The sequence below is a fragment of the Bactrocera tryoni genome, unplaced genomic scaffold (assembly GCF_016617805.1).
Source record: "Bactrocera tryoni isolate S06 unplaced genomic scaffold, CSIRO_BtryS06_freeze2 scaffold_25, whole genome shotgun sequence".
Classification (NCBI taxonomy): Eukaryota; Metazoa; Arthropoda; class Insecta; order Diptera; family Tephritidae; genus Bactrocera; species Bactrocera tryoni.
The window spans coordinates 7,078,673-7,222,851 of NW_024395977.1; the positions used below are offsets into that span (position 1 = coordinate 7,078,673).

The 144,179-nt window shown below is 37.2% G+C and overlaps 3 protein-coding genes across 4 annotated transcripts; all 3 read right to left on the minus strand.

The window, feature by feature from the left end:
• Positions 1–629: 629 nt before the first annotated feature.
• Positions 630–2,621, minus strand: LOC120780514. 2 transcript variants are annotated; one of them, XM_040112784.1, is made up of 2 exons: positions 1,060–2,621; positions 630–1,002 (listed from the first exon to the last, which is right to left on the minus strand). In XM_040112784.1, the coding sequence occupies exons 1-2, from the start codon at positions 1,441–1,443 to the stop codon at positions 940–942; spliced, it is 447 nt and encodes a 148-aa protein (XP_039968718.1). In that variant the 5' UTR covers positions 1,444–2,621; the 3' UTR covers positions 630–939. Both variants share the same exon structure in this region; 1 of them encodes a protein (XP_039968718.1).
• A 37-nt stretch (positions 2,622–2,658) lies between these two features.
• LOC120780616 lies at positions 2,659–4,331 on the minus strand. The gene is made up of 2 exons (XM_040112879.1): positions 4,033–4,331; positions 2,659–3,944 (listed from the first exon to the last, which is right to left on the minus strand). Exons 1-2 carry the CDS (start codon positions 4,316–4,318, stop codon positions 3,727–3,729), a joined length of 504 nt encoding a protein of 167 aa, XP_039968813.1. The 5' UTR covers positions 4,319–4,331; the 3' UTR covers positions 2,659–3,726.
• A 2,152-nt stretch (positions 4,332–6,483) lies between these two features.
• LOC120780582 (kelch-like ECH-associated protein 1B) lies at positions 6,484–115,129 on the minus strand. Its single transcript, XM_040112842.1, has 6 exons — positions 114,988–115,129; positions 28,840–29,180; positions 28,520–28,777; positions 22,540–23,222; positions 22,267–22,472; positions 6,484–7,381 (listed from the first exon to the last, which is right to left on the minus strand). Exons 2-6 carry the CDS (start codon positions 29,170–29,172, stop codon positions 6,585–6,587), a joined length of 2,277 nt encoding a protein of 758 aa, XP_039968776.1. The 5' UTR covers positions 29,173–29,180; positions 114,988–115,129; the 3' UTR covers positions 6,484–6,584.
• Between the last annotated feature and the right edge of the window lie 29,050 nt (positions 115,130–144,179).

Consider the following 144,179-nt stretch of genomic DNA (forward strand, 5'->3'; position numbering starts at 1 on the left):
TGGTCTGACATATTTTACAGCCCTTGCAAATATTTTTCTGCGTGTGTTTGTTGTTGTGCCGTTGTAAATCTGCAATTCTTGCACCGTGCACCGGGTTTTGCAAGAGCAAGAGAATACCCCTAATATAATTCAATATAATAAAAAAAAAAATTTTATTTCCAAGTATACCATACAAAAAATGACGATGAAAAGATTCGATATGAGAAGAACATTCCATTCTAATTATCTTTAAGAAAAAAACTGTTGTTGTTCAGTCGATTGATAGCCCATCGTGCTTCAATGTAAAATTCAGACCGGAAGAAAGGGAATACCAGGATGTAGAGCAAATTCTGAATTGCCGATTAGCAAATATCAAGCCAAGTAATGGGAAATACTGGTCGCGAGAAGCTATCAAATATTTTGAAGAAATTGCATTGAACGAATCTTTCACTATGAAAATAATGAAACAAATAAACGAAATCTTTTTCATAAATTTAGACGATTATGAATTAAGGATGAGAATTGACCAAGATATGTATTGTTGATAAAGGATATGCAGTTCATGAGAATGCATTCGTATGATATTATCCATTCACTCCATAAAATTGTTATAACGCTAACATTGAGAAGCGTACATAAATACGAATAATAAGAAAATTGTCATAGCGATTCAATAAAAAATTCAACAAAGTAATACTCTTCAAACATTGAAAGTATTTATTCTTCAGTTTCCTCTTATTTTTACATAAGCGTATATAATAAATTGTAAATCTTAAAAATTCGAGCTCTAATCTAAAACATTTTGATAAACAACGTTCTTAGTTTTACTGTCCGGTGCATGAATGAATAAACGATGTGTAGTACTGACTCTCGAACATGCAACATATAATTGCCCATGTGAAAAACATGATTCTTCCAAATTTACTCCGCATATTTGAAATGTTTGTCCTTTTGCTTTGTTTATAGTGTTGGCAAATGATAAACGCACCGGAAATTGCAGACGTTTGAAATTGAATGGCATGTCTGTTGGAATCATTGGAACAGATTTATATTCTTTAATGATTAAAGTAATGAACAAACCTTTAAATTCAAAAGATGTGGCGGTGTACCAGCTGGTTCCAATGAATTCAGAAATTCAATTGGATAATTCACAGCTTCATCTTCATCCATAACGCTGTCAATGGATTTATAAGTTATGACTTCACCTGGCAATTTTTCTTGAATTTTAAAGTTCATTGCATTGTCGTGTATATTCTTCGGTGCCAATATTGAACGTTCTGCTAACCAATCATGGCTTCTGCGATTCTGAATGATATTTGGGAAAACGCATTCGACCAATTCTTCTTTTGTTTGCAAAATTGTACAAAAATTTTCGGGCAAGGTGATCATTTCCGATATCCAACAATTGTTCCGAAAACTGATGTGCAGATGAGTCGTCTTGTAATAGGATACACATATTGACATTCAACGCCAATTTTTTCACAAATCTCCAGAGAGCAGAAGATTTCAGACATGCATTTATTTCATCGGCAGGAGTTGATCGAGAAGGAACTGGCAATGTTTGTCGAAAATCACCTGATAACAATATCAAGGCACCACCAAACCGCTGTTGATTTCCGCGTAAATCTTTCATAGTTCGATCCAATGCTTCGAGCGATTTTTTTTTGGCCATTGTACACTCATCCCACAGAATAATCGCTGCTTACTTCAAGACTTTTCCCATTGCTGAATTTCTTGAAATATTGCATGTCGGCATTTCACTCACTTGCATGTTCAATGGCAATTTTAATGCAGAGTGTGCTGTTCGTCCTCCGTCCAATAAAGTGGCAGCAATTCCAGAAGAAGCAAGGGCCAAAGCAATTTTTTTCTGTGATCGAATAGCTGCCAGAATCAATGTAATAATGAATATTTTTCCGGTTCCACCAAGTGCGTCCAAGAAATATAATCCGCCAGTGTTGTCAGAAACAGCTTGCAAAATTGTTTGATATACATAGTTTTGTTGATCATTTAATTTGTCAATATTTGATTGCACAAATTCAATCAATGCGTCACAATTGAATTGGTGTTGCAATTCTTGATCCATCAAATCATGCATCGGACGATCAGGTGAAATCATAGATAACTGTGATAATGCTTTATGCGCAATTTTGAGACACATATCTTCAATGATTATTAATGCTTCATTGTACATTTCCAAGGTAATTATCAAATCTGGATTATTTGACGTACGACGCATCCGAATCAAAATATCTTCCGTCATGTAATCTTGATATTTGTTCCATAATTCCAGTGGATTCGATGGCATGCATGTTGATATTATAATCGAGAAAAGTATTCTTATTTGTTGTGGTAAAGATAAAACACATGCATCTTGAAGCGTCGATTCCCAATGTGAACCGCTTTCCAACAAATGCAGTAGGTGACATGCCTCGCGATACGTCTCACATAAATGACCATCAACTATTTTCAAATATTCGAACGATCTCGGTCCTTGAACGTTCACCAATAGCAATCGCAAATAAAAACATTCCGCGTTGTTGGGATGAATCGTATACATTCTGCCCAAAGTATCTGTTGAATATATTTACACGACCTTTGACCTTTGTGACCATTAACTGCTGTACCCTGTTTACGTCGTTGGAATTCTTTTGATGATGTATTCATGTGTAATACTGAGGTACATCAGTATATAGCAAACTTCTGGCAAATGTATCGGTTTCACAAAGTCGAAAAAAAGCAGTTAAAGTAGTCGCTGGTGGTTGTGCTGCTCTCTGCTGTATGTTTTCAGTAGTAAAATAAACACGTTGACCATTTTCAAGATGCACCGCTAGATGAACAACAACAGGATGTCTTTCGTGCAATGGATTCGAAAATATTCGCCAAATTGCTTCTTTGCTGCTAATGTATCGGCCCATTTGATATCGAGTAATTTCATCGTTCCTATTGTCAGCATCAGGTACTTCAAAGACAGCCATATCACTTCCTTTATTCACATACTTGCAAATATATTTGATTGACTTGACGGAATTACAATACTCAACGTTAATGTGAGACTGAAATATTTTTGACAGAAGTTGTGAATATGGCACAACCCAGCGATTATAGACGATGATTTCTTGATGACGAATGTTCATCATTACTGATTGACCGTTATCTTCAGTAGACCGGCATCGATACAAGGGGTATCCATCATTGCCTGTTATTCTGTCGGAAGTCAATGCTCTGGGATAACGCTTTGAGCATTTGCCATCAATCATGCATGGTGAATTCATATTTAGTACGCCACATGGGCCATGAATCATATGTTTTGTGACGACTTCAAATAATTCCTGATCAATTGTTTGATCTGGCATCTCGGCTGATACGATATTATCAATTTCATCTGGTGTGATTTTACGAACCAAGCATATCAATATATGTATGTGCGTGCGGCAATCCTCTCTTTGCCATTCGATTGAATACATATAACACCGCACTTCTCCAAATACGCGCAATTTCACAATTACATCCATCAGCGCTTTTAATTTTTATATCGTGACGATCTGTTGTTGATTGACCGTCAAACAAATTATTTTGAATATCGCTCCACTTCGGATTACATGTGAATGTAATTAATAAATCTGGTCGGCCGTTTTCTCACGTATGACATCGCATCTTGAGCATATTCGTGGATATGGCGAGGACTTCCAATATAAGATTCTGGTAATATCGTCAGACGTCCAATATCATTCAAATTCCCATCATTTGTTATTGCATCACGCAAATGTATGTATTCTTCTGATCGCAATTTACTTTGATTGAACCGGATGTAATTGAGACGTTCAGTCTCAATTTTCGCATACATGTCCACAATGTATTGATGAAACAGTTTCCACATCTCAAAATGTAATTTGAACTTCCTTCGCGAATCATTAATCTGTATGAATAATAATTCATGGCGCTGACCTTCTTTTGAGCATCAAGACCTGTAAAAATAGTTTTAGAAGTTTTCAATTCAAAATCGAAATCTTTTATTTAAACGAAATATTTATGAGCACGATATATAGTATGTACCTGTGCTTGGATTAATCATTGGGATATTTATATGGTATCCATCATGGCCATTCCAGTGCAATATAGGATATTGTAATGCATCGTAACAACGATGAAGCTCCGAAACACGTTGTAATTGTTCATTTCTACGGTGAAGAATAATATCTCGAGATTGAAACTGATCGCCAACAATCACAATGGCCACCCCATCAATGGTTGGTGCATGGAATCTTCTTGAATGCTCTCCAGTTGGAGTTTTATCGGCTCTTATAACGATTCTGTGATTATCAGATGGCAACCGATCCATAGTAGTTTTGAACAATTGGACTAATTCATTGTGCTGATGAAAACAATCTTGTAGTTCGCAAAGAATTTCTCTTTTGTGTGAGAACCAATTGTGCAGCGTTGATTTAATTCACGATTTTAATCTCCGATGAAATATATTTGTAAAAATTGATGGTTAGCGTCGGGGAGCGGTAACAATGAACCCGCTAGGTGATAAATTTGACCTTGGATCTGTAATATGTATGCAATGTTATAGGAATAAATTTTTCCCTATTCATTGAAAAAACCATCAAATATTCCATGCAATCACCTTAAATGTCGGCATAAATTGATCTCTTATAATTTTTGTAGCGCCGAAAGAAGTCATTTGAAAAGACGAATTGTACTCTTGTATATGATTTAAAAAATGTTTCGATTCTGGTGATGCCTCAAAAATTAATGATTGCAATGGTTCAGGAGGCGGCTCAAATTCCGGCAATTTTACTTTCCCGTTAGCTCAACACATTCCAGCCGTTTCACCCGAGAATTTAGCCGCTTCACAATGTGGGGATATAACATCCATCATTCCAATATATCCATGTACATTATAGTCGATTGAAGGGTCGTAATCAAATGCAGCACGGAACATATCTTCCAAAACACGACGACGTATTCGCGTAGGTCTTGCTGAATTTCTTGCATGATGAGCTTCTTCAAATCTATTTCGTGGACGTCGCACTGCAGTTTGTGAAACTCTTTGTGACAACACGCCCCGAATATTTCGAGTACGTCGACCTATGTTTGATTTTGGAAGTGCCGGCACTTTCTTTAAAATAATTTCTTATATGATCACCTTGTTTGAAACACACATAAAGAGTTTTCACTGAATAATTTTCAATAATTATTCTTTTAAAGAGCCGGAATAAAAAAGCAAGCGACCGAAATTGAACGATTCAAATAATTTACAAATCAAAATATTGAAAAACAAAACAAAAAGGAATTGTATGAAAAGTCACTTTTTGGAAATTTCCAATTTTTCGACTTTTCCTTATGAAAAGTATGTATATGGTTTTTTTATATCTAAACCTTTTCAGATCCACAACGAACACTTTCTGATTTCATGAAGATTGGTTCCGCCGTTCTCGAGCGTTAGCGTTACTAACAAACAAACAATCATTTTTACTTACATACATATGTATGTAGGTACATATGTATATATTTACATATGTACATCCAAAATAAAACGTTTGTATGGGAAAAAGAAAAGGGCTGTTTTTAGGGGTTTTCCGGCAACTTTCGTAATTTTTTCTTACATAAGAACTTTCTCCTAATAATAACAAATACAACAAAAAAAAAAATCAGCCAAATCGGTTTAGCCGTTTACGAGTGATGAAATTACAAAGAAAGTGGCACTGATTTTTATATATATAGATGTAAAGTTAGGTTGAAAGTCGGAAATCACTACACCAAGTATATTGAACCTGAAGGAAAGATTGTTAGCATTAACTTTTCGCGTTATTTATGTATACTCGAAAACACTTTTCCCGCAATTTAATACTTATAACACACAAACTGACATATTTCCGGCATAAAACTGTAGTACAAGTACTATATATCTGATATTACGTGATCACTTACTTTTGCTAATCTTAGTATGACTGATATATACGGTATAAAGCCAACTAGAGAATCTTAAGTTATGTACATATATGGAGACTAGAGAAAGTATTACCACAATTTTACCCATTTTTGCCAACTGTGCACATAATTATCCGAATGATATACTCTCTGAATTTCATTAGTATATCTCACAGTCCAAATACATGGCTCTTAAATAACGTTTGTTGCAGATATGTACTTTGTTTTTTAGCTTAATTAGTGACTGAGTTATGTATAAACCTTTTTTCTGAACCGTTTTGTGAAACTGAATGTGATTCGATTCCACTCATCTATCAACATAATTCTAAAGCCGAAGATCACGTCCAACGTAATTTAAGAAGATGGATTGTTGGAATTTATTAAATATGTTAGTAACTAGTATAAGTAGTTCGACATGATTGATTGTAATTTTTTTCACCATGTGTAGCAGTATATGGTAGATCAAATTAAAAAAACAGAAGCAATTTTTAGTATTTGATTTTTTATTTATTATATTTTACCGCACAATTTTCATATTCTGAAAAAATAATCAAGATTATCACAATGAAATTCGTTTTACCTATTAAACTGAACGTTTATTACGTTAACGCAATACAACTTGGAAACTAGAGAGTTTATCCCACATACATTATATAAAATAGTATAGTTCATCATGTTAGAATATGTTTCTTACAATGCCTTTCCCGTAGTTCATGAAAATATCTATAAAACACATGCCCACTAATCCTTTTTTTCAAATATCTTAGCAAAATCAGGAAACAATGATAATATTCACTGTATTTATAATTTTCTTCCGAAATAATCACCGAAAAGTCCAAGGAAGCTATCGAATTTAATTGTTTTGTTAGTAAACACACATAAAGCGATTTTTCAAACGAAGTTAGTAATCTACTTTTATATTCATTAGAATTGTCATTTTTAATATCCTCTTTTGAATTTAAATCACAGTCACAATTTCTACAGTTACTCCCAACAAAAGATGTATGAAAATGGAAACAAGAACCCCCATTATTTGAACTATCAAATGGATGTCCTGTTTGACTAGAATTGCTACTTCCCGGTGTTTGATCGTGACTAGAATCACTGCCGTCTCGCTTAGGTGTTCCAATATCTATGCAATCCATAAAATTTGTAGCACAAGATGGTTGGTATATCACGGCGGAAGCGTGGCCCGAACGACCAGAATTTAGAGGAGTACCTTGTTCCCAAGTGTTTGTCTTAGGATCATAAACTTCGACAATAGATAGAAAATTTGTACCATCAAATCCGCCAATAGCATATAGTTTTCCATCTAAGGAAGTAAGTGATAGAGCACTTCGAGCAATTTGCACTGGTGCTACTAGTTCCCAAACTTGGTTTTCGGTGTCATACCGTTCCACAGTAGCAAGTTGGCGCATTCCGTCAAATCCTCCAACGACATAAATATATTGGTTTATAGCAGCAACACCTGCAAATTGTATTAAGCTTCATATTAATTTCATTATATATACATATATCCAAGTTAATTTATACATCCTCAATATAAAATTAATTTTTAGCGGCATGGTTTACTATTTTTATACTCTTGTAACATGTTGCTAGAGAGTGTAATAGTTTTGTTCACGTAACGGTTGTTAAACCCTGAACAGGGTATATTAAGTTTGTTACGAAGTTTGTAACACCCAGAAGGAATCGTCGGAAACCCTATTTAGTATATACATATATAAATGATTAGTATGTCGAGCTGAGTCGACTTAGCCATGTCCGTCTGTCTGTCTGTCCGTCTGTCCGTCTGTATATATAGGAACTAGTCCCTTAGTTTTTAAGATATCGTTTTGAAATTTTGCAAACGTCATTTTCTCTTCAAGAAGCTGCTCATTTGTCGGAACTGCCGATATCGGACCACTATAACATAAAGCTGCCATACAAACTGAACGATCGGAATCAGGCACACCCCCTGGAACTCCCCTGGGGGATTCCCATACAATCATTTCAAAAAATCACAATTTTTCTAGCTAAATTGCTGTTTTTTCTTTATTTTTATTTATTTATTTATAATAATATCTATTTTTTCTCTTAAGAAATTTATTTAGTCAGAACATATGCAAATGAAAAAAATTAATTTAAGTGATGATCTTAAACGAACAATAGACAATTGTGTTTGCCCTTGAGATCGCAAATGATCCTAAACTAACAATAGACAATTGTGTTTGCCCTTGAAAACACTTATGCTTAAGATATGTGTACATACTGTCGGTATGTACAGTAGATTAGTGTTAAGATGTGTGTATGCACTCAGCATGTGGTGCATATATAAATTAGGATAAGGAATGCTATAAATAAAGGAGCTCTGGGCAACCAGAGCTGAGTTCTATTTAACAACCGAAACCCTACGCGTCTTACTTTACAATTACCTTTTCATTCTTATTACCTCAAAAAGTTTACAATGAATCTACACCGCAAGATGAAGCAACTACATCAACAACTATCGAAAACCCAAAGAGTCATATACCCAAGCATGATGTTATTGTTTTTGGTGTGTCTACTGATTTGACTGATCTTAATTTACCAACCCATCTGGATATCTTGAGATATTATTTTTACTTAAGCGAACGTGCTAAAACAGAACAAAAAAAGTTTTCCCATAAATCATTCACTATTCAAGTACAAGATAAGTTGATGCCGATCAACATAATCAGAGAAGACTAACAATGAATGCATTTATGATGGAAACTGAAGAGCAAGGAGCAACGTCTATGTCATCAATGCCAACATACCAAGATCCCGATGATTCAACATACGCACCGCCACCGGTTCAAGAAGATATGGATAGAAGCACAAGTTCACAATACACACTTTCCTATCATCAAACAACATTGATAACAAGATATTTTCCGAATGCGCATAATATGAATTATCATATTTTAATTATATCATAATCATATTAATTTTTTGCATTTACATATGTTCTGACTAAATAAATTTCTTAAGAGAAAAAATAGATATTATTATAAATAAATAAATAAAAATAAAGAAAAAACATAGCAATTTAGCTGATTTTTTCATGTAAATCACCAAAAATGGTAATTTTTTGAAATGATTGTATGGGGAACCCCCCATGAGAGTTCCACTGGCATGGGTGGATCGGCCGTCCAAAGTAAGTGGGGGTCGGTCATACATTTGGACTCGATTGGAGCACTCTAAATGGGTCAAAGTGGAATTTTTCAAAATTTTCCCCTACCCAAAAGTTCGACCCAAATTGGGGGACATCAAAATTCGTTTCAGAGGTATGGTTCCTTCGGCAAAGTATCTTATTTTGATCACTAGAATATGATTTTCATAGAGCAATGGGCGATTTATTTGCCTCCCCACAAATCGACCCGGCCTAATACATATATGTATATATGATCATGATGACGAGACGGGTTGTAATCCGGATGTCCGTCTGTCCGTCTTGAGTAAAATTAAGATGTAATGTTAGTAGATGGGCGTAATCGGACCACTGCCACAGTCACAAAACGCCGTTAGACGAAAACTTATAGAGCCAAAACTAACCACTAATTTAAGATATAGAACTGTAGTTTGGCACAGAAAATCACAATAGTAAGTACCAAAAAAATTTTAAAAAAATTAAAAGAATTTTAGTGTAGATATCTTTCAAACCGTTTAAGCTAAAATAACTAAATTCGCTAAGGAAAATCCTTTAGGCACCCCTATCTACACTATAGAAAGGGATGATAACCCCACATCACTCCCCATATAACGGCACTGTTACAAGCTACTTGAAGGGCGATAAATCAATAACTAAATACGCGAGAGACATTCCAGTTTCTTTTAAGTCGTTTGTGAGTTATAGCGTCGCAAACATGGAGCAAAATAAAGAGAAAATACGGCATATTTTGCAGTACTACTACGATGAAGGCAAAAATGCATCTCAAGCCGCCAATAAAATTTGTGCAGTTTATGGACCCGATACAGTTTCCATTTCCACCGCAAAACGATGGTTTCAACGTTTTCGTTCTGGTGTAGAAGTGGTCGAAGATGCGCCACGCTCCGGAAGGACTGTCGTCGAAAATTGCGATAAAATCGCTGAATTGGTCGAAAGAGACCGGCATAGTAGCAGCCGTAGCATCGGTGAAGAGCTGGAGAACGTCTCTGCCTCTGCCCCCAATATACCCCATAAAATTATGTCCGTCCTTACACCTGTATTTAAAGCGTTCACATTTGTCCAAAGTTTGATATTTTAATAAAAAATAAATGAACAAGTTTACACCTCATTTCCCTAGTATAATGAATTCCGATTATCTGGTTGTCGTTTTTCACATCAAATCATTTTATTACATTTTGCCTTTTCGGCCGAGTTAATAGCACATACATATACATGGATGTATCTCATGTGAATATATTTTTAATATAGTACAGTGGTGTTGTGGAATCCAAGAAAGAATTGCTTAGCTGTCAGAATTGCAAACCAATTCTGATTTTCAATGGTGTCACATAATCTGATTGGATATTCGTCTTTTCGAACATACGCAAAACCAATATTCGAACCAGCTGTTTACTAATGTGACAAAACTTGCAAATGAATTCTTTTGGAAACAATCCTATTAAAGTTTTTAATAAGTTCCGAATTAAAGGAAGATTTTAGAGATAACATTAATAGAATGAATAAAGACGCATTTGGGTGTTAAATTACGTATGTTACGTTTTGTAAATCTAATATCTTTAAATATCCGGACTTTTTTTCCAACAACTTAATAATTAAGACATTTCGTGTTTTATACTTATGCTTTCCCCTAGAGAAATAAAGACAAATGAATTCCAAATAATAATATAACTTGATTTCTTAACTTACATTTCAAAGCAGTGAGCGCCTATCTTCTTGCTTTATTTCTGTTAACAAAACCGATAAAATTGGTTTCCGTGACAAATTCCGATACAAATTCTGTTTCGAATATCAAACCAATTAGTGGTGTTGTGGAATCCAAGACAGAATTGCAAACCAATTCTGATTTTCATTGGTGTCACAGAATCTGATTGGATTTCCGTCTTTTCGAACACACGCAAAACCAATATTCGAATCAGCTGTGTACTAATGTGACAAAACCTTCAAATGAATACATTTGGAAGCAATCCTATTCAAGTTTTTAATGAGTTCTGAATTAAAGAAAGAGTTTAAGAGATAACATTTATCGAATGAATAAGGACGCATTTGGGTGTTAAATTACATTTATTACGTTTTGTAAATCTAATAACTTTAAATGTCCGGATTTTTTTTTTCCAAAAACTCAATAATTAAGACATTTCGTGTTTTATACTTATGTATCCCCTATAGAAATAAAGATAAATTAATTGGAAATAATAAAATGACTTGATTTCTTAGCTTACATTTCAAATCTGTGAGCGACTATCTTCTTGCTTTGTTTCTGATAGCAAAACCGATAAAATTGATTTCCGTGACACCCAAATCCGATACAAATTCTGTTTCGAATATCAAACCAATGATATCTGAATTCATGACACCTACTACTTTTTTGATCGGTTTCAATTCTGACAACTATCAGATTCCACAACACCCCTGAATAATACCTGAATTCATGACACCTACTACTTTTTTTGATCTGTTTCAATTCTGATTCCGACAACTATCAGATTCCACAACACCCCTGATAATTTTATCTGACGCAAACTAAAATATAGCAATAAAACTAAGTCTAAGTTTATGAATTTCAATATAAGCCAAGAAGATACTTAATTACATTGCAATTTATTCACGATTTCATCAAGTAATAAAAGTTTGCTTATTTAGCAAAATTTTTTAATGTAAATATATGAATATAGATGTATGCGTTTTATAAAGGTCATACATCTTAATTAACAATATTCAATTCTCAGCGGATATAATTCGAAAGCACTTTCAAGAACAAATTATTAAAAAATATTATACTGATGGATCCGTGATCCTCCGAAAAATCAGATTTTCGATTTTCTTTAATGTTGAAATTAATTATTCGGTCTGGTTTTTTTGAATGTATTAACTGTTAAAATAACACGTAAAAAATGTTTGATCTAAAACAAAAATTTCAAAAAGATTATTAATCTATAGGAAAGTAGCTATCACGCTACGGAGTTTTTTTTTAACTTGACAGTTTTTCGTAGAAAAAAATTGGAAGGTTTAAAAAAAAAAAATAAAAATTCCATAGCGCGATAGCATATTATGTTAAAAATATTCTCCCCAAATTGGAACTAGATATCTTCAAGAGTCTTATTTTGAGAGTGGAAACCATTTTGAAAACAACCATTCTGTGAAAAACGCGTTTAAAGATTGGGGTCGCTATGCTCCGCACTCTGTTCTCAAGAAACGCTGTAGCGACCGTAAAAATTTCATTCGATTAGAAAATTTGAGAGAATGTTTATTACAGTAGATACTATCCGATAATGCAAAAAAAAATCTAGTTTTCGAAAATTTCACCTCTTCTTCTTCTTTATTGGCATAGACACCGCTTACGCGTTTATTGCCGAGTTAACAACAGCGCGCCAGTCGTTTTTTTCTTTTCGCCACATGGCGCCAATTGGATATTCCAAGCGAAGCCAGGTCCTTCTCCACTTGGTTCTTCGAACGGAGTGGAGGTCTTCCTCTTTCTCAACTTCCCCCCGCGGGTACTGCGTCGAATACTTTCAGAGCTGGAGTGCTTTCGTCCATCCGGACGACATGACCTAGCCAGCGTAGCCGCTGTCTTTTAATTCGCTGAACTATGTCAATGTCGTCGTATATCTCGTACAGCTCATCGTTCCATCGAATGCGATATTCGCCGTGGCCAACGCGCAAAGGACCACAAATCTTTCGCAGAACTTTTCTTTCGAAAACTCGCAACGTCGACTCATCAGTTGTTGTCATCGTCCAGGCCTCTGCACCATATAGCAGGACGGGAATTATGAGTGACTTATGTATAGAGTTTGGTTTTTGTTCGTCGAGAGAGGACTTTGCTTCTCAATTGCCTACTCAGTCCGAAGTAGCACCTGTTGGCAAGAGTTATCCTGCGTTGAATTTCTAGGCTGACATTGTTGGTGGTGTTTACGCTGGTTCCAAGATAGACGAAATTATCTACGACTTCAAAGTTATGACTGTCAAAAGTGACGTGAGAGCCAAGTCGCGAGTGCGACGATTGTTTGTTTGATGACAGGAGATATTTCGTCTTGCCCTCGTTCACTGCCAGACACATTTGCATTGCTTCTTTGTTCAGTCTGGAGAAAGCAGAACTAACGGTGCGGGTGTTGAGGCCGATGATATCAATATCGGAGCTTTTCGTGTTGCTCAACGTCAGTTTACTCAGCCGTATTAGTTTTGCAGGGATACCAAATTCAGACATTGCGGCATCGTGCTGTCGAAAGCAGCTTTGAAATCGACGAAGAGGTGGCGCGTGTCGATTCTCCTTTCACGGGTCTTTTCCAAGATTTGGCGCATGGGGAATATTCGGTCGGTTGTTGATTTTCCAGGTCTAAGGCCACACTGATAAAGTCCATCTTGTTGACGGTGGGTTTTAATCTTTCACACAATACGCTCGACAGAACCCTATACGCGATGTTTAGACGACTTATCCCACGATAGTTGGCGCAGATTTTGGAGTCTCCCTTTTTGGGGACTCAGGTTCGCCTTCTCCTGGTGTTGTACGTTCACTGCCATTCAGCAGGCTGGGGAAGTGCTCCCTCCATAATTTAAGTATGCTCTGGGCATCGGTGACAAGATCACCTTTGGGGGTTCTACAAGAGTATGCTCCGGTCTTAAAACCTTCTGTCAGCCGCCGCATTTTTTCATAGAATTTTCGAGCACTACCCCTGTCGGCCAGCTTATCAAGCTCTTCATGCTCACGCATTTCCGCCTCTTTCGTTTTCTGTCTGAAAATGCGTCTCGCTTCCCTCTTCAACTCTCGGTATCTATCCCATCCCGCACGTGTTGTGGTCGATCGTAAGGTTGCGAGGTAGGCAGTCTGTTTTCTCTCCGCTGCGACTCGGCACTTCTCGTCGTACCAGCTGTTCTTTAGCATTTTCCGAAAACCAATGGTTTCGGTTGCAGCTGTACGTAAGGAGCTTGAAATGCCGACCCACAGTTCCCTTATACCGAGTTGTTGACGAGTGCTCTCAGAGAGCAGGAGTGCAACCCGAGTAGAAAATCGTTCTGATGTCTGTTGTGTTTGCAGTTTCTCGATGAGATGTCAATATGTCGGAAGAAGGTAACTAAATGAAAACCTGAGTTTCCATTTTAAAAATTATATACAGAAAATTACCAATTTAAAAAAATAATTATAAACACTATTATCTTACTTTTCTAAGTGAAACAACTGTATAAAAACAAAAAATATAAATAGTAGCGAAATGATTATTGCAAGAACATTATCTATTTTGTTTTTTTTTTTTTAATTATACAAATATTTCACTTATGGAGTGCGGAAATGGATGTAACAAGGCTCAATTTCAAACGCACCGAACTTTCGATGTAAAATTTTGGCAAATGACAAATAAAAAAATTATATTTTGGAATGTATGATAATTTTTTTGCCATGTAACACATATGTATAAATATATTTTCGTTTCAAGTTTCAACGAGTTAACATGTGCCAGATTCAAGTAAACAATGTAAATGCCCTTCTTTTAATTCTCATTACATACATTATTATATTGTTTGACTTGTAGATCAAACTGTTTGATTTGTATGATCAAACATTAAAATAAATAAGATTCTTTAGATCCTTACCACTGGTGGGCAGGAAATAAAGACCTTATTCAAGTGAGAAATATTTCATTCTAGTTTTATTTTTTAAATTTGTAAATTTGTATATACTATTTTAGAAGTCTTGCTTATCTAATTAAGTATATGTGTATGTACGGCACACCACATGGGGTTGTTTTCAACTATACAATGCAATACATGTGTGTGTGTGTGTGTTATCACATTGTTTAGGCTATATGGTTTGGGATTACTTTCAAGTGCAGACGTGCATTTGTAATGAATTGCCCAAACCTAAGTAAATATGTTTATATTATATTTTTTGAGTGCATGCGTATTGCATATAAATGCATACGTGCCTCATATATATATGTTTGTGTGTTTATTTATGTACCTTTTGTACTGCTTCTGTCTTATCTAATATATGTGGACTGTATAATTTATTACAACAGCTAGAATATTTCTTACCTTATTTAATATTCGCAAAGAATATAAAAATGTTTAAATTTAAGTATATTGGTACATTACGCCTTTTTGAAGTAATGAACATGCTCAATTTTGAACATTCTCCCGGGCGGCAAAAATGACTTCAGTTTGTGGCCGTGTCATGTTCGTCAACTTAGTGACGTTCACGATGACTATGCGCCTTTCTGTGTTGAATTAATGATAGTTTGCTCATAACTATTTCTGCAAATTCGTTAAAAGGGTATCCTGTCGACGTTTCTTCTTTCACATCGGACGACGCTGTAACTTAAATGTGAAGCTTCTTTTTTTGTACCTTATTATTTTCTCCTCATCACTGCATTCGCCTTTCGGTAATTGTTGTATGTGTTTGATTGGTAGACATCCCATCCGTTTCTTCTTCTTGGCCTTTGGATTCATTACTGCATCTTCCGCTATCATACTTCCATCGTCAGCGACTTTAATTGTCATGTCTTCATTTGGCGCTTCATCAGGGGGGTCAAGATCCATTGTTGCATTTGTAACAAGATAACCAGCCTCCCTACTTCCTCCGAAGTGAGGACTTTTCCGGGGAATAAAATGCCTCTTAAGGTCTTCTCTTCACGTGGTTGTTATAATCGCTTATTTAAAATCATTATCCAAAATTTTAGCTCTCCAAGATTCCTTTTGCTCTTCTGTTTTCTTGGTTTCTGCCAGGATGCATGGGTTTTGATCGCATAGTTGTTAATTTCTTATCAACTATAATTTTGTCGTGCTCTTCTGTTGTGTCATCAACGCAACACTTTTCGAAGTGTATATCTTCTACACGTAGCTCCTTAAATGTAATATCTTCTACACGTAGTTTACCTTCCTTCGATATGTCGTCAACGTAATACTTCTCAGAATTATCTTTAAACTGTTTGCCCGCGTTATCATATCTGCGTGCCAGTAATTCCCAAGCAGTGTTGTAATTTGCACCTGATCCCGTTATCAGGCGACTAACCATTAGTCTAGCTTCTCCTTGAAGACAAGATTTTAAACAGCTCATCCTTTTGGAGTTACTAATATCCTTATTATAATGGACATACTCCTCAAAGAGCTCTTTAAATGGTTGCCATTCTCGGAATTCGCTGAGAATTTTTGGAATTCTATTTTTGGTAATTCCAATTTAACAACTGTTTTTGATTTCTTTTTGTTTTTTCAATACTCGCAAAGTATCGGTGAATTTAAAAGAAAGTTCTTCTATTTCGAAATTATTGCACGACTTTTTGTATTTCATTGTCAATTCGTCGATATTTTTCTCCATGTAGCTCCAATAGTGCTTGAGACGTCCTTCGTATCTTTCGATTTCAGTTTCGTCTCTGTTATTTAGATTTATTTTTGTCTCTGCAATGAAAAATCGAATTTTTTCTGTTCTTTTTTCAATTGCCTGTCCTATGAGGTCTATAGTTTTATCAGTTGGGCTTATTGCCCTTGCTCTTATCTCCATCTCTTTGGATGCGAGTTCCATTTTGAGCTTCTCGATTTGCTTCCTATAATCTTCGGCTCTCCTCCCTTTATAATCTCGATTTATTTTCTCAAATATAATATCTTCTACGCGCAGTTTCTTCTCAAATGTTATATCTTCTATGCGTAAATCGCCTTCCCTTTGTAACATGTCCGCAGTGTCATTTTTAACTATCTTTCTTAATGAACTGTTTTTATTCTTTAAAAAAATCGTTGGAGGTAAATGTTTTGGTCGCCTGGTTGACCTTGCTGTGCCTCGATTCACAGCCGCTGAATATTTTTTTAAATAACAGTATTTACACAGCGTTTAGTTTCGTACTAAAACGGCTTATGTGATCATCTAAATATGCGGGAATATGGACCCGTCTTACAATTTCCTTATTCATTTGCCTGTGTAAGTAACAGGGCTTTTGTATTGACTATATACATACATATATAATAGAACTTTTACATATATTGCCTGTATTTTATTCATACAGGTCTTACAGTTTCTGCTCGAGCTACTTATCCGGCTTGAAGGACCAAATGTTTGACTTTTAATATCAAACTGTTTGATTTGTATGATCAAACGTTAAAACTTTAACAAGATTCTTTAGATCCTTACCACTGGTGGGGGGAAAATAAAGACCTTATTCAAGTGAGAAATATTTCATTATAATTTTATTTTTAAATTTGTAAGCCTTATATACAATTTTAGAAGTCTTACTTATCTATTTACATAAATATATATGTATGTACGGCACACCACATGGGGTTGTGTTGAACTATACAATGCAATACATGTGTGTGTGTGTGTGTGTTATCACATTGTTTATGCTGTATGTTTGGGATTACTTTCAAGTGCACAAGTGCATTTGTAATCAATTGACCAAATAAATATGTTTATATAATATTTTTTGAATGCATGCGTATTGCATATAAATGCATACATGCCTCATATATATATTTATTTATGTACGTTTTGTATTGCCTCTGTCTTATCTAATATATGTAGACTGTATAATTTATAAGAACAGCTAGAATATTTCTTATCTTATTTAGCATTTGTAAAAAATATAAAAATCTCTAAATATAAGTATATTGGTACATTCCGCCTTTTTGAAGTAATGAACAGGTTCAATTTTGAACAATACATATGACTATATAAAGAATATACTACTGTGATTGAAAGGTGAATTTTTAATTTTATTTATTTACTTCGCGTGTTTTTCGTATTGGTGAATTTTTTTCTATAAGTTGGTAGTACTGTTAGTGACATTTATGCTAAATTTCACGTCAAAATATTCATTAGTATTATAGATACGCGCCGTTTTGTGAGGCTCTAAAAGTGCATTCTTCGATTTTTACTACGTCTGAATTTATTGAGCAAAGTGCGATAACGCACCATTTCATACTGCATTGGTTAGTCGTGATCATTTCGCCATATTTTCAACTAATATCGTGCCGCAATCACCGCATTCGCCTGATTTACCTTCGTGTAACTGTTGGCTATTCAGCAAATTCACACGGCCACTACGAGGACACCGTTTTGACTCAATTGAGGATATAAAAGCTGAATCGAAGAAAGCTCTGATGGCCATCATGACGAGAATTTTTCCAAGTGCTATGATGACTGGAAAATTCGTTGCCATAAGTGTATTGCAGACGGAGGAGATTACTTTAAAGGAGATTCATCTTTCATTTTGATTACAGTAGTAAATTATTCAAGCACATATTTTTTTTTTTTTCGTATTTTACGTTATTTATGTCACTTTTTGTTTTTCAAATTAGTATTTGGGTGCATACAGCGCTATACACATTATACTTTTATGCATACAGATCGTAAAAAAACGAACATTTTCAGCAACATGGATTCGTTTGCACTTAGCTCATACGTCAATTTATTACACATAACACATACTAGTCGAAAATACGTGTACGTTGCGCAATTCAGTTTGTCGTTATTAGAGCAACGCTTTGCAGCAGGGTTGCTCCGTTGAGTCCACCCCGGGCCCGGAGGAATTTTTCCGCTGCGTTTACGCCAAAAGGCTCCATCCACACTCACCTCGGTCAGGTGTAATACATGCAATGGATGGAGCCATCTTAAGTCACATAGGGAGTGGACCACGACTTTCGTGGATCCATGTTGCCAACACAATACTGCGACACTAGCCTCTACGGCTGTGCAATATGCACACAGTTTGCGGGACCGTGGCCCAGGAGCTCAAACAGGCAACATAGCTCCCAATCTGAATTGTCTCCCCCCCTCCATCCCGCTCTAATCCTCGCGCGATTTAACTCATATACTTATGAATGGTTAAAAAAATATATGTTTTCTTTTGCAGAATATGGTCTTTATTTTAGAAATTCACATACTTAATGAACATGTTTTCGTATTATGCTATGGGTTATAAATTATTCGTTAAGCTGATAACATATTCATGTTTTGTGGATTAGGTCTAAATCTAATTTTATTATTTGTTGTAAACAAGTGCTTATCATGCGGCCTATGCATGTCTCGCATTCAGGTATGGTGTGGTATGAGCTCAAAGTCTTGTGTTTGATACCCTTGTTTATTTGATTAGGGCAGAACTGGCTTTATCAGCGTTTCTCATATACTTGTGCATAAGTGTCGTTGATACTGGTATTAACTCGCGAGAACAACTCAGCAACTTCTGGTTCCTCGAACAGTCCGTTTGTGTGTAAGACCGCCATACATCGGAACGTCATATCAGTCAAGTGCAATTCTTGCACTGGCTGGTCTTCCCGGCGTGTTCTTCGGTATTCTTGCCTCTCAAACGATCGTAGGGGGATGGAGCTTTCGGAACAGATTTCCTTTTGGTCAGACCCCGTCGAAACAGAACGTTTCTTGGGCGTCGACAACAACTTAGATAATCCCTACCATTCTAACCCGTTAAAACAACAACGTGTATGTCGCATATGATCACTTGAGATATACATATGTAACCGAACATTTTATACTCTCATAATTTGCTAGGATCAACGCCAGGAAAATATTTTCCGGTGTTGGTAAAACTTCATATCAATCTTCTTCAATATTCGTTATTTAGACGAAATTATAAATGAATTATAATCATATTTGGCTCCTAACTTATACTATAGGTCATATAATAGTATGAGTCCGATATATTTAATAGTAGTATATAGAAATATTCATTATTTATACATCGGACTAATTGATTATATAGTACATATCAATCTAACTAACACAAATTTCTGTATATTATTGCTGTAAAGATTACAATAATAGTAATTAATATATTATACATAAAGGCTTACATGGATTTCGCGACTTCAAAAAAAACTTAATTTCTATAAGCTTTGAAAAATTGTGCGCTCTAGCTCAGCTAGATGGTCACTGAAAACTTTAAACCCGTTTTCATTTTCTTTTTGGTCTTGAAAAGTTTTGGTTGGATTTGAACAATTTTTTGTTATAGGGTGGCATACACTTACGGCATTATTCGTGCAAAGTTTAATCTTGTTATATTAACTGCTTCTTGATTTGTGTACTGGAAAGTAAAATAATCAAGTGGAATTTATAATTGTGCTATATGGGAAATTGGCGTGGTTATTGTCCGATTTGACTCATTTTCACAGAGTGACATAGAAATATAAAAATAATTCCTCGTTTCAAATTTTGTCGAAATCGGGCGATCGGGACCGAGATGTGGCGGTGCCATGTCCATCGTCCAATTTTAACCCCGGCCCTAATAAAGCCTTGTCATATCATCTCGGCGTAAAAATTTAACGCTTCTGGCACATTTAGTTATTGATTGTTTGCGCTTTTAGTAGTTTTGAACATTACCGTTATGGGGAGTGGGCGGTGTTTTCATCCGAGTTCATTCATTTTCACACTGTCAGTAGAAGTTCTTGTAATATTCGTACCGGGCGAATTTGATTGTTGTAGCTTTAGTGGTTTAGGAGATATGCACATTAAACATATTAGAGGGCGGGACCATGCCCCCACACGATTTTCGATTTTTACTATGTCTGAAAGTGCTATGATGACTGGAAAATTCGTTGGCATAAGTGTATTGATTACTTTGAAGGAGATGAAATGGACAAAATCAAAAATGCACCTTTCAATTTGATCACATTAGTATATCAATCTAAATTAATTTTTGGTTTTAGAAACAATTGTTTGGTGAACAATACTCTGCACAAGACGAAAGTAAATAAAAATGTGTAATAACTAATGCATATGAATCCAATATAAATTCAAATGGAACTTCGAAAATATTTAAATTAGGTATATAAGGACAAGGGGTAGTATTCACCCGAGTTAACACACTTGTAACACCATTATCATAAAGATATTCTCTCCGAATTTTAATTAGAGATCTAAATATCAATGTTTTCGATAAAATTTCAGCTATAGGCACTGGGGTCCACAAATTTGGTATTTAAGGACTTGAAAAGCTCTGCGCTGATTTCGAATATTTTTGGATGTGAGCTTAAGGCACTTTTTGAACAAGGACTTATTCTAATAAATTTATTAGTGTTTGGTTTATTCTATCGAATGTAATAGTATCATATGGATTTTAAAATTTTGATATATGGGAAATGGGAGTGGTTGTATATGATTTCACGTAAAGCTGCGCTGTAGCTCTTTAATAGAATATCAAGTGCAAATATTAATATTCCGACGCATTTAGATCTTAGTAGTTTTCAACATATCCGTTATTTGGGGGGTAGGCTGATTTCAATCATCTTTATTGTAGGAAGAGGTGCTAGAAAGAATTTTGGTTGAAGTAGTTTAGGTGGTTTGTGAGGAAAGCACATTCAACCTATCGAAGCGCGGGCAACGATCTAGTACCTCTTCAATAAAGACGAAAGCTAGTTGGCTAAAAATGTGTATAGTGTTTGTGGTCCTGATACTGTTACAACCGATCAAACGTAATTTTGATTTCATCGATAGCGCTCCGGTCAAAGATTCACCACCCAAAATAATACAAAATAACGGAAATACTTGAATCAAATCGAAGTTTTGTTTCGATTGCCCAGGAGATAAATATTTCGCCATTTAAAAACAGTGGATGCAGTTCAATATACAATGTGCCGTATGTGTTAATTTAATTCAGCGAACCGCTGCAGAATCAAAATTATCAATTCCTCTAGCGGATGGTTATTAATTATAAAGTCAAGCGAAACAGTCGCAGCCCAATAGCGGTGTGACAGCTTAAACTGTATACAAGCGAGCATTGTTAGTCAAGAAGCCTTTTTTATGTCTTTGGTGAGATTGGCAAGAGAAACTATTGTTAAATGCTTCCATACGACCAAACTATTAAATCGGATCTGTACCGGCAACAATTGGACCGCCTGAAGATGCGGCCAGCTTTGGCCGATAGGAGAGAAACTGTGCTCCATCAGGTAAAAGACAGACCACATAACCAGCTTTAAAAAACATAAAAATTGTACCATTATAATTAAATATAATTTCAATTATGATATGTCATAACATAAACTAATTTCGTTTCATCTTTCTCTACAGCAGAGCCGCTCAAAATAATGCGCAATTTTTCATGCCTATACTCGGAGTATAGACAAGCAAATGCAGTCGAAATATCTACGCTATGACGTGTACATCAAATGTGTGATTATATGCGTTGGTAAATAAATTGCGCATTATTTTGAGCGGCTCTGCTCTACAGTGCATTAAATCAATATATAGATATATTTACCGGCACCACTTCGTTCATACTGCATTGGTTGCACCAAGGTCCATTCGTTATTCTCAGGGTGATAGCATTCTACAGTAGTAAGGCGGTCGGTACCATTGAAACCTCCAATAGCATACAATAAGCGATTTACAACAACCACTCCAACTCCTAAACGTTTTTCATGCATGGGTTGCACCAGTGTCCAGCGATCTTGATCCGGATCATAACTAGTCATATTAAATATATATATTTTCGTTTAATATTTTATTTTACCTGTCCGTATACACTACATACTACTCAACTGAACTGTGATATTCCGAACCTGCGGATCCACCAACAGCATACATCAATTCGTCCATTACGGCCACGCCTACTCGGTGTCGTGGTACTGTCATTGGAGCACATGGACGCCATTGTTCCGTCGAAGTATTATATCGGTCCACCCAATCAGAATCGTAGGAAGAACCAATTGAATTGTTTCGCCCGCCGACAGCATAGAAAGTGCCTTTCAAGAAAGCGGCACCAAGGCCAGATCGGGGAATTCGTAAGTTTGGCAACGTTGTCCAAGTTTTATCATCAACATTATATGCTTCTAGGATATCTAACGATTGTCGAAAAAATCCTCCTGCTACAAAAATCATTCGCGTCGTATTTGGTGTTCGCTCCTTCACAACTGGTCGTTTGTGTAAAGTCAAATCTTTAAATATCTTTGCTAAATATTCCCGACATGCGGGCACTTTTCGTAGCACATCGCAATTTCTCATTTGTTCCTTAAGGAAATTTGGTGTCAGAAACTGACATCTAACAGCATAAAGTATATGTTCCATTTTGGGATAACGATTTTCTTCATCGTATTTAACCCATTTAAGTACGGCATTATATACTTCCCTCTCTTCTTGAACATTTAGCTCATCGCGTCGAATTAGCGCTATCAATTGGTAAGCGGACAATTGCAAAAATTCTTCTTCTTGACAAACCTGTAAATAAAATTACAAACACTTTAGGATATCAGTATAAACATCATTAACTAGACATTGATTTTAATATTTTCACACCTCTTCTCCCACCTCTACTACGATCGGTTTCTAATTTTCATTTTCACTTCGTGTTGGCGGTGTTGTATACTTTACGAAAATCACGTCAACCATGCTCTACGAAGCTCAGATTTTGAGTGAATATCGGGAGTAATAAGGCATAACTACTGGGGAAAGTAGTTTCATAGGTTTCAATAGCAGTGACGCATTAAGGACTTTGGTAAGATGTCTAAATCCCGTCGAGACTAGATGCTTTAGCATCAAAATTTGTATGCCATCTGTGCAAATGGATTTCGAAAACTTCGCCTTTGTTGATGACACCTTGAACCTCATTGTTGAAAGTAAGTAACGTGCAGTCTTTTGACACTTTGCCCAGTCATCGGGTAACTTTTCTTTTGTTCTTATCAGTTGAAGGGTACAGAGCAAATTGCCGACTAAAATAACTCGCGCACTTTTTCGGGTTCGAGGAGGTATGGCCATTCAAATGAATTTCGCCCGACTTAAGATATCGCGTTCGTTTGTTAAAACTGCGACTGGAAAATTTAGGCGGGTATCCGCGATTCTTCCAGTTGGAACGAAGCAGCAGCGTAATTGACAACGATTATGTCCACATTCTAAACAACTTTGCCTAAGAGACTCCGGGTCTAAAACCGGTTTCAAGCCAGCGATTTTGAATGCGCAGTTTATCTTTCAGGGATTATAAATATTTTTTCCGTCATTTTTTTAGATGTGCGAATGAAATTTATTACATATGTAGAAACATGGTCAAAATAATAACTACTTTCCTTTACCCTGCAATCGTTGTTAAATTTTCAATGTCTGATAAAACCAACAAAAGCAAATTTGGGCCAGCTTTAATAAATTCGTTATAACAATATTTTTTATAGTGAAAAGAAAATGGTGAAACAAAAGTGTTGAGTGTTCATCGTATTTCAGAATGCCCTAAGTTCATTTATTTATATGATAAAAGAAATGAAATGTAACATTTTAACATGAATAAAAGTAAATTTAATAGTCATTGAAAGTCACCAACTTTTACCCAACCGCCCAACTCCATCGTTTTTTCTGTATTTTTTTCTTAGATCATTCTTTCGATTTAGTTAGAGGTATATAAAATGAATACCATTTTTCGAATCATTTTGTATTGCAAATAATCTCGAAATTATTTGAATAACAGTAATTGTAATACCGATTCTATTTAAGAACTATCACTAAGTTGCTACAATCGTCGTTCATTAACATCTTTTTTCACATATTTTTCGGACGCTAATTTTTTTTTAATAAAAATAAATTTTTATCGTTGGACAAATACTTGTGAAAGTCCTTACAATTCATTTCTTTGCAGTTATATTGAAGAAGTACAATATTCTTAACAGTCTCAACTGAGAGGCGGTTACGCTCGATACTCCACTGTGTATTGATTTAAGGAAAAAATACGCCCACAATTTACGTTGTGACCAGGGATAGACAACAAATACTGAACTATTAGCTTTGAAGAATTGACGTACCTGGTCATTAACAGATTGCGCATAAAACTCTTCCGATATTTCTCGGTCCTCTTTTTTCTATTTCAAGAACGCATTCAGATTTGCCAACTTATCGATCAATTTGTTCTCGTCAATATGAACAATTTTCGAGTATAAAAACTGAATCGTCTCAACATATGACGTAGTCGCATTTCCATGCGACGGTATACATGTATGTATGTATGATGGCGACTTAGTATGGTATGCGTTCCAAAACTTAACCGAGTTCAACTCGCGCAGGATTTTTATACCGGAAAAAACATACGCGAGTTGAACTCGGTCGAGTTGTGGAACGCAACCATGAATGATATGATTCATGTAAATGCATCCTACGCGTGGCGCGCAAATTCAAAACGCCCAAGTAGACTAAAAAAAATTGCCGATTCAGGAGGAAACCAGGGAATCAGTGACGAATGTCAAAATCAGGGAATAGATTTTTTTTCTTTTAGGCAAAATTGTTCAGAATGAACTGTGGAATATATGGTTTTTTAGCTCCATGTAAATCATTAAATCTTCCGAACTCAACATCACTTAACCGGATAGTTATATTGTAACATTCTTTGGTATTATCCCTGCGGACGATGACGTATAGACTGCCATTCCAAAACATTTAAAAAGTATTACTAGTAAAGATGTATTATTTCCTCTATGAAAATATTATAATTCCCTCGCACTATGCGGGTATCATGCGAAACATGGCACCGTAGAACAAATAATAGTATTACTAACGAAATAAGAAATTTAGCAATTTTTTTTTAATGAAATTAAAACAATGTATCTTTCGAATTGCATAAAATGTTGGAGTCTTATTTAAAGATCCTATTGTAGGAAGAAAAGAAGAACATTTGATATTCTCGTTAGAGTGTCTTTTTTTCAATCCCGTCACGAAATTTCCTTGGAAAGAGCCTAAAAAGATTTCCGGACAATTTTAGCCCTTAATCTTAACATTAAGAACTGGACCAAGGCATGTAAAATTTTTACATTGAAAATACACTACAACCGTGAATTTTTATCTTTAAATTCCTACAGGTCAGAGGTATTTTATGGCATCGCTTTGACTTTAAACGCATATTTCTCAGAATTGTTCACTCTACAAAAGTGCCCAGTGCAATAAAGTCGTAAATTGGATATTCTCCACCTGGTCCTTCCAACGGAGTGGAGGTCTTCCTCTTCCTCTGCTTCCCGGGTACTGCGTCGAATACTTTCAGAGCTGGAGTGTTTACGTCCATCCGGACAACATGACCTAGCCAGCGTAGCCGCTGTCTTTTAATTCGCTGAACTATGTCGATGTCGTCGTATATCTCGTACAGCTCATCGTTCCATCGAATGCGATATTCGCCGTGGCCAACGCGACCATAAATCTTTCGCAGAACTTTTCTCTCGAAAACTCGCAACGTCGACTCATCAGTTGTTGTCATCGTCCAAGCCTCCAAGATAGACGAAATTATCTACGACTTCAAAGTTATGACTGTCAACAGTGACGTGAGAGCCAAGTCGCGAGTCCGACGACTGTTTGTTTGTTGACAGGAGATATTTCACCTTGCCCTCTGTTGCGTGGTAGCCAGTCTGTTTTCTCTCCGCTGCGACACGGTACTCCTCGTCGTACCAGCTGTTCTTTTGCATTTTCCGAGCGCACGCAATCTAAAACACTGGAGACGTGTCTTCCGTCTATCACAACGTGATCGATCTGGTTGGTGGCTTTTCGATCCGGAGACCGCCAGGTAACTTGATATATTTTCTTGTGCTGGAATCTAGTACCACATATAACCATATTTCGGGCCCCGGCGAAGTCGATCAGCCTCAACCCATTTGGGGATGTTTCCTCGTGGAGGTTGAATTTACCGACTGTAGTGCCGAAGATACCTTCATTGCCCACCCTGGTGTTAAAGTCGCCAAGCACGATTTCGATATCGTGGCGAGGGCAGCTCTCATAGGTACGCTCCAAGCGGAAGCTTTGGTCACATCGTCCTTTTCTTCCGTCGGGACATGGGCGCAAATCAGCGATAAGTTGAAGAACTTCGATTTGATGCGGATTGTGGCTAGACGTTCACTGATCGAGGTAAATGACAGTACTCGGCGACGAAGTCTCTCTCCCACCACGAATCCCAGTCCTTGCCCCGTCCATCGCATTTTCGGGACGGCGGTGATGCCAGCCTTCACTCTAACGAGGACATCAACCAGCTGGGCAGCGGTACCTTCTCAATTAAGGGACCGGACATTCCAGGTGCATGCCCTTCGTAAACCTTAATTCGTTTGCCATGGTCGTCATCAAAAGGGGGGTCTCTCAGCCGAGGCTTGTTGTTCTTTTGCATTGGTACTGGTACTGTTTTTTTACGTGGAGGGGATGTTTCGCCTTCTCACTTTAGCTCGCCTTCAAACGGATGTTCTTAGGCTACCCAGAGGATAATTGGTCTAAAACCGGAAGTCGTGAGCTGCTTAACCCATATGAAAAAGAATCGTTTCTGGCCACTCGCAAGTGAATGGCGATCAGAGAACTTTCTTCACTTGCCTGAACTTCATCACATGACTCCATCCTTCAAGAAGAAGTACCCTGGATACAAAAAAGGACTTGCTATAAACTTCTTAAAAATATGAAGTAGGCCGCGTCCTTGCCAAGTTTTCGTCCTTATTGTAAACTTTGTGTGAATAAATCAATCCGTTTCACGAATTTCGTGTGAATGTTCAAATTTCGATTATGCGTTTGTGAACTTCGGCAATATGTCACGTATGTTTTTTATTTGATTTAGTGGTATTGTAAAAAACTTTTCAAAGCCAATTATGTGTTAGCTTACAATCGTGTTTTTATTTTTAATTTTTATACAAATCTTTTATGATCTAATCACATCTTTTAAGTATTAGCTGAATAAATTATGCAGATCACAATTTTCGATGTTGCTCAACTAACAGAAAAAAGTTGTATTTGAAAGATACTGATTAAAAAAATTTGAATGGGTAGAAATTTGAAAATCGGTAATCGTCTTTTTGCTATTGGAAAAATCAAACTTCATCATTCGGCCTTAGCGTAAAAAACTGTCTTTTGTTATTAGACACTACTTCATATAAAAGAGTTGTAAAAATAAGTAAATTGTTAATAACGTATGCTTAGTAGCATTGTTTCATAGTCGTTAACGCGAAGCTCTTTTTCGAAAAAATTTAGTGATTTTGGAATCAATCGTGCTTTCATTTTTCTTAGGCCCACCGATACCAGTAAGATCTCTGATTGTTAATCGGAGATTCTCAAACACCAATTTCTTTATTTTATTGACGTGTTGATCATCAATTGATGTTGGTGACCGTCCTAAACGTCGTTCGTCTTCAACACGTTTTCGATCCTTTTTGAATAACTTGTAATCAAAAACACTTGCTCAAGACAAACAATTAACACCGAAGACCTTTTGGAACATTCTGAACGCTTAAACAGCAGAAATTTGATTCCGCACAAAGTTTAAAGGAACTTTTTTGCCGAATGCAATTTTTGTACTTCAGAATGACACTAAACACTAATGATTATTTTATTGCGACATTTGACGACGTTTTGTTAACATGCCCATAATATCTAACAGACAATAAGAGTATGTGTCTACGAAAAATTTTTTAAGTTGGTATTGAAAATTTTGTGATCAAACGTACAATAACCAGGTAAAAAAATTAAAATTGAAAATATTTAAAGAAGAGCGCATTACAAAGTAAAAAAAAAAAAATTTGCAAATTTACCTGTGTAAAATGTCTCTCTATGAAATAGTTGGCTTTTTTCTGAAGATCTGAACACCCATGCTGTTCTGCGAAACTGGCTATACCAATAGCATTGGTTGGATCCAATTGTCTTTCTAAGAAAGCACAACATGCATTTATAACGTTGGGCACTTGAAACATTGTCGCCGCAGGTAGCAACTGACAGACTGTCACTTCTGTTACTCGTATATGTCCCGTATACATAAAATAAATTATCCTGCCCATGGCGGTGGGACAGACCTAGCATACAAGAAAAAATTTTAATTATAATTTCTTAGTAACATATGAAATCCTAAGCATACTCCTTGTAGTTGAACACGTGACATTTCTGATTCTTTTAAACCTCCTGTAAACATAGCTTTAAAATAAGGTGATGCTGCCGACAAAACCACTTTATGTGCTGGAAATAATTCTTGTTTTACCTCCAATACAACATCTGTAAGCATATTGTGAGATCTCATCATAAACATCATTTTTAAAACTTCTTTGGCGTAATTAGACATGCAGAAGGTCATATCATCATCACGATCATCCACATCTTCCGTTTCTGTTACAGGTGAACTATATGAATATGGCTTTCGGAATATAAAGTCAGGATTTGGACAATTACTCATAGAGTTGCTACAGTTGCTCATATTAAAATCTGAAATTTAAATCAATAAACTTAAGTCTTGTTCATAAAAAAATTTTTTCATACTATCATTTTAAAAGTAATTTAGGCTGTGATATTACTCATACATATATACATATGTATGTATAACTAAAATTATTGTGAGATTACCAATGCTGGATATACGAAAAATAGAGCAAAAATTGTTTTCGGTCATTATTCCTGTAATACATATATACTTATAATATGAGAAATTATTTCTCACTTTTTATTTTTACGTAGTTAGTGTTATGTAGCTACTGTTTGCACTATCTTTGAGAATGTGTTTCAGCTATGTAGTAATTATGTATAATTTCGTAACGGGCGAAAAAGGCTATAAATAGACCCAACGAATGTTCTTAAATAAATTATCATGCGCATCGATATTATTTAAATTTGTGTCTAAAGTTTCTATGATATTACAAAAAGTTCTTAATTTATATATACAATCTTTAGAATTAAAAAAGAGGATTGTGGGTAAAAATCGTAGAAGAAATTGTTCAACGAATTTGTGTATATTTAAACTTTTCGTAAATATTGTTAAATTATACTTGTATATAGTAAATAAGCCATAAGGTGTCAGTATATCTCAATCGCTGGCGACATTTCATGGAAGTAACGGCGAGAAAAATGCATACATACGAGCTCGCGCATTCCTGTCTTGCTGCAGAGAAGCAAAAATGGCTTTTCATGGGCGCAAATACAAGGAGAAATTAGATTGGAGAAATTGAAAATTTCCGTCTGGAATTATCCTTAACGGTTTTGAAAAGATCTGTGAAGAAGCGAATATAGACTCCTGGGGGACTGCTTATAAAATCCGTATGTTCAAATTCCAAAATAAGCGGCAGCAACCCAAATGCGCTCCATTCATGAAGAAAGTTATCGAGGCATTATTTCCGACGCACGCCACGATTACTAGCGCTGCGCGACGAAACGAAGCTGCTGAATCACTCCCACTGGTTACAGAAGAACTAACCTAAAAAAAAATCAAAAACAACAAAGCGCCTTGTATCGATGGCATACCAAACAGAGCTCTAAAGTTAGCCACAATTTCAAAGCCCACTCTTTTCGCAAAAATGTACAACGCATGTATAAAAGAAGGGATGTTCCCCGATCCCTGGAAAGTCCAGCGCCTGGTTTTTATCAGAAAACAAAAAAAAAAAAATACCAGATGAACCTTCTTCGTATCGACCTTTGTCTATACTCGGCACAATGGGCAAAGTGTATGAAAGCATAATAAGAAACCACTTGGGGATAGCAATCGGTCGGCGTCAAGTCGGCGGACTAGGTCTACTATAGATACACTGAAAGAAGTTGTCAACACTGCGAAAAGTGCAGTAAATGACAAAAGATGGAAGGATGGTACAAAAAAATATTGTGCGTTGATCACCCTGAATGTGAATAATGCATTCAACTTTGCTAAATGGACAACTAATTCGAAGGCTTATATGAAATACGCGCCCCTCAGTACCTCAATAATATCGTTATCAGTTATTTTGAAAATAGAAAGCTGATCTACGACACCGCCAAAGGCATCAAGGGCTACCGTATTTCTAATGGAGTACCACAAGGTTCTGTTTTAGGAACTCTCTTATGGAATCTAGTGTATGATGGAGGGCTAAGAATTCCACAACCAAAAAACATTAAGCTAATCGCATACTCGCAGTTGCTAAACAACTTGATGACCTCCAAAATAAATGTAATGAATGCATAAATGGTCTACGCCCATGGTTTTCCTCTATGAGTAAAATGCGAGGACGATTTCCAGTAGTAAATTGTAAAATTAAATGAACTTGTTCAATTTTACTGAAACTTTTCATTCATTTTGTTTATTTAACTTAATTTTTTATTGTCGCTCATTTGTGAAGAGGAACTCCATATGAAAAGCAATTGTGGATGACCAGGCACACAGAAAAAATATCGCGACGCTGAATTATTAAGAAATATTTCGCATATTTTTGTTTGAAAATTAAAGTGTTGTTATTTTATGCTTACAGAAAAAGCTTATACATGACTGTGAAGTAAATAAAATTGCTTTAGTAATGTTAGATAATGTTGATAGATAAGTGTGACGAAGAAGTTTCATTAACACCTAAAACAATAGAGAAAACTTAAAAAAACGTTGTTCAAAAATAGCTGATGGATTCTTCCGAAATTCTAATTAAGCTTTCGCAAGCATCACTCCCAACAGCAGTAAATTACATTATTAATGAATGGAAGACACTTGGGACAAATACGAAAATTGTGCCAGTCTTTATGGACTTTAAAAGAGTATTTTGAAAACTTAATGGTTGTGACAAAAAGAAATACACGGAAATTGTAAATAAAACGCAAAATATTTAATTATTTATCAATTTTTATTTTATCGCTTTTTTTCCTCTAAACACTTTTCATAGGCACTTTTTGGGATGCGCTCCAGCTCCTTCAACGAATTTTATTTTATCTTTTACAGATTCATTGAAAAGTCCCCAGCTTACCATAGTAAAACACATTTTTTGGCAAAATTAATTTTTTTATTCAAAATAATTCCCTCTAACGGTGATAGACTGATTATAGTGACTCTCCGACTTTTCGGTACCACTTTTGTACTACGATTTGTCCTTTGCTTAAAAATAAGCCTCACTTTCGGCGATAACCTCTAGATTCGACAAATATTTCTTCACAGCGAACATTCTTTTGAGATTAGAGAACAGAAAATAGTCGTTGGCGGCCAGATCTGGAGAATACGGTGTATTTTTGTCATTGTTTTCACTTGTCTTTTCAAATGCGGTCGTTTTCCGGCGAATTCTTCCTTCAAAAGGTCCAATAAAGGTATGTAATACACGCTGTTGTTGGCTTTTCCGTTTTCAAAACAGTCAACAAAAATCATTACATGTGCATCGCAAAATACAGACGCTTTGGGGGGAGTTCGTCATGTGCAGTCCACTAGGATGACTGTCTATTGGACTTCGACGCAAAAACTGGGGTTTATTTCGTTTGAACATATCCAAACACTGTTCTGAATCATTATACAAGGTACATTCCAAAGTAAACAGGACCTTTTGAATCTAGCGCCCCATGGTTTTAAGTGTCAGTATGTTTGTGTTACCGGTGCGAAAATAAGCTTCGAACAAAGAGCCAACATTAAATTTCGTTTTAAAATTGGTAAAACTCTTACCGAAACGTTTCAATTGATGAAACAAGTTTATGGCGATGATTGCCTATCCCGTAGCAGATGAGTGGTTTCAACGTTTTCAAAGTGGTCGTGAGGACATAAATGACGATCAACATGTGGGCCAATCAAAATCCGTGATCACCGGAAATTTCATCGAAACTGTGCGTGAATTTATCAAAAATCAGCCGAAATCATCATTGAAATTCATGGAAATGGAATTGAACATCTCCAAAACATCGATTTATCGCATTTTGACCGAACATTTGAGCTTACGAAAGGTGTGTTCACGGTTTGTTCCGCACAAATTGACAGACGACCAAAAATTGCTCAGAATCCAAGATTCGAAGGACATCATCAAAGAGGTCAAAACGAACAAAAACTTCATTTACAATATTGTGACTGGTGACGAAACTTGGTGTTTCCAATATGATCCCGAAACGAAACGACAGAGTGCTGAATGGAAGGCACCGGATGAGCCGAAACCTAAAAATTCGCGCATGGAGAAGTCAAAAGTGAAGACAATGCCGAATTGTTTTTATGATTTCAAGGGTATTGTCCACGCTTCAAAAAAATACCCTAGACGGTTCAACACCGGGGTGTGTCAATTTTTTTCGCGTGAAACTCCTCTTGCTTTAGCGGCTTTCGGCCGCGCTTCAGAAAAATAACCCTGGTCGGTCCAATACCGGGGTGTGACAAGTTTTTTTCCCGTTAAATTCCTTTTTGTCAATCTTTCTTTCTATCGTATTTTCGTTAATTTGTTCAAATATATTTGTATGGTAAACTGATTATTTGACAGTTTGTAGTTCTTTCGTTATAGTTAAGTAAATAGATTTGAACAATAAGTTAAGTTATGAATTAAAACTATTTTTGCACTATATAATGTAAAATGAATGTGAACAAAAGAATTAGTGAAGTACTAGTGGATAAAAAAGTGCAAAACATACATAAGTGTAAAATTAATTTTAAATCGCAAAAATACGTAATTTAAATAGTAGTAATTTCCAACTTTAAACGCAGCTATAACTATATATATTCTTGATCTGGAGAACCTCCTCTATCCGACCATACCCCTGAAAACGATTTGGATAATACAAATGTATGAGTGAAATATTTGTAAAATATATCTTGAAAGGTAAAATAGAAATATTTTCAGAAATAACAGAAAGTAAATACTATATAATATACGTCCAAGAAAAGCTTATCGAAATGGTTTCAAATGATAGTCAAACAGCATTTATTAAATGTATAATGAGAGCGTAAGGTGTTTCGGAGCTTCATCGTTGTTACGATGCATTACAGTATCCTATATTGCACTGGAATGGCCGTGATGGATACCATATAAATATCCCAGTGATTAATCCAAGCTCATGTACATTCTATATATCGTGCTCACAAATATTTCGTTTAAATAAGAGATTTCGATTTTGAATTGAAAACGTCTAAAACTATTTTTTACAGGTCTTGATGCTAAAAAGAAGGTCAGCACCATGAATTATTATTCATACAGATTAATGATTCGCGAAGGAAGTTCAAATTACATTTTGAGATGTGGAAAACTGTTTCATCAATACATTGTGGACATGTATGCGAAAATTGAGACTGAACGTCTCAATTACATCCGGTTCAATCAAAGTAAATTGCGATCAGAAGAATACATACATTTGCGTGATGCAATAACAAATGATGGGAATTTGAATGATATTGGACGTCTGACGATATTACCAGCATCTTATATTGGAAGTCCTCGCCATATCCACGAATATGCTCAAGATGCGATGTCATACGTGAGAAAACGGCCGACCAGATTTATTAATTACATTCACATGTAATCCGAAGTGGAGCGATATTCAAAATAATTTGTTTGACGGTCAATCAACAACAGATCGTCACGATATAAATGCACATGTTTTTCGGCAAAAATTAAAAGCGCTGATGGATGTAATTGTGAAATTGCACGTATTTGGAGAAGTGCGGTGTTATATGTATTCAATCGAATGGCAATATATTGATATGCTTGGTTCGTAAAATCACACCAGATGAAATTGATAATATCGTATCAGCCGAGATGCCAGATCAAACAATTGATCAGGAATTATTTGAAGTCATCACAAAACATATGATTCATGGCCCATGTGGCGTACTAAATATGAATTCACCATGCATGATTGATGGCAAATGCTCAAAGCGTTATCCCATAGCATTGACTTCCGACACAATAACAGGCAATGATGGATACCCGTTGTATCGACGACACAACTTCTGTCAAAAATATTTCAGTCTCACATTAACGTTGAGTATTGTAATTCCGTCAAGTCAATCAAATATATTTGCAAGTATGTGAATAAAGGAAGTGATATGGCTGTCTTTGAAGTACCTGATGCTGACAATAGGAACGATGAAATTACTCGATATCAAATGGGCCGATACATTAGCAGCAATGAAGCAATTTGGCGAATATTTTCGAATCCATTGCACGAAAGACATCCTGTTGTTGTTCATCTAGCGGTGCATCTTGAAAATGGTCAACGTGTTTATTTTACTACTGAAAACATACAGCAGAGAGCAGCACAACCACCAGCGACTACTTTAACTGCTTTTTTTCGACTTTGTGAAACCGATACATTTGCCAGAAGTTTGCTATATACTGATGTACCTCAGTATTACACATGGAATACATCATCAAAAGAATTCCAACGACGTAAACAGGGTACAGCAGTTAATGGTCACAAAGGTCAAAGGTCGTGTAAATATATTCAACAGATACTTTGGGCAGAATGTATACGATTCATCCCAACAACGCGGAATGTTTTTATTTGCGATTGCTATTGGTGAACGTTCAAGGACCGAGATCGTTCGAATATTTGAAAATAGTTGATGGTCATTTATGTGAGACGTATCGCGAGGGCATGTCACCTACTGCATTTGTTGGAAAGCGGTTCACATTGGGAATTGACGCTTCAAGATGCATGTGTTTTATCTTTACCACAACAAATAAGAATACTTTTCTCGATTATAATATCAACATGCATGCCAACGAATCCACTGGAATTATGGAACAAATATCAAGATTACATGGCGGAAGATATTTTGATTCGGATGCGTCGTACGTCAAATAATCCAGATTTGATAATTACCTTGGAAATGTACAATGAAGCATTAATAATCATTGAAGATATGTGTCTCAAAATTGCGCATAAAGCATTATCACAGTTATCTATGATTTCACCTGATCGTCCGATGCATGATTTGATGGATCAAGAATTGCAACAACAATTCAATTGTGACGCATTGATTGAATTTGTGCAATCAAATATTGACAAATTAAATGATCAACAAAACTATGTATATCAAACAATTTTGCAAGCTGTTTCTGACAACACTGGCGGATTATATTTCTTGGACGCACTTGGTGGAACCGGAAAAACTATCATTATTACATTGATTCTGGCAGCCATTCGATCACAGAAAAAAATTGCTTTGGCCCTTGCTTCTTCTGGAATTGCTGCCACTTTATTGGACGGAGGACGAACAGCACACTCTGCATTAAAATTGCCATTGAATATTTCAAGAAATTCAGCAATGGGAAAAGTCTTGAAGTAAGCAGCGATTATTCTGTGGGATGAGTGTACAATGGCCAAAAAAAAATCGCTCGAAGCATTGGATCGAACTATGAAAGATTTACGCGGAAATCAACAGCGGTTTGGTGGTGCCTTGATATTGTTATCAGGTGATTTTCGACAAACATTGCCAGTTCCTTCTCGATCAACTCCTGCCGATGAAATAAATGCATGTCTGAAATCTTCTGCTCTCTGGAGATTTGTGAAAAAATTGGCGTTGAATGTCAATATGTGTATCCTATTACAAGACGACTCATCTGCACATCAGTTTTCGGAACAATTGTTGGATATCGGAAATGGAATAATGCAAATCGACAATACAAATGGAATGATCACCTTGCCCGAAAATTTTTGTACAATTTTGCAAACAAAAGAAGAATTGGTCGAATGCGTTTTCCCAAATATCATTCAGAATCGCAGAAGCCATGATTGGTTAGCAGAACGTTCAATATTGGCACCGAAGAATATAAACGTCAATGCAATAAACTTCAAAATTCAAGAAAAATTGCCAGGTGAAGTCATAACTTATAAATCCATTGACAGCGTTATGGATGAAGATGAAGCTGTGAATTATCCAATTGAATTTCTGAATTCATTGGAACCAGCTGGTACACCGCCACATCTTTTGAATTTAAAGGTTTGTTCATTACTTTAATCATTAAAGAATATAAATCTGTTCCAATGATTCCAACAGACATGCCATTCAATTTCAAACGTCTGCAATTTCCGGTGCGTTTATCATTTGCCAAGACTATAAACAAAGCAAAAGGACAAACATTTCAAATATGCGGAGTAAATTTGGAAAAATCGTGTTTTTCACATGGGCAATTATATGTTGCATGTTCGAGAGTCAGTATTACACATCGTTTATTCATTCATGCACCGGACAGTAAAACTAAGAACGTTGTTTATCAAAATGTTTTCGATTAGAGCTCGAATTTTTGAGATTTACAATTTATTATATACGCTTATGTAAAAATAAGAGGAAACTGAAGAATAAATACTTTCAATGTTTGAAGAGTATTACTTTGTTGAATTTTTTATTGAATCGTTATGACAATTTTCTTATTATTCGTATTTATGTACGCTTCTCAATGTTAGCGTTATAACAATTTTATGGAGTGAATGGATAATATCGTACGAATGCATTCTCATGAACTGCATATCCTTTATCAACAATACATATCTTGGTCAATTCTCTTCCTTAATTCATAATCGTCTAAATTTATGAAAAAGATTTCGTTTATTTGTTTCATTATTTTCATAGTGAAAGATTCGTTCAATGCAATTTCTCCAAAATATTTGATAGCTTCTCGCGACCAGTATTTCCCATTACTTGGCTTGATATTTGCTAATCGGCAATTCAGAATTTGCTCTACATCCTGGTATTCCCTTTCTTCCGGTCTGAATTTTACGGTGAAGCACCATGGGCTATCAATCGACTGAACAACAACTGTTTTTTCCTGAAGATAATCAGAATGGAATGTTCTTCTCATATCGAATCTTTTCATCGTAATTTTTTGTATGGTATACTTTGGAAATAAATTTTTTTTTTTATTATATTGAATTATATTGTATTTGTTATTGACTTTTTTGTTTGGCTATTAACTTACTGTTTTATTACACTTTTATGAATGGAAAATCACATTATTTTCAAATACAGAGTAATTATTATCGCAAAATATAATTATAGACCATGAAATTTCAGGTTTTTTTGTTTGCTAAATAAGTTGACTTTTGCTCAAGTAACAATTAATGTGACATTACTCATTCATGTCAAATGCTTATTTTTTTTGTTTCTCTTATGTTTTTGTTTACACTCAAACGTCAAATAAATAAAAATTTGGTTTTGTCGTTTGTGGATATTTCATAAAATCTGAAAATAGGCAATTGCTTTTGCAAATTTATCGCATATTTGAATATTCAATATGTTTAAAAAGAAGATGACAAAAATGTCTATAATGAAAAAAATTAAATGAAGTATAATAACAGATAAATATTTATATTAAAAAAAATTGAATAAATTATTAATATATTTACGAACTGCGCAGCAAAGCGCGCCGGGTAAGCTAGTACCGTATAAATTAAATACAAGGATTACCAGTAAATCAATTAATACAAAAGGCTATTAGATTTAAACGGGTTTTTCAGTAAGTGCTTTAAATTTTTTTTTAATAAAACAAAAGCGGTTTGGGATATCAATGAAATAATGTATTCCTGAGAAAGTACATTCGATGCCATTTCGTATGGAGCTCGATTTCTTTTGTATGGCCACCATGGGCACGCCTGCAGAAGTTCGGACCCTGAACACAGTTTTCGACGATTTTCAACCATAAATCGGCCGACACTGCTACAATTTCATGTTCGATATTCATACCCAGTTTATCAATCGTCGTTGGCATTGATCAAAGACTTGACGTAGCCCCACAGGAAATATTCTAACGGCGTCAAATCGCTCAACCGTGGCAGCCAATTCGTAAGATAACAAGTTTACCAAACTTGGTTTTTAATAAATCGGTTTTGACATTCGCTGTGTGGCTTGGGCGCCGTCTTGTTAGAACCACTTATTGTCCAAGTCCATTATATCCAATTCGAGCAAAAAATATTCGGTTATCATTGAGCGGTAGCGATTCCCATTCACAGTAACGTGCCAGTCTTGATCATACCATTAATTGGACGAACCGCTTTTAAAATTGATGACAACTGACTCCAAATTTCGGTAGTAAATTTTAATAACTTCGACTCATTATTGGATCTATCTTTCCATGATGAAATGGTAAACCTTATCGAAGAGAAATGTGAAAAGAGCGGGAAAAAATGAAGCGTTTTTTGCTGTCCCTATCGGTCTATGTAAACCAATATATCAGCTTTAGAAAAAAAAAATGTAAGTGATGAAAATAGACAAAGAATATGAATAACATTTGTATGTAAAGTAAATAACAAAAGTTCTATTTAACAACTGTTTATAAAATTATATAATTATTACTTTAATTGAAATAAGCGAAGAAAACATTTTGAACAAGAAGTATGAAGATTTAAAAATTTGAAAATTAAACCAACATTCTGGTAAATAGATAAAGAAAATAAAATAAAATTGACTAAAAGAAATCAGGAAAATTCTTTTTAAACAACTGAGAAAGAGCTAAGTTGGGTGCAGCCCAACATCTTATACTCTTGCAATTTATTAGAATCAAAGCCAGGGAAATTCTTTAAGGTATAAAACCAGATAGAGTAAAGTCAGCCGGCTGTTCGAAAATCCTTATATTAGTTATATAAGGGTTAGGCCAACTTTTCCGTCAAATTTACATATTTTGTACACAAAGATACCTCCGTTAAGTTGGTCGCCTTGACATGGCGAAGGGGCTTAAGTAATAGTAAGGTGCGCATCGCAAATGGGAACAAACTCTACTCTTACGAACCAAGAGGGACACCTCACAACTCCCACAATGGTGAGATGGGTGAATAAACCCTCAGTTTCACGACCATCTCCTATTGAAGAAGTATGATGATACCCGCACCAACACCACCCTAAGCCAAGGTGTTGAGGTACCCGTACCGATGGCTGAAAGGTCAGCGGGCGGTAACGAATAGCTGATCGCTAACGGTCCCCTCCGATGCCTGGGCGAGGTCGGAGGTATTAAATGCCTTCTCTCCGCATACCGGCTCTGCGGACGTGATACCAACCCTTTCCGGCCTACTCGTGGGACCAAACAATTCCAATAAAGGAATCCGATGAAGGCGATCTAGTCGCCTCCAACCATGAGCTTCAACCAAAGTGCACTGGCAGCTAGAGGAGACAACCAGAGAAAGAAACGCAAAAAATCCCAGAATCAACTGAGGGAAAACCGGTGCCAGAGAGCAGTATTTATACTTGGGAAGATAGCCAAAGATTAGGTAGCCGGCACACCAGTTGATTATAGACAACAGCTCCTCCTCACCAAGCACAGTGCAGGAACGATGGGTGAAGATCGACGTCAGTATGGTGCTAAGCTATGTACTCGACAATCCAGCCCCATTCAGAGTTTGACTCCTCTGGAACCCTTAGGTGCTACAGGGTCATCAAGTGCGCGGACCAGGCCTCTCTGGATTTCCTAACGTGTAGCGTAGCTAAAATTAGCAACGCCTTTGTAGGCCTCCAACTAAGGCTAATACCCGCCAAGGATATCCCGAAGAGACCTCGTGTTCGCATTTGGCTGCCCCCTCTAGAGGAGCCAGGCGAAAAACTCCTCATGTGCATTAAGCGCCAAAATAAATCTATACCAGGTATAAATTAATGGCAGCTAATAAAAGAGGAGAAGCCAAATAAAGCATGCAGACCAATACTGGTGGGCATTTGCGAGGAGTCCATAGAGGCTCTTACGAAGACTGACAATAAAGTCAGCTTCGGCATTCAAAAGGCAAGGATGAAAATATTCCAAGGCGACAAAGCGGCTGACGAAGACGACATGGAAGAAGTTGACAACACCAGTCAGCTGCTAAGGAAGGTGGATATCAAGGAATCCCAAGATGAACAACAGCCTTAAATGTGTGCAGATAAACATCTGACAACCCTCATAAACGAGAGGGGCTCGACATCAGCCTTATACAGAAGCCCTGGATTAATGAAGACACCATTAAAGGGCTAAACAGTAGGAACTACAATATTATTTACATTATTATCAGTAAAAGTATAAATGCATTCCTTTGTCCAAATTACAGTGCAGCAAATATCACGGTGGAGCAAGTGAAAAACCATATCTTCTTAGTCTCAGCCTACATGGCTCATGACGAGAACATACAATATAATCGAGAACAACAAAAAGGATGATGTCCTAATAGAGTGTGATGCACCAGGTGTGAGTCACGCTTACAACATATTTTAAATAGCAATTTAATTACATAGTTTTTGTGTAATAATTTTCAAATGGGTTACCAAAATCTTTTTTGGTATTCCTCACTTATTTTATTTGTCACCCGGGGTTAAAATTCAAGCTCCTTTGCTTAGCTCTTTATTCTTACTAATTTATTAAAAATTTTGTTTCTTTCATCTATTCTATTCTATGTTTTGTTGAACTTGTAAATGTTAAATTATCATCTTCTTTGTAAAATACGCTTTTATATCTTTTTGGTATACTTATAAGTCTATTTTTGTCTATACCATGAAGGTGATTGGTGTCAACGAATTCTGTGACACATTTATCTAATTCTGTCATTATTGAAGATTTCCACCTCATTGTCTTAATAGCTCATTTTGTCACGCTTACAACATACAACGAATTCTGTGACACATTTATCTTATTCTGTCATTATTGAAGATTTCCACCTCATTGTCTTAATAGCTCATTTTGTCATATATTTCTTCATCTTTTGTTAGATAAAAAGTTGGTATTGTTTTATTTGTTTTTATTATTCTGTTTGGGTAGTCTATCATCGCATTTATCTTCGTTAAGATATTGTTACCAATAAGCCCGTTAAAGTTTTTGTTGAAATTACATTCAAGGAATTCACATATGAATTCTTTTTCCTTAAATTCTTTAAATATTGGGAATCTGCAAAGTTTCTTAACTTCCGTTTTTCTTCCCATTGCTGTAACTTGCACATCTACTTCGCTCTTCCATTTCGAGTTACAAATATTTTCGTTGATCAGACTGAACTCCGCTACAGTGTCCATTATGAAATATAACTTTCTTATGTGTGTATATATTATTATATAGGGTAATTGTTTTGTGAATCCCACTAAAAATTTGTATTTGCATTGCCAATATCCATAGGTTCTGGTTTATTTCGATTTGATATTGCGGACTGATTATAATTTCCTAATTGGTTATAATTTCGCGTTTGATTCCCGTCTCTTTGTTGTTAAAGTTTCTTTGTGAGTTAAAGTTTCCCTGTTAGTTATAATTTGTGTTTGTTGTTTGGTTTGATCTGTTGCCACTGTTATATCTATTACCTACATTCCTTGGGACATAGCCACCGTTATACTTGTTTTGTGGCATATAAATGTCATTATTGTTATTCTCGTTTCTTCAGACATAGGCACCATTATATCTGTAGTGTAGCATATAATTATTACATCTATTATAACTACTGTTACAAGTGGAAATATTATCTATATAATATCTGGAAAATGTTGTATAGTTAACATTATCGCTAAAATTAGTCCTACGATAGCTATTTGCGTTAGAATCTTTCCTTTGTTGCCCTAGCGCTGTGAAGATTTGATGTCTAGTTTCTAATATTATTTTGTATGCCTTATCTAAACTATCCGGGTTTCATGCTATAATCATAGTTTTAGTGGGTTCCGGGAGATGTTCCTTAAATGATTTCAGCGCTATCCTATTAACTTCATTCGTTGTCCATATTTGTGAATTATTTCCTAGTTTTTCCTACGCATCTTCCTTTCAGATGATTAAATAAATTTTTTTGATTATTTGCATCAAAAGTTAATATCTGCCTAATAAAATCCGTTAATTGGTTCGGATCTCGTCCGTCAAATTCTGCAATTTCATTAATACAGTTTAAAATTAGTTGAAAAAATGGTATGATGAATGCTTTGAGAGAATTTTGTTTGATTACAATTTATTCACGATTTCTTCGAATTATGAATGTCGTATTCTTTCGCAACATTTTTATACTATTGCAACCTGTTGCTACATCATCTAACGGTTGCACGTATCACCCAAAACTAAGAGAGATAGTTATAGGCTTACATATGCATATAAATAATCACGAGAACGAGAAAAGTTCAAATCTAGGTGATTGACTGTCTGTCCGTCCGTCCGTGCAATGTGTAACTGGACTAAAAAATGAGATATCTTGATGAAACTTGGTATGCTGTACGCGGCACTATTCTCATATTCCTGTCTTCTTCTTATCTTTTTTTACTAGTGTAGAAACCGCTTACGCGGTTATAGTAACAACAGCGCCAGTAGTGTTTTCTTTTTGCAACGTGGCGTCTCATACAGCTCATTGTTCCATCTAATGCAATATTCGCCGTAGCCAACGCGCAAAGGATCATAAATCTTTCGCAGAACCTTTCTTTCGAAAACTCGTAACGTCGACTCATCAGATGTTGTCATCGCCCATGCCTCTGCACCATATAGGAGGAGAACTTTACTTCTCAATTGCCTACTTAGTCCGAAGTAGCACCTGTTGACAAAAGATATTCTGCGTTGGATTTCGAGGCAGACGTTGTTGTTGGTGTCAATTCCTTTTCGGACTTTTGCCATGGAACGTCTGCTCCGTTGTCATCGATTGGGGAATCGGGTTCGGCATCTCCTGATGTTATGCTTTCACTGCCATTCAGCAGGCTTTAGAGGTATTCCCTCCATAAGTTTAGTATGCTCTGGGAATCGGTTACTAGATCACCTCTGATAGTTCTACAAAAGTATGCTTCAATCTTGAAACCTTCTGTTAATCGTCACATCTTTTCGTTGAATTCTCGAGCATTACCCTTGTCGGCCAGATTGTCAAGTCCCTCATACTCACGCATTTCAACCTCAACGAACGAAGTTTTATCCCGTTCCATCAATTGCTTCTCGATTTCTGTACTAGAAAGTAAGAAAGAAAGAAAGAAAATAGGTGTGGTTGCTGTCCGATTTCGTTCCTTTTCGTACTATGATATAAAAATATAAGAAGAATCCCTCGTACCAAAGATTTTCGAAATCTGTCTTTCGGGTCTCTAGATATGGGATTTCACCAAAAAGTGGGCGGTGCCACGCCCATCATCCAATTTCCACACCGGCTCCTCATACCATCGAATGGTTACATATTGATTCATTGCGCTTTTAGTAGTTTTTGACCGTACCGTTATATGAGGAGTGAACTGGGTTATCTTCCGATTTCATCCGTTTTCACACTTCCGTTAAGAGTTCTTAAAATATATGTGCTGGGCTAATTTCCTTGTTATTGCTTTATTAGTTTAGGAGATATGTACATTAAACTTATTATACATATAACATTTTCTATCCGCAGATGCCCCTAACTACTATGATCCCCTGTACTAAATTAAAGTTTTTTATGTTAATATAGTCCTTAGTTATGGCATCTTCCGATTTCATCCGTTTTCACACTTCCGTTAAAAGTTCTTAAAATATATGTGCTGGGCTCATTTCCTTGTTATTGCTTTATTAGTTTAGGAGATATGTACATTAAGCTTATTATACATACATATAACATTTTCTACCCGTAGATGCCCTTAACTACTATGATCCCCTGTACTAAATTAAAGTTTTTTATGTTAATATAGTTCTTAGTTATGGCATTTTACAGGTTTTAGGATAATGGCCGTTTGTGGGCGTGACACTGGCCTAATTACGCCCATCTACGAACTAAGAAACCCACATACCAAGATTCCTCAAGATCTATCAATTTTTATTCAAGTTACAGCTTGCATGGGCATATATATATCCCTATATCTATCAGGTGATACGTATAACCGTTAGGTGAACAAAACAATAATACTCTGTAGCAACACTTTGCAAGAGTATAAAAAAAATGATTATAATCTGCAGAATATAGTGTAGCCAAAAGCAAAGAATAGCCCGTAGGGAAGAAAATATCGCTACCGTTCAGGCCAATGTTAAAGCTAATCCGAATCAGTGGTATCAACGTCATTCTGCATATGGTGAAATTTGTGGCTGGATTTGGTTTGCGTCCAAATGTGATTGTGTAGGCACAATAACTCTTTTCATCGAAAAATCAACTTTTCAAATGAGTCTCATAGATTAATATCTTCGTCAATCCTCGTGTGATTCAGGAAACGCAATTGCGTGCCCAAAAATTGGCCGTTTATTGCGGATTGTGGTATCTCTTTCGAAATCAGGTACGGATTTGATGAAATACACGCGGACGATCTCTATTCCCGACAAGACCGTGCGCCGCATGCTTTTAGATCATTTTTTCTGGTAATATATTAATCAAAGGTTTACGCCATCAACCAGCAACAATCGAGAAGCTCAAAATAAATTTTAGCGTACTATAGGCGAAGTGTTACACAGGGTCTTGAAAAAAGGCTTGAATGGAAGTTGCTGCTTTATGCAAACAGAGACTGGGGGGCCGATATTTTGTTGAAATCCTAAATGCCATAAAATGATCTAGATACGAGTACATAGCAAAGAAATGATATTTCGATATTTTTGATGGTACCTTTAACTTGAAGAAAATAATCAAATTCTTCCACCAACTTAGTATATATTCATTTGATACTCGAATTAAAAGATATCGTTCCAAATTTATTTGCGGGTAATGCTAATACTTTCTGTATTGGTGGAAAATGTAGTGTCACATATTCTTAACAATAAAACAATTGTAGTATGTATAGTGGACCAATAAAGTTTACATACACCTAGTTCTATTAAATTACGACACGTTTATTTGTTATAAAATAAATCAATTTTGTAGTTTTTTTCTATCCATTTCAAAATATGTATATTTAACATTAAATTTAGTATATCAAAATATTTTTTTTTTACACAAATAAAAAAAATTAATGCTAAAGCTAAAAATGGGCATAATTTATATCAAAAAAGTTTACGTACACTAATGATTATTTATATAAATCAAAAGTAATTACAATAGTTTTAGTGGTTTTTGGGCTACATTTTGTTGTTATTATTGTCCCTAGTTTTCGATGTATGCTCCCCACTCAATTTCTAGTATTATTTCCGGATATTTTGACCCACTAAGTCCATGATCCAGCTTTTTGGCCCTATTTTGATGAAATTCGATGTTTTCGAATACGATTTTCCAAAAAGTTCCAGATATTTTGAATAGGATTAATGTATGGTGATTGCGGGACCTATGGAGTTATTTTTAATTCTATAACAACCCCTAGTCATCGAGATAACTCAAACATTGGCCGATATGTGGATATAAGGTCAACCGAAAGTTCGAAAATCTTTATATTAGGTATATGGGGCTTCAATTACTCGTCTCACACATTGATCGATATTTTCGATCAAAAGTCAACCATAGATACTGGGGTCCACATATTCGGTACCTAGTGGCTACAACAGTTTTTGTTGAATTTGAACAATTTTTTTTCATGCTGTGGCGTACACTAAAGGCATTATTTATGCAAAGTTGTATCCCGTTATATTAATTGCTTCTTGATTTGTGTACCGGAAAGTGAAAGAATCAAATGGAAATGAAAATATGAGAAAGCGGTGAAGTGTTGAAACTTAAGGCGTTACATGATTTTCTTGTTCTTCTTAATTGGCGTAGACACCGCTTACGCGATTATAGCCGAGTTAACAACAGCGCGCCAGTCGTTTCTTCTTTTCGCTACGTGGCGCCAATTGGATATTCCAAGCGACGCCAGGTCCTTCTCCACCAGGTCCTTCCAACGGAGTGGAGGTCTTCCTCTTCCTTCCTTCCCCCCGCGGGTACTGCGTCGAATACTTTCAGAGCTGGAGTGTTTTCATCCATCCGGACAACATGACCTAGCCAGCGTAGCCGCTGTCTTTTAATTCGCTGAACTATGTCAATGTCGTCGTATATCGCGTACAGCTCATCGTTCCATCGAATGCGATATTCGCCGTGGCCAATGCGCAAAGGACCATAAATCTTCCGCAGAACTTTTCTCTCGAAAACTCGTAACGTCGACTCATCGGTTGCTGTCATCGCCCAAGCCTCTGCACCATATAGCAGGACGGGAATTATGAGCGACTTATAGAGTTTAGCTTTTGTTCGTCGAGAGAGGACTTTACTTTTCAATTGCCTACTCAGTCCGAAGTGGTACCTGTTGGCAAGAGCAATCCTGCGTTGGATTTCCAAGCTGACATTATTAGTGGTGTTAATGCTGGTTCCTAAATAGACAAAATTATCTACAACTCCAAAGTTATGACTGTAAACAGTGACGTGAGAGCCAAGTCGCGAGTGTGACGACTGTTTGTTTGATGACAGGACTAGTTTTGCGGGGATACCAAATTCAGACATCGCGGCATAAAGGCAGATCCTTTTCGCGCTGTCGAAAGCAGCTTTGAAATCGACGAAGAGGTGGTGTGTGTCGATTCTTCTTTCACGGGTCTTTTCCAAGATTTGGCGCATGGTGAATATCTGGTCGGTTGTTGATTTTCCAGGACTGAAGCCACGCTGATAAGGTCCAATCAGTTTGTTGACGGTGGGCTTTAATCTTTCACACAATACGCTCGATAGAACCTTATATCCGATGTTGAGGAGGCTAATCCACGGTAGTTGGCGCAGATTGTGGGGTCTCCTTTTTTATGGATTGGGCATAGCACACTTAAATTCCAATCGTTGGGCATGCTTTCGTCCAACTATATTTTACAAAGAAGCTGATGCATGCTCCTTATCAGTTCTTCGCCGCCGTGTTTGAATAGCTCGGCCGGCAATCCGTCGGCCCCTGCCGCTTTGTTGTTCTTCAGGCGGGCAATTGGCATTCGAACTTCTTCATGGTCGGGTAATGGAACGTCTGCTCCATCGTCAGGTTCTCCTTCTCCTGGTGTTGTGCGTTCACTGCCATTCAGCAGGCTGGATAAGTGCTCCCTCCATAATTTAAGTATGCTCTGGGCATCAGTGACTAGATCACCTTTGGGGGTTGTACAAGAGTATGCTTCGGTCTTGAAACCTTCTGTAAGCCGCCGCATTTTTTCGTAGAATTTTCGAGCATTATCCCTGTCGGCCAGCTTATCAAGCTCTTCGTACTCACGCATTTCGGCCTTTTTCTTCTTCTGTCAACAAATGCGTCTCGCTTTTCTCTTCAACGTCTGTATCTATCCCATCCCGCACGTGTAGTGGTCGATCGTAACGTTGCGAGGTAGGCAGCCTGTTTTCTCTCCGCTGCGACACGGCACTCCTCGTCGTACCAACTGTTCTTTTGCACTCTCCGAAAACCAATGCTTTCGGTTGCAGCTGTACGTAAGGAGTTTGAAATGCCGTCCCACAGTTCCCTTATACCGAGTTGTTGACGAGTGCTCTCAGAGAGCAGGCGTGCAAGCCGAGTAGAAAATCGTTCGGCTGTCTGTTGTGATTGCAGCTTCTCGACGTCGAACCTTCCTTGTGTTTGGTGGCGTGCGTTGTTTGCTGCACAGAGGCGGGTGCGAATCTTAGCTGCAACAAGATAGTGGTCCGAGTCGATGTTAGGACCTCGGAGCGCACGCACATATAAAACACTGGAGACGTAGTTTTTGGATCCGGAGACAGCCAGGTAGCTTGATGAATCTTTTTATGCTGGAATATAGTACTACAGATAACCATATTTCGGGCCCCGGCGAAGTCGATCAGCCTCAACCCATTTGGGGAAGTTTCATCGTGGAGGCTGATTTTACCGACCGTAGTGCCAAAGATACCTTCTTTACCCACCCTGGCGTTAAAGTCGCCAAGCTCGATTTTGACATCGTGGTGGGGGCAGCTCTCATAAGTGCGCTCCAAGCACTCATAAGAGACATCTTTGGTCACATCGTCCTTCTCTTCCGTTGGGGTGTGGGTGCAAATCAGCGATATGTTGAAGAACCTCGCTTTGATGCGGATTTTGGCTAGACGTTCATTCACCGGAGTGAATGATAGTACTCGGCGACGGAGTCTCTCTCCCACCACGAATCCAACACCAAACTTGCGCTCCTTTATATGGCCACTGTAGTAAATGTCACAAGCTCCTACTCGTCTGTCCTTGTCCCGTCCATCGCATTTCTTGGACGGCGGTGATGTCAGCCTTTATTTTCGCGAGGACATCAACCAGCTGGGCAGCGACACCTTCCCAATTAAGGGACCGGACATTCCAGGTGCATGCCCTCAAATCGTAGTCCTTATTTCGTTTGCCATGGTCGTCATCAAAAGGGGGGTTTCTCATCCGAGGCTGTTGGTAGTTTTTCATTGGGGTGAGCTTTTTACGTGGCGGGTCTGGCGGGCTGCTTAAGTCATATGTAAAAGAATCGTTCTAGCCACTCCCAAGTGAATGGCGATCAGAGAACTTTCCTCACTTGCGTGAACTTCTACACATGACTCCATCCTCTACATGGGTTTTACAGTTTCAAAAAATCGAGAAATTTTTTTTTGTCTTATTAAATTCAATAACATCTCTAGAATATTGTCCTAAATTTTCAAGTTGATCCGACTAATAGTTTCGGAGATACAGCCTTGAGAACATGTGCGTTCAGGACTAGCTAGGCTAAGTTCGGCGTCTTTAAACACGTTCTTCTCAAAACTATGTTTTCAAAGTCGGTTGTAAAGATTTCTCGCGAACTACTCAACCGATCTTGATGAAATTTTACACAGGTCTTCAAGATACCATTTACAAGGTCTTGAACAAAGGATTTTTTTTTTAATTGCAACTATTTAAAAAAAAAATGTCGAGAAATTTTCATCGAAATTTGCATTTTTTTATAAAAACCCAATTTTCATTTTTTGTTTCCTTCGTCCAATACCTAGTTTGTTGTCTTTACTAAAACACTTAATTTTTTATTTTTATTTCAGATGATCCTGAAAGAAGTTCTGCTGACAAAGCGGATGCACCTTTTTTCCGAGGGACTGCCGGAAGTGGCGTCGTAATGACTGCCATTTTGATATTTTTTTGAGAATTAAATGAGAACTACCAATTCTGAAAGATTTGGACGAAAGATTTTCTGACGAACTACTATCTGAAAAAAATGTCGCGAAATTTTCGCTGAAATTTTAATTTTTTCTATTAATGTCTGTCTAAAATTCAATTTTAAATCTTTTTTTCTTCGTTCACCTGCCAATGCGGAAGCATCTTTTTCCGAGGGATCACCAAGAATGGCCGATTTTAAGATATTTTTTTCCAAAAATTTCAAAATTTCTTTGTTAATAGTGTATGTTTGTAACAATAAAAAATTCTGGTTAATTTTTTATATGAGAAAAAATTGTTGAAGAAAGGCTGTTTCTTACCCGAGAAAACCCATGTAAGCCTTAAAAGTAAATTTTGCTTAATTAAGCCTTTGCGTTGACTCGAAAATAGATTCTTATGGTTGTAATTATTGTTTTCGTGAAAAAATGATAAAGTAAATTTGTTTTCTAAGGAAACTATAGGAAAATGTCTATTGATTTTGCGACAACGAAAACTTCATAAACTTGAATATCAAAATACTGTTTTACCTAGCGATATTTATGAATCATTTCTTGAAGCAAGTAAAAATGTCGTTTTGTCAGCAACTAAAACAAGTGTTAGATCAGAATGTTCATCAAACGAGCAACCATCAACATCTGCGAGTAACTCTGAAATTAAAGACCCTTTGGTGCAAGATTCGACTGCAGATAACCTATCTAACGTTAGTGACAATGTAGTTGCATCAGTAACTCAATATAGTATTTCATCAGAGTATTTATTAGGCTGAGCCCACACCGGATTAGTCAAAAACGTCTTTGACTAATAAAACACAAAAACATCTTGTGCTCCAACCCGCACCAAGCGAAGCACAATGCGACATTTCGTCTTTTTGTCTCGCTTGGTGTGCATTGAAATAAAACGAAAAAAGAAGAAAGCGAATCAGTTCTTGCAAAGATGTCGTCGGTTTTGTAATTATATATTAGGCTTCTTGTCTCGATCAAAAACACTAATTTCTCCGCGTCAATGTTCATTTTAACAACTTGTATGCAGAATAAAAGCACAAAGAAAATGCGTAATTTTGACTACGAAAACCAACGGTTCAAGCGGTTCAAGTCAAAGCACGGACATGCGTTTTCGTTTCGTCTTGTTCGGTGTGGGTTGTCACATATGAAGCTATGGGAAGGTGCGTATAAGGCAAGAAAAACTGTTTTGACTAACCCGGTGTGGGTTCAGCCTTAAATGAGTAGCCATCAATATCTACGAGTAACTACAATTGTTGACACTCCAATACAAGATTCGACCGGTAAGAGAAAAAGTAATGTAAGTGAAATTCTAGATCAAAATCTTGGACAAACTGCTGCGTTGGAAGAAAAGGTCGATGTTCCCCCAGAATCAACAACTGATAGACCACCTTCCGAAACTTTCTGCTCAATAAATTTGGGCAAGGTATGCATCTTTTGCAACAAAAGAAATAAAAAATTTCATTCGAAAATCGTAGTTCTGCACACTTCAAATAAAGAAACATTTCAAACGAGCCTTCTGGAAGATCTCAAGATTGATACAGATTTATATGACGAAACACTAAAAAAGTTGACAAATATTACAACCCAAGAAATTTTTTATCATAATGCTTGTCGGAGTGAATTTCGAAACAAAAAAACCTCATCAATAAAAAAACCAGCGTATTCATCATGGCATGCTTCCCGAGAAAATCATCAAATTGCTTTTGAAGAAATCTGTTCTCTAATAGAAGAGAACGTAATTAAACGTGGGCAATGTTATTTCGTTTCGTAAATATATAAACAATATAATGACTCATTCAGAGAGCTAAATAACAAAGAAACATCCAGTATTCAATTCAGAGCCGATTAGTTAGAAGACAAAATTCGTCATAAATTTAAAGATCTAATTCATATCTTGCAATCAAATAATAAAAAAGTCGTTGCACCTAAAGAAATAACTTCTATTGACGATTCACTATTTACTCATTTAAAAGATCAAGATATTCTACAAGCTGCAGAATCAATGTTGCGTAATGAGATAATAAACATAAATAAATCTAGATTAACAGATGCATAACTACATAGTAAACGATTGATACAATGTGAATGCTCGATACCACTAACTGTTTCTAATTTTGTAGCTTCTGTTATAGGAGGTTATGCTCGTAAGCGTCGGAGGTGTGACAATTTTAAACGGCACGTCAATTCTATATCTGAAGATATGGTATATATGGTACATAATGGTAATATCAAAACTTCAAAACATATTTGCTTAGGAATAGCATTGAAAAGTTTGACAGGCAGTCGGAAAGTTATAGATATTATATATCGGTATTGTCATTGATTAGTTATAATGCTGTTGAAGAATTAGTAACAGAAGCCACTTTTACTTCAACTTCACGAACAGGAGTGTGTCCGGAAGTCATAAAAAAAAACTGAAAATCTGTCAACAGGTATTGCGTACGATAACTACGATCGGTTTGTTGAAACAAAACTGGTAAAGATACTCTCCATGACACCATAAGCATAATCTATCAGAATATGGAACCTAATGACCTGATGGATGAAGAGGGGCTAGCAGAAACATTTACAAATAGGCGCCGAAGAAGGTCATTTGAAGCAATCGACATAGCACTACCTTTTTACGCAAAAAAGCTAAGATTACCAGTGGCTTTCAACCCGATATTGAAGATAATACTGAACAAATGAAGACAATATTATTATAAATATGGATCTATACAAGAGAATTGAAGCTGTTTGGATGTTAAGTCCCGCTCAAGGCTTGCCAAACATCACTATGTGGGTAGGATTTAATAGTACAAAAATAAAAGACGACAGTCCACAACAACGGATTTCCTATTTGACTCCAATTAACTCATCACCTACCGCTATTCCAGTAGTTTTATCAACGATTTCATACCATGCTGTCTTATTTTAAAGCAATAGGAAAAATCATAGATGGTTGTGGACTGTCGACAATAATGGTGGAGAGTGAACTTCTTGCAAGTGGATCAGCACAAAGCTTTTTGGAAGGGAAACATTTTAATCTGTGCAAGAGACTACATCCCATGATGGCTTTAGCATTACAAATTCTTCATTTCCGTTCGTTTTTACAACGCGAAAATATTGAAATAAGTACTGAAATAACTGAAGAACTGGAAAGATTAAGAAGCTGCAAAGTACCATTATTTTTCATTTATAATGAACACTTCAAAGATTTGTACAGTAAGTATGAAAAGTTTGCAGAAAAAACAATAAACAGTGAATTCGGTAAGACGGCTCAGTTTTATATGATTTACCTACAACTTATACAGTATTATTTAATTCTAAGTCGAAGTATTCGTATTGGGGATTTTGAATTATTCAAGTCCATAATACCGAAAATTAATAACATGTTCTTCGTTTGTAACCATCAAAATTACGCCAGATGGGCAGTCCATTATCATTATAGTTTATCAAAAGTCGCATAAACTCATCCAGGATTGGAGGATGATTTTAAAAACGGCTTTTTTGAAGTTAAAACACTTCAATTCCGACGACATACTTGTGATTCACGAAAACAATAATTATAACCATAAGAATTAAAATAAACTTGGCTAAATGAGTTAGCTTTCCGCCCTCATACCCCCCTACACCACACCACTCATAAAGCAACTCTGTCACACGCAAAAAGCAACACTGGCACACTCTCCACACTTGGAGACCGCACTCATCGTCAACATCGTTGGAAGCCGCAGTCTACAACCACACACACACACCAATACACGCCGTATATCAACCCACCATAACTCTCCACAGCCCAACGAGCAAAAAAGGGCTCGTCCTGAAAGCAGCGTGGTTTTTTCGATCACTTGTTTCGAGACGTACACATCGGCGGACGTTATACCAGTTGCATATTCGGCACGCGGTTAAAAACACTTTTTTACATCAGTTTCTATTCATCCGGCGTTATTCGACGCATCTAAAACATCATTTTCTATTCATCCGGCGATATTCCGCACGCATTTAAAACATCATTTTCTATTTCATCCGGCGTTATTCGACGCATCTAAAACATCATTTTATATTAACCCGGCGATATTCCGCACGCATTTAAAACATCATTTTCTATTTCATCCGGCGTTATTCGACGCATCTAAAACATCATTTGTTATTCATCTGGAGATCCTGTACGCGCAGCAGCTGAACCAACACATCATCACCACATCGTTTTATCAGAACATATACACCTCCACTGGTACCCGACCAGGGAGTCCACTAATTCAATACATCTATCATACATAATCCATTTTTCTATATACATTGCCACCTTCACTGGTATCCGACCGGGAGACTTTTATTATAACCTTTCTGTTTCTTTAATAAAATTGTTAACGTGAAGTGAACAACCACATACTTATATATATATTGCGTCCCAAAAGCAGTGGGTATTAAAACCAAGTGGTAAGTTTTATACATATATGGTCCTTCGAGCCATTCTGAATGGCACTATTGTGAAGCAAAGAAAAAAAAAATAATAATAATAAGAATAAAATAACGAAAATTTGAAACAAATTATACAGCCAAAAGTGGAAAAAAAAGCTAAAAATATTAAGTTAAGGTGACAAAATAAAATGAAAAAGTGCACAAGTACAAGTGCAGTGAAACAGTGAAATTACATACACACAAACATAGTGACGAAGAAATAAAAAGGAGAAAATAAAATTAAAACAAAAAAAAAGTGTTTTAGGAAAAAAAAAGTGCAAAAGTGCAAATATATGCAGTGACATTGCAGTAAAAAAAAAAACATACAGTGCCCCAAACGGAAAATAGATTACAAAATTAAGTAAAATCAAATAGAATACACATACATACATAAATGTACATACATACAAGTGCGAAAAAAAAATTAATAATAATAAGCAGTTACTACTACAAAAAAAAAGACACAAAAAACGGGCGCGAATATAAAACTATATGTACATATGTACATAAAACCAAATACAGATTAATTTAAAACGGGCGCGAATAAAACCAACAAAAAACAACAACCACCAGGAAGCCATCGCAGCAGGATTTGGAATAGGAACTGTTATCCATTGGCCTAGAGTAATCCCCAAAATCCCATGACGGATAATAAGGTGAGTCGTATCGATTCCCTTTAGTATTGCATATTTTATTTCAATTTTTGCATACACGTACATATACTATGTACATACATATGTATCATTACAAGAAAAAATTCTTTGCGTAAAATTTAATATATTTGCATAGAATAACTCATCCAGTTATTCTCATTTCGGTTATTTAATTTGGGAAAAATTACTTTGCATAGAATAACTCATAAAGTTATTCTTATTCCATTTTACTGTTTTTGCAAAAACACCGGTTGCCAAGCTGTTATAAGTAACCTTTGGTTAAAACAGAATACGGAAAATAAAACGGTTTGGCATAACAGATAATTATATGTATATGAAAATATTTATATATGTACATATAGATTTATGTACATATGTATCTATAGACATATATATTTATATACTGTATATATATATCCAAATATAATATATAAAGATTGTTTTTTGGCCGCTAATACACACAAAATATCCACAAACATAAAAAAAAAGAAAAATTCAAGTTTTTACTTGCACATATGTCCGGTGATACCCCTTATGCTCGATAAAGCATAAGCAGGATTGCCTCAAATAAGTAAGCAAAACGAAAGGCAAAACAAAAAACAATTATATATAAGTTAACACCAGAAATATTACAAACAAATCAATAACTGCCGACGTCAACATCCGCCATGCGCCACAAGTCAGCAGAAACAAACAAGTGGGAACAACATCCGCCATGCGCCGCAAGTCAGCAGAAACAAACAATTGCAAAACAACATCCGCTATGCGCCGCATAAGCGAAAGTGCTAACGCAAATAGATTTAGGCAATATTAAGAATATGTTAATTGTAAATTAAGTTTTAGTTGTTATTTGGATTTTGTACAATAAAGGTCAATTTGACCACAAAAAAATATTATTTTTTTTACGACTTTGTAAATAATAAGTCGTTAATTGGCGCCCGAGTCAAAAAGCAGCTGAATTTAAATTCCTTACCCACGCTTGAGGAAGGAAGGTGAGCACTTGGAGCAAGACGGTGATCCATTAGTATCCAGAAGGAAAAAAGGACCAAATCATCATTGCCAGCCACCATGAAGCTGATCATAATGTAAGAAATAGGTTAAGATTGTGAAAAATTGTAGAAACCAAAATAAGTTAAAAAAATTCAAAAGTTTAAAAGAGTGAATATATATGTATTTCCATTTAATATCCTTCAAAACAAAAATTGTTTTAAAATTGTGAAAGTTTTTAAAAAGAATCAAGTGAATTGTTATACAAAAAGGAAATATATTTTTCTCTTCCTCTCACGAAAATTAGTAAAAATTAAGTTTATATTAAGCAAATTTAACAATAATACAAAATCGTACATAATATAAACAAATGAAATAAAATAAGGCTTGTACAGCCCATAAAAAAATATTTTTAAATATAAAAATAACATTAATTATCTCTGCGATTCCGTAGCCAACTCAGGAGTTGACCGGACCCTCTAGAGTATAAATAACCTGTTCCTAGAAAGGATAACATAAATTTTCTGTAACATAACCATAAAGGACCTCTCCAAAAATGGCTAACCCAAACAACCTGATTAAGCCATCATTGCTAGGGAATGCTGCTCCCACTGCTACAGCAGGACCTTCGGCTCCGGCTAACCAAATTTCGCCAGAATTGGTAAACATAATTAAAACTATGGTAGCCCAAGCCCTAGAAACGAATGGACCCAACTTAGTTCAAAGTGTTCTTAATAACACAACAAATCCCATAGTAACCGATCAGACAATAGACGTACAATTTCAGAATAACATGAGCGAGATGGATAAAATACCAGATGTAGTACGCTCATTACGAGAATTTTCAGGAAACTCTTCAGAGTTTAGCTCCTGGAAAAAAAGCGTAGAACGCATTTTGAGGATATACGAACCCTCAAAAGGCACTCCGCGCTATTTCGGTATTTTAAATGTAATACGAAACAAAATAATCGGAAAGGCAGATATTGCACTAGAGTCCTATAACACACCATTGGACTGGACAGCAATCTCTCGCTGTTTAACTACTCATTACGCCGACAAACGGGACATAGGTACGCTAGAATACCAAATGACTTGCCTCATACAAGGTAGACTGACAGTGAACGAATTCTACCAAAAGGTATACGCACATTTATCACTCATATTAAACAAAATAGGCTGCATGGAAGTTGGAGAAGAAGCAGTACAGTTGTTGACAGAAAATTATCGTTCAAAGGCCCTCGATACTTTTGTCAGAGGACTTTCAGGCGATCTACCTAGGCTTCTCGGTATTAAAGAACCAAAGAGCTTACCTGAAGCCCTACACCTATGCCTAAAGCTCGAAAACCAGAATTTTAGAGCCTACCACGCAAATAATCAATTTTTTAACGCGCCGTCAACATCTCGACAACAAGGCTTTACCCAACAAAATTCACGACAACATTTTGCCCAACCAAGATACTCCCAACCACAAAACCAACAAGTTTCACAGACAAAATTCCATCCTGAACTAGCTTATCTACCGCAACCTTTGACAAATCCTAACCCATACAACTATCAACGCACACAACAAAATTATTACCCACCTAATATCCAGAATTCTATAAACCAGAACCCAAATCAATTTAACCAGCAATATAACCAACAAACTCATACTCCACCAAGACCTCCTAAACCACCTCAACCCATGGACGTAGACGTGAGCCTGCGGACAAACGCAATTAATTATGCAAACAGGCCAAACCCTAAAATTATTGGTAAGCGACCTGTAAGTGCATCCAATAAAAATGAAATTCAACCAAAAGTGCAAAGAAACTTTCACTTGAATTCAACCCCAGATCCATATAATGAACAGAATTACCAAGACAATCAGTACAATTACGACTATCAGGACAACGAATATAATCACGACTATAACTCAACACAGGACTAACCAAAATTCAAACAGGAACGTACAGATTAATACATAAAATCGACCTGGATGCATGCCAGAAAACATTGAATGAAATAAGCAGCATCATTAAGATAAAGATCACTGAAGGAAATCCCCTCCTTCCTATTCTCATTAACGAACTAAACTTGACACAGACTTATTTAAACAGACTTAAACCAAGGAGATTTAAAAAATCAATAGATGCACCAGGGACAGTCTGGAAATGGATCGCTGGAAATCCCGACCACGACGACCTAGTAATTCTAGAAAATCAACTTAACAATATAATAGAAAATAACAATAAACAAGTAATAATTAACAAAGTAATTTTTTGACAGAATTAACAATATCACCACAATATCAAATAAAATAATAAAATCTTTACAAACGAACGAAGAAATACAACACCATTTGGCTCTTGAAATAAAATATAAATTAAAAATTATTAAAGAGGAAATAATTAATATAGATTACGCAATGCATTGGGCAAAGGCCGGCATCGTAAATTCATACATTTTGTCAAATGATGAACTTAGATTAATAAAATCTGTATTTGAAAATAATAATTTTACATTAAATAATATGGAAGACTCACTAGAGCTAGCGAATATAAAAGTCGCCTCAAACAACACAATGTTACTTTATATAGTCGGAATACCCGTAACAAATGAGGATATTTGCGACTCAATTTTGATAAAACCAATAAAAATAAGGAAAAATATTAATAAAATCCCCTATGAGGATATACCTTAGTAAAGAAACTATATGTGCATACATGTTTTGTGTTGTAACTTTTTTTTCTGTAACTGTACACTTGTTTTTATAATAGATTGTTCTTGTAATATACAGTTATTATTTACTGTTAATCGATTGCTTCTTCTTATTTCATTCGTAGTACGCGTTTTTTACTATGTCTTTCGAAAATAGTAGAAAATATTTATATGTGCACGGGAGCATTGGTCAGTAGTTCTTTTTTATAGACGCGTTTGGAATTAAGTTAATATAATAAATTTTTTAGAATCTAAAAGTAAGTAAATAATTTAAAATTTTAAATAATTAAAATAAGATTCTAGTAAGTAATTTCGGACTTGTAGTCAAATATGCCACGGGGAAGAATCCTTTCAGAGTTTGAGCAGGGACGAGCACTAAGTTTGCGTGAAAGTGGTATAAAAATAAAAGAAATTTGCACAGCACTAAACCGCCATAGAAATACATTTAGTATTTTCTTAAAAAATCCTTCAAAGTATGGCACTAATCAACGCAGTGGTGGAAAACCCAAAATAGATTTTCGATGCAAACGTTAAATTCAACGCCTTGCACTCGTTAATCAAATGAGTAGTTCACAAATAAAGCGTCATTTGGATTTAGATGTCACAAGAATGCGAGTTTGTCAAATTTTTCATCAAAATCCTAGCATAAAACACCTTTCTATGGTACCACAATTTCAAAACAAATAATTTCACGTAATACAACGGCTGCGGGGTCCACAAGCTGACCTTTTGCCTAGCATTTACAGATAAATACCAATTTTGGGATGAAGAATGGCGAAGCGTTGTGTTCAGCGATGAAAAAAAGTTTATTCTCGATGGACCTGATGGTTTTAATAAATATTGGAATCATACACAAAACCCTCGGCGCACGTGTCTCCGTTGAGTACACGGCGGAGGTTCTATAAAGGTGTGGGCAGCTTTTTGTTATGAAGGAAAAACTCCAATATGCTACATATCAACAAAAATGAATGCACAAATCTATTTAGACTTGCTTGATAGTGAATTGATAGAATTTGCAGACCAATTTTAAGAGGACAATTTGATTTTCCAGTAAGACAATGCCCCGATCCACAATGCAGCCCTTACTAAAAGGTTTTTCGAGTCACGAAACATTCCGCTTTTGGAGTGGCCAGCAATAAGTCCAGATTCAAACCCTATCGAGCATCTGTGGGGAATACTATCTGCTAGAGTTTTTAAAAGTGGACGCCAGTTTACTACCTCAAAACAGCCAAAAATGGCAATACAGAGAGAATGGGCTTCAATGGGCATGTCAACGCTAAAATCTTTGGTTTAATCGATGCCATCTCGACTTAACCAAGTCAAAATGAATAAAGGAAAGCATATTAATTACTAAAAACCTAATTTATCAGAATATTTGAAGAAAACAACTTATTTTATAACATGCACATATAAATATTTTCTATGAAGCATATGTTCAGTTTTTAATTTTGTTGTATGTACAACAGGAATTTTAATTAATTTTTGTTATATGATGTTACTATATAAATACATATATAAACAAAAACCAAAACTTTGATAGCTCGCTTCATTTCCAAATTCAACAGCTTTGAAGTCGTGCACATATAATTTCTTTACTAAGGTAGTTACTTGTAATAATGACAAAGTTTTTGGCGTTAAGAATAAATGTAAGGAACATAATAATATAAGAATTTGTAACCGTAGGAATTTAATAGATATAAGTAACACTACTTGCGTCCCTCGACTACTTCGAAGCGAACCAGCGGAATGCACTATAATAAACAATCAGCACATCCCATCAGTAGAGAATATCTCACCTGGCATCGTACTACTAAATCAGTACAATGGCACAATAGAGATCGACAACCAAAAAATAAATCTTACTGGATCGTACGCAGTACAATATCACAATTCTACAGTTAGCATTGACGAACAAAAATATACCTTAAGCGAAACGTTAAGCACCAAACCACTACCTGCAATCCTGCAACCAAATCTCCCTTCAAATAGGGAAGAAGAAATCCTAAGTTTGGAAATGTTGAAAGAACTCCACATGAACAACACCAAACACCTAAAAGCACTACATATAACCCACAGAACAGCTTTAATCACGAATTTATCTCTTTCAATCATCAGTCTGATATTCGTAGCGGTAATGGTCATCGCATTAGTTCTAAGGGAACTTTTGAAAAGCAAACTGGTAGAACGGTCAAGTTATAACGTAAACGTAAACGTGAATGACCATAAAGAGTTCACAACATCCGAAACACCACAGTTAACAGAGTCAATAACGCTAGTAAGCCAAATGCAGAAACCCAGTAGAACAAACGGGGACGTTTGTTTTTAGGGGTGGAGGAGTTAACACCAGAAATATTACAAACAAATCAATAACTGCCGACGTCAACATCCGCCATGCGCCACAAGTCAGCAGAAACAAACAAGTGGGAACAACATCCGCCATGCGCCGCAAGTCAGCAGAAACAAACAATTGCAAAACAACATCCGCTATGCGCCGCATAAGCGAAAGTGCTAACGCAAGTAGATTTAGGTAATATTAAGAATATGTTAATTGTAAATTAAGTTTAGTAGTTATTTGGATTTTGGACAATAAAGGTCAATTTGACCATAAAAAAAAAAATATTAATTTTTTTTACGACTTTGTAAATAATAAGTCGTTAATTTATACATATAGTATATATGCAGAAAAACAAGAAAAAGTTAAAGAAAACCGAATAGGAAAAAAAAAATTTCATTTACATACATATGTACATATATGCACCAATTTGAGCATACGTACATTTATATTATAAACTCAACCGTTTGAGAGCATTTGAGTACATGCCAATAGACTGTACTCACATAAATTCGTACATATACATATTTACGGGATATACAGAGAGTGCACAGTTACAAGCCGAAGTACACATACTTTTTTCGTTTCTCAATTCCGCTCGTTCCACTAGGAAACAATATATGCACGTTTGCATATACACTCACACATACGTATATACGTAACGTCAATAGTACAATACGAGGGTACATAAAAATATTATATGCTTATAAAACGGTTCGGTAGAAAAAGCATAAAGTATTAAAATATACATATATTTACATAAATAAACAAATAATTAAATATTACGAACTACTTAACTTACATATTCAAAGTCCAAATTGGCATATTTCGGCAATACCCCTTGTGTTTTATAAACAAAAACAAGCAGGATTGCGTATATGTATGTACAAAAACACTGATCTCTTATACGAGCACTCAGTTGCAAGTACATACATACAAACGGATTCGTCTATAGGTATACCCTATAAGATATACAAACACTAAACAAATTAATAAAATAAATATTGCATTTTTAGCAATTAAATAATAATAAATAAATTCGTTAATACTTTTATGCTTTTCAAATTAATTAAAACGAACGCGTTATTTAATTAAATCCGATCAATAAAATAAAATAAAACAAAAAATTTTACAATTTTACCAATTTACCAATTTACAAAAAAATTCGCTTTGCAATCAGCAATTTCATTCGAACTCAATCAGTTTACACTGAAAGAAAATAAAATTTATTTCGTTAATTTATTTGTTCTAAATGGACACAGATTCCAAAGAATCTAAATCTTCACAACTACTGAAAGTTCCAAAAATGGTTTCGGACGAAAAAAGTCCATGTACACCTGCAGAAGCTACACGCTCAAAACAAGGTGTTACGAAACAAAAAAGGGGGAAAGATATTTCATATACTAAGTTTATTGCTGAGAGTGACAGTCTAATTCGATACTGCACTCGATTTTCAACTTCACCGATTCAAGATAATTCTGAATCGGTATTAGAAATCAAAAAAGAAAATCTGGGCAATTTCTGCACACGTCTCCAAGCTGCGTATGATGCAATAGTAGAATCTGATGATTCAGATCTACCAGAAAATTTCAAGACCTCGGCTTACGCCAAATATGAAAATTGCTTAGACCAATTTGAAGAAACGAAAGCAATGATTACAGATCAATTGAAACTAATTAAAGCAATTGCACCTACTCCACTTCCGCGAGTAGAGATGCCACAAGTACAAAGTCAAGAGGCAAGTTCAGGCATCCACCTCAAGGTGCCCGCATGTGACACAGAAATTTTTCATGGGGGTTATGACTAATGGCCGTCCTTCCGGGACATGTTCACAGCCGTTTACATAAACCACCCAAAATTATCTAATGCACAAAAATTGTATCACCTCCGATATAAAACGAAAGGTCAAGCTGGCGTCATAGTAAAACAGTTCGCATTAAATGACGACAATTTTAATATGGCTTGGGAAGCTTTAAAATCAAGATACGAGAATGAACGAATATTGGTCGATAAGCAGATAACAATTCTGATGAACTTGCCAAAAATTCAAAAGGAAACCAGTGAAGAATTTATCAAACTTCAATCCACTGTTTCCAATTGTTTGTCGATTTTATCGACCCAAAATATTCCCACAGACAACTGGGACCCTATACTGGTAAATATATGCACAGCAGCATTACCAGAAAAGTCTTTAGTAGTTTGGGAGCAATCGCTCTCATCACGTCAAAAATGCCCAACGTGGCAACAAATGAAAGATTTTCTCACTACCCGGTACGAAATCGCAGAAAGGGTAGACAAAAAAATAAATACAAGTAAACCAAAAGGTATTCAGCAAGATTTCAATAGAAGCTTCCACAAGCCCTAAGCCAATAGCAACAACAATTTAAATAGAAGCTTCTTCAAAACGCAATCGTTCTCATCTGAACAGAATAAAAAAAAAACAGCGCAAATATCAAAAGAGCCGCGGGTTAAGTTGCAACAACAAATCCCGAAGTGCCAAATTCTCAAAATTGCCAAGAAGCACCATGCTGCTCAAAGGCATTAACAACTCAAACGCTACACGGCGAAAATCAAAGTAGGGTACTACTACCCACAGCAGTCGTCTCCATCGAACATCGAGGAGAACTGTTTAAGCTCAGAGCCCTAAAAGACCAAGGATCACAACGATCTTTCATAGCGTCTAGGGCACAAAATAGGCTAAATCTGCCAACAAGACAAGCCAACTTTGAAATTACGGGAATGGGCGGAAGAGTAGTTCAAAACTCTAATAAAATCTGCCCCATTACCCTATTTTCCCCCCAAGCGGATATAAGAATACAAGCAGAAGCTATAGTCTTACCGCAATTAACCAATATGTTACCAAGCTATCATATAAATAGCAAGCATTGGGAAAAGGTTTCACACCTTAAGTTAGCAGATCCCAACTGCAACACCCCCGCTCAAATAGACCTTCTATTAGGCAGCGATCTCATACCTCAAATAATACTCGAAGGTATTGAGAAAATTTCAAACACACTGTTGGCACAAAAGACTATTTTCGGTTGGATCCTAAGTGGACTAGTTACGGAACCAGTCACAACAATGACAACTCAAGTTGAGGAAATCTCGAATGAGTACCTCAATTCACAATTGAAAAAATTTTGGGAAATAGAAGAACTCCCCCCCATTTCAATCAAAACCCCAGAAGATCAGTATTGTGAAGACTTTTACAAAGCCACAACTACCAGATCAGATAATGGTCGGTATGTCGTACGACTACCACTAAAACAGCAATTTCCCAACACAATCGCCTTAGGTCACTCTCGCACCTCTGCAATACAGCAGTTTCAAAGTATGGAAAGAAACCTACTTAATATATGATGGTGTGTTGGAAGAATACCTCCATTTAGATCACATGGAGGAAATAAGTCCATGCGAAAAAATCATCAATGGCAAATACTACTCATTTTACTTGCCACATCATGCAGTAGTAAAGCCAGATAAAAAAACAACTAAAGTAAGAGTTGTCTTCAACGTCTCAAGATCCACTAGCTCGGGGAATTCCCTAAACGATATCCTGTTTACGGGACCCACGCTCCAACCTGATTTAATGCTGCTTATTCTAAACTGGCGTATATTCAAATACGTATTTAACGGGGACGTCGAAAAAATGTATAGACAAATAGCCGTACATAAAGACGATCAAGATTTTCAGCGAATTATTTTCCGAAAATCACCCAATAGTCCACTACGCGACTTCAAGCTAGAAACAGTGACCTTTGGCGTTAACTGTGCCCCATACTTAGCCATTCGAACACTCCATGAATTGGCTGAAAACACCAAGTCAGAATTTCCACTGGCGACCCAGGTGTTAAAATCACAAACGTATGTAGACGATATTCTGTCTGGAAGTCACAGTCTTCCACAAGCATACGAATCACTATCACAAGTAATCCAAGCCCTCAAATACGCAGGGTTTCCATTAAAAAAGATTACGGCAAATCACCCAGCTATATTAAAAAATATACCAAAAGAAAATTTGTTGGACACTAATTTCCTTATTTTCGAAAAGGAAAGTACAACAAAAACTCTGGGCATCCAATGGAATACTATATCGGACCAGTTTTCATACACGACTGAGTCCATATCCGCAATATCCGCCATTACGAAACGCCAAATTCTCTCCTCTGTGGCAAAACTTTTTGACCCCGCAGGATGGCTATCGCCAATTATGATACAAGCCAAAATCCTGATACAAGAATTATGGCTAGATGGTACCGACTGGGACGAGCAAGTAAAACCACTTCGTTTAGAAAAGTGGTCCCAGTTCGCGAGCAATCTCAAAGATATTACACAAATACAAATCCCACGTTGGGTAAATTATGTCCCAGAGCACAAAGTCGAATTACACGGCTTTTGTGACGCCTCTGAAAAGGCGTATTGCGCCACTATATATGTTCGCACACAAAGTGACGAGGCAACTACAAGCCACTTACTAGTTGCAAAAGCAAAAGTGGCTCCTCTAAAAACCATAAGTCAACCACGACTAGAACTATGTGGTGCATTACTACTTGCCAAACTAGCATCCATAGTGCAAACGCAACTGAATATGGCGAAAAATAAATTATATCTCTGGTCCGATTCCAAAATTGTATTAGCTTGGTTGGAAAAACCACCACATGCATGGAAGACGTACATCTCCAATCGAACGTCTCAAATTCTTAACCTAGTGGGATCAGCCACTTGGCGACACGTAGCCAGTGCTGACAATCCTGCTGATCTAGGTACAAGAGGGTGCAAACCTCTGCACCTTGCCACCACCACCCTCTGGTGGAATGGCCCCCGATGGTTGACAGAATCTCCCGATTCTTGGCCACAATCGCCAATGCGCAACATAATTGCCCCCGAAGGTCGAAAAATCGACACCTACCACACAATATTGGATGATAATGACATCCTTGAACGATTTTCATCGTTCCCCCGAGCACTCAGAGTAGTCGCCTATATTCTCAAATTCGCAGAGCGACTCAAACTTAAGGTAAAGGGAGCAACTTGCCCCCAATGCGATACATTGACGCACCAACACTTACAAAAGGCAAAAGTCGCTCTTATCGCATCAGCCCAAACGCGCTACTTCCGCCGCGACCTGGGGTTACTAAGAGAATCGAAGCCAATTGACAAAAAGAGCTCACTCTTAGTACTAAACCCATTCATAGATACGAAGGGTCTACTTCGTGCAAATGGGCGGCTTGTCAATTCAAGCCTAACTTATAACGAACGCCATCCCATTGTTATACCAGAGAGATCGCAATTTGCCACATTATATCTCAATGTCCACGTACTATTATTACATGCAGAACACCGCCTCATGCAACAAATAGTCCGCCAAGAGTTTTATATCCCAAGACTCAAGCCACAGATAAAGAAATGCATTTTTTCGTGCAAGATCTGCACTATGCATAAACAAAAGATGCGAACACAGATTATGGCAGCACTTCCACCGGAACGCTGCAACTTTGCTCTGCCCTTCACAATCACAGGTGTTGATTGTGCTGGGCCTTTTCAAATAAAGGCGTCCATGCTGAGGTCTCCCACACTGATGAAAGGTTACGTGGCTGTCTTTGTCTGTTTTACGACAAAAGCAGTACACCTCGAGCTATGTACTAATCTGACAAAAGAGGCTTTCCTGGCGGCATTTGCTCGCTTCGTCGGACGACGTGGTTTTCCGTCAAAGCTCATGAGCGACAACGGCAAGACATTTATAGGAGCTCAAAGAGCCACTGAAAAACAGTTCGTGGACTTTATCAAACAAGTGTCACCTGAGATTGTACAAAAGTACGCTCCCCAAGGCATTAACTGGCAGTTCATCCCTCCAAGCGCTCCTCATATGGGTGGTTTATGCGAATCAGCGGTAAAAAGCTTTAAATCCCACTTTAAAAAAGTAGCTGGAAACTACAAATTTAACTTTGAAGAATTCACAACATTATTAATTCGTATTGAAGCCGTTCTCAATTCACGGCCATTGACGACACTCTCGCAAGATCCCTCAGATCTAACAGCTCTTACACCAGGGCACTTTCTCAAAGGAGCACCCATTCTGGCCACACCTGAACCAGGCGTGGAGTCGCTTTTATTACTAAATAGATGGGAAAGAATTGAAATTCTCCATCATGATTTCAGCCGCCGATGGAAGGAGGAGTATATAAAGGACCTTCACAAAAGGTACCGCTGGAAAACTCCCGAAAAGGCGCCAAAGCTTGGAGACTTTGTCCTAATACACGATGATTGTCTCCCCCCTACAGAATGGCGGCTTGGTCGCATAGAAAAGCTTTATCACGGCTCCGACGGTCATATCCGAGTAGTTGATCTCCGTACTCAAAACGGAACTCTAACGAGACCGCTCGTTAAACTATGCTTCTTACCAACCGCAGATAATAACGAAAACGCACATAATAAACAATCCGTACAATAATACCGACACGCAGAAATTGAAAAATCCGTCTAATAACTAAAACCAAAATCAATCGCACATATGATAAGTCATAAAGATGCTACAAAACAATGGGTAGATTACTAAATTCTGACAAACCAAATAAAATTGGTTACAAATCGCACAATTGCATAATATATAGAAATGAGTTGCAACTAACCACAACTTTGTCTCCATACAGGCAAGCATGGATGCAGAAAGCATGGCAACTCCAACGCCAACAATGCGATCGGCCATCAGTGTGCCCCGTCCTGGGGTTGCCCCAACACCGGCGCCTCGGACAACCACTGCAACAACACCGTCACTTCCCGCTCGTAGTATCGTACGAGCACCAACAACAACACCGTCATCACCAGCGGAGCCCTTTCGTTTACGATGCCCCCTTTGTCGCCGGCCCCACCGACTGCAATACTGTGGGCTCTTCAAGGGGTTGTCACCAATTCAACGCCAGCAGATAGTACAGGCGGATGGACATTGCCACAATTGTCTGGTACCCACGCACGCAACTCACGACTGTGACTCAGGGGCTTTGTGCCACATCTGTGGCAGGCAGCATCACACGCTGCTCCACCGCACCCCGAAACGTGAGGTTGGTCGGTCACCTGCACCGCATAGCCGCGGCACAACCAGACCGCAGCAAACTAGTCGTGTGGCACGTCAGCGAAGACCGGCACCTCCTCAGGAGTCCCGTCTATGGCGTCAGCGCAATGCAGCATCGACAAGGCGCCATCAAAGGCCGCCCCATCGACGTACATCCGGGCTCAGCAACGTTGTGGCAACGTTGCAAAAGCTTCAGCGACTGCTAGGCTGAACATTCGCCTAGGGGGGCCGGGATGGCTAAATGAGTTAGCTTTCCGCCCTCATACCCCCCTACACCACACCACTCATAAAGCAACTCTGTCACACGCAAAAATCAACACTGGCACACTCTCCACACTTAAAGACCGCACTCATCGTCAACATCGTTGGAAGCCGCAGTCTACACCCACACACACACACCAATACACGCCGTATATCAACCCACCATAACTCTCCACAGCCCAACGAGCAAAAAAGGGCTCGTCTAAAAACACTTTTTTACATCACTTTCCATTCATCCGGCGTTATTCGACGCATCTAAAACATCATTTTCTATTCATCCGGCGATATTCCGCACGCATTTAAAACATCATTTTCTATTTCATCCGGCGTTATTCGACGCATCTAAAACATCATTTTCTATTCACCCGGCGATATTCCGCACGCATTTAAAACATCATTTTCTATTTCATCCGGCGTTATTCGACGCATCTAAAACATCATTTGTTATTCATCTGGAGATCCTGTACGCGCAGCAGCTGAACCAACACATCATCACCACATCGTTTTATCAGAACATATACACCTCCAATGGTACCCGACCAGGGAGTCCACTAATTCAATACATCTATCATACATAATCCATTTTTCTATATACATTGCCACCTTCACTGGTATCCGACCAGGAGACTTTTATTATAACCTTTGTGTTTCTTTAATAAAATTGTTAACGTGAAGTGAACAACCACATACTTATATATATATTGCGTCCCAAAAGCAGTGGGTATTAAAACCAAGTGGTAAGTTTTATATAAAACTTTATAATATTAAATATTTTTTTACGCTCAATGAGATGCTTCTCGACTAACGGTCCAAAATAAATTAAAAACATGTGACAACATAGCCGTTACGCCGGGTGTGCTATTTAATTGTCTGGGGTTATACTGCGTTTAGGCAGAGATAATCACGAGTGAAAGCGATAGCAGTAGTACAACATAGGAAATAAAGAGAGAGTAGAAATATACTTCATATGTTATATACCTTATACACAAACTAATGTTCGAGGCTCGAGTGTGTCGCGCACTATCAATATATGTATTGTCGTCTGCCGGAGTATTATAACCGGAGAAAACGTCTGCCGTTTGAAAAATAAACTAATAATACTATTACAAATAACATATATAAAAATCAGATTTGTTAAAATACTTTCGAAAAGTTTTTTTTTTCAAATTTTCAAAAACGTCTGCCACGAGGTTACAATCGAGAAAATCGGCTGCCATTTGTTTTTCTGGTTATATTTACCATATTATTTGCTGTGACCAAACGCCAGCTTTGTTAAAATACTTGCGAACTTGGTCTGATTTACCTACCTGTCTTACCTGGGTGACGTCATAGCTACCTTTGTTGGGCTTAGCTGTTCCCCATTTCATGTAAGGTATGTATAGAAGGGTCACCGAACAAAATATCATCTTTGGTAAAATACATGCACTCTGCCATTCACTGGCTCTTAGACTATTAGGATGATGCCGAATAAAGGCTGTGTGCGTTCCAGCCGGCGATTTTTAATAACCAAAGTAATGAGTTCAGTTATACTTTATGCTGTTCATAAAATATATGCAATACGCGTGATAAATGCTTTCCGAACCATATCAAATGACGCTGTTGAGGTGTTAGCCAGTATGGCAACGATTGACATCCAGGGATATGAATTCGCGCGAATATATAACCTACAAGAGATGTTTAACGCAGCAAAAAAGAGAGGAGAAAATCAAAAGCATCGCAATGTGGCAGCAACAGTAGCAAACCAAAGGACGGTGGACTTACAGACTCATTCCGGACATATATTTGTGTATAGATAGACAACTTGGGGACCTAGATTTCTACCTGACCCAAATATCCAGTGGCCATGGATGCTTTAAAAACTACCTATTCAAATACCGTCATGACTTTAGTCCATATTGTCGACGTGTACAGAGTGTTTAGAAGACCATTAACATGTACTCTTTCATTTCCCTAGGTTTTCAATTATAAGGGAAAAGTTGAAAACCACACTACGAGGTAGTCTGATGGTGGAAAATTTGACTGCATTTATGTGCGAGTCCATTGTAAATTGGAAAGCTGTCAGCGAAGCGCCAGCTCTAATTATGACAAGACTGAGACATTTACAACAAATTAGACGTCAGTAAGTCCGTACCATAGAGGAGACTTAAATGTCTTCTTCTCTCCCATGAAGTAATACTTTGTCCAGTGGTACCGTGGGAGAGACATGAGAAGGGAGTAGGTTAAGTTTAACGAGTTAAAGTTCCGTACTCCGACTTTCGATGCTTCCTCCTACTTAAAAAACAAAAAAATAAATAAATAACAGGGAACTGACCATTTGGAGAACATGCCTCCAAAATGGATTGCCCTACATCTGCCAATACTGAGAATTAGTAGGTTTTTCACTTGTTTGTTGTCCATTTTCACAATGTGACATAAGGATGGAGTCATGTGTAGAAGTTCACGCAAGTGAGGAAAGTTCTCTGATCGCCATTCACTTGGGAGTGGCCAGAAACGATTCTTTTACATATGACTCAAGCAGCTCACGACTTCCGGTCTTTGACCAAGTATCCTCTGGGTAGCCTAAGAACATCCGTTCGAAGGTGAGCTAAAGTGAGAGGGCGAAACACCCCTGCATAGGGTTGTGCCCTGGGTTTGGGACCCGCCACGTAAAAAGCTCACCCCAATGAAAAACCAACAGCAGCCTCGGATGAGAGACCCCCCTTTTGATGACGACCATGGCAAACGAAAGAAGGACTACGAATTAAGGGCATGCACCTGGAATGTCCGGTCCCTTAATTGGGAAGGTGCCGCTGCCCAGCTGGTTGATGTCCTCGTAAAAACAAAGGCTGACATCACCGCCGTCCAAGAAATGCGATGGACGGGACAAGGACAGAGACGAGTAGGTCCTTGTGACATTTACTACAGTGGCCATATAAAGGAGCGCAAGTTTGGTGTGGGATTCGTGGTGGGAGAGAGACTCCGTCGCCGAGTACTATCATTCACTCCGGTGAATGAACGTCTAGCCACAATCCGCATCAAAGCGAGGTTCTTCAACATATCGCTGATCTGCGCCCACGCTCCGACGGATGAGAAGGACGATGTGACCAAAGATGCCTTTTATGAGTGCTTGGAACGCACTTTATGAGAGATGCCCCCGCCACGATGTCAAAATCGTGCTTGGCGACTTCAACGCCAGGGTGGGCAAAGAAGGTATCTTTGGCACTACGGTCGGTAAATTCAGCCTCCACGATGAAACTTCCCCAAATGGGTTGTGGCTGATCGACTTCGCCGGGGCCCGAAATATGGTTATCTGTAGTACTAGATTCCAGCATAAAAAGATTCATCAAGCTACCTGGCTATCTCCGGATCGAAAAACCACCAACCAGATCGATCATGTTGTGATAGACGGAAGACACGTCTCCAGTGTTTTAGATGTGCGTGCGTTCCGAGGTCCTAACATCGACTCGGACCACTACCTTGTTGCAGCCAAGATTCGCACCCGCCTCTGTGTAGCAAAAAACGCACGCCAACAAACACAAGGAAGGTTCGACGTCGAGAAGCTGCAATCACAACAGATAGCCGAACGATTTTCTACTCGACTTGCACTCCTGCTCTCTGAGAGCACTCGTCAACAACTCGGTATAAGGGAACTGTGGGACGGCATTTCAAACTCCTTACGTACAGCTGCAACCGAAACCATTGGTTTTCGAAAAATGCAAAAGAACAACTGGTACGACGAGGAGTGCCGTGTCGCAGCGGAGAGAAAACAGGCTGCCTACCTCGCAACGTTACGATCGAATACAACACGTGCGGGATGGGATAGATACCGAGCGTTGAAAAGGAAATCGGGACGCATTTGCAGACAGAAAAAGAAAGAGACCGAAATGCGTGAGTATGAAGAGCTTGATAAGCTGAAAGACAGAGGAAATGCTCGAAAATTCTACGAAAAGATGCGGCGGCTAACTGAAGGTTTCAAGGCCGCATACTCATGTAGAACCCCCAAAGGTGATCTAGTGACAGATGCCCAGAGCATACTTAAATTATGGAAGGAACACTTCTCCAGCCTGCTGAATGGCAGTGAACGCACAACGCCAGGAGAAGGCGAACCCGATTCCCCAATCGATGACGATGGAGCAAACGTTCCATTGCCCGACCATGAAGAAGTTCGAATAGCAATTACCCGTCCGAAGAACAACAAAGGAGCGGGGGCCGATGGCTGTGACACGGCGGCGAAGAACTAATATGGAGCATGTATCGGCTTCTTTGCAAAATATGGTCGGACGAAAGCATGCCCAACGATTGGAATTTAAGTGTGCTATGCCTAATCAACATAAAGGGAGACCCCACAATCTGCGCCAACTACCGTGGGATTAGCCTCCTCAACATCGCATATAAGGTTCTATCGAGCGTATTGTGTGAAATATTAAAGCCCACCGTCAACAAACTGATTGGACCGTATCAGTGTGGCTTTAGACCTGGCAAAACAACAACCGACCAGATATTCACCATGCGCCAAATCTTGGAAAAGACCCGTGAAAGAAGAATCGACACACACCACCTCTTCGTCGATTTCAATGCTGCTTTCGACAGCACGAAAAGGAGCTGCCTTTATGCCGCGATGTCTGAATTTGGTATCCCCGCAAAACTAATACGACTGTGTAAACTGACGTTGAGCAACACCAAAAGCTCCGTCAGGATCGCGAAGGACCTCTCTGAGCCGTTCGATACCAAACGAGGTTTCAGACAGGGCGACTCCCTATCGTGCGACTTCTTCAACCTGCTGCTGAAGAAAATAATTCGCGCTGCAGAACTAAATAGAGAAGGTACCATCTTTTATAAGAGTGTACAGCTGCTGGCGTATGTCGATGATATTGACATCATCAGCCTCAACACCCGCACCGTTAGTTCTGCTTTCTCCAGACTGGACAAGGAAGCAAAGCAGTGAACGAGGGCAAGACGAAATATCTCCTGTCATCAAACAAACAGTCGTCGCACTCGCGACTTGGCTCCCACGTCACTGTTGACAGTCATAACTTTGAAGTTGTAGATAGTTTCGTATATTTGGGAACCAGCGTAAACACCACCAACAATGTCAGCCTGGAAATCCAACGCAGGATAACTCTTGCCAACAGGTGCTACTTCGAACTGAGTAGGCAATTGAGAAGCAAAGTCCTCTCCCGACGAACAAAAACTAAACTCTATAAGTCACTCATAATTCCCGTCCTACCATATGGTGCAGAGGACTGGACGATGACAACAACTGATGAGTCGGTTGCGAGTTTTCGAGAGAAAGGTTCTGCGAAAGATTTATGGTCCTTTGCGCGTTGGCCACGGCGAATATCGCATTCGATGGAACGATAAGCTGTACGAGATATAAGACGACATTGACATAGTAGTAGAGTAATTGGACCTAAAAAATTCAGCAAGCATTTTAGAAATTGTGTGATTGTCATTAGATATAGCAAAATTACATTTCATCGCGGACGGAAAATTAGAAATCATGCGTTTGGAGTTGACGAAACCATAGAACAATGTTGGATTACGTAATTATAATATTATTTTTTACCTTGTTTATATAATTTTTATAACATATTTTGTTAAGTTCAGCAAATTGTCGACGCAATTTAGAATATTTTGATTATTCAACAACTAAACCATTTTTTTTTTAAGTTTAAAAGTACCACATTTTCTATTTTGTATTTTTCATTCTTCGAGTAACAACACATTTCGTAAAATATTTTTCAAATAAATTTAAAATAGTTTCATTAAAATGGGAAGAACTAAATTCACTGTAATATGGCCAAGTTACTTTAGAAAGTTCATAATAAATCTTCTTAAAATTAGTTTTCGCAAAGTTGAACCGAGAACAAAGGTTTTGTGTATTGTTATGAACTAAGTTGGCTATGATTTAGACATCGGACCACAAAGAATATTGAAATGTTATCAACTTAAACCAGATCTAAGAACTTATCAAACAAAAATTAAATTAATTTGGTTAAGACCCAACTCCGACAATACATCTAAGAACTCGTTAAAACATAAGCGAGCACTAACAGGAATGACATAATCAATAGATTTTCGTCATACACACGGTAAATTGAAATCTCCTACAATAATCATGGAATCAGTAGATGGAGAAAATGGAGAAAACGTTATTTGTTTAAGAAGCATGCAGCACATATACAGATAAGTACGATTGAGGCGGTATATAAGATAAAATTAAGTAGATATGACCACTATTAGGGTAAATTCAAATGCACTTAAATTCTATTAAGCCAGGATGCGGATCATCGACTTCATCAGATGGAATCGAAGACTGACCAGCAAACAAGACACCACCTCCTATTCTGCTCAGACGGTCTTATCCACAGATTTTAAATTCGCTATTGAATATTTCATTATCAAAAATGTGGGACTTTAGCCAAGTTTTTGTGAAAGGAATGATTTTAAAATTACAAATAATGCTATTTAAATACAGTAAGTTTTGTATTAAGACCTCTAACATTTTGATAATAAATACTCAGCGAATTATTGTTAATCAGTTTTTTGTATCAACGGGTTTTCTTGGCATTTTAGGGACAACTACAGGGGGTTTATCACGTTTACGCTCGAATTCGCGCACAAAGAACCCGGATGGCCCGAATAAGTTGTCAAATAGCAATGGAAAATTGTCAGCGGATATGTCGATCTTAAAAGACGAAATATCCCTGTCGTATTTGAAATTACAGTTTTGGATACATGTATCGTCCATTTTTAATTTCGACGAAATATAACTCTTTATATATTCGATTGTGGTATCCGCAGGATGGAGTCATGTGTAGAAGTTCACGCAAGTGAGGAAAGTTCTCTGATCGCCATTCACTTGGGAGTGGCTAGAACGATTCTTTTACATATGACTTAAGCAGCCCGCCAGACCCGCCACGTAAAAAGCTCACCCCAATGAAAAACTACCAACAGCCTCGGATGAGAAACCCCCCTTTTGATGACGACCATGGCAAACGAAATAAGGACTACGATTTGAGGGCATGCACCTGGAATGTCCGGTCCCTTAATTGGGAAGGTGCCGCTGCCCAGCTGGTTGATGTCCTCGCGAAAATAAAGGCTGACATCACCGCCGTCCAAGAAATGCGATGGACGGGACAAGGACAGACGAGTAGGAGCTTGTGACATTTACTACAGTGGCCATATAAAGGAGCGCAAGTTTGGTGTTGGATTCGTGGTGGGAGAGAGACTTCGTCGCCGAGTACTATCATTCACTCCGGTGAATGAACGTCTAGCCACAATCCGCATCAAAGCGAGGTTCTTCAACATATCGCTGATTTGCACCCACACCCCAACGGAAGAGAAGGACGATGTGACCAAAGATGTCTCTTATGAGTGCTTGGAGCGCACTTATGAGAGCTGCCCCCGCCACGATGTCAAAATCGAGCTTGGCGACTTTAACGCCAGGGTGGGTAAAGAAGGTATCTTTGGCACTACGGTCGGTAAAATCAGCCTCCACGATGAAACTTCCCCAAATGGGTTGAGGCTGATCGACTTCGCCGGGGCCCGAAATATGGTTATCTATGGTTAGTACTATATTCCAGCATAAAAAGATTCATCAAGCTACCTGGCTGTCTCCGGATCCAAAAACTACGTCTCCAGTGTTTTATATGTGCGTGCGCTCCGAGGTCCTAACATCGACTCGGACCACTATCTTGTTGCAGCCAAGATTCGCACCCGCCTCTGTGCAGCAAACAACGCACGCCACCAAACACAAGGAAGGTTCGACGTCGAGAAGCTGCAATCACAACAGACAGCCGAACGATTTTCTACTCGGCTTGCACGCCTGCTCTCTGAGAGCACTCGTCAACAACTCGGTATAAGGGAACTGTGGGACGGCATTTCAAACTCCTTACGTACAGCTGCAACCGAAAGCATTGGTTTTCGGAGAGTGCAAAAGAACAGTTGGTACGACGAGGAGTGCCGTGTCGCAGCGGAGAGAAAACAGGCTGCCTACCTCGCAACGTTACGATCGACCACTACACGTGCGGGATGGGATAGATACAGACGTTGAAGAGAAAAGCGAGACGCATTTGTTGACAGAAGAAGAAAAAGGCCGAAATGTGTGAGTACGAAGAGCTTGATAAGCTGGCCGACAGGGGTAATGCTCGAAAATTCTACGAAAAAATGCGGCGGCTTACAGAAGGTTTCAAGACCGAAGCATACTCTTGTACAACCCCCAAAGGTGATCTAGTCACTGATGCCCAGAGCAAACTTAAATTATGGAGGGAGCACTTATCCAGCCTGCTGAATGGCAGTGAACGCACAACACCAGGAGAAGGAGAACCTGACGATGGAGCAGACGTTCCATTACCCGACCATGAAGAAGTTCGAATGCCAATTGCCCGCCTGAAGAACAACAAAGCGGCAGGGGCCGACGGATTGCCGGCCGAGCTATTCAAACACGGCGGCGAAGAACTGATAAGGAGCATGCATCAGCTTCTTTGTAAAATATAGTTGGACGAAAGCATGCCCAACGATTGGAATTTAAGTGTGCTATGCCCAATCCATAAAAAAGGAGACCCCACAATCTGCGCCAACTACCGTGGGATTAGCCTCCTCAACATCGGATATAAGGTTCTATCGAGCGTATTGTGTGAAAGATTAAAGCCCACCGTCAACAAACTGATTGGACCTTATCAGCGTGGCTTCAGTCCTGGAAAATCAACAACCGACCAGATATTCACCATGCGCCAAATCTTGGAAAAGACCCGTGAAAGAAGAATCGACACACACCACCTCTTCGTCGATTTCAAAGCTGCTTTCGACAGCGCGAAAAGGATCTGCCTTTATGCCGCGATGTCTGAATTTGGTATCCCCGCAAAACTAGTCCTGTCATCAAACAAACAGTCGTCACACTCGCGACTTGGCTCTCACGTCACTGTTTACAGTCATAACTTTGGAGTTGTAGATAATTTTGTCTATTTAGGAACCAGCATTAACACCACTAATAATGTCAGCTTGGAAATCCAACGCAGGATTGCTCTTGCCAACAGGTACTACTTCGGACTGAGTAGGCAATTGAAAAGTAAAGTCCTCTCTCGACGAACAAAAGCTAAACTCTATAAGTCGCTCATAATTCCCGTCCTGCTATATGGTGCAGAGGCTTGGGCGATGACAGCAACCGATGAGTCGACGTTACGAGTTTTTGAGAGAAAGGTTCTGCGAAAGATTTATGGCCCTTTGCGCGTTGGCCACGGCGAATACCGCATTCGATGGAACGATGAGCTGTACGAGATATACGATGACATTGACATAGTTCAGCGAATTAAAAGACAGCGGCTACGCTGGCTAGGTCATGTTGTCCGAATGGATGAAAACACTCCAGCTCTGAAAGTATTCGACGCAGTACCCGCGGGGGGAAGGAAGGAAGAGGAAGACCTCCACTCCGTTGGAAGGACCTGGTGGAGAAGGACCTGGCGTCGCTTGGAATATCCAATTGGCGCCACGTAGCGAAAAGAAGAAACGACTGGCGCGCTGTTGTTAACTCGGCTATAATCGCGTAAGCGGTGTCTACACCAATTAAGAAGAAGAAGACATAAGAATTTAAGAATGCCTTGTGCTAAATTTGGTCGAAATCGGTCGGTCGGGTCCCGAGGTATGAAATTTCACTCAAAAGTGGAGAGTGCCCGCCTATCGTCCAATTTTTCACACCAGCTCGCATAAAGCTCTCTCATACCTTCTCGGTGGTGGAACTTGGTACTAAGGAATCTGCTTGCCAAGTTTCATCAAGATATCTAAACTTTTATTCAAGTTACACCTTGCACCTTTGGATGGACGGACGGACAGACCGAGAGTCAACCAAATTTCAACTTTTCTCGTTACCCTGGTTGGTTATGTATATATATGTATATAACCCTATATCTATCTCGCTTAATTTTAGGAGATACGTACAACCGTCAGGTGAACAAAACTATAATACTCTGTAGCAAATGGTTGCAAGAGTATAAAAAGGGAGTAATTACATATAGTATGAATAACCCTACACAATCACTTTTTCACAATATTTCTTCAGAATTACTAAACTCCGATGTTATTAATGTCAGTATTCAAATAATTAAAAAAATTGCAAATTCATTTCATAAATCAAAAAATTAGAAAATTCAGTCCAATGCTTCCACTGAAACCAACTGGTTCTTTTCTCTAGTAATATAGGAACATTTTTAAAATGTCCCAACGTGTCTTTAATATTAAATTCGCGTGGCACCCATAGATCTTTCTCATACAAAAATATTTGTGAATGATATGATTACACGATCAGTTGATATCTTTAGAGTGCTGTTATCACGAACAACTTCACTTTACGGTCATCCAAAATTATTTGGTGGACATTTGAGAACAATTGACCTGTTACAAACGACATGGTCACCTTTTGTCCGATAAGCCTAATTTGCTTCAAGCGCATTGTCAGAAGATGATCAATTGACCGACGATAGGCTTTCATGTAGAGATGATCTCGAATAAGTCTTGAGAATGTTCTGATCGATATATCCATAATTTATTTAAATGATCAGAATAACGAACCGAGCTTAAATTGGCATATCCGTCTGTCTGTTAGCCTGTCTTTGCAAGCTGTAACTTGAGTAAAAATTGAGATAATGAAATTGAATCTGATATAGAATACGTGTTCCTTGGCAAAAAAACGAGTTCATAGATATTCGGTTTCGGACATTCATTAAACGAAAACTTTTAAGTACTAACGCATTATCCACTCTGGGCAAATCCATTAAGTATCCCTACCGCCGTCAAAATAGATGAAATCGGTGGATAACCCCGTCCACTCTATTATGACTGTTCTGTTAGGAACTACCAAAAGTGCGATAAATCGTATAACGAAATACTAAAAAGATATAAAATTTTACAGGAGAATTGGTATGAGAGGGTTCCAGGGTAGAAATTGGACGATAGGCGTGTCACCGCTAACTTATAGATGAAATCACATGTCGCGAGATTCGCCCGACCGATTTCAACCAAATATGGTACGTGAAATTTATTTTACGTTCCTATGTTATATTACAAAAAAAGGGGGCGAAATCTACAACCACGCCTACTTTCCATATAGTATGCCACTTTATGACCAAAAATTGTCAAAATCCAGCCTAAAACTCTAAGTGCTGAGTATGCATTAGGTTGTCAAATATCTCCCTTCCTCCTTTTTGCTCTTTATTCAATGTTTTATAAGAAGTGTTAGTGATCGGATTTAGTTCAAATATACGCCGTTTCGTTAGTTAATCTGTTGCCGTCTAGACGGCAACTTCAGAATACCTTCCTCGTAGAAGCCCTCCTCCTTATTTGCGAAGAACTGGGACAGCCACTTTTCACAAGCCTCTTTTGAGTTCAACTTTACACCAACAAGGGCGTTCGCCATGGACAGGAACATGTGGTAGTCACTTGGCGCTATATCCAGGCTATATGGTGGATGCGATAAAACCTCCCATCAGAGCTTCCGTAGCTTCTGACGAGTCATAAACGAAGTGTGTGGTCTGGCGTTGTCCTGGTGGAACACTACTCCCTTCCTGTTGGCCAATTCTGGACGCTTCTGGTCGATGGCCTGCTTCAAGCGCTTCAGTTGTTCGCAGTAGATGATAGAATTAAGGCCATATGAGAGCAGCTCATAGCGCATGATTCCCTTCCAATCCCACCAAACACAAAGTAAAACCCTCCAGGCTGTCATTCCCGGCTTGGTCACTGTTTGGACCGATTCACCGGCCTCCGACCACGACCGGTTTCGCTTGATATTGTCGTTTATCATCGCCAGTCACCATACACTTCAAAAATGGGTCGAGTTCGTTCCGTTTCAGCAGCATATCGCAGGTGTTCATTCGGTCCAGAAGGTTTTTTTGCGTCAAATCATGCGGCACCCAAACATCAATCTTTTTTGAGTAACCAGCCTTCTGATGATCGTTTAAAGTGGTTTGATGACTAACTCCGATTTTATAGGTGACGTCACGAGATGCCACATGCCGGTCTAACTCGATGTTTTCCATGATTTGATCGGTATTCGTCATCACAGGTCTTCCGCCGGCTGGCTTATCCATGGTGTCGTCTTCACCCACTCTGAATCGTCGAAGCCATTCCTCCGCAGTTCGAAGTGATCGAGTACACTCCCCCAAACCACCAATAATCTCACGGAACGTTTCTCTAGCGGATTTGCCTTTAACGAAGGAAAACTTTAATATATCGCGAATTTCATCGTTAGTGAACTCCATGCTTACACGTCTATAACTGTTGGACGCAATATCCAAACTAATCATGCATAGCGTAGTTTTGTAGGTTATGTCAAGATTGCCAGATACGAGCTCTGCAACGCTGTAACAAATTGAATGACACATAGCAATAAAAATTGACCAAATAGTGACAGTTGTGCCAACCTGAGGAAAAATTTTTTTTTGAAATATTCTCAGCGGGAAATTTTAAAATGAGAATTTCCGGGTATATATACATGTTGAATAGGGTCAATACTTTCTTTAGCTCCATATACCTAATACAAAGATTTTCGAACTTTCGGCTGACTTCATACCGCATGTATCGGCCAAACATATGAGTTATCTCAGTGAAAATGAGAGAACGTGATTTTGGGTGAAAACTTGCCGTAGCCCAATATAACTAATATAATTTTTTAACATCCGGTTCACTTTACTTCTTATATTTGTTGATGGTATGTGGGGTACCTTAATAGAACCCTGGAAGTATGTTTTAGTCTGCGGCATGTTAATTGTATGTGGTGTTGGCAAGAATACATATGTATAAATAATGATTTACGTTTTTTTTTAAAACCTTATGAAGAATATGTCGGTCAGTGTATGAGTTGTATATTTTAAAAAAATCCTTCATAATACGTTTTTCAGTATACCTGAGCAGTACCCAAATTAATTAAATCAACATTAATACGATTTTCTTTAGCTACCCACTTCAATTGTGTAACATACAAATTATAATAAGAAATATCGGCTCTTATTTCTGCCAATTTGTCCTAGCTGTAAACATTGTAAACTTTGTAGCAGAATTTATTGTAAAACTTAATAGTGGCATTCTCTTGCTCTTTCAAGATTGCACGATGACACAGTATGCAAAAATCCTATACCGAAATATGCAAAGCCATGAGAGCTCCCATTGCAGAATCTAGTGATATATGAACAGCTGATTCGGTCAATTTATTGATAATAACTATTGTGCATGACCATTGTGAATTGGCGCACCTTTTGCAATCATTCTTAACAAAAAAAACTGTAACAAATCTTAATGATTTAAGTAGAAATTATAAAATCTATTTACAATTTGCTTTCCTCAACAATTTAACGGCAAATATGTCTTTTAATGGCAGTTGGCATAGGGCTATTTTTTTAAGTGTCATTGCACGAAAGTAAACATGAGTTTTGACATATTTTACAGCAAAATTTTCTGTGAGTGTTTTATTGTTGTGTCGTTGCACCAATTGGAAAATTCTAAAATTCGTGCACCTTGCAAGGGGTTTGAAAGAGTAAAATAATCCCCCTAATATATTATATAGAAGTGACAATAAAAGCTACAGCAGTGATTTCGAACTTTTCCGTGGAAAAAGCTATGTTCTGGAAAATATTGACCGTAAAATTTACCTACGCTCAAAAAAATATGATGAATTTTATCCAACATTTTTGACCAAAAAATAATTTATGACCAGATAAAAACTGGTGGGTCATATTATGGAGAACTACATATACATACGTATATACAGTTGTGTTTATAAAAATAGTACTGCAACAGCTTCTTATTTGGGTCATTCACTTAGTAATTTCGTTTGATGACAGTAGATGATCTTATTGAATTTTTTGGAAGCCAACTTCAGATTTAACCGCTTTACCGTTTACCGCTTTTAAGCAGCTGATATAGTATGGTTGTTTTTTAAAAAATTATTTCAAAATAGCTGCATTTATATCCTTTTGAAGGACAAAGTCGGCTCCATTTGAAGAAGAAAGCGCCGTTTCATCAAGACAACGCACCGTATCATAAATCAATGAATACGATGTAAAAATTTCATCAATTTGGCTTCGAATTGCTTCTGCATCCACCGTATTTTCCAGAACTGACAACCAGTGACTATTTCCTGTTCTCTGACCTCACGAGAATGCTAACCGGAAAGTAATTTAGCAACAATAAAGAGGTAATCCCTGAAACTGAGGCTGATTTTGAAGCTTTAGGCAAATGTATTATAAAAATGGTAATGAAAATTGATTTGACCGCTATAATCGTTGTATCACTTTCGAAGACTAATAAAATCAAATTTTATCAAAAAATAAAAAAAGTTTTTTTTTATGTTAGCCTACGAATTTATCAGCCCGACTGTCAGAACAAAATCATAATAGAATTTTAATAAAAAAAAAAAAATGATTGGGCTTATCCGTTACTCTTACATTTCGTAGCAGACGAAATTAAAACAATTTGCCGCTGACAAATGAAAACAAAATTCCCCTATTTTAGAGAAATACGGACCACTACCAACAAACACATTATTTCACTCAATTTACACTACTAAAACTTTTAAACATGGTGGTCTGAGCATTATGGTGCTGGGGTCGTGTAAATTTGATCAATAGCTTCTTGGATCGAACAGTGTAAGTAAACTTATGTTATGTTATCAAAATCCCATAAAACATGATAGCGCGCTGCATTATGTGTAACGCCAAATGACCTGCGACCTTCACAGCCTTGTAGAATTCCTACGAACCATTGAACTCTGACCGACACGGATTATGAAAAGGCTAGGAACCGAGATGTTCTGCTTTAGTGAAGGGGTTTTCAATAAGAGTGCTACAAAATTTTTTTAAATAAAACAAAAACGGTTTGGGATATCAATGAAATTACAAGTAAATTTTCTGTGAAAGTACATTCGATGCTATTACGTATGAAACTCGATTTATTTTGCATGGTCACCACGGGCACGCCTTCAGAAGTCCAGACTCTGAACCCAATTTTTTACGGTTTTTAAGAATAAATTGGCCGATAGTGCTGCAATTTCAGGTTCGATTTTCGCACCAAGTTTTTTAATCGTCGCTGGCTTGTTGACATTGAGCAAAGACTGACGTAGCCCCACAGGAAATATTCGAACGGCGTCAAATCGCACAACCGAGGCGGCCAATTGCCCGGGCCATTTCGTAAAATAACACGTTTACCAAACTTGGTTTTCAATAAATCGTGCTGTGTGGCCTGTGGCGCCGTCCTGTTGGAATCACATATTGCCCAATCCATTACATCCAAATCGAGCGAAAAATATTTGGTCATCATTGAGCGGAAGCGATTCCCATTCACAGTAACGTGCGGGAATTGATCATCATGGAATAAGTAGGACCCAATGACACCGCCGGCACCAAACCGTATTTTTTTCGTTATGCAATGGTGACTCATGGAGCACGTATGAATGTACTTTCACAGCGATAAAGAATAAAAAGAAGAAAAACCGTTTTTGTTTTATTTAAGAAAACTTTGGAAGCACTCTTATTGAAAAACTCGCTCTTTAACTTAAGGCCACTGACTCCGAATGTCTGTAGTAAATTTTAATAATTTTGACTCGTTGTTGTTGTTGATTCCGATTCACAGTATCGTAAACGTGACGAAAACGGACAAAACTTCCTTTACAATATTGTGACTGCTGACGAAACGTGGTGTTTCCAATATGATCCCGAAACGAAACGCCAGAGTGCTGAATGGAAGGCACCGGACGAGCCGAAACCGAAAAAATCGCGCATGGAGAAGTGAAAAGTGAAGACAATGCTGATTTGTTTTTATGATTCCAAGGGTATTGTCCACAAAGAATTTGTTCCACCCGGCTAAAACGTTAATGCGGTATTCTAGCTTGGAGTTTAGAAGCGTTTGATGCGTCGTATTCGACGTGTTCGGCCCGATTATCGCGAAGATGAAAGTTGGCGTTTGTTGCACGAAATGCGCGGTCTCATCGACGCTTGTGACCGATAACACTGTGGAACATTTTTGGGATTATTGTCTGGGGGGTGAGAAATTCCAAGTTAGGGTGATGGTACTAGGTCAGTATAGTAAAACCCTCAAAGGGTTTGGCGTTCATATGTGTCAGTTTTTTTTTATGACCTTTTAAATTTTTTCCTTATCTTGATGTAAAAAAAACTACGTTTTTGCCAAAATGTTACAACTAAGCGAAAAAACATCAAGATAAGGAAAAAATTTAAAAGGTCATAAAAACAAACTGACACATACGAACGCCAAACCCTTTGAGGGTTTTACTATACTGATCTAGTACCATCACCCTGACTTGGAATTTCTTACCCCCCAGATTAGCTGTTGTACTGTGTAATTTGACCAAAAATCACACTTTAACCATTAATCACTCTCTGATATGGCACCGAGCGACTTCTTCCTTTTCGGAAAAATGAAAGGAAAGCGTTATGCAGACGTAGAGGCCATTCAAAAGGCTTGCACCGGCATACTGGTGGCCACACCGGCCAACGAGCTAAAACACTCGTTCGACATGATTTTGGACCGTGCAAAAAAATGTTTTGAAGCTGAGGAGACTATTTTGAATTAAATAAATTGATTTTGCCGAAAAAAAAAATCATTTGTTCTTTTTTCCTGTCCTGTTTACTTTGGAACGCACCTTGTATATGGGGGTTGGTTCGATACTACCCGTCGATTTTATCTATTTTTCCCAATACCGCATACTATTAACATGCAACATACATAAAAATCAATATTATAGAATAAAGTCAGTCGGATGTTCGAAATTCCTGATATTATGCCACTTGCTCAATTTTGTCGAAATCGGTCAGTCGGGTCTCAAGAGATGGAAGCCCACCCATAAAGTCCTCTCATACCATCTCTGAGGTTATTTCGAGGTGAACAATCTAAATTAAGGACAGTTAAGCAGGGTTTTTGGCAGGGTAGTTCCCTCTCCCCGTTACTGTTTAATCACTATATCTCGGAATTCGCACATAACATTCTCGGATAACATTCTTCTCTTCCAGCAGTTTATGTTCAAGTGTTTTCGCAAAAATCATTCTTGCAATTACTCGTTTGAAACGGAGCCGCCTTTATCTCCGCATGACACTATTCTTCCATTGGACCGAACCTATCAAAATAGCTCTTTTACTGGGTCTTCCGTTAAGCGATTTCGATGACAGTTAACATATTGCAGGGTCGGGACAATCGCTACAACAACCCGACATCTAGATGGGCCAAGGGTCATAGGAAATAGAATGGACAATAGAAATACAACAACTCCAGTGCAGGTAAGAGCCGTCCAGGAATCAAACGCAAGTCATGAAAATTGAGTTTACGTAACCGAATCGGACCCGGATTTGTATCCGGCCAGTGAAAAATCGAATCGGCACCATGCCTTGAAATTATTCCGGGGACAACAACAACGGGTTCGTCAGCAATCAAAATTATTTTTTTAATACCTCGGCCGGAATGTTTTTGACAGTAGTGATGAGCGATATTTCACCACCGGTGTGTTTATCACTGTGATTGAAAAATCACTTATAGTCACTGCTATTGCTAGCCCGCAATATCGGTGATTGGTGATTTTTCTAGATGTCAATATTTCGCTGTGAATGAAATTTATAAATGGCACCAGCTGATGAGCAAAAATTGCGAGTGGTGATTTTTATGATGTTGGAGACAGAAATTGTGATTTTGAATACTTTTTCACTCTGAATACATGTGTATTGAGTTTTATTCAATTCCGTTGAACAATTGCTTAGAAAAAAGAGTGAGCTGTCAGTTGACAGCTGGCAGAAGTGAAACATCGAAATTATTTTATATAAGTAATAGGTTAAAAAGTAGAGATTATGACAGGAACTAAATATGGTACACAATGAAAGAATACAATATTATGAATTTTTTCCAGAAAATGATTACAGATAGTTTATTCAATAAACATTTATTTTCTTTATATACAAAATTTGATCCAAATATTTGTTTAAAATCACGTCAACTCAATTATTTTCATCAGTGACCAACATTCGAAGTTACCTCTGACGGTATTACTGTGACAATTGGTCGATGATAACCGAGGTATGTTACAAAAGTATTAGACACCACATTATCAAGATATCTAATAAATACAGCATCTATTGTTGTTCCATATCTTGTAGTACATTCTCTCGAATTGTTGTTTATTTCCAACTGAAATTCTTCTTGGAGGAACGATATTAATGGCATATAACCTATATAGATATGACAGTAATATAATGTACGCGCACTGCTCTATATGTACATACATACATATGTATGTACATGCATATGTGCATATGACATACCCACACAAATAATACATAGATAGATAAATAATTGACGAATGCCCCGCGACCTTAGGTCTCTTGTGCCCTCTCCTAATTCACAGGGACTCACTAAGCCCCAATATATTGATGAAGTCCAATAACCTACTGGGTGCTAGTGAGGCGATGTGATCTCTATTAGGAAACATGGATCCTAGGGCCTTTAACCTGCGTCTGCAGACTGCTGTGCAGTTTGTTAGCAGGTGTTCCGGTGTTTCAGGCTCCCTGTCGCAAAACCGGCAGTTGGCGCAAGCTGATAGACCCATGTTAAATAAATGTCTGTTCAGTTTGCAGTGGCCGGTGTAGAATGCGACCAGTAGCCTGAGTTTATTCCTTGGGAGGTTGACTATTGATTTGAACCCTTTTCCGGTTGTACCCCCCAATTAGCAACTTAGCATGTCGCATACCATGCGCTTGTTGCCAATTCCTTTCTCTGTCTACTCTTTCCTTCTTACGGAGCAGTTCCTTTACGGTATGGGGGCCGACCCCGGTGAATGGTTCGGGCCCTACCATATTGGTTGCTGCTGCAGAGCGGGCGAGCTCATCAGCCAGTTCGTTGCCGGCTATTCCTCTATGACCAGGCACCCAAATTAGGTGCACCTGGTTTCGTTCAGCTAGGCTATTTAGCCGTTCTCTACACTCCTGCACTAGTAGCGATTTGTCTCGTAGGAGGAGATTGCTTTTAGTGCCGCTTGACTATCGCTGAGTATGGTTATTCGCTCATTGCGGTAGTTGCGATGGAGATTTATCTCTATACACCGACTTATGGCAAAGACCTCTGCCTGAAAAATGCTCGGAAAGCTACCCATCGGTACGGAGAGTTTGGTGCGTGGACCCGCGATCCCTGCCCCAATTCCCTCCGACGTTTTCGAGCCGTCGCACATTGGGATTTCCGTGGCTGAAATTCAAAAATGGCATGTTGTCTGATTTGAATGAAAATTTCACAGTTTGTTACCAACTATCTATACATTATTTTCCCCAAAGTATTAGGATTCTATCGGCATTAGTTTTTTGTCCAGAGCTGCCCAAAGTTGGTGAATGTAGAAAACATCAAAATTAGCAAAAAATTTACTCAAAAGTCAAATCATTGATACAATAAAACAACTATTGAAATTCAACTTTATTATTATTTTTCATTTATAATATGTATCAAAGAAAAAATTTGCATCAAAATCCATTAAAAAAAAATAATGCATAAAAAATATTGTGGAACATAATTTGGACGTCAAAATTTCAATGTTCTTCAAATTCAAAGTGGTGCATCTTTTTAGCGCTGTCTATCGCTGTCGACATACATACACCGAATTAAAGCCTGAAGTCTCAGCTAAACGATAAAAAAAAATTCAGCTGCCCCAAAGTGCCCCCCTTGAAAAAAACAATGAGATACTCTAAAATGGCAAGTTACCGCCCGAAAGTATGCAATATATATATAACAAGGATTACAGGAACTATAGGATGTATCATTCCAAAAGAATTGGACGCATATCCACTAACGAAGATGTGATGCATCACTTCTTAATGTCTTCGGGACCGTACATAAACATTTTTCGTACTAAAATAAAATTTAAAAAATTAGAATGTCACGAAGATGCAAAAAAGTTGCTAAAAGAGACTTGATAAAAGAGAATTTAGTTTGTATGGGAGGTGGGCGTAAAAGTGGGCGGATATTATTGAAATTTAACACCAACATATATAATGTCATAAAAATGCTATGTACCAAAAATCAGTGCTGTAGGTCAAAAAATAAGTTTCACCTTATATGGGAGGTGGGCGTAAAAAAGGGGCGTGATTTTGATTTTTAAATTTTTTTCTTGATTGGAATCCAAAACAATGATGTACCAAATGTCAATGTCCTGCGACAACTCCTTATATTTTTAGCCGCAGTATGCACTAGCAGAAACCTATGTGCGTCGGTGTACCACTTCAACGTACTTTCCCTCAGCATTAGCTCAAGAGTGGAGTCGTTCCACTCATTTTTATTGCCGAGGGTAACCTTGAACTTCTTCGTGAAGTTAATTGTTTTGGTAATGCTGTCCTTCGGGAGGAGGGCTATTGGAATATTACCACTTATCACCTCTATCCTATGGGACGAGATAACCTTACCTTTGCCACACCCATCTGATGTCATTTGCAGAAGGGAGTGCTTGGCTACTTGACCGATCACCAAATGAAGAGGTGTGAGTTCCATCAGCATCATCTTCCTTAGCTGCCGTAGGGCAAGTACGCATTGCCCCCGTCATGCAGACACAAGCTAGTCGCTGTAGCTTCGATAGTTGGGTTCCTACCGAAGCTTGCGACGCTATTGAGGCCCAGGACACCGCCCCATACGTGATTATCGGTCTCACAATCATGGTGTACAACCACCTTACGATCCTAGGCTTACAGCCTTAGGATTTACCCGCCAGCCGATTGCACACCATTAATGCCTTTGTTGCTTTTATCAGGGTCTGGTTCACATGCTGCTTCCACCGCAAGGTTGAATCCAGCGTAAGACCAAGATATTTGACCCAGCTAGTCATCTCGACCTCTCTACCACCAAGTGTGAGATTCCTGAGACCGGGTAGGGACCTGCGTCTCGTAAACGGAATTACGGTCGTCTTTGAGGGGTTGATACTTAATTCAACTCCACTACACCACCTCTTTGCCACGTTTAGACCTCGTTGTACCAGTTCGCAGAGAGTGTCCTCAACCTCTGGCTATGATTACAACGTCGTCCGCATACCCTTTGCAGCGGATTCCATTGTCCGTTAGCAGTGCTAACAGGTCGTCCACGACTAGGCTCCATAGTAGTGGTGATAGCACACCACCCTGTGGGCAGCCCTTTGTTGTGCCAAGACGAATCCTCGTAAATTCTACTGCGGTCTGAGCAATTCTGGTGCGCAGTACGGCCTCTATCCATCTACGCACCGGTGCTGACACATTCCTTCTCTCCCTGGCTACACTCCTGTGAGATGTATTGTCAAAAACACCTTCGTTGTCCAGGAAGGCGCATAGCATCACTTCCCCACTTTCCAGTGAACTCTCTATTTCCGAAGTTAACTGGTACAGAGCCGTATTGGTCGATCTACAGAATGCTGAGCAGCATGCAGGGGTGCAATCTTCAGCGCCTTCGATCTTATCTCATAGTCTAAGATCTTTTCCATAGTTTTTAGTAGGCAGGAAGTTAGACTAATTGGCCTGAAAGATTTGGCCAGCGAATAGTCCTTCCTTCCTACTTTGGGTATAAAGATCATCTCAGCCGTCCTCCATGACTCAGGGATATACGCCATTGCGAGGCTCTCCCTCAGCAGCCGAACCAGGTGTGGCAGCAGAATCTGCTCACCCTGTTGTAAAAGCGCAGGGAAGATACCATCCACTCCCGGAGACTTAAACTTCTCGAACGAGGCCAATGCCCACTTGATCGAGTGCGCGGTGAATATTTGTTTCGCGATTGCCCAGTCGGAGCGGGATGGCCTGTGTTCAATTACGGGTAGACACTGGTCTTCCGGAATAGTCTCCGGGAAGTGAGCACGCAGAAGCTCTGTGGCTCCGTCTTCCGCGCTGGTCGTAAAAGTCCCGTCGCTCCTTTTAATTGCCAGCACTATGTCAGTCTTGCCTTTGGCCAGCGCCTTGTGCAGTCGAGCTGCTTCTGGTGTGGAGGTGACATTTTCACAGTATCTCCTAAAGCTAGCTTGTTTAGCAGACCTAATCTACTTATTATAAAGAGTGAGGTTGCTCCTATACTCTTCCCAGACCCCTGTACGTTTTGCTCTATTAAATAGACTACGTACTTTTTTCCTGAGGTCTGTAAGCTTCCTTGACCACCAGGGACAGTTGCGCCTGTCTGTGGGCACTTTTAGGGGGCAACTGTGATTGTAAGCGTTAATAATGGACCCGTTCAGCGCAGATAACCTGCTCTCTATTCCCGAGCCCGTAACGCTATTGTCAGTCTGCCACTCCCTACTTAATTCCTCACTGAGCCTCCCCCTGAAGGCGCTCCAGTTTGCCCTCCGAGGGTTGCGTCTAGGGGGGAGTTGTCTTACCCCTACCTTCAGCGCGAACCTTACGATTCTATGGTCTGACAAGGAGGGCTCCGCCGAGACCCTCCAACGTGAGACCCAACCGCTTGCAGCCTCGTTAATGAAGGTGATGTCAAGCACTTCCCTTCTGCTTATCGTTATGAAGGTGGGTTCGCACCCCACATTCTCTATTGCTAAATTGCTACCTACTACATATTCCAATAAAGACTCACCCCTCGAGTTGCAGTCCGAAAAATAATGCATACAACAGTCTACATATGTACATATCTGCGTACACATGTAAATATGTTGCTCGCATAAACTACAAATATCGTTCTACAACGTCACAAGTGTTGAGTGCACATATTTACATACATACATATGTTGCATGTTGACAAATTTACAAACATTATGCGTATGGTCTGTCATATTTGTTTACATGCACACATTATATATGAGCACATGTGCGACCGCTAGATCTTTTAAGATGATGTAAATGTATAAATTTAAAAGTAATTACTTTAAACTTATATTAATTATTTGGGTAATAATACAAACTTTACTCTATTACATAATATATTTTTAATGATTAAATGGATTCATCATGAAATACATATGTATGTAGGTAAATTTTAATATATGTACATACATACATACTTATGTATATACTAAGTACAAGCTTTGATACCAAATATATGCCGATCATATATAAATTATATGCCGAGTAAAAAATATACATACATGTATACACATATATGCTACATATAGACTCCGTAAAGACTACTACGTAATATAGATTGTAATATGAAGATTTCTGGAAAGGCAAAGAAGGAAATTGATGATGCGTTGCCAATGCTCTTCATTAAGGACTTACAACCTTTCAGCATTGTCGAGGAGAGCAGATTTGTCCAATTCGCTAAATCCTGAATATGATCTGCCAAGTCGGCATGTAATATCAAGGACGATAATACTGTCATTATATGAAGCGTGTCTCGAAAAATTAAGCTAAAAGTGGCGAATGGTGTTTAATCCGAGTATTGTACATCTTGCTAAACAGTGAGTTGCATAGCACTTACTCTACTTTTTATTAGTGAAAATTTTGAATTTATTATATATTATTGGATTGCTGTCCAATGAGTGAGATACATACTGCCTAAAACTTAACTGAGCAAATACAAAAAGTCTGAACTGAGTTGGGGGTATTTGATAAAATAATATATTGCAGTGTCTGATAACGCAAATAATATAAAGAGTGTCCTGCAAAATGAGCTCAAACTACGCCACTTCGGCTGTTTTGCGCATACATTAACTTTAATTGTTAAAGCAAGTATAAGTGGCCATGACGTTAATACTATTTTACAAAATTAAAAACAAATTGTCGCACATTTCAAAAAAAGCACTTCTACAAATGAAAGATGTATGAGTTTTCAAGGCAATGCTGGTACCGAACATTTAAAACTAATTCAAAGTGTTAATACTCGCTGGAATACTACATTTTATATGATGAACGTTTTATTAAAGTGCAAGAAGCTTTTAACAGTACTGTCGCGCTCATAGATAAAGAATTACCTCGAAATAATCCTGACGAATGGTTGCTGCTAAAGCATTTGCTTACTGTATTAAAACCATTTAAGTACACCAGAAAAGAAATAAGCGGCCAAAAATATTGCACTGGATTAATGGTTATCCCTATTGTAAATGGTCTCAAAAGCGCGTTTACAAGGTAGACAAAAGCCAATACTTATGTATGTAGATCAGAGAGCTGCAACGAGTACGATTAAATCAGAACAAACACTCGTGCCAAAAACACAATCAAATCACTTCAGCTCATCATAGACAACATTGTTGATCAATTCGAATCCCCCCCAGCGTCAACTGATTTGGTGCAACACGAAAAATCTGTTCTTCGGCAATCACGATCGAGTAAACGATATGGCTGGCTTTGGTTCAAATCAAAATTCAAATGTGAAACTATGTGTAAGCTACGAGTAAATCTACGAGTACAGCAAACAACAACAATTTCCTACTGGATTGATTTCAATCATGTGTGGCAAAAACTGCAAAAACATCTGCGCATGTTACAAATTTTCGATTCGTAAACAATGGAAATTCCATCGAGTACGTACGTACATACATATATACATACATTTGTTGTATGTATGTACACGATGGAATTCCCATTATACATTTAACATATGCATATGCATATACATACATACATATGTATTTGAAATAAAGAATATTTTTTTTTTTAGTTTGAAAACATATTTTCATGACTAATATTAATTCAGTATTAATAAATAAATCCAAGCGAATTGAATTTTGTTGAATATACAAATTGTTCTGTTTTAATTAATGGAAAATTAAAGGTATTACATTAAAATTAATTCCTTTTATTTCAGATTATATATTTTTATTTTGGCTTTATTGCAAGTTCGAACTACTAAAGGGGGTATTCCGGTCTAGAAGTTAAAAAAAATTGACATTTTTTTTATATTTTCAAAGTTTAACTATTCAAGAATATGTGTACAAGAGGATTTTTCAAAATTCAAATTATTTTCGGAGATACGAGGGCTGCTATATATATTTCTGGCCTAATAATGAAAATAGGAATATTTATCAACGAAAATGGTTTTATTGGTTTTCAAAATATTCTCCATCAAGATTTATACACTTTTGCATGCGCTCAAACCAATTTTCGAAGCACTTTTGTCCACTCCGATTGAGACAGCTCCAAAACATGGTTTTTGAATGCTTTAACAGCATCTTCTGGCGACGAAAATCGTTAACCACGCATTATTTTCTTGATGTGCGGGAATAAAAAGAAGTCATTGGGTGCCAAGTCAGGGCTGTACGGCGGATGACCCGTCAATTCGACGTTTTGGCCGGTCAAAGAGGCGCTGGTTTGAGCCGACGTGTGAGAGCTCGCATTGCCATGGTGCACAATGATTCGTCTTCTTTTGTTCGTTTTTCGAATTTCTCCGAAAACTTCAGGAAAACAAATGGTGGTGTACCACTCAGAATTGACCGTCCTACGTTGTTCAAGCGGAACAGTCGCCACATGACCAATTTTGCCGAAGAAAGAAGCGACCATTTGCTTCGAAGTGCTTCTTCCACGAACAACTTTCATTGGATTTGGCTCGTCTTGGAAGACCCACACGGTCGATTGCTGTTTTGTTTCGGGCTCATACGCATAGATCCATGATTCGTCACCTGTGACGATCTTAGAAACGTCTTTTGAAGCACCGCGATCGTATTTTTTCAGCATTTCTTTACACCAATCCACTCGAGCCTTTTTTTGAGTGATTGTCAAATTGTGCGGGATCCAACGAGAACAAACCTTTTTTACGGCCAGGTGTTCATGCAATATCGAATGTATGCTGGTGGAAGAAATGCATAGGCATGCCTCTATCTGAAGGTATGTTACATAACGGTCTTGCATTATCAGTTCACGTACGCCATCGATGTTTTCTGGCACAACGGCTGTTTTTGGACGACCTTCACGGAATTCGTCTTTGAGCGAGCGTCGGCCACGATTGAATTTGTTGTACCAGTTTTTCACAGTGCTACAGGATGGTGCTTCATAGCCATACAAAGATTTTAGTTCATCGATGCACTCTTGTCGTGATAATCCACGTCGAAAGTTGTGAAAAATTATCGCACGAAAATGTTCACGAGTTAATTCCATTTTTTCTCCGAGATGAATTTTTTTAATTCCCTGTAAATAAAACAATTCACGATTAAAGAACAAAACGTTCTGAGTGATGTTATGCTAAAAAATGTCAAACTTTCCAATGGAAATGTCAGATTGCACCTGGCAACACTTAGTGTTGCCTAGGCCAGAAATATATATAGCAGCCTCCGTATAGGCATTTTTCTGACCCGGCATCCAAACTGGTTCGGCCGGAACTAATCGAACAAAAGACTTTACGCGAAACTTTAAACGCGTTTTTCGAAAAACTGATTTTTCCGAACGATACCCACGAATTCTCAGGTTTTACTGGACCGATTTACTTGAAATTTTTATAGTCTTCTTTATAGGATTGTCTATGGTTGGAACTAGCCCCATCCCCAAATTTTTATTTTTATTATTTTTAAAAAATTCGAAATAGTCAGAAAAAGTTGCCCAAAAAACCTTTTTTCATGCAGTCGTCATTTTGTGAAAAAAAAAATTTTCCCACTTTTCCGTAGTTCTGGCCATTGCGACATTATTCTAGATTTGTAATCTTTTTTTTTGGTTTCAGATAACTAGGAAGGTTGAAATTATGGGTATGGTCACGTGGAAATTTTTAGAGACCCCCCACTTCGTCAGCTCATAATTTATGAAATTTTTTACTTTTTTCAGTTTTTAATTTTTTTCTGCACTCTTCTAAAATTAACAAATAACTAATCAAAAAATGGATATTAAAAATATTAATTGCCTTTTTTTACGACACTTTAAAAATTACCTGAAATTCATGCTTCTGGACCAGAATACCCCTTTAACATATCTATGTTATTAAAAGTGGCCATGTGTGGTATGTGTGCGATTGCGGTTTACTCGTGTATGGGCTTGGGAGCATACCGATCCATATTCGCGAAAATGTTTGATTTTTACGATCGGTGTGCACACATGTACGCTCTCTCGTGTCGCCGAATAGGAAAGATCGCGGACGAACAATTTTTGCGCTTGTTTGTCGCACATATTCACTGTTCTAAGAACAAACGCAAAATGAATATGTATGTTGTGTATGGCCCCTTTAAGGAAAATAGCGATCGCAATAGCTATAAAAAATCACTGTTATTTAAAAATCGCAATCGCTTCACTGAAACTAAAAAATAGCTACTTCGCTTATCACTAGTTGACAGCATCAACGTCTTTTTATCGGGGATCCGACTGAACTACAGAATTATGCATCTGGAAAAGGCAGATCAGTGACCTTAAAACAAAAACAAACAAGGCTATATCGGGCTTGTCTTCTAGTAAGTTTCTTCTTCTTCTTAATTGGCGTAGACACCGCTTACGCGATTATAGCCGAGTTAACAACAGCGCGCCAGTCGTTTCTTCTTTTCGCTACGTAGCGCCAATTGGATATTCCAAGCGAAGCCTGGTCCTTCTCCACTTGGTCCTTCCAACGGAGTGGAGGTCTTCCTCTTCCTCTGCTTCCCCCGGCGGGTACTGCGTCGAATACTTTCAGAGCTGGAGTGTTTTCATCCATTCGGACAACATGACCTAGCCAGCGTAGCCGCTGTCTTTTAATTCGCTGAACTATGTCAATGTCGTCGTATATCTCGTACAGCTCATCGTTCCATCGAATGCGATATTCGCCGTGGCTAATGCGCAAAGGACCCTAAATCTTCCGCAGAACTTTTCTCTCGAAAACACGTAACGTCGACTCATCGGTTGTTGTCATCGCCCAAGCCTCTGCACCATATAGCAGGACGGGAATTATGAGCGACTTATAGAGTTTAGCTTTTGTTCGTCGAGAGAGGACTTTACTTTTCAATTTCCTACTCAGTCCGAATTAGCAAGCCACACTGATAAGGTCCAATCAGTTTGTTGACGGTGGGCTTTAATCTTTCACACAATACGCTCGATAGAACCTTATATGCGATGTTGAGGAGGCTAATCCCACGGTAGTTGGCGCAGATTGTGGGGTCTCCTTTTTTATGGATTGGGCATAGCACACTTAAATTCCAATCTTTGGGCATGCTTTCGTCCGACCATATTTTACAAAGAAGCTGATGCATGCTCCCTATTAGTTCTTCGCCGCCGTGTTTGAATAGCTCGGCCGGTAGTCCGTCGGCCCCTGCCGCTTTGTTGTTCTTGAGGCGGGCAATTGCTATTCGAACTTCTTCATGGTCGGGTAATGGAACGTCTGCTCCATCGTCATCGATTGGGGAATCGGTTTCTCCTTCTCCTGGTGTTGTACGTTCACTGCCATTCAGCAGGCTGGAGAAGTGTTCCCTCCATAATTTAACTATGCTCTGGACATCAGTGACTAGATCATCTTTGGGGGTTCTACAAGAGTATGCTCCGGTCTTGAAACCTTCTGTAAGCCGCCGCATTTTTTCGTAGAATTTTCGGGCATTACCCCTGTCGGCCAGCTTATCAAGCTCTTCGTACTCACGCATTTCGGCCTCTTTCTTCTTCTGTCTGCAAATGCGTCTCGCTTCCCTCTTCAACTCTCGGTATCTATCCCATCCCGCACGTGTAGTGGTCGATCGTAACGTTGCGAGGTAGGCAGCCTGTTTTTTTTCCGCTGCGACACGGCACTCCTCGTCGTACCAGCTGTTTTTTTGCTCTTTCCGAAAACCAATGGTTTCGGGTGCAGCTGTACGTAAGGAATTTGAAATGCCATCCCACAGTTCCCTTATACCGAGTTGTTGACTAGTGCTCTCAGAGAGCAGGAGTGCAAGCCGAGTAGAAAATCGTTCGGCTGTCTGTAAGTAAGTCTAGTAAGTTTACCATATAAAAAAACCATGGTTCTAAAGCAATTTTGTTTCATTCGTATGGATCATAAGAAGCTCAAAGTTTGGGTGTAAACGAATACGTAATACTTTTGAAAAATGCCTTAGAAATATTATCGGTTGTTGGCAAAATTTAATATTAAAAAATATTGCGAGAGAATTCAGCATTCATTATTCGTGGCGGGGTTATAATCAGATTTAGCTATTTTCGCAATGTCGGTAGATGTTTAACCGAATTTGCTTTAGTGGTTTAGGAGATATATATAAACCTAGTAGAGGGTGGGTCCACGTCCATTTTTCTAATATTTTTAGTCCAAACATGTCCTTTGCTAATGAAATCCCTTGTAACAAATTACAGTTTTATAACTTAATTTAGTGCTTAGTTTTGGCATTTTGTAGGTTTTCGATTAAAGGCGTTTTGTGGGTGCGGCAGTGGTCCAAATGCACTCATATACGAAGTCGTCCCCATTTTTGCGCCAAGGAACACAGCTTGCACCAACAGACGGACGGAGAGATACCTACACGAATTTACAGTAAGCAAAATTCATATTCGTACGCCAATATATTAAATCGTACGTAAGGGTTCCCTTGATGAAATGCTGAATAAAAATAACATAACAGCTTGACACGACTCACGCGTGTTCTGTCAAACTAGGCTTTCATAGATATAAAAATATAATTATACAAAATTGAACAAATAAATATCCCATCAAAAATGTGGTTTATTTCCTTTCTTAAACCCTTGCCAAACGCATATTTTTTCTGTTACTATGTATTTACTACAGTCCACCAAATAAGTATAGTGCACAAACTAAAAAAGGGAATTTATCGAAATACACATGCGTTTTTTGAAAATTAACGCTTGTAAGCAATTCCGACCTATTTGTTCATTGTTGACCAGTACTTATTTGTGGCACTGGTACTTTTGTAGTACCGTTACTTTCTGTTTAGTTTGCGCACTTGTACATTCAGAGCGAAATAATTATAGCGTACAATAATGAAAAGTATTCCGTATTGGCAAGACGTTAAATTTATTCTGTATTTTTAAGGATTTTTAAAGTGAGTTTGCTTTAAATAAACTATTAAAAAACATTTATCCATCCTAACGAGCTTAATTTAGTAACTAATTTAGAAATGCCTCGCGGAACCCATTTATCGCTTGTTGAGCGTACTAAAATTCAAACGATGCTGAAACAATATGTTCCTTTTTAAAAAATCCCGAAATTTATAGTACAACGAAAAGAAGTGGACGTCCTCCAATGGTTGATGAACGGTCGAAACGGCAAATAAAGCGTTTGGCAGTCCGTAAAAACCTTTCCCCAACAAAAATTAGGCTTCAACTAAATCTTGAAGTGTCCACCCGTCGAGTTCAGCAGATTTTAAAACAGAATATTAACATCCAGTATGCCAAACGTGCGCCCCAGCCTAAGTTGCTACCTCGGCACAAAACTGCAAGGATGCAATATGCCCAAAGGCATTCATTGTGGAACGACGAGTGGAAAAAGTGGTTTTTAGTGATGAGAAAAAATTTAATTTAGATGGCCCTGACGGCAATGATAAATATTGGAGAGATATTCGACGACCAATAGAAACAAGGCATTCCAGAAATTTCCAGGGAGGATCTCTAATGGTATGGGGGGCTTTCGGATACAATGGTGCAACCCCAATTTGTTTTTTAACACATAAAATGAATGCTATGAGTTATATTGAACTAATAGACAACGTCTTAATAGAGTTTTCGGAACGATTTTGTGAGGAGCCATGGATTTTTCAGCAAGATAACGCCGCGATATACAATGCAGCTGCAACAAAACGTTTCTTTATGGACAGAAATGTAGCATTATTGTACTGGCCCGCCATAAGTCCCGAATTAAATCCCATGGCAAATCTCTGAGGAATACTTTCGCAGCAAGTTTATTCCGGTCGGTCGACAATTTGATACTGTTAGAGACCTAAGGAAGTGCATTGAAGCCGAATGGAAGAAAATACCGACTTCCACCCTTCGCTCTCTAATTGAATCCATGCCGAGGCACATAAACACCGTTATTTTGGCTAACGGTAACCATATAAGTTATTAATATTTCGAATAAGTTTGATTTAATTTTTCGTTCCAAGTGAATTGAATTTTTGAATTATTTTATTTATAAGTAGTAATTTTTGTTTTTAAATATTGTGAAAATACTACTCGAGGTTCATTCCATTGATAAATAACATAAAACTAATCATATGAAATTTAAAGGTGAATGTAAGAGATTTTTAGCTTGTACGCTATACTTATTTCGTGGACTCTACGAGTATATTCGTTTCAAATGATATTATTTTTGGTAAATTACAATAACGCCAACAGGAATTCCAAATAGTCATTCTGACATCGTTTGAAAACGAAAACGGAATAGCGTCGATTATAATTTTTTAATTAAGTTTTCAAAACAGACCATAAGTTCTCAAGTGGCTTTTGTCCGGGCTTTGAGGTGGCGTGTTCAAGTAATTTGGGCAGTTATATGATATCCAAAAACAATAGCGCCTATTTTAAACATCTGTTTTGACTTCTAATTTTTAAATTGAATCTTCCACTCCTTTTATACATTGTATTAATATATTGAACAATGGAATAATTTCGTTGCAGTCTTACACATTTCTCATTTTTCGTTAAATTACTTGGTTTCCTCCCCATTTTTAAAACTTCTAACTTCTTTCACGCGAGAAGTAGCACAATTGATAAAATAGAGCAAATTCGATCATGTATGTGTATTTGTTTATATTTTTTTCACTTGCTTTCTTTCTTAGTACATCATTTTTTTCTGCTGGGTATAAATTGGTACTGCACTCTTTCGGTAGTTTTTGGTGTTTTTATATTCTTGTAACATGTTGCTACAGAGTATAATAGTTTTGTTCACCTAACGGATGTGTGCATCACCTAAACTAATCGAGTTAGATATAGGGTAATATATGTATATTTCTAGGCATTACCATTACCACGACCCCCAAAAACTGACGATAAGCGAAGACCTATATAGTCCCATAACTAAGCACCAGAATAAGATAAGGAACTGTAATTTGGCACAGGGGTTTCAGTTGGTTTAATGTAAATATCTCCTAAACAACTTAAGCTACGAAAATAAATTCAACTTTCAAGGTCAGCATTTTCTTTGTGTGTACTTTCCCGTAATACCTATTCAAGCCAATACCCGGCGTGACTGAGATACTTTTGCGTAATACTTCTTTTTGTTGGCCATCGGCAGCCCTCTAAAAAAAATAACCCTGGTCCAGCCAATACCCAGGTTAACCTAAGTATTTTACTACGTAATATTATTATATGTATATTACTTATTTCTTTATTAAACTCAAATAAGAAAAAATCCATATGCTTGGAATGGCATTCTTATTTTGCTAATAGTGATTGGTGCAGTCGCATAGTGCTATCAAACACATTGTGTTGTCGTTGTTGTTATAACGGTTATCAATCCCCGTTAGGATGGAAAGGGTTATTTGTGTTGTCGTCGACGTCATCTAACGGGAGGCCCAGGAAACGTGCTGTTTCGATGGGGTCGGACCAAGAGGAAAAGGGTGTTAGATGGGTGGGGTTGGTAGGGCATGCAAAAAGGTGGTCAGTGTCATGCGGAGACTCGTTGCATGCAGGACTTACATTGGGTATGTCAGGGTCTATTCTAGATAAGTAGCGGTTTAACCTGCTAAAATATCCAGAACGAAGTTGCGCTAAAGTCACTCGCCTTTCCCGCGGCAATTCGAGCCCTTCGTCTGCGATGTTCGTCCGGTTCGTAAAAATGTCAATATCGTGCAATCATCTGCGTACGAGGTTATGGAAACCCCCTCTGGTGGCTGCTGGAGTTTCGAGATGTAGAAGTTAAACGGTAACGGGGAGAGGACACAACCCTGCGGAATCCCCTGTTTAATTCTTTTCAGTTTACATGTTTTTCCTCGAAATAGTACGGATGATTGACGACCGTTCAGGTAATTCATGGTCCACCTCTTCAGTCCTGGAGGAAGCGTAGTTTTCTCATTGTCCTGCAGTAGCGTTGTGTGGTTGACTGTGTCAAAAGCTTTTGACAAGTCCAACGTTACGAGGATCGTTCTCTCACAGGGTGGTTTCTGGTTGAGGCCCCGAACTATCTGAGCGTTTATGACGCTAAGTGCTCTGCACTTTTCGGAATCCATGCTGGTGGCTGGCCAGGTGGTGAGTGAAAGTCGGGAGTAGCAAGGCCTCAAGTTGTTTCACGACTGGGGAGAGGAGAGTTATCGGACGATAAGATTTTCCTTTGTTGGCGTTTTTCCAAGGTTTCAGTAGTGGGACCACTCTTCCGACTTTCCACACATCGGGTATTTGAAGAGTGGTAAGCGACAGGTACAGGACCTAGGTGAGATAACTTACTCCCGCCGAGCCTAGATGCTTTAACATTAGCATGTTAATTCCATCAGGGCCAATGGATTTGAAGGAATTTGATTTGTTGATGACATTCTGAACTTCCTCATCGGTGAAAGTAAGTGGCGCGCAGTCGTTTGGCATTTCGCGCAGCCGTCAGTTAACAAATCGTTTGGCTTTGTCTAACGAAGGGTGCAGTGTAAACTGCCAGCTAAAATAGCTCGCGCACTTCTTCGGGTCCGAAGAGGCATGACCATTGAATTGAATTGTTATACTATTTAGCAGACTACCACTAGCAATGTTAATATCGGGCGAGCTATTACAGGTGCCCATAACTTTGGTGAGGGCTTCGTCATTCATTGTGCAGAATGTCGAATCGTCAATCTATTCCGCCAGCTCCATCCCCCTACGATCATTTGACAGGCAGGAATTCCAAAGATCGTGGTGCGCGTTAAAGTCTCCTAGTACCAAACGGTTTTCACCACGAAGTAGCGCGCTTATATTCGGGTGACATCTTGTAAAGCAACATGTAACTGGGGGGATGTATATATTAAATATTTCGAGCTCGACATCGCCTGACCGGAGAGCTGTACTCTGACATTCTAGGGTAGTATGAAGCTCAAGTTACCTATGTTGCCTGTTTGAGTTCCTGAAGACTGTGGAGGTCCTCTGTGGGCCACTCGGGGTGAGTGGTGGCGCAGCGCGCGAACTATGTGCAGATTGCACAGCCGTTGAGGCTAGTGTCGCAGTATTGCGGAAGCAACATGGGGCCACGTAACTCGTGGTCCACTCACTGTGAGTCTTAAGCACTGAGCAGGTCTTAAGATGGCTCCATTCATTGCATCTATTACACCTGATCGAGGTGGAGTTTGGATGGAGCCTTTTTGCGCAAACGCAGCAGAAAAATTCCTCCGGGCCCAGGTTGGACTCAATGTCAGCACGAGTCAGGAGGATACGGAGCAACCCTGCCGCTGCATTGCTCCAATGACGACAAACACAAATTAACACTTACCGATTAAAACGGGGTTAGATCGCCGAAATAACAGCCCTTGGTCGGATAAAATCCGAGTAAATTCCGGTGCGTAGAACCGGCTGTCGTGGGAATTGAATCACATTGTGTCATACCATATAGTGATCGAAAGGTGAGATTTTAAACTTCATTTAACCTAAAAAAGTTCGGGGAAGTTAAAAAGTTACAGCTGTTCTAATGAGTGAAAAATAATGAAGAAATTCACTATATTTTTTAAAAAATTAAAAAAAAGGGAAGAATGATTTACACTGATGGATTAATGTCTCTAGCGGAAAAATGGCAAAAAGTGGTCGACCAAAATTTAACTATTTTGTTCAATATTGGACATAATAAATATAAAAAAAAGTTGGAGTTTGATTAGAAATACGAAGAGTTTTTCGACTACGCAATAAGTATATTGCTAAATTAAAAAGATGATTTTTAACGAAAAAGAGGAATTTCAGATATTATTACCATATGGGTACGCTCCATTTTCGGCAATTTTTTGCAGATAAATGATGTCCACTACGAGTGTCAAAAGAAATTTTGAAAAGATAGAATTGTGAATTTGTTTAAGGGAGAAGATAAGGTTTCAAGGTACATTTTTTTGCGAATTTATTATTTTTATTCGGACCTTTTATACAGTATTGACTTTTTTAGTTCATAAACTTTAGACGCGTTTTTCTCAAAACTACTTTTTCAAAATCCGTGCTCCTCAACGTTTACTACACTTTTTTAACATAAAGGGTGTTGCCATCCACAAAAGGGCGAAGTTTTTAGTAGAAAATAACAGTTTACAGTCGGCAAAAAATTTTAAATGAAAAAAAATTATCATAGATCGTTGGGAAGAAGATTTGATTATCATTTGACTAGTTTTTCTTGGTTTTTTATTTTCGAATAATTTAGAGCCAATTATGGTGAACATCGCAAATTGTTTTTTTTCCAAGATGTTCTGGGAGAAGCTCTCTTTTTTTTACCTTGAAACCCTAACTCATCGCTTAAATGTTTTCAATATTTAACGAATTTAAACTGAAAATGCGCACATTTTTGTGTTAAATGTAAATAAATTGCTTGTTGAAATGTTGGAATTTATAACTTAAAAGGCGAATATCTTGTAAAATAAGCATTTGCAGTACCTATAACCCTATATACTTTAAATCAAAACTTTACTTCCTCTTTCCAACGGCTATACATTTATAAGCGACACTCGAGCTTTATTTATTTATGTATATTATTTAGGAGGAGCAATGGCTACAATAAAAATACATATGTACATACATAAAAATACAAACAAATGATAAAACAAATTACACATTTAATATCTGCTATTTTATGTATAAATGAGTTCTATACAGAATAAAATTACATAGTGCATGAATTTTTCTTTGCTTTCGGCTCCGACGCATTTGATTCCAGATTGTTTTTGTTTTGTTGACACAACTTGCGAAAATGTCCTTTCTTTCCACATTAACATGTGCGATCCTGGGCTGGCCATTTGCAATTGCTTCGCAAATATCAATAACACTATCAAGTGTTTAATTTCGTCCATCCAACAACTTCAACTGAAGTTTCCTATCAAACACCGCTGTAATAATCCGATCACGCAGCATTCGACTTTCATACCTCATCGTAGCTCCGTTAAAAAATAATTGAACGTTTGACGTTCTTTTTGCCAAAACATCATTCAATGATCGCTGACTTTGAACTTCATTCACGACCTGTGGCGGCAACGTCTTCAGCTGCTGGTACCGTTCGCTCAACGGTAATTGTGCCCAATAACGCTTTTTCCGATCCTTCGTTTGGAAACAACGTGTTATAAATGTTGGCATCTTTTGTTGGTACCGACTCAGCATTTTTTTTTTGTAATCATATGCACCAGAAAATCACGTTTTCAATTTTTCTCTACTCTCTTCGTGTATTATTCATTTTGATTTGTTTCGTAAGTAATTCGATGAACGCGATATAATCGAATTTTGGGTCGGCTTTGGAATACCGTCCCAGGATTTTGGAAACAAAATGTTTATGGTCGGATAGAGGAGGTTATCCAGATCAAGAATATATATGTATATGTAGTTATAGCCGCAGGAAACCAATAGTTTTCGAGATATTTGCCTTTAAAGTTCAAAATAGGAAAACTTTAGTATACCATCACAGGATTTCGGGAATAAAATGATCAAGAATATATATAGTTATAGCCGCAGGAAACTTATAGTTTTCGAGATATTTGCGTTTAAAGTTGAAAATTACCGATATTTGCAATAAGTATTTTTTCGATTTAAAACTAATTTTACATTTATATTTTTCATTTTTATGTTCACTTCACACTTCGCTAATTCGTTTGTACACATTTTTTTTTACATTATATGTTGCAAAAACAGTAATATTTTAATATTAAACTTATTGTGCAAATCTATTTATTTAACAACAACTAAAGGGTTACAGTCTGTCAAATAATCAGTGTTACCTTATATCATCATTTGTAAATGAACCAAAAGAAATAAAGAAAATAGATTATACCAAAAAAAAAAAAAGGATTTTTGCAGTTGTATATATATATATATATATATTTTTATTACCCGCCAGCCAATGGGGTGTGTCAATTTTTTTCGTGTAAAAACTACTTTTTGCATTGGTGGCCTTCGGGCACGCTTCAAAAAAATAACCCTGAGTAGGGGAAGTGCCCATTCACAGTCCTTTACAATAAAAACATCACGGCCACCGGTGGTGAATAAGGGTGGGGAGAGGTCAAAACGGGTTGCGTAAAACGAAAATGCTATAATAATTATTTATGTATATATTATAGTACTACCTTTATGAATACTATTTTCAATTTAGGTTATAGAATGAAGTTTAATGCTGTTATCAAAAAATTTAATTATATCTATATATTTTTAAGCGTTTTAGTTAACTTATTCATGGACGAATTGGAAATTATATTTGATAATGAGTGGACCAAAAGAAACAACTGTTGTGGAAAAAATTTTGTATTACATATCATAACAATTCTTTTGAACAATAAAACAAAATTTTTCATTGTAAGATAAATCAAGAGATAATATAATACCCATGTTTCCTATACTTTAATTATAAATTTGTTTAATCACAAACTACATACACGTTCTACATGTGTAAGTATGTTAGAATTTAGCTATACGCCGGCGATCAGGAGTTCTACCCGTTCCCAAATGGAGTATTTGTGTAGGAATGTGAGTATGATTTTGTTTGCCCTGGGCGATTTAGTCAGTTTAGCGATGAAAATATATGCATACTTTATGAACAACCCTTTACATGAAAAATTACTACATTACTTTTTAGTTCTAAACTAAGTTTTAACATTAATAGGCTTCTTAAAGAGATAAGTTTTTGAATTTGCAATATCTTTATACTATAAATACAGTAAATATATTTCTTTCATAAAAGGTAGTTTAAATTAGCTTACGCAACACTATTTCGCCATGCTCAATAGCAATACTAACAAGATATATTAGATATTTTAAGTGTATCCCCATACGTTTAGGTAATTTATGCAGCTTGCAGATTAAATTAATTAAATAAAAACAAACAAATTGTCTTGAAAAAATGTAAATTTAGCTGTGAATAAGTATATTCTGGACCCCACTATTTGGCACAGTTTTCTGTGGTGAACATTTTTTAACTTACCACAGTTAAAAAGAGGCATGAATAAAAAACTTAAGAACTCATATACATATATTAAAGTTTCATATATAACCAATATTTTGGGGACAACTTTTCCATAAATTAAAAGAAAATAACACAATGCAACCATTTTCCGGTAAAAGTCGGCCATTTTGGATTCCAATAGAAACTCAACCCCGGACTCCCCTTGACGTTTCTACATGGGCACCTCCCAGCTGTGTCCTTGTTTACATAACATCAGCTGATACTTTCCCTACTCCTCCTTTATGGTGCACCGGGGTTTGTCAAGTTTTTTTCGCGTTAAATTCCATTTTGTTAATCTGGAGAACCTCCTTTAACCGACCATACCTATTCTATTTCCGAAATCCTGGGACGGTATTCTAAAGCCGACACGTTCAAAATTACCACTATTTGAATTACGTATTTTTTTGATTTAAAATTGATTTTACACTTATTTTTTTATATTTATGTGCACTAACACTTCACTGATTCGTTTGTACACATTTTTTTACATTATATAGTGCAAAAATAGTTTTATATCAATATTAAACTTATTGTTCAAATCGTGTATTAAATTTAACAAAATCAACGGTTCAAACGATACTAAATTACTACAAAAATATGAATAGTCTTGAAAATAAACCGTGCAGTGGTCGCACAAAGAAGCTGAGTCGCAGAGATGTATCGTTCATTTTGAAAGAAGTGGATCAAAATCCGAAAGTGACAGGCACTAAGTTGGCCGCAGAGATAGCAACTAGGGCGAATTCAAGTGTGCATCCACGACCAGTTCAAAGAGCCTTGAATAAGGGGTTTCACAGCAGAACTCCGCGCAAGAAACCGTATATAAGTGAAACAAATCGCAAACTTCGAATGGAATTCGCGCAAAAGTATTTAGACACAAGAGAATTGATTTCTGGAAACAAATATTATTTACCGATGAGTCAAAATACAATTTATTTGGAAGTGACGGTAGAGCCAAAATTTGGAGAAAACCAAATACCGCAATGAACCCGAAACACTTAGTTCCTACAGTGAAGCATGGCGTTGGGAGAGTAATAGTTTGGGGCAGTGTCGCTACACCTGGAGTTGGAAATTTGGTGTTTGTGGAGGGTAACATGAATCGCTTTCAATATAAATCAATTTTGGAACAAAACTTAAATGTATCGGTTGATAAACTATGTCTTGGTGAGAGTTTGATCTTAAAACAGGCTGGCGATCCAAAACATACCTCCCATATCGTGAAGGACTGCTTGCTTTACTACGCTCCACGACAACTGAAATCACCTCCTTAAAGCCCAGACTTGAATATTATTAAACACGTTCTGGAGCTTTTGGAGCGGAAGATACGGAAACATGACATTAATAGTGCTCTAGTCTAAAAGCGAAGCTGCAACAGGAATGGCAACAAATAACGGCTCTTGAAATCGAATATTTAGTCGTTTCGTTTAATGCCCCGACGTTTGCAAGCAGTTATAGATGCTAGTGGAGGGTTAACAAAACATTAAACGACGACTTATTTTAACTTTTAGTGCCTTATCAAAGTAATGGGTTGTCAAAAAAGTCTTGCAGTATTTTCGCTAGTTGGCACTGAAAGCGCGTAGTTCTAGTTTTATCGTCGCATCGGGTCATGCTATACCTTTTTGGAAAGCTCATTTCACGCGCTAACACGTGTTTGATTGATTGTCGTTTCTTTTGAGTCGTTATAGCATCGCATACATGGAGCAAAATAAAGAGAAAATACGGCATATTTTACAGTACTACTACGATAAAGGCAAAAATACATCTCAAGCCGCCAATAAAATTTGTGCAGTTTATGGACCCGATACAGTTTCCATTTCCACCGCACAACGATGGTTTCAACGTTTTCGTTCTGGTGTAGAGGTGGTCGAAGATGCGCCACGCTCCGGAATGCCTGTCGTCGAAAATTGCGATAAAATAGTTGAATTGGTCGAAAGAGACCGGCATAGTAGCAGCCGTAGCATCGGTCAAGAGCTGGGCATGAGTCATCAAAAATTCATTTCAATTTCAATAAAAATACCGCAAGACTTTTTTGACAACCTAATATTTCCTTTTGATTTTCAAATAGACTTTTGCCATTGAATTTTTTGCGTTTTATGTTATTAACTTGTGAAGTTTTTAATAGGGGAAACTTTAGTATACCATCCCACGATTTCAGGGTTAAAAGTGGTATGGTTGGATAGGACTTATGCTCCAGATTAAGAAAATAGTTTTAGTTTTCGAGATATTTGCATTTTAAGTTGAAAATTTCGCTAATTTCAATTTGCAATTTCTCCATTTATAGTAACTTTTTCTTTCATATAACTTTTTCACTGCTATATTTCAACTTATTTATTTTATATTTATTATTTAGATATTTGCTTAGGTAAAGGTTCAGGAGAGCGGCTTTTCGGAAAACGTGCACCAATTTTCACGGGAAATGTCTTAAAATTCGTGTTTTCAATTCCAATTTACGAATATATATGGCGCATCTCTTTTTATGTTTTTTTGTAGTAAAAACAAAAAGAAAAATTATGATTTTGCACGATATTTAAGCTATAAATGGCATCACTGTTCGAAATTCAATTGAGTACTAGTGATACAAGCAGCGATCGGTTTCGAAATATCGATACTCTCGATATTCGAGACTAAACAAGAATTGATAAAAATGAGAGACACATAATAAAAAATAATAATAATTGGAAAAATAAAAAGAAATTAAAATATCGATATTCTCAATATTCGAGTCTGAACGAGAATTGGTAAAAATGAGAAATACATAATAGGAAAATAATAATAATTGGAAAAATAAGAAGAAATTAAAATATCGATACTCTCTATATTCGGGTCTGAAAGAGAATTGGTAAAAATGAGAAATACATAATAGGAAAATAATAATAATTGGAAAAATAAGAAGAAATTAAAATATCGATATTCTCAATATTCGGGTCTGAAAGAGAATTGGTAAAAATGAGAAACACATAATAGGAAAATAATAACACTGTGATAGCTTTTTTCAAAACAAAAAAAAAGACAAGACCAAATTCAACGGTTTCCCCCTATTTCGGGTCCTACGAATCGAACTGCATCATTACTTTTTTGAGTTACAATCATGGTTTCATATAAAAATTTTTGTTGAAGTTTTTCATCAAAGTGGCCCATTGTAAGAGAAAGGCACATTTTTCTTCGGTCTCTAACTTTTTTAATGTTGACTTTTTGGTAAACTTTCTTTGGCAAAGCTTCTCAGAATAAGTCCGTCTTTAAGTTCTTAGATGACTGTAAGCCCCAAAATCAATGTGTTTTGTAACCTTATCGCCTTGCTTACTGGTTTGCAGATAGGACACATAAAAAATATGTGCTTCATTTTTCATTGGGACACAAGGTACCGGGGAAACCAATATAGAATGCGTGATTGGAAGCTTCGCACAGAATTTCATTTAAATGTGGCAAATGTTATCCATATTTCGCTGATACCAGCTAATAACATTTTGCTACCACCACTGCACATAAAATTGGGAATTGTCAAAAATTTCATAAAAGCAATAAATCGAGATGCCGAAGCTTTTAAATGTTTGAAGAAATATTTCCAAGACTAAGTGTTGCGAAAATAAAAGAAGGTATTTTAACTCTTTTAATAGAACGAATGTTATGTTGATGCATTATTTTCAGGTGTTCTCAATGGCCCCGATATAAGAAAACTTATGAAGAACGCAAAATTCGGAGAACTTCTAAGGCCAAATGAAAAAATTGCCTGGAACTCCGTTATGACCGTTATAAACCATTGCATAGGAGTGTACCGGTCTGAAGATTGGAAAAAATATGTGGATGACATGGTAGACGCTTTTGAAGAAATAGGTGTGAATATGTCCTTAAAAATTCATTTCCTTCACCATCACAGGGACCATTTTGAGCAGCAACTTCCGACTGAATCCGATGAGCATGGAGCAAGATTTCACCAAGTCGCCGCCCCCCCTTGAGCATTGGTACAACGGCAAAAAGCTTGACTCGTTGCTTGCTGATTTGTGTTGGACATTGATAGATGAGTCTTATTAAATTTAATTTAAATATTGTGTACAAATTTATGATACTTATTGATAACACTTATAAGATACAAAAAAAATAAAACAGCACACAAACATAGTTAGTGTAGCTTTTTTAAAAAATACAAATTTTGTTAAGTTTTTTTCTAATGGTTAGTTTGCTCAGAACTTTGTCTTTGCTTAAGTTTCTTACTATTACAAGATGTCACTTATTGTATAAGTATCAAAGGGTAAATTAAAATATTGACCAAACGTGAGAGAAAAAACATTAAAAAAAATGGATTAAATTTCAGTTTTTTCGACATATTGGCTATAAGGACACAAAAAACATTGATTTTGGGGTTTACAGTCATCTAAGCACTTAAAGACGGACTTATTCTGAGAAGCTTTGCCAAAGAAAGTTTACCAAAAAAGTCAACATTAAAAAAGTTAGAGACCGAAGAAAACTGAGCCTTTCTCTTACAATGGGCCACTTTGATGAAAAACTTCAACAAAAATTTTTGTATGAAATCATGATTGTAACTCAAAAAAGTAATGATGCAGTTCGATTCGGAGGACCCGAAATAGGGGGAAACCGTCGAATTTGGTCTTGTCTTTTTTTTTGACTATCACAGTGTAATAATTGGAAAAATAAGAAGAAATTAAAATATCGATATTCTCAATATTCGGGTCTGAAAGAGAATTGGTAAAAATGAGAAATACATAATAAGAAAATAATAATAATTGGAAAAATAAGAAGAAATTAAAATAGCGATATTCTCAATATTCGGGTCTGAAAGAGAATTGGTAAAAATGAGAAATACATAATAGGAAAATAATAATTGGAAAAATAAGAAGAAATTAAAATATCGATAATCTCAATATTCGGGTCTGAAGGAGAATTGGTAAAACTGAGAAATACATAATAGGAAAATAATAATAATTGGAAAAATAAGAAGAAATTTAAATATCGATATTCTCAATATTCGGGTCTGAAAGAGAATTGGTAAAAATGAGAAATACATAATAGAAAAATTTATAATTCATTATTATTGCAGAAAGAAGAAGAAGTTGGACACAGAAGAATTATGAACGCCGGGGTGTTGGACCGACCAGGGTTATTTTTTTTCGAGCGCTCGAACTATACATTTTTCTATTATGTATTTCTCATTTTTATCAATTCTCGTTCATATTTCAAAAATATGTTCAGAGTTCTTTCGCGTAGAATTCCTTTCTGTACTGGCGGCCTTCGGCCGCGCTTAAAAAAAATAACCCAGGTCGATCCAACACCGGGGTGTTCAGAGTTCCTTCGCGTAGAATTTCTTTCTGTACTGGCGGCCTTCGGCCGCGCTTAAAAAAAAATAACACAGGTCGATCCAACACCGGAGTGTTCAGAGTTCCTTCGCGTAGAACTCCTTTCTCCACTGAATACCCCGGTGTTGGATCGACGATGAAGGATTCCACAGAATTCGATCAACTAGAATAATTTTTTAAAGCTTGGATAAAAAGTTGTAATACCGTGAAGGGTATAACTCCCTTTTTAACACTTCATTTTCTTTAACGGGAATAATTCTAGCAACAATTGTACTGTTAATTTTCAAACTAAGTACTGTTTCTTTTTTTTGTTTCGCTTTTACTTTTAAATTTGGTGAAGCAATTAGCAAGTGTGGTTAATGATTTATAAATATTTTCATTTCTTTAAATTGGTTTTTTATTAAAAAAAAAAATAATAAATTTTTCAATTTTTAATAAAGTATTCTGTAGATTTCGATGAACCTTCCACCAGCCGCGGTGTACGTCGAAGTGTTCTTACCGTTGCAGAATTAAGAAGAATGTGGAATATAACAAAAGTTGTTCAGACGTTTAGCACTAGGGAGCAATGCATTGCCTTTGCGGAACAAGAGGGCTTAATTTTAAGCAATAAATTGTGCCGCAAGCACAAAACACCCATGATCCCCACTCTATCTGGGAATAATACGGTGGGATCTTTTAGATGCCGTAGAGGTAGTTGCCGTTCGCTGGCTGCAATATCGAGGGCTAAAGGTACTTGGTTTGAAAATGCGAAAATACCATTGTCTCAGATATTTTATCTGATGTTCGCATACGCTTCTCATTGGTGTCAGACTGAAGTAAGAAAAAACAGCTTTATAGCTATTTTGTCAACAGCCACCATATGCGATTGGTACAGCTATTGTCGAGAAGCCGTTGTGTTGTAAAAAATAGATCAGGAAGAGGCTGTGGGGAAAATTGGTGGTCCCGGAAAAATAGTACAAATTGATGAAAGCAAGTTTGGAAAACGAAAATACAATAAAGATAACAACTCTTATATATGTATATAAAATTTTACGTATTAACTTATTTTCTCATATTTCAGGTAGAAGAGTTGAAGGTCACTGGGTACTGGGCATGGTAGAGGATGGGAGCGAGGACTTGAGATTGGCAGTGTCCCGACAACATTAGATCCGCTGAGGTGCTCATACCTATTATCAAGAAGCACGTGGCGGAAGGGTCAATTATATGTACCGACTTTTGGAGGGCACATAATTGCCTTTCCGATCATGGGTATGAGCACCGAAGGGTCAATCATAGTGATCCGGATAATCCCTTTATCGCCCCAGACGGGACACACACTCAAAGGATTGAGTTACAGTGGCGTGTCATAAAAAGATTCTTTTTAAAGGACAATTACACGAACCAACAAAATTTTACAGATTTAATTATTGAGTATCTGTGGCGTAAAACCATACGAAGAAACCATGAAGACCCGTTCGAAAAGCTTTTACAAGCAATAAAACATACATACCAACCTTAAATTCGTTTTTGCTTTAATTTATGACAAAATATTTTTTATTAAAATTTTTTCAGGTATTTGGGGTATAATGTTCTTGCTTATTTTCTTTTGTTGACAACTAGGCAGATATGGCAATACCATTTATTTGCTAGTATGCAACCCTATTCTTGTGCAAATGCTGTGAATTTAACTAAAATAAAATAATTAAAATAAAGCTTTATTTACAACAAATAATAAAAAAAAATTAATATACAGAAACGTTATAGTGAAGTATTAGTAAGTGAAAAGTGCATAATATAAGTGAAAAAGTTATTCACAATAAACAAATTATCAATATAAAAGTTGTTAATTTTTCACCTTTAAATGCAAATATCTTTAAAACTATAAGTCAGCGGCAACTAAATATATATATTTTCGTGATCTGCAGAACGTCACCTTTCCAGTGATACCCATTTTATTCCCGAAATCCGGGGATGTTATTCTAAATTTTACCCAAAGCGCATTTAAAACAAAATTGCAGCTTTACTTTTTTTCATTATGCTTTTGGACATGTCAGATAGCCGAAATGGTCGTCTTACGTAGACTTTGGTCGCCCACTGTATATATTTTCTTAACCTGAAGAACCTTCTCTGTCCGTACATTTTTATATATTAACTATAAAAAAAAAATACTTTGGGTTGGGTTTAGTATCGCGCCGGTTAATTTTGGCTCACTGTACCTAAACGAGACAACCGAATTGAAAATTTTAAACACGAAAGTAAGCTTAAATTATCAAACTTTATTTTAAAACATATTTTATAAAAATCGGTTCACAAATTTTTGCACAAATTCACTTTAAAAAAGGCTATTTTTTGCAAATTTCTCAATATATGCTAGTGTATTTTCACCTGTTGTGCATTGTACCAAACCAATTATGGATACATTTTCACGCACATATATTACTTATGAATTATAAACACACTAGTAATGTTTTTAATTACTTTTGATTAATTTCTCTGTAAATCTTTAAATAAAATACACCTTTTTCTGCATTGAGTTCAATAATGCGAAAAACCAAAATGACTGCCTAATTTCAACTGTCAAATTACCGAGAAAGCACGAACAAAAGGGAATAAATTACACCCAGTTAGCAATAAATGTATGAAGTGAACGCGAAAAGGTGTTCAATGCTAAAATACTGTGGATGGCGTAGCCGGTGTTGGACCGGCCAGGGTTATTTTCTTTGAAGCGCGGCCGAAGGTCGCCAACGCAAAAAGGAGTTCTATGTGAAAAAAATCTGATACACTCGGGTGTTGGACCGACCAGGGTTATTTTTTTTGAAGCGCGGCCGAAGGCCGCCAACGCAAAAAGGAGTTCCATGCGAAAAAAATCTGATACACCCGGGTGTTGGACCGACCAGGGTTATTTTTTTTGAAGCGCGGCCGAAGGCCGCCAACGCAAAAAGGAGTTCCATGCGAAAAAAATCTGATACACCCGGGTGTTGGACCGACCAGGGTTATTTTTTTTTGAAGCGCGGCCGAAGGCCGACCACGCAAAAAGGAGTTCTATGCGAAAAAAATTTGATACACCCTATCTATCTAATATGTGTGCTGGGAAGCATAGCGATACTTTTCATATGTTTACCCATATTTTAAAATTTGGCGTTATGCAAAATACGTTTTCTGTTATTCGGCTTTATTGGAAACAAAAATATTATAAAACAATGTGGGAAATTGCAAATGGTGAGTAATAATAATAAATAATAAGATATTCTAATATTGGAATATATTATTTTTTTTAGAAACGCCGTCCCCACGGGTTAAGTGGAGCCTTATGCGTGTTGGCACCGAGCTGCGCACGCATGACCAAGGAGTCCGTTTTGCGGAGGAAAACGGTTTAATACCGAGAGAGCAATTGTGCCCTGTACTAAAAAGTTGTATTAAAAAGGTCGAATCTTCCTCTTTCCGATAAGGGGGCGTGAGGGGGGTAGGCCCCCCTGTTTTTCTCCATAAACGATACTAAACCGGCGCGATACTAAACATTTCCCAATACTTTCTACATATGTACATATGTATATGTGTAATATGTGACTGAAGTAATTTCGCGTAGTTCTCCTTTCTGCGTTGGCGGCCTTCGGGGATGTTATTCTAAATTCACCCACCCATTTTAACTTTGACATCATGAGACGATATTCTAAATTCCAGCCGCAATATTTTATTTAATGTACATAGTATGTAATTCACAGTTTCTCGTGAATTTCTCGTCTTTCTGGTTGTTAAGGACATACTTTATGAAGTATTACTAAAGCAAAACAAGCTCGATACCTGAAAATTCGATTTACTTACTTATGTACATACAAACATACATACATATGTACATAGATAACATTAGCAGATGCAAGATGTAATATAGAATATGAATTGATTAGCCATTCACACAGAGTTATGCATGTACTCATAAGTTCACAATACTTACAAAAATTGTTAAATATGAATACGAAAACGAAATAAGTAGCACAAAACTGAGTAAAGTTTATATGTTGCTGGAGTGTTTAATAAGCAATAAAATTCTTGTATATGTTAACTCATCTACATATATGTTCCACTTTTTATTTGGAGATATTATTAGAAGGTTGCACAGTCAATTTATGTCACCAACCGAAATTATATTACAAGATATTGTGGGCATTGTATAAACCTATAAAATACCCGATACAAAATAGTTTATAAAGCTTAGTACGCAGCCCTCTTTGAAGTTGGTCGCCTTGTCGTGGCGAATGGGCTTAAGTAAGAGTAAAGTGTGCATCACAAAGGAAACGCACGCTAATCTTACGAACTAAGAGGGACACCCCATAATTCCCACAATAGTGAAATGGATGAATAAACCCTATTTTTTACGCCCATCTCCTATTGTTGGAAGTATGAGGATACCCGCACCAACACCACCCTAAGCCAAGGTGTCGAGGTACCCGTGCCGAGGGCTGAATGGGCACAATTCCGATTTCTTTGGCGCCGCGATTTAAAGGTACCGTTGGAAAGAGGAAGTCCTCCTGATTAAAAAATATATAGGGTTATAGGTACCGCAAACGCTTAGTTTACGAGATATTCGACCTTAAAGTTCAAAAATTCCCAAAATTCGAGCATTTCAACAAGCTATTTTACCGCATTAAACACACTTTACTCACATTTTTCACTTCAAATTAATTAGTTTAAACTATAAACTTTTTAATAAATCCACATTTTACACTTTTAACAGTTTTTTTACCGAAGAAATCTTTATTTTAAAAATTACATTTTACACTCGTAGTGAACATCATGTGTGTGCTAAAATTACGACGAAATGGAGCGCTGCCATGTGATAATAAGGAAATTCGCTGAAATGCCTTTTTTCCCAAAAATTCCTCTATCCATTCATATGGATATGTTCTTTATTTAATTTAATAAACAAATATGTAATATTATATACTAATATTATATAATAATATTATATGATAATATTTAACCATTTTATAATGAAAACTTAAACTTTGTTTGAATATTAGTGCAAGATAACCAAAAAATATAACCACTTTATAACGAAACTCAATATATTTTTTTTATTTTAACGCAGAAAGGAGTACTACGCGAAAGTATTTCAGTCACCCCGGGTATTTGTTCGATCAGGGTTATTTTTTTAAAGCGCGGCCGAAGGCCGCCAACGCAGAAAGGAGTATTACGCGAAAGTATTTCAGTCACCCCGGGTATTTGCTCGATCAGGGTTATTTTTTTAAAGCGCGGCCGAAGGCCGCCAACGCAGAAAGGAGTATTACGCAAAAGTACTTCAGTCACCCCGGGTATTCGCTCGACCAGGGTTATTTTTTTAAAGCGCAGCCGAAGGCCGCCAACGCAGAAAGGAGTATTACGCGAAAGTATTTCAGTCACCCCGGGTATTTGCTCGACCAGGGTTATTTTTTTAAAGCGCGGCCGAAGGCCGCCAACGCAGAAAGGAGTACTACGCGAAAGTATTTCAGTCACCCCGGGTATTTGCTCGACCAGGGAGTACTACGCAAAAGTACTTCAGTCACCCCGGGTATTCGCTCGACCAGGGTTATTTTTTTAAAGCGCGGCCGAAGGCCGCCAACGCAGAGAGGAGTACTACGCGAAAGTACTTCAGTCACCCCGATATGATATAAATTTTACAATATTATTATAGATTTTTACTTCTTTATTTTTATTAAACATAAATCGCATATTATACATATACATACATATGTATTGTATATATGTATACATATGTATGTATACATGTGTATATGGAACAAGTTTACACAACTCAATATTATAACTTGAAAACTGTTGGAAAGTATTTTTTATTATAATTAATATTGAAAAAAGAATCACGCAAAAGAACAAACAAAGAAAAATCGTTAAGAATCCTACAAATTTGGTGTTTGAGATGTGGCAACGCTCGTTTTCCTCATAATTGTAAACAATCTAGCCTTTGCAACGATGAGTGTTCTAAGTAATTTTTAAATTAATAAATATAGGTAAAATATTACAAAATAAAAGTGAAATGTGAACTTATTTCAATCTTTAAAGTGTATATTTAAATATAACAAAAGGAAAATGTGAAAAAATTTAGAGAAACATTGAGAAATAACATGTTTTCTTAGTGCATATTTTTGAATTTTTAAAAGTGAATATTTCAATAAATATTAGTTATTTTTACATTATTTTTGGATATTCCTCCTCTGGAGAAGCTACCCTATCCGCACATACCCCATTTATATGGAAATTCGTTTTTTTTTACCCCGCCGCCAAAGTAATCGGAATCGTGCCGCTGAATGGTCAGCGGGGTGTAATAAATAGCTGATCGCGAACGGTCCCCTCCGATGCCCGGGCGAGGTCGGAGGTATAAAAGCCTTCTCTCCGCATACCGGCTCTGCGGACGAGTGACCAACCCTTTCCGGCTTACTCGTGGGACCAACAAATGAACGGAAACAACAAAACAACAACAACTACAACAACCAATTTGACGACAACAGCGACGACTAAGGACATGAATTACAGGATTCCCATTACGGAATCCGACGAAGACGAATTACTCGTCTCCTGCCAGGAGACGGGTAAAGGTACTGCCGGACATACCAACCTAAGTATACCGGCAGATACAGCAGTGATAACAGCAAACGTAAGAGAGGAAGCGTCCACCTCCAAAGCTGCCATGAGCACCAACCAAAGAGCACTGGCGGCCAAAGGGGAAATCAAAAAGAAGCGCAAAAAATCCCAGAATCAGCTGAGGAAAAACCGGTACCAGAGGGCAGTCTTCATTCTAGGGAAGATAGCCAAAGACCAGGCGGCCGGCACCCCAGTTGATGAGGCAGAAACAAAGCGCCTTAAAGCAATAGTGGAGGAATATGAAGGCTACCTGAAAAGGAAGCAATCAGAACCTCTAGTAGAGAACATACAGGAGAGCACTTCACAAAAAAGGAATCGCTCTACGACAGAAACACCCGAAACTCTGCCTAAAAAACCGAGGCGGAGTGAAGGCGAACAGAACAGCGCAACAGCGGCAAGTCATTTCTGCGATGTAGCCAGAGATAGCCTGCATGTGGCCATCATAGACGGGAACTCCTCCTCACCGAGCACGGTACAGGAAAGATGGGTGGAGATCGACGTCAGATTGTCGAGTATGGTGCTAAGCTATGTACTCCACAATCCGGCGGGTCCTCACCCGGAGTTTGACTCCTCTGAGACCCTCAGGGGCTACAGGGTCATCAAGTGCGCGGACCAGGCCTCCCTGGGTTTCCTGACGGGTAGTGTTGCTTAAATCAGCAACGCCTTTGTAGGCCTCCAATTGAGGCTTATACCCGCCAGGGACATTCCAAAGAGACCTCGTGCTCGCATTTGGTTACCCCCATTAGAGGAGCCAGGCGAAAAACTCCTGCGGTGTATCAAGCTGCAGAACAAATCTATACCTGGTATAGATGAGTGGCAGCTGATAAAGGAGGAAAAACCAAATAAAGCCAGCAGACCAATACTAGTGGCCATTTGCGAAGAGTCCATTGAGGCTCTCAAGAAGACTGACTACAAAATCAGCTTCGGAATTCACAAGGCCAGGTTGAAAATCTTCCAAGGTGACAAAGAGGCTGACGAAGACGACACGGAAGAGGTCGACGACGCCAGCCAGTTGGTAGGGAAAGTGGAAGAAACCTGAGATGCCCAATAACAACCTTAGATGCGTACAGATAAACCTGCAGCACTCGAAGAGTCATCAGTCGACATCAGCCTAATACAGGAGCCCTGGGTCAAAGAAGACACCATTAAAGGGCTAAACAGCAGTAACTATAACCTGATTTACTCACGGAACAATGCATTCTTATCAATAAAAGTATAAATGCATTTCTTTGTCCTAATTACTGTACAGCAGATATCATAGTGGTAAAGGTGGAACAGAAGGAAAAGCCCTTCTTCTTAGTCTCGGCCTACTTGGCCCATGACGATGATATACCACCGACCCCGCTCACCAGACTAGTAGAGGAGAATAGGAAAGAGGATGTCCTAATAGGGTGTGATGCAAATGCAAGGCACACCGTATGGGGTAGCTCCAGCATAAACACCACAGGTGAGTCACTCTTGCTGTATATTCTAAATAGTAATCTAAGCATATGCAACAAGGGCGATAAGCCAACTTTTATTTTTCCAAGCTCTGATAGGTTTCCGGGGTGGGAGGAAGTGCTTGACCTCACGCTATCAACAGACACAGACAGTGTCGTTGTGGATAACTGGAGGGTATCCGATGAGCCTTCCATGTCGGATCACTCCTGGATACTCTTCAGCATCCGCGGGAGGTACAGTGCTCCTCTCACATACCGAAACCCTAGAAGAACAGCTTGGGAAAAATATACCAGAATAGCAACAAAATGCCTCGAAAAGGGAGGCAATAAGAGTATCAGAAATCCTCAAGAACTAGATTCAGAAGTAGAGAAGTTGGAAAAAAACTTAACCACAACTTTCAATAAATCTACTCAGCTAAGAGTTTTGAAAAAGAGAAAGTCTCCCCCTTGGTGGAACAGTGAACTCAAGAATTTGAGAACACAACTAAGGAAAGCTTTCAATGAGAGTTTTAGAACCAAAATATGGCAGCCATATAAAGATATTATGAAAAGATACAAAAAAGCAGTCAGGAAAGCAAAAAACGACTCTTGGCGATCTTTCTGCACATGGATAGAAAGTTGCAGAGAAACCGCTAGGCGGAGCAAAATGCTATCCAAAGATCATATTAACACTGCCTACATTAGGACGGAGGGAAGTGATTGGACCTCCTCGGCAAAAGAGTCTCTGGAGGTACTAATTACAACACACTTCCCCGGGAGTCAGCAAACACCTTCAGAACCACCGTTGAACGAAGCTGATTATCAAGGCCAAATAATAGACAAAAGCAAAATCAAGTATGCCATAAATAGTTTTGCACCATTTAAAGCGGCAGGTCCTGACGGGATTATGCCCATAATGTTGCAAAAACTGGTAGAACCAATGGTTCAAAGACTTGAAAATATATACAAAGCTAGCATTCTATTATCCTACATCCCAAGAAGTTGGAAAAGAAGTAAAGTTGTGTTCCTTCCAAAACCCGGCAGAAGAACACACGAAAATGCCAAGGACTTTAGACCTATAAGCCTTACCTCCTTTATGCTGAAGGTACTGGAAAGACTAATAGATCTACACGTAAAAACAATAATGGCGGAGAAGTTATCGAAGACCCAACATGCGTACATAAAGGGCCGATCAACCGAAACTGCCCTTCACGAGGTGATAAGTGTAATTGAAAAATCACTACACCACAAACAATCACCATGGCTGCTTTTCTAGACATAGAGGGCGCCTTCAATAACATAGAAGCAAATGCGATAATTAATTCTCTGGCACATGGTGGCATAGATGACACTGTGTGCAGATGGATACTATCGATGCTTGAGAATAGGAAGATTATAGCTTCAAACGGCGCTGCAACACAAACAAGCTATGTGAGTAGAGGGACGCCTCAAGGAGGGCTCCTCTCTCCGCTCCTATGGGTTGTAGCGCTGAACGAAATACTCCTCCAACTAAACGGTGGAGGAATGAAAGCAGTGGCGTATGCAGACGATATAGTGTTGTTGGTATCAGGCATGTTTCCTTCAACAGTCAGCGAGATTATAGAAAGAGCACTTCGAAGGTTAAACCTATGGGCTAAAAACAATGGACTAGGAGTTAACCCGAACAAAACAGAACTGATGCTATTCACAAGCAGAACCAAAATACCTCAGTTTCAACTTCCGGTACTAAACGGTATAATACTCACTCTATCCCCCACAGCTAAATACTTGGGGGTGGAGATTGACACCAAATTGTCCTGGAAAATAAATATAGAAAAAAGAATAAACAAAGCATACATGGCTTACTATACTTGTAAGAAAATCGTCAACAAGAATTGGGGCCTCAAACCAAGTATAGTCATGTGGATGTATACGGCGGTCATAAGACCTATACTTACATATGGAGCTCTGGTATGGTGGCCAGCGCTAAACAAGCAATACAACATTAAAAAATTAAATGGTATACAAAGAGCAGCATGTGCGGGTGTTACTGGGGCAATCAGGTCATGTCCGACTGATGCGCTCAACGTGATCCTGCATCAACTACCAATAGACATTTTTATTCAAAAAACAGCAGCTATTGCGGCGACAAGAATAAAAGAATTGTGAGGTTGGAACCAGCAGAACTATGGACATAGTGTAATCCTAAACAAGCTCACCATTAATAAATCAGACTGCATTCTCCCAAAGCTGGATTTCAATAGACACTTCCAGGTAAGGATACCATCTAGACGAGAATGGAGAAGAGGCTCAATAGAAGAGGAGGATACCATCTCAGTCCATACCGACGGGTCCAAAATGGACTGTGGAGTAGGCACGGGGGTATTCTCCTCTGAGCTTGGCATATCTCTCTCTATACGTCTACCGAACTCGGCTAGAATCTTCCAAGCAGAAGTACTAGGCATAGAAAAGGCCTGCGAAGCTCTATTAGAAAACCACGGGAATATAAACAAAGCAACTATATTTACGGATAGCCAGGCGGCGCTCCTGGCCTTGTCTTCACCCATGACAAACTCCAGCACAGTACACAACTGCAAGAGAGCACTAAGCGCAATAAAAGACAAGCTCTAACTAAACTTGATCTGGGTTCCCGGCCACAGGAACATTTTCGGTAACGAAAAAGCAGACGAGTTGGCAAAGGCAGGAGCTTTCCTCAACGAATCCGAGGCGGAGATAATACCAAGTCCTCTAGGATCAATCAAAGGAGAGATCAATAGACAATTTCAACAAATTGCAAATAACAGGTGGAAAACATCACAAAATGCGTCATAACTAAACAATTATGGCCAACATATGACAGGAAAAGAACCAACGACTTACTAAATAGGTCAAGGAAAAGTATTTACAGAGTAACAGCTACCACAACAGGGCACTGGCCATTTGGGGAACACGCATCCAAAATGGGTATGCCCTACAACGACATCTGCCGTGGCTGCGGAGTAGCAGGGAACAAGGAAACAATCTTCCACTTTCTCTGCGAATGCCCAGCTCTAGCACAGATCCGACACAAAACACTTGGAATCCATCTAGCACCAAACCTTGAATGGATTTCCACCAAAAGCATATCGGACATAAGTAGTTTCATCGAAACCTCAAAATGGTTTGAAAGAGAATGTGAAATGTAATAGCAGATACAGGAGGTTCTACGAACAGTGCATCAAAATGGCACATCAAGTGTTAATTGAGCCCGATAGGGCGGCACTCCTACCTACCTACCTAGTACGCAGCTCTCAAGAAACGTAAAAACTTTATATAAAAAAACGCTTAAGAAACGGTCAAGAAACTTTCCTGCGATAAATTCACTTGTGCTAGAACGCAGCTCTCAAGAAATCTAGTACTAATTTTTGATACTTTTTTTCAGTAAAATGTGAATATGGCAAACCTGGTTTTGCGAAAAAACATCAAATCAGCAATTGTTTCTTGAAGGAAAATCGAAGTAATCGTCATATTCATCCTAAATTAGTTGAAATCATTATTATGAAGCATGTTCCATTTTGAAATGTTGTATAAAAACCTACCAATCATCAACAACATTTCTTAAATCTTAATGAAAATATTTATGTTACCATATACATACACACATACATATTACGCACAAATTTTGTTTTCTTTGTTTATTCTCTCTTGCTCTTCTAATGCGGATCATTCACAATGCGTAACCAGCTGTCAAAATTACTTGAGAAATAATGTATTTTTTTTCTTGAGCAATTACCTGAGAGCTGCGTACCAACCTTTATTAAACAAGAAAATTAGGAAAGTAATACAGGAAGTAATACGAAAGTTATAGAATGAAATTTAATATTGTTTAAAGTTATACCTATATGTATATATTTATTTTGCAATTTGTTTATATAACTTGTATTAATTTGTATATTTGTGTTAAAAAAGACAAGACAGTTATCTATCCATAACTTTGAAAGTCTATTTTAAAAACCCGTATATATATTGATTATTCCTCACACGCTTTGTATACTTATATGTATAAATATATAGTACGAATTTATTTTATTTATTAATTTAAGTAAATACGTTTTTACAGTTAAATGAGAAAAAAAATATTATTTTTTTTTTCAATATGTAATAGAATTTTTTTGAAGTATCAAATGGATAACAAGTATAATAGCATATCGACGTAACAGATGTGCTTTTTAATTGCTAACAAATTGGTAAAAGCACATTAACATGTTTATATGTTAAAGGTAACAAACTGCTTACCGAAATAATAACACTAACAGAAATTTGGATAGCAAATACTTTTGTTATGCATAACACATAGGTATACTATCTTCAAAAAAATTTATATGTAATAGATACCCCCTAGGTAACCAATTTGCTAACAAAAAATTATTTTTTACCCTTAACAGGCTGTAAAGCGATTTGATATCAAATTTATGTCATTCTGTTAACACCCATTGAAGACCAAATAGCGATATTTTACTTTTTTCTACTTTCTGAACAAGAGTAACAAATAGCAGAGAACGTACATTTATAGAGAAGGTTCATGGTGTGCCGATTGTCAAAATGTTCCTCTTTTTGGAGGGGTTGAGTTTTCTATTAGTGGATTTCACCACAAAAATATTATTAGCGGATTTCACCAATATTTTACATGAAGGGGTCGAAAATAGCAGAATTGAGCATTTTCAGTGTTAAATGAGAAAAGTGATGCTAATTTCAATGTACGCTTACAGATTCGCATATTTACAATGCGCAAGCGACTATGGATATAATTTATGGATATTCTCCATATATTTGATAACAAAGCTCAAATGTATATACATACATATGTATGTAAGTGCAATTTGAACCATTTAATGATGAATTCCAGATTTAACTGTTGAAATGTATAATTAAGTAATATTTGTAATATAACTTAAATATTTAATTATCATAATTATAATTAATAAATGTTTCTTAAGTTATATATTTATATTATATACATATGTATTTACATATTTACTTTGGGCATTTGAAGTTTTGATAAAATCTTAAAAGTCATATGCAAATTAATTTTTTATTTTCTTTATTGGTTTTTTTAAAAAGTAACTTATAACTATAACTTATAACTTACAACTCTCGCTTATGACTTATAACTCTTAACTGATGACTGCTGACTGCTAACTGCTAAATGCCCTATTTATCTCTTAATTTTAGTTCTTATAGTATTATAATGCTGATCATGCAAAAAGGATGGCTGTGGCATTTCTTGTTGCGTGATCAAGTTTTTCTTGTAATTGTATTCCAATAGATTTTATGATGACTCTGCAAATTGGCTATTGTTGATTTTAATATTCTTTGTTTACGTTAATTCTATTTGTTATGATAGGCGGTTGGCGAGATCTTATGGATGAATGTGGTGTCGACTTACATCACATATGTGTCTACTAGAGATGAATGGGATAGGGGTTTATTTTAGTGGGTTTGGGTTGTATTAACTTGCATATAATTATGTGTGCATGTAAACAGATTTTAAAAAACCGTACGCATAAAGTTCACATATTCACATACTTATGTACATATGTAATTATGTGTTCATGTAACAAATTTGAAAGAATCATTCAATTATGTTTGTAAATTTGTATACACAGAACTTTGTATGTAAATACATAAGTAAACAATTTCTCTTGGAATTTGTTTTAAAAATTTTATTTCCCTTGGTAATACCAAGGGCAGCCGGTCTCAGCGGAAGAGTTGAAATAACTGAATTACATACGAGCGACGTTAGCGTCTAAATACCTACACTACTTTGCCCTAACTTTAGTTGCTGCACGTTATTGGCCGTGTGACTTCTTAGTTGCTTACACTTTGTTTGTTTTTGTCACGCGCAAGGCTAAAAGCGTGCGATCAGCATAATGGCCGGATGCATACTTAATGCGGTATTGAGTTCTTATAAAGTTGCAGATGCGCCGTCAGCGAATTCGGTGCAAGTGGTATTTTTGCCGGATGTTTGGTTACCTGTGCTAACTATTCCCCCTCTTGAAGTAAAAGCGTCCCCGGTTTCCTTTATGATGTTCTTCAGTACTACCATATTTCTTTGTCGTTTTCGCAGAAATATTGCTATGCTCATAGCTGTGGCAATTAGTATTAGGATCAAGGCGGTTCCCGATTGTATGGAGCGGGTTTCAATAACATTCTGTAGGTGCGCTATGTGCCTGAGGTTTTTTATATTAACTCTTTGTAGGTGTGGGAGTGATAACAACTCGATATGTTCTGTAAAGTTAACGTGCTGCGCGGGTACTGCTTCAGGATGCGAAAGTATTACCTCGTTCCAATTGCTATAAACGGTGGAGTTTATTGTAATTTCCCCTTTGAATGTTATCAAAAAGGTTCCTCTAGCTAATCTTGTCAAATTTTCATTTTTTATTATAGCGTGTTGATCATTAATTAGAATTACACCGTTATCGATCTCCTCAAGAGCGAGAACGTGATCGGCGGATTTGGATTTGCATTCTGCGAAGTGCTGGTTCAATAGTTGTCGTACACAGGAACTTTCTTTCAAGGGTTGGCAGAAGTTTGCTATTATGGCTTCCTTGCAATTATAAAGTGGGATGTATTCTCTGTTGCATTCGGCAATAAGATTTGTTTCCAAGAAAATAATCTTTCCTTCCTGGATTACGGGCAGCAACTTTACCTTGTTACAAACTCTAGCTATTTTTGGGTATTTAATAATGAAATAAATAAATTGTGTATTTTGAAATATCTTAAGTTTAGAAACAGAAAGTATGTCAGTTATACTGGTATTTGTAGAGAGCTCAGCAGCTAATATATTATTTATTTCCATGCCATTAAGCAGAATGGGGTTAATAACATTTACTTTTCCTAGAGCTACAGACGTTATAATGGTTGCTAATTCCATTATCACCGCTCTATTTCTAGTACTGACTAAAGAAAAGAGATTTCCAGTGTCGATCTGTGTCTGTTTTGCCTGTGCTAAAAGTTTATTAACTGTCACCGTCAATTCGTTTATTTGTTTCTGTGTAACTAAATTAATTGTTGCCTGCTGTTCGTTTGCTTCTATTAGGGCTTCAGCTCTGGTCTCAATTGTTTGAAAGTCATCAAAGTCCGGGGTGCCGGTTATGTATTTTAATGCAGTCCCTAGGATATTGATGCTTCGCGCATGTCGGTGATGTACTCTGACCGCGTCTAGTAGTTTTAATATTTCGTTAGCGTCGTTTCGAAGTAGTTGCCTGGCGTGGGAATGCGGAAATTGCTTTAATATTGTGTCCGTCTCTTCGGCTATCGTCTCGAATTCTGATAAGTTTGTCTTGTGTAGTAAAAACTCGTATTGTTCATGGAGGATTACTTTCCCTGTTGTTAATGGAATGTAGTGAGAGGTGGTATAGTTGAATATCCTCGCGGTAGTCCAATGGTTCATTGCCAAGAGTAGGGTTATCCTAAGGAGGAGGGAGAAGTTTTAGTTTTTTAAGTTGGATTTGTGAACTTTGCGTCCGTCTATCAAAACATAGGTACCTAAATCGTTTTGGACTGTTTTTTCGGTGTAAAGTCTAGTAAATTTGTTTCCTATTCTCCTGTTGGTCTTTACAAAAACTTTTTCTCCTGACTTATATTGTCTTGTTTGTTTTTTTATATTGTGTATTCTTAAGTCCTTTTGTTGGGTGCGTATAAGTTTGTTTTTTATTTCGTTAAGAAGTTCGTCAGGCGCTGCATGTATGACATCTATGGGTTTCTTGCCTGTTACGGAGTGTATGGTGCGGTTGCATTTAACCGTGGCTAGCAGGATTAATTCGGCAGTGTCGGAAATGCAGGTCTCGAGCTTTTGGCAGCGTACGACTTCCGTTAATGTACTGTGGAACCTTTCCACTTGGCCGTTAGTCGCACTATGAGCCGGTGGTGTGGTGTAGATCGTGACTCCGAAGTGGTTTTTTAGGATTGCTCTAATAGTGTCAGAATTCAATGACCTCTCGTTATCGCAAACCCGAACTTTAGTATTTTTGTAAGGGTTGAGGAGTTCATAGATTGGTTCCTTAATATCTACTATGGCTCTAGATTTTATTGGGAAAACTATTGCAAATTTAGAGAATTTATCTATTGTTGTGAGAAAATGCTTTTTGTCTGTTGAATAAATGTCAACGTTAAGGATTTCTCCTGGGTAGGAAGGTATGGGGGTTGACCCTATTTCAGGGTTTGGGGGATGTCGTCGGTATTTGGCTTCGTGACAAATTTTGCAGTTTGAAACTATTTCTTTTAACATTTTCCTTAAGTCAGGAAAGTAGTAATTCTCTAAGACTTGTTGTTCATTTTCGCGACAGGATCTATGTGCGCGACTGTGTTCGGTTTGGAGGATCTCTCTTTGGTCTTCCTTATTGAAAACGTCGATAACCTGTTTTGTAGTGTGACGGAACTTTATTCCCGGGAAAGATGTGGTAAGCTCGCTTTGGATCAGTGCCAGAGTGGGGAGTTCGCATAGCAACCCGTTAACGACGTTCGGGTTAACACATTGTTTAATGGATTTCAGTAAATCCTGTAGATTACTAAACGATATTCGATGCCTTACTCGTGTCCTAAAGAGGATTGACGTGCTAACTGGTAATTTGGCTCCCTCTTCCAGAATAATCTGAGTTTGGAAACAATTAATGGGGTTCTTTACTGTAGTTATTACTTGAGTGTGTGATAACTCGCTGTTGGTGGCCATACTTTCTGTGTCTGCCTCATGATCCACGGCATTTATGTATTGCCCGGAAAGTGCATCGGCAATAAAGTTTTCTTTGGCAGGTTTGTAGTGAAACTGGGTGAAAACTCCTCAACAAAAGCGCTCCTTTTCATCTTTGCATTTGGGTTTTTATCGGACAGAGCAAAGGTGAGTGGTTGATGATCAGTATAGATGTTTAGATGTTTTACGCCGTACAAATAGTTGCGCAATTTTTGTAGGGCCCATACGATCGCCAAGAGCTCTCGTTCATTGGTCGCATAGATATCCTCTGTCTGAGACAGAGTTCTCGAGATCATGGTGATGGGTCTGCCGTTTTACGACAAAACAGCGCCTATGGCATGTGAAGAGGCGTCCGTTGTCAGATCAAAGGGCTGTTTGTAGTCTGGGTAAAGGAGCAGTACATCCTCTGATGCAAGAATCTTTTTAATTCTACCAAAGGCGTTAAGTGCTTCTTCATCTAATGTTATTTCGATTTTCCGGGATTAGTTAGCACCGATATTTCCATTTTCCCCACGCAAGTATTTTGTTAGAGGCTTTGTAATCGCAGCGTAGTCTTTTACGAATCGTCTGTAATAGCCGGCCAATCCCAAGAATGAGCGTAAGGCTCTCAAGGATTTGGGAACAGCGAAGTCCAAAATGTCCCTGACTTTATCTTTATAACTTCTTTAGACACTGTAAAGCCCAGAAATTCGACGCTTTCTTGAAAAAATATAGATTTTTCAGCGGACACTCGCATGTTAGCGGCATGAAGTTTGTGTAGTACCTGGTCTATGTCCTTTGAATGTTGCTCAGCACTTTCTGAAAAAATTATCACATCGTCCACGTAGACATGGCATATTTTACCGATTTCTTCTCTTAATACGTCATCGATAGCTCTCTGGAAGATGCTGGGCGCATTTTTTAAGCCAAAAGGGAGCCCACAGAACTCGTACTTGCCGTTATTGACTGAGAATGCTGTTTTTTCCTGATCCTTTTCAACTAACTTAATTTGGTGGAAGCCGGACTTGAGGTCTATTGTTGAAAAAAACCTGGCATTTCCCATGTTAGCCAGAATTACAGAAGTATCCGGGATTGGATACTTGTCACTAACCATTTTGTTGTTCAGTTTCCTAAAATCTATCACGAGTCTGGACCTCCTATTGCCATCTTCATCGACGCCCTTTTACTTACAACCCAAATCGGATTATTATAAGGAGAGCGGGGTGGTCTTATTATACCATCACGCAAGTGGTCCGAAATCTCCTTATTGACAAACTCGGCTGAAGCTATGGGGTATGGGTAGCTTCTTGAGTAAACCGGAAGGTCATCGGTGGTCCTTATTGTTCCTATGATATTGGTGCTATAGGGTAGAACTTCATTGGGGTCCGCGAAAACTTTAGCATGTTGTTGCAGTAACTTAGGAATATCCAACTCGCTCACGTTTGTTTCTATTAATTTATTCACGTCCGGCCAATAGTGATAAAAGAGCCGTTCCTGCCCACCATTGTAACTAAGAAGACCATTTTTACAATCTATTTTACCGTTAACTTCAGTTAATAGATCAAAACCTATGATACCGTCGAAAGTGTCCAGGTTGGGTAGGATAAAGAATCTAGTATTTATGTTAAAAATATTGATTGTACAATATTTGTCAATTTCAGTGGTGCCGTGGATGGATTTGGCTGTAAAGGTGCGGTTTGCGGGTTTGATTCCCTTTAGATCGTTGAGATATCTTATGTAACTCTTCGCGGCACCAGTGTCGATAAGGAATTTTATACCTCTTCCCCCGATTGTCCGCTTGATGTAAAGTAAGAGGGATTTTTTCCTAAAAAATTCACCTCGTCATTTGCTTCGTTTTGGTATTCGACTGGTTTAAACTCTTCATAAACCTCACTCTGGTGGTAATAATCATTATTGCCACTATTCCAATATTCTCCTTCAGACTCATCCTGTTCGTGGGTAAGGTTGTTTATCCTTTGTACCTTTGGTAGCGTCTGCTGGCCACTCCCGTGTGGTCTTTTCTCTGGCCTTTCCCTACTCAAAAAATCTGGTACTTGTTTTCCGAAGGTTTGAGTGGTGTTTCGGTTGGACGAGCCACTGGGGTTGCCAATACCCGGACGAGGAGCTCTTGGATAGGCTCCTTGATGGACCCTCTCGTCATTGTTGTTTATTTGTGGGGGTCCATTTTGTCTGAACCTTGAGAGCGATGGATCTACATCCATTGGTACGATCCTTTGTGCCTGAGTTTGTCGCTGTTGGTCAGGCCGAATCGATCGGTATTGTGGTAAATATGAAAATTGGTTGGGAGCCTGAATTGTTTGCCTGTTAAAGGACTGGGCAAACATTGACCTAGCTTGATTTGATTCAAGCTCCTGTGCTAAAGCTAATGCAGAGGGGAGATCGCTAGGCCTGGAGGAAAACATTATGTCGCACAAAGGACGATTGAGTCCTGAGATAAAAACACGAAGAGCGTTTTCGCGATACTTATTATTGAGTGATTCTATTAGGGTGGCATTTCCACCATGAGTCACATTGGTTTTGTTAATTATTAGGGTCAGCTTCCTTTCAACCTCATCGTAGAATCCTATCACTGAAAGTTTACCCTGCCTCAAAGTGGAGAGTTCCTGCTCTATCAAATGGATAGGCCTCTTATCGGCGTAGGCGAAGTCTAGCCGTGAAATAATTGCATGAAAATTTAAAATGGTGTTGAAGGACGACAGAACACCATCTGCTGCACCTACCACCTTATTCCTGATGATGCCTACGGCTTGGTAGTGCCTAGAGCTACCCTGGAAATTTTCAAAATCTTATAGGCAGTGTGCGCGGCTTGCCTCCAAGATACATAGCGGGTAGGGTCGCCCTTGAATTCTGGCATGGTTTTTACCAGATCCAAAGATTCGTCACACACTACGTTTGGTTCGATTGTGACTGGTTCATATTGGACGACCTGGGTTAGAGTTTCAATTCTGGCTAGCCTGTTTGTCAACTCATCTATGCGAGTCTGGAACTCCTGCCTTGAATGTTCCGTTGCCGTACGGATTGCGGTATTAAGAAGGATCTGGAGGGTTTGGGAGTCCATTGTTTATAATTAAAAAAAAAAATCTCTGATTTTGTATTTGTAATTGTATTTATTTTAACAAGTTATCAAATTATCTGATTCGAATACCATATTACTCTCGAATGGAATTTTCAGAACAGTAGCTGCTGAACTTTCTACTTACATAAATATTCCCATGTTAAGTTGCTTTCGGCCTTCAATGGATGATTTATGCTTGATTATTGACCCTCGAAAGTAACGCCTCTGCGTGGCTTGATGATTTATTGATGATTTTATTGCGGTACTTCTTTGGTGGCACTAATGGTTTTATTTAAAAATTTTTAGCTCGTAATATTTGGTAGCACTTCTATGATGGCACTGGTAGTTTTTAAAATAATATTTGGTGGCACTGATGGCTTAAAATTTTTAGCTCATAATATTTGGTGGCACTTCTATGATAGCACTGATGGTTTTTTAAATAATATTTGGTGGCGCTTCTATGGTAGCATTGGTGGCACTTCTATGGTGGCACTGATGGTTTTTAAATAATATTTGGTGGCACTTCTATGGTGGCACTGATAGTTTTATTAAAAAAAAAAATTGTTTATATTTGGTGGCACTTCTATGGTGGCACTGATGGTTTTATTTAAACTAGTAAGGAGGTGGGTCCGAACCCACGACCAAACTCGCGTGTCCTTTTATAAGGATTTTTTTGTTTGGCCCCACGTTGGGCGCCAGTAAACAATTTCTCTTTGAATTTGTTTTAAAAATTTTATTTCCCTTGGTAATACCAAGGGCAGCCGGTCTCAGCGGAAGAGTTGAAATAACTGAATTACATACGAGGGACGTTAGCGTCTAAATACCTACACTACTTTGCCCTAACTTTTGTTGCTGCACGTTATTGGCCGTGTGACTTCTTAGTTGCTTACACTTTGTTTGTTGTTGTCACGCGCAAGGCTAAAAGCGTGCGATCAGCATAATGGCCGGATGCATACTTAATGCGGTATTGAGTTCTTATAAAGTTGCAGACGCGCCGTCAGCGAATTCGGTGCAAGTGGTATTTTTGCCGGATGGTTGGTTACCTGTGCTAACTTATACACCCATTGTTTCATACAAAAATTTCGTTGTCACGGACAACCAAACTTTGTCAAAAAGTCAATGGTAGAAAATCGGAGCTGTACCGAAACCGCTTCCCTTGCCGCTGTACAGCTTTTCCCACAAACCAGCGTAAATATGTATGTTTGTGTGTGAGCTTGCATGCATATCAACGCAGCTGCGTAAAAATATTTCAGAATTACAAAATATTTTTTACATTCGTTGACAAATACAGTCAATCCTGGTTATGTGCCACAATCAAAGATACAGATATTTATAGTTAGTAAAAAATAAAATTATAATATGGTACATACGCATACTGCGGATACTTAAATGAGTTGTACTTAAAACCGAAATTCCTAGGTATTTCAAAAAGCAAACCGTGAGATGCAGCAAGATATAATATACATAGGCTGTTAAGAGTGATGAGGGAGAGATTTGATTTTCATTTAAGCGGAGTACTACATAACCGGGAATGACTGTACACATAAATCAGAGGAATATTTAGTATTTTCTTTGAAATATTTCTTGACTTGAAAATCGACAAATAAACTATGTTGTCAATTTTATTCTATATATATATTTGCGGGGTTCTCACTTTTTCCCATAAAATTTCAGAAATATATTCAATTTATGATTTTTAGCTTTTGAAATCGTCGCGCAAAGACGCTTGTAGGCAAGTCATGCTCGGGGAGATGTTATGGCATTTTCTTTTATGAATGAATCGATTATGCTTTTTGAAAGTACGTTTGCGTTCATGAATGAAAATTTTGTTGTTGTGTAATTTACTATAAATTTTGACGTCGGCAATTTGGTAAGTATGTATGTTGTATTGTTTGTGTGGGAATGTCATACGCACATTTTTACATGTGTACTCATATTGTAAGTATGTATGATGATTTTTGAGACTATTGTTGTTTTTCCGGAAGAATGTTTGTATTTTTTGATTTACATGCGTACGCTTATATTATTTGTGTGAGAATGTCATACGCACATACATACATATATATGTGTGTACGTACATAAATATAGAGAAGCGCTCGCTTTTTATATTTCTGATAAATGATAATATCTTGATTTGAAATTGATTTGTACTTGCATACATATCTGCAGGATAGATGCGTATGAAAGTTTTAAATGATAAGAGGTGTGATTTACATATATTATTATTGTAATATATTATGTTTTTAGGATATTACGATAATATTTCACATATTTATATAGCCTAGATACATACATGCATACAAAATTATATACTATTATCAACTATAAGAAATATTTAAAAATTAGCTTTTATTTGGACATTAACTACAAATATTACCATGAAAATAGTAATAATAGAAATAATAATAATGTTATCAATTTTGCATGAATTCACAAAAATTCGCAAAATTATATTCATATTTGCTTATAATAATACACAAGACCTTTGTTTTCGGTTCAACTTTGCGAAAGCTAATTTTAAGAAGATTAATTACGAACTTTCTAAAATAACTTGGCCAAATTACAGTGGCAATATTGAATTTAGTGCTTCCCACTTTAATGAAACTATTGTAAACTTATTTGAAAAATATGTATGTTCCGAAGTGTGTTGTTACTCAAAAAATTAGTTCTAATTTATGGTTTTCGAAAGAATTATGTAAATTAAAAAATAGAAAATCTCGTGCTTTTAAACTTTTTAAAAAAACTGGTTTAGTTGCTAACTATTCAAAATATTCTAAATTGCGTCGACAATTTGCTGAACTTAACAAAATATGTTATAGTAATTATATAAATAAAGTAAAAAATAATATTATACGTAATCCAAAATTGTTTTATAGTTTCGTCAACTCCAAACGCAGGATTTCTAATTTTCCGTCCGCTATGAAATATAAGTCTAGTATGTCCAGTGACAATCACACCATTTCTAATATGTTCGCTGAATTCTTTAGGTCCAATTACTCTTCAAAATCTCCACAAAATGTTCCGCATCAGTACAAGTTATGTCCGATTTCTGTCATTAATGCACCTACCATTTCCGAAGCAGACGTCTTAAATCAGTTATATATGTTAGAACAATCATACAATTACGGCCCAGATATGATTCCCTCATGCTTTCTTAAGAAATGTGCCAAATATATATATCAACCCCTAGCAAAACTATTTAACTCATCTCTTATGCAAGGCTTATTTCCATCCATATGGAAAAAGTCATTTATAATTCCTTTGCATAAGAGTGGATTTAGGTCATCTATTGAAAACTATATGGGAATAGCAAAGTTGTCTGCAATGCCTAAACTTTTTGAAGCAATTATAACAGACGACATAACCTTCCGGATCTCTCCACTAATTTCTTGTTCTCAGCATGGTTTTTCGTAAAGGGAAATCTACCACAACTAATTTGCTTGAATTTGTATCACATGTATCAACGGGCTTTAGGGAGAATAAGAATACTGATGTTATATATACAGATTTTAGTAAAGCTTTTGATAAAGTAAACCATTCAATTCTTTTGAATAAAATTGATCTTCTTGGTTTTCAACCAATATTTCTAAAATGGGTTGCTTCTTATCTTAGTAATAGAATTCAACAAGTCATATTTAAAGATACTTTTTCTGACATAATCAATGTTCCTTCAGGCGTTCCTCAAGGTAGCCATCTTGGCCCAATTCTGTTCTTGTTATTTATTAACCCTGCCTTCATAACGGTATTTTTAACCCTTTAAATCATAATGATACGTCTGGCAGACGTATCGTTTCTTTTGGGCTTTCATTGGATACCACGAAACTTTATACTTAGATAATTTAGTTGTTTCTTACTTACTAAATAAAGTTCAATATATTTTCAATTACTTTTTTTATTTCTTTTGCTTGTTTGACGAGTTTCGTTTGTTTCAAAACGCCTACTTAAAAAGACAGTCTTCTCCGAATGGGACTAAGTGTTTGTTTAGATATTAAAATAGATTTTATTTCTTTTAGTTTTTTATTGACTTTAAAAAGCTGGTAACATGCTTTGTAGCATTTTTGCACATTTTAAATATTTATGTACATGAGTTACAAACTAAAATTTTGTGCTCGTTACATACGGATTTTTCGCACTTAAAACATTTCATTTTGGACATACGACGAATTTTCGATGGACAAAACGCGCAATATTTTCTTTTCTTGGAAGAAGATGGTTCTTCGTTTCTATTGCTATCATCGTTGGGTGCTTCCGCAGGCATAGTAGCTGCAATACTGCATCGCAAACTTTTGGACAATGTTAGTATTTCCCGTCTTTTTTTCATCCAAGGCATTGATAATGACGTAGAGAGTACTTTCATAAACTCCTTTCGATTCAACGGCTTTTTGCCCGTGGAAATCATATTATGGCAGTAAATGACATACGAGTTTATAAACGAAATATTAAGCATGCCATAAAATACAGCCATGGGCCACCTATTCGTTTTTCTGGGACACGACATGAGTGAACACATCTGGTCGAATGTGTCGACACCTCCCTTTGTCTGGTTGTAGTATCATATAATGTCCGGCTTTCCAGAAGTTTGGTTTATTGTGCCTGGTTCATTGCAGGAAGATAGCAAATATACCATCCTTTATGGCTTAGATTTATATGACGCTAAAGTTAAAGGACCATCAAAACAAAACATTGTTGTGCCAACTGGTCTTGAGCGCGAATTTTTCATTTGCTCAGGTATTTCTCGCTTGTTGGATCTTATTGTTCCAACAACGGTCAACTTATAAGGCTCTTTTAGCAAGCTCTTTGCTAGTTGTACGGAGGTAAACCAATTATCGCAAGTAATGTTGCGAAAGGTACCATGTATTGTTCTGGTTAACTCTTTCACGTAGTATTCATCTAACGGCATCATTGAAGTTCTTGTTGTTTTGCCCAAATATGGGATAGCATTGAACATATATTTAGTAGCGCTATCACAAATCATAACGATTTTTATTATGCCATACTTATTCGGCTTACTAGGTAAATACATTTTGAAAGGACAACGGCCACGAAAAGCTAACAGCTGTTTGTCGATTGTATTGTAGCTTCCTGGAGTATAATTATCGTTGCATTGTTTTATTAAGAGATCCCACACCTTTCTGACAGGTACAAAAGCATCGGTGGGGCGCAGAGCAAGTCTCAATGCCTTATCATCCGTTCGCAGCCTACTAATTAAAAAATTGAACCTATCACGACTCATAGCAGCAATATACCTGTCTCCACTGTAGGTTGTATTGAATAACTCACTAGCTGACAAGTGATTGTCCTTCAAAACTGCGGTCAAAGTCAGTACGCCAAGAAGAGCACGAATTTCAAGACAATTAGTATCTGCGAACGTCTTGCTAGTCAAATTAGTTGTTCGTGATAGAGATATCTCTGCATTCGTCCACTGCACTATTTCTGATATTATTTCGTCAGTAAAAAAAAGCATTGAAGAACGAAATCGGATCACATAATGCTTTACATGCTCTTGTGGGACCTCTTATTGTTCGAACAACATTCATCGATAGAGCTCTACCGGCATTTATTCCCTTCGAGGTAGTCCAGCAATATTGACTTTTGCTCCGTAATGTTGGCTGAAGTACTCTTACTATCTGTATAAAGACGAACTATTATTGTTGGATTCTTCGTCTTCCGGGTCTGGCAATATATTTTCGCAATTCTCCTGCACATTAAGATCTTCATCTTCCGCGTCGCTTTGAATATCATCTTCCAATACAGCATCTCCTATTTCACTTTCATTTTCTGTTGAACTACATTCATCTTGATTTGTTAGATAAGCAGCTATTAGCGCGTCGTCTAATATTCCATCTTTTTCCATTTTGCTTTTATTTATACTTATATGTACTAAATTTGAATAAGAAACACAATAACTAATAATCACTCAAAATTTGTAAAAATAGCACAAAACATAAACACACGTCTCGGAGACGTATGGCTTGACAATTTCTCAGAATATACAAAACTTACCACGAAAAGTCAACTACCACTGAAATGCTTTATGTAACGACTGAGATAAATTCAAATATGCATGCGTTGTGAAAACAGTTGTAGGAGGGAGAGCAAAATGAAAAGAGGTCGTGCGCCTCTCAGACGTACGTTATGAAAGCAGGGTTAACGACATATCATCTGTTGTTAAGTTTTCAAAAGTTTTATTATATGCTGACGATGTAAAACTTTTTAAAACATATACTTCAAACAGCGAAAGATGTCAGTTGCAAACAGACTTAAACAACCTAGTTTCTTGGTGTGATAGAAATGACATGCCATTGAACCTTAAAAAATGTAAAACGATGTGCTTTTCACGTGGGAGTAACTATGGACCCCAAACTCAATTTTAATCTTCACGTATCTTCCACGGTTTTTGAAGCTAAAGGCGCTCTTAGTTTTGTTAAACGTTGGTCTAAAGAATTTAGAGATCCGCTTACCACAAAAATTCTTTTTACATCTCTGGTGAGGCCTATATTGGAGTATGCTTCTGTGGTTTGGAACCCTAGTTACCAAGTCCATTCGGATAAGTTAGAGTCCGTTCAAAAACATTTTTTGCCTTAAATCATTTGCATTGGGATTCCAGTTTAAATCTTCCCCCTTACATTAACTGTTTAAAACTTATAAATCTCCCGACACTCGCTAGTCGTAGGGAGATGCTTGGTATAATATTTCTTGTAAAACTCATGAATGGGTCAGTCTGTAGCCCATCTCTCTTATCTGATATTAATTTTAACGTTCCCGGTCGCCCTACCAGACAGTTTAGACCCTTACTTTTAAAATTTTCTAGAACAAATTTTGAGTTAAACGAACCATTCCGCCGTATATGTCATGATTTCAATTTTCATTCCAGCACATTTGATCTAACAGACTCACTCTTTACCAAGTAACATTTAATAATTATAAACTTTAATCTAATTCTTAATTTCGGCTGTTGAAATTTTTGTTTCTGTAGCTGAGCAGCTTAAGATCGCAACGCTTAAAACTCTCTTGCCTTTTATGACTCGGCTAATTCCGCTCGTTCGCGGATTGCGCCCCTCGCGTCGGTGGGGCGGGAGGAGGGTAATCGTTGGGTATTATTATTATTATTATATCAATTGATATGATAGCATGTAAACGTATAAAAATATAAGCCAAAAGGCCAACAGACGTCTGTAAAAGCAATGTATGTATATTTCTGAGTATAAATTTCATTGAATTCTCAGCTCTGTTCACTCATTTCTGTTAAAATTTCTGCTGCCGAGCCAAAAGTGGTGAAATCCACTAATTGAAAATTCATGGCTCTTGACAGTGTACACGCTTGTCCGTAGTTGACCTTCTCTATGTTATACGTTCTCTGCAAATAGTTTAGCGGTTGCAACAGTTAATAACAAGTCGCTTACACGTTTGCTAACAGATACCCGTCTTGTAGTGTTGCCATTGGGATTGGCAATGTTTGTGTTTGGGGACTTGCTATCAGGAAATAAAACCATAGGGTTTGCCCCCTTACACAGGCAAAAATTGTATATATTTCCTCTTGGTGCACCGGCACAACAACAAACACACGCAGAAAATTATTTGCAATGGCTGTAAAATATGTCAGACCAAAACCCATGTACCTATATTTGCGTGCGATGTCACGCAAAAATATAATTGCAACTTTGTTTTGGTTGTCATAAAGACATATTACGTCGCTAAAGTGTTGAGGAAGGTAAGTTTTAAATAGATTTTATTATTTCTATTTAAATTATAACGATTTGTTACAGTTTATTTTGTTAAACATGTATGCAGAAGGGCGCCAATTCACAATAGCCATACATAGTAGTCATTCACAATAAATTGACCAAGATTCAGCCGTTCATATATCACTAGATTCTGCAACGGGTGCTCTCAAGCCCTTGTATATTTCGGCGAAGTATTTTTGCAATCTGCAATCTTGCAAGAGCAAGCGAATACCCCTCATGTTCACACCGAAATTTTAAAGGGATTATATTAGATTTTGGTTGCAAAGGTGAAAAAAAGCTGTTTATGCCATTCCTCAATTCAATATTTATTAAAAGAAAAGATTGTTATATAGTATTTTGAAATAACAGATGTCTGGTTTTAAATATTTTCAATATAATGAAAATAATGGACGCATTTTTTGATTTGTTGAGTCGATTTTCGGGTGAAATTAGATTCATTGCTTTAAAAAAATTTGATTATTTACCTTTTTTTCTATTTGTAGTGTCTAAATCAGCTGTCATAATGTAATAGATTTAAAATGCTGACAAGTAGATGGTGCAAAATCAGAGTCGCACCGAGAGACTATAGCAGCTCGAACCTACCCTACTTCACAGATTCTTGGAAATGTACATTGCCTATGGAGATGGGGCGTCACAGGGTTAATGGTTTTTATTTCCATAAGAATATTGAAGAGATAATATGTACATGCTTAGCTTCGATCGCATGATGGCAGCAAAAATTAAAAGCACATACTCCATTTATTTTAAGTTGAGTAAACTGCAATTTGGCGTAATAATATTCAAATCATAAATTTTAACAAAACATAACAAATAGTAATTAAAGAAATACATATGTATGCATTTATATGATTTATATTTTACAGATTTTTGTCAGCATAAGTATACATATATCATTGCTCGTATTTAAATAATTAATTTATTTGGTAAATAAGCATTGTTGGAACCATTATTTAAACCTTAAATATGAAATTTATTTTCCAAAATATACATTTATAGAAAAGGGTATCTTTCTACATTTTCTTATTTTCCACATAATTTTTTTAAATGTTTTAAACGGTCTGTCATTTGTCAGAGATGGCTTTATTATGGTTTTTAACCCGACTTGGTTGAAGGCAATTCAACATAAGATCAACCAAACTCTTTGTTGGCATTGCAAACCCTAACCACATTCTGAGAAGACTTCACAACTGATTTGTGAAGAAATATTTGTGAGGTTTGTTGAGAGGTTATTCTTGCTCAAGCCTTACAAGAAAAAACACACAAATCTTACCACACGAGGTGAAAAAGCACTTTGCTGTGCACCAGCTGTTTTACAAAAACATAGAAGAAAAAATAAAGAAATGGACAACCAATAAAAGTGAATAATTTTGCAAATCTATTAAATTTGGTGCACATATGCATTATATTTCATTTATTTTTAGTATTTCAAATTGTGAAAGAACTACTTAGGATCAGCATATTATTTAAACATAAATATCTGTTTATCCGCACATGTATTAAATACATATATACATACATATGTATATACACATAAAATCTTGTTTGAATTATTTAAAAATAAATATGTATAAGTTATTTTATTCATACTTAGAAGGAAGTAAAATGTACAAAGACCGTAAGCTACATATGAATTGTAATAGGCAAATACTTCTAATAGATAACATCTTTGGAATACTTCCAACTGAAATTGTCGAAACAAACACCACCGATTTTGTATTGTGAGGTTTGCTTTCAAACATCACAAATTTTTAAGGTATTTGTGAGCATTTGAGCTTTCGAAATCACGTCAACATACGGTAATCCTCTCAAGTAACAAAAACCTTACAATAGTGAGGGTGATGAGTTTTGTGAGGCATGAGAATAGAGCTGTAATATCAAATAATTTACCTGCGAACAATTTCCGGCAATAAAGCATTCCTCATCACCGTATACAACAACCCTTCAAGACGAATATAAAATCATACAAACCATTCGTGCGTAAAATGTGAATGTGGCAAAAACATCAAATCAACAATTGTTTCTTGAAGGAAAATCGAAGTAATCGTCAAATTCATCCTAAATTAGTTGAAATCATTATTATGAAGAATATTCCATTTTGAAATGTTGTATAAAACCTACCAATCATCAACAACATTTCTTAAATCTTAATGAAAATATTTATGTCACCATATACATACACACATACATATTACGCACAAAGTTTGTTTTCTTTGTTTATTCTCTCTTGCTCTTCTAATGTAGATCATTCACAATGCGTAACCAGCTGCCAAAATTACTTGAGAAATAATGTATTTTCTTTCTTGAGCAATTACCTGAGAGCTGCGTACCAACCTTTATTAAACAAGAAAATTAGGAAAGTAATACAGGAAGTAATACGAAAGTTATAGAATAAAATTTAATATTGTTTAAAGTTATACCTATATGTATATATTTATTTTGCAATTTGTTTATATAACTTGTATTAATTTGTATATTTGTGTTAAAAAAGACAAGACAGTTATCTATCAATAACTTTGAAAGTCTATTTTAACAACCCCTATATATATTGATTATTCCTCACACGCTTTGTATACTTATATGTATAAATATATAGTACGAATTTATTTTATTTATTAATTTAAGTAAATGCGTTTTTACAGTTAAATGAGAAAAAAAATATTATTTTTTTTTTTTCAATATGTAATAGAATTTTTTTGAAGTATCAAATGGATAACAACTATAATAGCATATCGACGTAACAGATGTGCTTTTTAATTGCTAACAAATTGGTAAAAGCACATTAACATGTTTATATGTTAAAGGTAACAAATTGCTTACGAAAATAATAACACTAACAGAAATTTGGATAGCAAATACTTTTGTTATGCATAACACATAGGTATACTATCTTCAAAAAAATTTATATGTAATAGATACCCCCTAGGTAACCAATTCGCTAACAAAAAATTATTTTTTACCCTTAAGGTTGGTACGCAGCTCTCAAGTAATTGCTCAAGAAAGAAAATACATTATTTCTCAAGTAATTTTGGCAGCTGGTTACGCATTGTGAATGATCTACATTAGAAGAGCAAGAGAGAATAAACAAAGAAAACAAACTTTGTGCGTAATATGTATGTGTGTATGTATATGGTAACATAAATATTTTCATTGAGATTCAAGAAATGTTGTTGATGATTGGTATGTTTTATACAACATTTCAAAATGGAATATACTTCATAATAATGATTTCAACTAATTTAGGATGAATTTGACGATTACTTCGAATTTCCTTCAAGAAACAATTGTTGATTTGATCTTTCTTCGCAAAACAAGGTTTGCCATATTCACATTTTACTGAAAAAAAGTATCAAAAATTGGTACTAGATTTCTTGAGAGCTGCGTACTAGCACAAGTAAGTTTGTCGCAGGAAAGTATCTTGACCGTTTCTTAAGCGTTTTTTTATATGAAGTTTTTACGTTTCTTGAGAGCTGCGTACTAAGCTTTAACAGGCTGTAAAGCGATTTGATATCAAATTTATGTCATTCTGTTAACACCCATTGAAGACCAAATAGCGATATTTTACTTTTTTCTACTTTCTGAACAAGAGTAACAAATAGCAGAGAACGTACATTTATAGAGAAGGCTCATGGTGTGCCGATTGTCAAAATGTTCCTCTTTTTGGAGGGGTTGAGTTTTCTATTAGTGGATTTCACCACAAAAATATTATTAACGGATTTCACCAATATATTACATGAAGGGGTCGAAAATAGCAGAATTGAGCATTTTCAGTGTTAAATGAGAAAAGTGATGCTAATTTCAATGTACGCTTACAGATTCGCATATTTACAATGCGCAAGCGACTATGGATATAATTTATGGATATTCTCCATATATTTGATAACACAGCTCAAATGTATATACATACATATGTATGTAAGTGCAATTTGACCCATTTAATGATGAATTCCAGATTTAACTGTTGAAATGTATAATTAAGTAATATTTGTAATATAACTTAAATATTTAATTATCATAATTATAATTAATAAATGTTTCTTAAGTTATATATTTATATACATATGTATTTACATGTTTACTTTGGGCATTTGAAGTTTTGATAAAATCTTAAAAGTCATATGAAAATTAATTTTTTTATTTTCTTTATTGGTTTTTTTAAAAAGTAACTTATAACTATAACTTATAACTTACAACTCTCGCTTAAGACTTACAACTCTTAACTGATGACTGCTGACTGCTTACTGCTAACTGCCTTATTTATCTCTTAATTTTAGTTCTTATAGTATTATAATGCTGATCATGCAAAAAGGATGGCTGTGGCATTTCTTGTTGCGTGATCAAGTTCTTCTTGTAATTGTATTCCAATAGATTTTAAAATGACTTTGCAAATTGGCTATTGTTGATTTTAATATTCTTTGTTTACGTTAATTCTATTTGTTATGATAGGCGGTTGGCATGATCTTATGGATGAATGTGGTGTCGACTTACATCACATATGTGTCTACTAGAGATGAATGGGATAGGGGTTTATTTTAGTGGGTTTGGGTTGTATTAACTACCCCCCTTGTTAAAAAAAGAAACGTCCTCGTTTCGGCTTAGGATGCTAATTCATCAATTTTGTGATAGATTTAAGCATATTGGCATTAGCTTCTTCAATTTTCCTTTTTTTATATTTTTTAATTTTTTGCCGGATTTTGATAATTACATAAATCAAAGCAATAATTATTGCCAAAAATTAGAGTGCCCAAAGAGTTGGGTGAGATTTAATTTCTTCTTGCCCCATATTTAAAAGGTTTGTATTTTTAAAATTTAAATCTATATTTTCTGATTCAAGATATTCGAGGACATCAAACCGACTAGGCTGATTTGATTTATTATAGTTCCAAATTATGCTACTTGGATTTTCATACATTTTGTTGTCAATTACTATGGTGTTATTGAAGGTTACTAAATATGTACCATCGAGGTCGATGTTATCAACTGTGTGTTTTCCTGATATTAAGATTATGCCATCTTTAATAATTTCTAATTGTTTGTTTTTTCTTTAATTTTCAGACATTCTCCTTTTTGATTATTTAAAATTTTAGAAAAGCAAGTTTCTTTAAAATCCATTTCACAATAACTAGCACTTAATTCTATTTTACATGTTTTAATGTTAGAGTATGTGTTTTTACATTTAATTATTTCATTTTCTATTACTAATTTTCCATCGCTTTGACTTATAGATTTAGCTTCATATATCTTTAATTACAGGGTATTTAATATATATTACAATTATTACATTATTCTGTACTATTTTAAATTTAGATGCGTCAATTACATCTGTGATTGTAAAATTATTGTGTTCATGACTTACAATATCTTTAATTTCTTTTATATTCAATATTGTTGGGTTAAGAATTACGACTTTTCCTAATACAATAGTTTGGAGAGTATTTTCTAGATCTGTTAGTATTAATTTATTTCTGTGTTGCATTATGTTAATTAAGGTTGAACTATTCTCTATTTTATTGACAATATTTGTTAGTTGTGTAACTACCTCAAATAATTTGGAATTTGTAGTAAACTGTCTATTGTTATTTTCTATGA

What these genes read in the sequence shown, in the direction of transcription:
- LOC120780514 (XM_040112784.1), bottom strand. Translation starts at nt 1,443, where the DNA reads ATGTCAATATGTGTATCCTATTACAAGACGACTCATCTGCACATCAGT. An exon ending in CACATCTTTTGAATTTAAAG is followed by an intron (nt 1,003 to 1,059) that starts GTTTGTTCATTA and finishes TGATTCCAACAG; the next exon opens with ACATGCCATTCAATTTCAAA.
- LOC120780616 (XM_040112879.1), bottom strand. Translation starts at nt 4,318, where the DNA reads ATGGATCGGTTGCCATCTGATAATCACAGAATCGTTATAAGAGCCGAT. An exon ending in AATGATTAATCCAAGCACAG is followed by an intron (nt 3,945 to 4,032) that starts GTACATACTATA and finishes CTATTTTTACAG; the next exon opens with GTCTTGATGCTCAAAAGAAG.
- LOC120780582 (XM_040112842.1), bottom strand. Translation starts at nt 29,172, where the DNA reads ATGAGCAACTGTAGCAACTCTATGAGTAATTGTCCAAATCCTGACTTT. An exon ending in TAGAGAGACATTTTACACAG is followed by an intron (nt 23,223 to 28,519) that starts GTAAATTTGCAA and finishes TTTTATTTACAG; the next exon opens with GTTTGTCAAGAAGAAGAATT. An exon ending in TATCACAGTTCAGTTGAGTA is followed by an intron (nt 22,473 to 22,539) that starts GTATGTAGTGTA and finishes TAATATGACTAG; the next exon opens with TTATGATCCGGATCAAGATC.